Source organism: Scomber japonicus, chromosome 16 (assembly GCF_027409825.1).
Source record: "Scomber japonicus isolate fScoJap1 chromosome 16, fScoJap1.pri, whole genome shotgun sequence".
NCBI lineage: Eukaryota > Metazoa > Chordata > Actinopteri > Scombriformes > Scombridae > Scomber > Scomber japonicus.
In genome coordinates, this window is record NC_070593.1 from 5224984 (window position 1) to 5369162 (window position 144179).

The 144179-nt window shown below is 40.0% G+C and overlaps 4 protein-coding genes across 6 annotated transcripts; 3 read left to right on the plus strand and 1 right to left on the minus strand.

Annotated features, from left to right (window-relative positions):
- The first annotated feature begins 9304 nt into the window (after positions 1-9304).
- Positions 9305-17498, plus strand: asmt2 (acetylserotonin O-methyltransferase 2). Its single transcript, XM_053336064.1, has 8 exons — positions 9305-9385; positions 10244-10418; positions 11302-11431; positions 12353-12421; positions 12508-12626; positions 14265-14402; positions 14926-15048; positions 17287-17498. The coding sequence occupies exons 1-8, from the start codon at positions 9305-9307 to the stop codon at positions 17496-17498; spliced, it is 1047 nt and encodes a 348-aa protein (XP_053192039.1).
- A 6524-nt stretch (positions 17499-24022) lies between these two features.
- Positions 24023-44801, plus strand: jade1 (jade family PHD finger 1). Its single transcript, XM_053336038.1, is given in 12 exon segments — positions 24023-24119; positions 27542-27624; positions 28695-28762; positions 30959-31116; positions 31916-32100; positions 33802-34013; positions 34897-35064; positions 38273-38339; positions 38342-38388; positions 39768-40385; positions 41653-41770; positions 42657-44801. Coding segments are annotated over 11 exon segments (2787 nt in total). The 5' UTR covers positions 24023-24119; positions 27542-27575; the 3' UTR covers positions 43754-44801.
- A 7815-nt stretch (positions 44802-52616) lies between these two features.
- nsd2 (nuclear receptor binding SET domain protein 2) lies at positions 52617-74543 on the minus strand. Its single transcript, XM_053336036.1, has 21 exons — positions 73920-74543; positions 73225-73390; positions 72817-72983; positions 71162-71380; positions 69536-69758; positions 68715-68824; positions 67495-67603; positions 67188-67303; positions 65503-65592; positions 65186-65312; positions 64489-64689; positions 61947-62126; positions 59562-59718; positions 58564-58766; positions 57190-57293; positions 56831-57100; positions 55899-56015; positions 54608-54749; positions 53878-53984; positions 53076-53274; positions 52617-52948 (listed from the first exon to the last, which is right to left on the minus strand). The coding sequence occupies exons 1-21, from the start codon at positions 74541-74543 to the stop codon at positions 52617-52619; spliced, it is 3963 nt and encodes a 1320-aa protein (XP_053192011.1).
- A 5656-nt stretch (positions 74544-80199) lies between these two features.
- On the plus strand, positions 80200-114996 carry letm1 (leucine zipper-EF-hand containing transmembrane protein 1). Of its 3 annotated transcripts, XM_053336040.1 has the most exons (15): positions 80200-80309; positions 80434-80531; positions 90188-90245; positions 91156-91648; positions 100791-100934; positions 101540-101677; positions 102827-103030; positions 103131-103250; positions 104180-104311; positions 104451-104609; positions 105292-105411; positions 107773-107907; positions 108878-109071; positions 112906-113062; positions 114010-114996. In XM_053336040.1, exons 1-15 carry the CDS (start codon positions 80257-80259, stop codon positions 114160-114162), a joined length of 2358 nt encoding a protein of 785 aa, XP_053192015.1. In that variant the 5' UTR covers positions 80200-80256; the 3' UTR covers positions 114163-114996. The 3 variants fall into 3 exon arrangements, with proteins under 3 accessions (XP_053192015.1, XP_053192016.1, XP_053192018.1); XM_053336041.1 differs by lacking the exons at positions 112906-113062; positions 114010-114996 and adding an exon at positions 111251-111300; XM_053336043.1 differs by lacking the exons at positions 80200-80309; positions 80434-80531; positions 90188-90245 and having other exon boundaries at positions 91494-91648; positions 100799-100934.
- The last annotated feature ends 29183 nt before the right edge of the window (positions 114997-144179 follow it).

A 144179-nucleotide genomic window follows, 5' to 3' on the forward strand; every position in this document is an offset into this window, starting at 1 on the left:
AGAGAGATGCATACAGTTGAACTTAGAGAGAGAGGGAGGGAGAGAGAGACAGTTGAACTTAACTAGAGAGAGAGAGATACCGAGAAAGAGAGACAGACAGAGAGAGAGAAAGAGGGAGAGACGTGCTGCATACCCCAAACTATAAATATCTGCCTGCCACACCACATGTGCTCTTACAACAGGAAGCTCTGAAACTGGAAGGAAACAAAGAACCTTCTTATATTTCATTTTGCAACGTCGTCCTATTATGTGAAATCCACGGATTAGTCTGGACTCAAAGGTTAAATGTGAGGCAGGCTGCTGAAAGTCTTAAAAAAAAAAAAAAAAGACGGTTAGGTTAATTTATTTATATATTATTTAATTTTAAATGTGATTTCCAGGTCAGGTGTTAGTTTTATTTAATCTCAGGTGTCTAATTTTGGACTCGGAGCGCACGCAGAGTAATGTAATGTGAGATAATGTCAGTAACGTGTGTCTGATTCTTTTGATGCGTTCACACATTTAAAGCCGGCTTTGGAAAAGTTAAGCCCCCCCCCACACACACACACTCACACACACACACACACACACACACACACACACTTCTCCTCCTAAATGGCGACTGATTAAATCATGTAAGACGATGTCGTAAATTACAGGCACGGTGTTGTTTACCAGTGTCGCCCCTCATGTTCAGGAGAAAGTTTAGAGCCAAAGAAAGAAAAGGAGACGAAAGGAAGTAGAGCTGAAATTATTAGTTGATTAACAGGAAATAAATTAGCTAATTGTTGTTTTAAATAACTGATTATTTGTGGAGTCGTTGTCCGAAGTAAATGTGAGAAAGTTCAACTATTTTACTATTTTTTAATGATTTTTAAACTCTATAAAAAAGGGAGCAAGGAAGAAAGGAAAGGAGGGAGGGAGGAAGGAAGGTAGGGAGGGAAGAAGGAAGGTAGGGAGGAAGAAGGAAGGTAGGGAGGAAGAAGGAAGGTAGGGAGGAAGAAGGAAGGGAAGGGAGGAAAGGAAAGAAAGGGGGATGGAGGAAAGAAAGGAGGGAAGAAGGGGGATGGAGGGAGGAAGGGGGATGGAGGGAGGAAGGGGGATGGAGGGAGGAAGAAGGAAGGAAGGGGGGAGGGAGGAAAGGAAAGAAGGTAGGAGGGAGGGAGGAAGGAAGGAAGAAAGGGGGATAGAGAAAGAAGGGAGGAAAGAAGGTAGGAGAGAGGAAGGAAGGAAGGCAGGAGGGAGGGAGGAAAGAAGGAAGGAAGAAAGGGGGATAGAGGAAGAAGGAAAGAAAGGGAGGAAGAAGGAAGGAAGGGAGGAAAGGAAAGAAGGTAGGAGGGAGGGAGGGAAGGAGGAAGGAAGAAAGGGGGGTGGAGGGAGGGAAGAAGGAAAGAAGGAGGTAGGAGGGAGGGAGGAAAGGGGGATAGAAGAAGAAAGGAGGGAGGAAGAAGGAAGGGAGGGGGAAAGGAAAGGAAAGAAGGTAGGAGGGAGGGAAGGAAGGAAAGGGAAGGAAAGAATAAAATCATTAAAAAAAGAGACGTCAGTGTGTCACTTTAAATGTCTGAATATTCAACAGGACCAAAGAAAAGGAAAAGGAAATATTGCAAGTATTTAAACATCTTATTATCTGTGGAGTCATTGTCTCGAGTAAAAAATGCTGAAATGTGACAAATTTCAGTTATTCTTCTGCTTTTTATGATTTTTTTTTTAGACTGGATATTTTTAGATTTTGGACTGTTCACTGTGTCACTTTGACGTTTGGAGATTTAAAAAAAAAAGCATTTTAAATATTCAGGTTAAAGTTTAGAGCAGGGGTGTCAAACTCATTTTTATTCAAGGGCCACATACAGACCAATTTTGATCATTAAAAAGATGGAGGGAGGGAGGGAGGGAGGGAAGGAAATAAGAAGGGAAGAAAAGACAGGCAAAAGGAAGGAGGGAAGAAAGGAAGGAAGGACAGACAGATGGAAGAAAGGAAGGAAGGACAGATGGAAGGAAGGAAAAGAACACAGGAAGGAAAATGGGCCGGACTGCACCCATCGGCGGGCGTTTTCTGGCCCGCGGGCCGCATGTTTGGCACCCCTGGTTTAGAGCAAACAAAGGATGCAGAGCTGAAATTATTAGTTGATTTAACAGAAAATGTGAAGCTGTTTAGATAAATAATGATTTGTGGAGTCATTGTCTGAAGTAAATATGCCAAACATTTGTTGATTGCAGCTTTTGAAATGTGATATGATTTTTTATGATTTTTTTTTTTAGACTATATTTTTAGGTTTTGGACTGTTGATCAGACAAAAAGAGACGTCAGTGTGTCAGTTTGAGGCTCTTTAAACTATTTTCTTGCTTTTGATAGCTGAAAATAATCTGTAGATGATTAGATTTTTAGCAGCAGGGGCTATGGAGGGCATAAAATGTGCAAAAAAAACCCCTCCAATATTCTCTTTACTATCATACTAGATAAATAACAAGCAGCATATTTTCATATTTTTGGAAACCAGCAAATGTTCAGTCAGTTATCCAAATAACTGTGGTAGACCTCTTTCACAATAATAATCATTTCAGTTTGACATTTTTTTTATAAGCAGGAAATTACAAATATTTGCTGATTCCTGCTTCTCAGATGTGAGAATTTGAATTTTGAATCTTTGGATTTTGGACCATTTATGAGACATTTAACTGAGCCCTATGAAATGATAAATCTTTTTGACATTTAACCCTCCTGTTGTCCTCGAGTCGAGGAAGGGAGGGAGTGAGGAAGGTAGGAAAGGAGGGAGGAAGAAGGAAAGGAGGAAGAAGGAGGGCGGGAGGAAGAAGGAACGAGGTAGGGAGGAAGAAGGAAGGAAGGTAGGAGGGAGGGAGGAAAGAAGGACAGAAGGAAGAAAGGGGAGGGAGGAAGAAGGAAGGAAAGGCGTGGGAAGGAAGGGAGGAAAGGAAAGAAGGTAGGAGCGAGAGAGGAAAAAGGAAGAAAAGAGACAAGGAGGAAGGGAGGGAGGGAGGAAGAAGGAAAAGAAAGGATGTAGGAGGGAGAGAGGAAAGAAGGATAGAAGGAAGGAAGAAAGGGGGATGGAGAGAGAGGAGGGAGAAAGAAGGAAGGAAAGGAGGGAGGGAGGAAGGAAGGAACAGTAAAAACAGATGGGGTCAATTTGACCCGGGAGGACTACACGAAGGTTAAGAGACAAAACAGCTGATCAATTAAACAGAGAATAATCACAGTTGCATCTTTTAAATTATAGATTAATTTCATGTGTATCAACTGATTAGTTTGAGCTCTAAAACTAAACTCGTTCCTCTTTCCTCTTTCCTTCTTCCAGAAAAATACGATTACGTCGGGAGGTTGCTGAAACCCGGAGACGAGCCGTCGGAGTACACGGACGAGGAGGACATCAAGGACCATCTGAAACACGACTGAGCGGTTTCCATCACACACCGACCAAAGCCAGGAGCCCCAAACAGCTGCGGCCGACCGCCCCAGACCTCCTCTTCCTTCCCTTAATCCTCCTCTTCCTCTTCCTCTTCCTCTTCCTCTCCCCCCTCCTTCGATCTACCTGCCACTCCTACTTCGCCCCCTTTTTTCCAAAACTCTTCACTCCTGAATCCCGTCTGGTGCCGTGGCTGTTTTTCTTGGAAGGGCGAGGACTTAAAGTCTCTAATGCCCGGCTCTCCCTCCCTCCCTTCCTTTCTCTCTCTCTTCCTCTCTCTCTCTTTCTCTCTCTCTCTCTTTTCATCCTGCAAAGATTTACCAACAGAGAGCGATAGGATAGGAAAAAACCTTCGCTGTTTTTTTTAAAAAAAACGACAGAAACACGTCTGGGGGTGAAGGAGGAGGAAGAAGAAGAAGAGGAGGAAGAGGAGGAGGAGAAGAAAGGGGGAAGTGGAGTGTGAGGTTGTACCAGTTTAGATGTATCTGAAACAAAAAGAAAAACCCACAAAATATTTTAGTCATTTCTCTCCACAAAGGTGAGGAGAAGAGGGAGGGAGGGGAAAAAGAAACTTCCAAAAAAAAAAAAAAAAAAAAAAGGTGTGTGTGGCTCGGCTCGTATGTTGAACGGTCATCACGGTCGCCACCGACGCTGCTGCTACCGCCGCCGCCGCCGCGTGCCAGGTGGAGGTGAAGGTGAAGGTTGGTCGGTGGTCGGGGTCGGAGAGTAACGGTCATTGGTCCGAGGTTGATCAGTGGAAATGAAAAAAAAAAATTTGGGATGGGGAAACAGATTTCTCTCTCTTTTTATCTTTGGTTTTGTCACATCGCAAGAATGAAACTGCTTCCGCTTCGGACAGCTTTATCAATCAGTCAATCACTTCTGTTGTTTTTCGTTTTTTTTTTTTTTTTTTTTTCCTTCTTCATTCAAATCATTTATTACAACCCCTCCCTTCCCCCCCCCTCCTTATTTTTCTTCTTTTTTTTTTTTTTTTGTCGAAAGGTGCAGTGCAGTGCTGTGGCCTAACCAAAGGGCAATTGGCAGGGCGTCGCATTTTCCTGTTGTGTTTTGTAGTGTATGCACTACTTTAGTTTTCTTTGTTTGTCACCATGTGATTGTATTTGTTGCGTAGCATAGAGGGAGGGAAGGGTGGGGGAAACGGGGAATTTGCTCTCTTTTTTTTTTTTTTTTTTTTTGTTTATTTGTTTTATTTTAGGGATTTTTTTTTTTGTTCGGGGGGAGGGGGGGGGGCGTTGGGGTTAAAGGTTTTTTTGCCATATGAAATTTTTTTTTCTTTCTTTTTTTGTTTTAATCACATCAGACGGACTGAATCACTGATCGGGAATACAAAGGGAAAAGTGATGAAAGGCAGTCCTAATCAAATCGACTCAATTGTTTACATGCCTCACAAGCCAGCTGCAAAGTCTGTAGATTTACCCCCCTCCCCTTCTCCCTCCCCCCCACCCCCCTTTTTCTTTTTCTTTCTTTTTTTTTTGTTTTGGAAAAATGGTCCAAGTATTAATTGTGCCTTATTTTGTTCGTCAATTGTGTCAGTCGTTGACCGGTCTAACAGAAGAGGCAAGAAGAAGAAGAAGAAGAGGAAGAGGAGGAAGGAAGGAAGGAAGGAGGGATGATGTTTGGAGGTGTTTTGGTTTTCCCTATAGACTCGGTCCCCCAGACTTTAAAAAAAGTAAAAGAAGAAGAAGGCATACGTTCGTTCTTGTCAGTCGTTCCACGCACAGACTGTAATTATTTCCCCCCCACCACACACAAACTCTGTAAATATACCGTATGAATTACTCAGTGTTACTGCCATATTTATGTAGTTGATAACTCCATATACGTATAATGCTATGTCGTATTGGCCAAAACCCCCATTTGGTTTGTGTTTCTTTTTTTTTTCTTTTCTTTTCTTTTTGTTTGTTTCTTTTCTTTTTGTTTGTTTTTTCTTTTCAATTTCTTTTTAAAAACGTGGGTGAATTTCCAAAAAAAAGAGTTTAAAAAAAAAAAAAAGGAGGAAGCGTTGCAAAAAGTGCTGCAGGGTGGGACCGGGAGCTGTTCGTTCTTTCGAATTTTTCTTCGGAGACGTTGCTTATCCTGTAAATATATCTATCATTTTATTAAAAAAAAGCATGTGCAACAACACCTTGTGAGCTATGCCGATTTCCCACCACGTCATTGTATTTAAATGTTGGGTGTGTGTGTGTGCGTGTCTGCGTGACAGAGGCAGGAAGGGATTTGTTCATGCATAATAAAAATCGATTTGGTTAATAATTGCAAGATGTCTGTTAATTATTTTTATTCGCTTTTATTGAAAGAAAAGTGCTTTTATTGATTCCTGTGGAAAGCAGCAGAGAGAGAGAGAGAAAGAAGTTTGACTGGATTTCTATCAGGAATCTCAAATGTCTTTATGGTTCATTAAAGTTTCTGACATTAAAACGCCTTTTATTCGGGACTGTTTGTCCTCAGTGATCAAACTAATCCGACTGGTTGTTAATAAGAGTCTGATAAAACTCCACCTCAGGGTTTTATTTGATTTAGTTTTTCTGTCTTGTTTTTTATACCAGTGTAGTTGTGCTTAGTTTAACAAGCGAGTAGTAGTTTTATTTTGGGACAAATGGATGCATGACACCAAATGTGGTTTATCCAAGATTGTTTATTACAAAGGTACCATATTGTTACCAACCATTAATTATCATCTCAAAACATATATGTCTGCTTTAATATCCAGAATGAAACTGATTTGTATCTACGGTTAAGTTTTGTTTGTTTTGCATTGTTTGTTGTAGTTAGAGATGCACCGATTCAACATTAATCGGATATTGACTAACTAGCTACACCGGGTTCTTCTTCAAAAACAAAATGGCTCTACAGCGCCCTCTAGGCAAATTAAGAAAATTGAGCCCCTCGCTCCAAATTGATGTAAATGAACGAAATTCGATATGCATGTATACCATGTAAAGACGCACGAAAAAGTCTTTTGGACCCATGCTGGAGTTGGGGTCCAACTCCAGCAGCAAGTTGGCCATTTTTATTTGAATTTTTGATTTTGACACCATTTTCGCCATTTCCATGCCTTGTACTTTAACAAACTCCTCAATGAATTAACCCGACTGACTTCAAATAAACTTTATTTCTGTTGCACCTTTTTAAACGGAAGTTAAAAGGTGCTTCACACAATACAATATTAACAATATAACATACACAAAAACCCATTAAAGACAATATAACAACAAAAAGAAGCAATTATACAATACTACAGAAATGCCTGAACTGTACTGGTGGGTCTTTAAAAGCTTTTTAAAATGAGGCGTCGACTCAGCTGACCTGATACTGAGGGGGGGTTTGTTCCACAGAGTTTAGGCTACAACAGTAAAGGCAACAGTAACTTGTTCAGTAAATGTCTGTCCTGCAGTCTCTAACTGAGTTATGAAGTTACACCACTTCCTGTATCAGCTTTGAGTTAAAGCCCTCTAGTGTTTCATACACAGTCCAGACATAAATCGATACTGTACGAGGCTTTGAGCTCGTCTTAGAAACTAGAAAGGTGAATTTGTCGGGTAAAAAAGGAACAGAGTGTACAACGTGCAGACTGCTTCTCTGGGAACGCAGTTATTGACACCAGATGTTGAAGCAGCACAAAGACAAACAGACAGAAATGGGAACATAACCCTAACCCAAATATAGACACAAAAAAACAAAAAACAGACATTTCTACTCTTTCTTTTTAACTGTAAATGTTTATTAAAGATATTCAGTTTTTATGTTTTTGGATTGAGACAGTGGTTGGCAAGTCTTCCTTTGTTTTCTTAGAAATGATTGAGACCTGAGGGCTTTGTTAAGGCCGCGCATTAATGTGATCTCTAATTATGGGTTCCCAAAGGGGACATGAGAACTAAGTAATTGCACAATAACTGCCTGTGAATGCATGTCAAGGCCACACCCCTCGTTATCATGAAGTAAAAAAACTGGAGTGAAAAAAAATAATGAAAAATATTGGTTAAAAATATGTAGAGACGTTAATAATATTAAAAAGCTATTTGGAATTCAGTATATAAATATAATTTTGCATAAGGAACGCTCGCTGGCGGGGAAGGAGCTGGAGCTAGTGCGGAAGGTGGAGTGGTACCAACTCGATATAGGCTAGTTGGGCTGACCTCTACGCACAGCACCGGCTGTGGAACCAAACTCCTGGAGAGAGGCTGGACTCTCTTCTTTTCTGGAGATGCCCAGTGGTAAAGGCGCCCGGCGGTCGTGGGGATACTCAAGACTCCTTGTCTGAGCACCATTGTGTTGGAGTTCTCCCCGTGGAATGAGAGGGTCGCCCCTCACAACTTGGTGTTGCTGGGGTGAAGACCCTGACTATTGTCTGTGCATATGCACCAAACAGCAGTTGTGGGGTGGGGCCCTGGAAGAGTCCATAGTTCTGGGAAACTACAACGCCTACATGGACAATGATGGAGAAACCTGGAGCGGGATCAACTTATCACCACCTGGTGGTGAGTTGGATCAGGTGGGGGACGAGCTGACGGAGAGACCTGGGAAACCCAAACAAGTAGTGAGGGTGAACTGGGACTGTCTGTGGCAGAGGCCCCCGTCTGAGGTCTTCAACTCTCACCTCCGGAGGAACTTCTCCTGCATTCTCTGGTAGGCTGAGGACATGGAGTCCGAGTGGACCGTGTTCAAGACCAAGTTGCGGAGGTGGTGGCTCAGAGCTTTGCGGCCGGAGAACTCATTGGTGGACATCAACGGTGAAGGGGGCCGTCAAGCTGAAGAAGGAGGCCTTTAGGACCTGGCTGGCCCAGGGGTTTCCAGAGGCAGCAGATAGGTACTGGATGGCAAAAATATGTTTTAATTTGTTGTGGTTCTTTAAGGACCAAAGCTGGGTGATACAAAATCAAATGTGACAATATTTTTTGCCAAATACCTAAATATTGATATTCCAACAATATTGTAGGGATGATTATTGGTGCTCTCATAAAATGGTTGTTTAGTGAGCTTACAGTAAACACTGGACAGGAAGTAGGCACTAGGAAGTAAACACAAGAAGGCGTTTTGTGTCCATGAAACAACTTCATCCGTAAGTTATGTTCTGTTTACAGTTATATAAAGACTTTTATATGGTTTAGATACACTATTTTTTAAAATAATGATTACATCATTGTACTGCAGCCTGTAAAACCAAGAAAACACCCCATATCACAATATCCAAAATCTAAGACGATATAGTCTCATATCATGATATTGATATTATATTGATTTATTGCCTAACCCTATTAAGGACATATTATTGCAGTTATTTTAAGAAATGTGCTGGGTGGATCTGCTTTAAAGTAACTACTGAGTCACTAACATAGAGCATTGAGCTACATTTATGTTTAAAATGTAAAAGGTTTGTTAATTTTTGTGTTTTAAGGGTCCAAAAATGAAACCACCCAGTCATCCACAGCAGCTCCACAGCGCCCCCCATGCTTTTCAGGCGAATCCCGGTACTGCACCCTCACGAAAGAACGATGTGTGTTGGGAGACAAACTCGTCGCTGTCGTCGCTTATCGGCCATCACCGCTGCGCCAAGCCGAAGCTGCTGCTGCACCCCTCTTATCTCTTAAAGATCCCCAGTCTGTGTCCTTTTATCAGCTGATGACCCATCGACCATTTCATACCGACTCTATCCGGACTGCAGCTCAACAAGCAACCCGGCGACATCTTGGCTACTCCTGCCAAAAAAACCCGGAAAAACTCCCCCTGAATCTACATCCACAAAATATCCTTACAGTCTCATCTATCCAGGCGACAGTAGCGGGTGAGTGGCAGTGCAGAGACAGGTCAATGTCTGCAGAAATCTCGCTGTTGCATGAATTCCTGCAGTATGAAGCAGCTCTGTTGTGATTTTTTTGTGCAGAGTGATGGCAGAGCATCTGTCCCAGAGTGAGCTCGACTATCCCTTCAAACTTCTGGAGTATTTCAACGGGTTCAGGGTGTCAAAGGTGACAATTATAAGTTTAATTAGTGCATATTTTAAATTGAGAAGCATCAGTCTGCAGCTGTGATTCATTTCATTCATCTGGTGTTTGGCTGCAACTACTTGTTAATCATCACTGTTTTGATCCATAAAACGTCAAAAATAAATAAAAATAGCTTATTTTGTTTGTCCAACAGTCCAAAAGCTAATTATATTTAAGCTAATATAATAGAAGATGGGAAAAAAAGCATAACATATTCACATTCGAGAAGCTGGAACTAGTACATTTCTTGCATTTTAGCATAATAAATTACTATAAATGATTAATTAACTATATCACAATAGGTGCTAATTCATTGAGCATTCAAACTTCTGGAGTGTCTCAACAGCTTCAGGGTATCAAAGGTTTCAGACATTTTTCTATCAAACACATATTTTAGATAGAAAAATGTCACTCTGCAGCTATCTTTAATTTCATAATAAATTTGTTTTATGGCTGCAACTAATAATTATTTTCTCAGGTAATCATCAGTGTTTTGGTCCATAAAATGTCAAAGAATATTATAAAAATGCCTCATTTTGTCTGACCAACAATCCAAAACCTGATGATATTCAATTTAAGATATCAGAGGATGAAGAAATTGACCAGACTGATTATTTAAGATTTGTGAAACATTTTGCCAAGGTGGCATCTTCAAATTTGTTCTGAAGGCAACAAAATATGCAAAATATTGAATTTACAATCAATATGAAACTGAAAAAAGCATCAGATCACTGCAGGCATCAGCATAATGTTGCTATTTTTTGCTTTAAACTTGGCTTAAACGATGATGTCAACGATTATTTCAGAGGTGTTGATGTGGAAGCGTTTCCGTCCCTCCAGGTGATATTTTCGGCCTGTGAACTCGGAGTGTTCGACCTCCTGCTGAAGTCTCAGGAGCCGCTGAGTGCTCAACATGTGGCTCGGGAGCTGAGCACCAGCGTGGACGGCATGGAGAGTCTGCTGGACGCCCTGGTGGGCATCGAGATCCTGGAGGTGGAGACAACAGATGGGACAGGTGAGGAGGATGAGGAGGAGGAGGAGGTGATATTATGAGTCTTACCATAAACATAATACAGGCCTCATCTCATCCTGCCAATCACCTCTTCACTTTGCTGTCTTCTGGGAGGCGTTACAGGTCTATCAAGACTTCCAGACTATTGAATAGTTTTTATCCAAGTGCAATTAAGGAACTGAACTCTTATCAAATAACACTTTGTAATAATTCATGATCCGTACAATAATCAATAATCTCCTGCTGGATTGTGTAATACAATATAATGTGCAATATATTTATTTATTATTATTGATTTGGCTTTTTTTTTATTGGTAGTTATTTGTTTGTTTTGTTCTTTTAACCCTCCTGTTGTCCTCGAGTCAAGGAAGGATGAGAGGGAGGAAGGAAGGAAGGAGGGAAGGAAGGAAAGGAGGGAGGGAGGATGGAAGGAAAGGAGGGAGGGAGGGAGGAAGGAAGAAGGAAGGAAAGGAGGGAGGGAGGAAGGAAAGGAGGGAGGAAGGAAAAAGGAAAGAAAGGAGGGAGGAAGGAAGGGAGGAGGGAGGAAGGAAGGAAAGCAGGGGGAAGGAAGGAAGGAAAGGAGGGAGGAAGGAAGGAAAGAAAGAAGAAGGGAGGGAGGGAGGAAGGGAGGAAGGAAGGATGGAAAGCAGGGGGGAAGGAAGGGAGAAGGAAGGAAGGAAAGGAGGGAGGAAGGAAGGAAATAAGGAGGGAGGGAGGAAGGAAGGAAGGAAAGGAGGGAGGAAGAAAGAAGGAAGGAAGGAAGGAAGGAAGGAAGGAACATCGAAGATTAAGGTCTCACTCCCTGAAGGTCCAGCTAGTAGCTCTTCTGCAGCTTTTATTTGATTTATATTAAGTCGTTAAGTCTGAATACATTTTGTTATAACAGCTTTTTACAGCAGCACTGATGTGGCGAATCTTTACCTGGCCAAAGGCAGCGGCAAGTCTCTTCACGACATGATCGTCTACTATTCCCAGACCATCTACCCGCTGTGGAACAACATGGTGGACGCCGTCAGGTCAGCGGGCTCAGAGGGGGAAACATTAGAAGACTGAACTGAATAAAAGTGGAGACATGTTTTAGTGTTGCAGGAAAAGCTTTGTGCAGTGGTGTGCACAAGGGGGGGCAGTGGCCCAATTGTTGAAAAACGTGTGCTAAGGTGCCCTCTTGGGAGCCAGAACGCGTGCTAAGGTGCCCTCTTGGGAGCCAGAACGTGTGCTAAGGTACCCTCTTAGGAGCCAAAACGCATGCTAAGGTGCCCTCTTGGGAGCCAGAACGCGTGCTAAGGTGCCCTCTTGGGAGCCAAAACGCGTGCTAAGGTGCCCTCTTGGGAGCCAAAACGCGTGCTAAGGTGCCCTCTTGGGAGCCAAAACGCATGCTAAGGTGCCCTCTTGGGAGCCAAAACGCGTGCTAAGGTGCCCTCTTGGGAGCCAAAACGCGTGCTAAGGTGCCCTCTTTGGAGCCAAAACGCGTGCTAAGGTGCCCTCTTGGGAGCCAGAACGCATGCTAAGGTGCCTTCTTGGGAGCCAGAACGCGTGCTAAGGTGCCCTCTTGGGAGCCAGAACACGTGCTAAGGTGCCCTCTTGGGAGCCAAAACGCGTGCTAAGGTGCCCTCTTGGGAGCCAGAACGCGTGCTAAGGTGCCCTCTTGGGAGCCAAAACGCGTGCTAAGGTGCCCTCTTGGGAGCCAGAACGTGTGCTAAACTGCCCTCTTCAGTGGCGAGAACGTGCTGTTCGCCCCTGCCCTTCAAGAAGTCTGTGCACGCCACTGGCTTTGTGAGCCGTTTTTCTTTCCAGTTGATGTAGCAGTGAGGTGAGCTAATAGCCTCCAGAGCAGAGCAGCCTGTTAGACATGTTTGCAGAGCTAAAATAAACTCAGCAGAAGTTAAAAACAAACATTTGAATTAACATCATTTATTTTTCCACTTCCCTCCACGCAGGGACGGGAAGAATCAGAATGAAAAGACCTTCGGCCTCCCGTCAGAGGAAGTCTTCCAAGCGATTTACAGGTTGGTGCTGATTGTTTCTCTACTGATGATTCATTTTATAATCTCAATTTTACATTTTTTTGAGACTCTGTTTGATCCTGAACTAGATCGGAGGAGGAGATGCTGAAATTCATGGGTCTGATGAACTCCTCGTGGGTTCTGGACGGACACGACATCGTGACGGCGTTCAACCTCTCCTGCTTTCAGACCATCGTAGATCTCGGAGGTACGAGCCTGGAAGAGTGCTGACAGCGACGCTCTAGAGCAGGATTAGGTTAGGGGGTCAAACACAGTGGTGTGCACAAGGGGGTGGGCAGGGGGGGCAGTCACCCCCCCCTCTTGGCCCAATTGTTGAAAAACACGTGCTAAGGTGCCCTAAACTAAACTAAACTGCCCTCTTCAGTGGTGAGAACGTGCTGTATGTGCCCTTATTTTTCTTTTCGCCCCCGCCCTTCAAGAAGTCTGTGCACGCCACTGGCCAAACATACGGCCCGTGGGCCAGAACTGGCCTGCCGAGGGGTCCAATCTGGCCCACTTTCCTTCTTCCTCTTTTCCTTCTTTCCTTCCATCTTTTCTTCCTTCCTTCCTTTCTACCTTCTACCTTTATTCAATCCTTCATATCCAATATATCCAATATAGTTTGAGTTTGAGATTGAGTGTAGGAAAGAAGGAAGGAAATAAGGAGGGAGGGAGGAAAAGAGGAAAGAAGTAAGGAGAGAAGGAAGGGAGGAAGAAAGGAAGGAAGGAAGGAAGTGAGGGAGGAAAGAAGGAAGAAAGGAAGGAAGTGAGGGAGGAAGGAAGGAAAGGAGTGAGGAGGGAGGGAGGAAAAGAGGAAGGAAGTATGGAAGGAGGAGGGAGCAAAGAAAGAGGGAAGGAGGCGAAGCATTAAAGAAAGAGTGAGGAAAGAAGGAAGGGAGGAAGGAAGGAAAGAAGGAAGGAGAGAAAGAAGGGATGAGGAAGGAAGGAAAGGAGGTAGGGAGTAGGAAGGAAGGAAAGATGGAAGGAAGGAAAGAAAGAAGGAACAGTCAAAAGAGATGGGGTCAGTTTGACCCGGTAGGACGACAGGAGGCAGACACAGTCCCTGGAGACTCTTGTCTGATGACCTCATTTTGCTATGATTCAAACTCTGCCGTTCACTCCCTAATTGAACGTGTCCTCATGTGATTCGTCACGGTTACTCCAACTGACACATGTCATATGAATCAAGACTATTTTTTTTTAAAGCTAAATTAAAAGAAAGAATTGATCCCAGCTTCCCAAATGTAAATATTTTACTGATCATAATTTAGATTATTAGTCAGATTAAACATTTCGATGAATCCAGAAAATAACCGATAATCAATATTAGCCTCAAACTTCTCCTTCCTTCTTTCCTTCTTTCCTCCTTCCTTCCTTCCTTCTTTCCTTCCTTCCTTCCTTTCCTCCTGCCTCCTCCCCTCCTTCCTTCTTTCCTCCATCCTTCCTTCCTCCCTTCCTTCTTTCCTTTCCTTTCCTTTCCTCCCTTCCTTCCTTCCTTTCCTCCCTCCTTTCCTTTCTTCCTTCCTTCCTTCTTTTCTCCTCCCTCCTCCCTTCCTTCCTTCTTTCCTCCATCCTTCATTCCTTCCTCCCGTCCTTCTTTCCTTTCCTCCCTTCCTTCCTTCCTCCTTTCCTCCCTCCTTTTCTTCCTTCCTTCCTTCCTTCCTTCCTTCCTCCTCCCTTCCTTCTTCCTTTCCTCCATCCTTCCTTCCTTCCTCCCTTCCTTCTTTTCTTTCCTCCATCCTTCCTTCCTTCCTCCCTCCCTTCCTTCCTTCCTTCCTTCCTTCCTTCCCCTCAGTTTCCCTCTTGGTGTCACCTACTGATATTTTTCTATCTGAATATTTCCCAGGGTGCACCGGTGCTCTGGCCCGTGAGGTGACGAAGGCGTACCCGTCCTCCTCCGTCACGGTGTTCGACCTCCCGCAGATCGTGGAAACAGCTCAGAAACATTTCTGTCAGGAGAACGACGCCGTTTCATTTCAATCCGGTGAGTCGACAGTTGCTTTAACCCTTTATATACTGTTCATATTTAGACTCATATTTCCTTCCTTCCTTCCTTCCTTCCTTCCTCCCTCCTTTTCTTCCTCCTTTCCTCCCTCCCTCCTTTCCTTCCTCCTTCCTTCCTTACTCTTTTCCTTCCTTCCTTCCTTCCTTCCTCCCTCCTTTTCTTCCTCCTTTCCTCCCTCCCTCCTTTCCTTCCTCCTTACTTCCTTACTCTTTTCCTCCCTTCATTCCTTTCCTTCCTTCCTTCCTTTTTTCCTTCCTCCTTTCCTTCCTCCTTTCTTCCCTCCCTCCTTCATTCCTTCCTCATTTCCTCCCTCCCTCCCTACTCCTTTCCTTTCCTTTCCTTCCTTCCTTCCTTCCTCCCTCCTTACTTACTTCCTTCCTTCCTCCATTCCTTGACCTGAGGACAACAGGAGGGTTAATGCATTTTATCTTATTTTATTTAAAGCACTTTGAATGAATTGAACCTCGTTGTACAAATATAAATGTTCCTCGCTTGTATGCAGGAGATTTCTTCGAGGGTGAAATTCCTCCTGCTGATCTTTACGTTCTGGCCCGAATCATCCACGACTGGCCTGAAGAGAAATGCCTGACGCTGCTGAAGAGGATCTATGACGTCTGCAAACCAGGTGTGGCTGAGAGTCTGTGTGTGTGTGTGTGTGTGCATCTAACTTTACACCTCACCTGTAAGGCTGCTCAATTAATCAAAATTTGATCATGATTACGATTTAGGGGCCAAACGATCTCAAAACTAATCAAATCGAGGGGAAACGATTTTTAATAATAATGAGATAGCACTCAATAGCAAAGGTTTTATTTTGAAAAGCTTACACAGGAAGCTGAAACACACGGTGAAATGTTTTAACTGTAAATAAAAGTGCAGAGTTTCCAGCCTGCGTCAGACGATGCTGAGTTTACTGACTAATTATTAAAAACCAGGAAGTGATGTGTGAACTGTCGTCATGGTAACCAGCTCAGCTCTAATATCTCTGCACATTTTCTGCTGTGTGTTGCGTTAAGCAGCAGATAAAAGGCTGCTGCTGGGAGAGAAAATGAATTTAGCCAAATGGACAATAAATGCAGCATGTTTCTAAAGTTTAAAAAAATAGTTTTAATAATCGTGGTTTCAATTTTGACCCAAATAATCGTGATTATGATTTTTTCCATAATCGAGCAGCCCTACTCACCACCTGCATCATTTACATGCAAATAATCTACAATGTTCTTTTCTGCTTAAATGCTGATGTGGTTTTAGTTTTATAATAGTAAATTGAAATCAGCATCTTTTTGGAGTCATTGCTCAGCAGAAGTAAACAGGAAGTGAGCTAAAGTTTGATTCTCAGCCGGAGACTCATTCACTACGGATCCGTCTTCAGAGCAGAAAGAAGCATTTTTTAAGTAGATAATTACTGTTTGCTTTTAATCTGAAAAGCTTCGGAAACAAGCTGCGGCCTTATTCAAAGAGTCTTTATCCTGCAGACACAACATTTACTTCCTCAGTACACTGAAATTAAGTGATGAGTTTCTGATCCAGACAAAGATGGCATGTGTAACAGGAAGTAGCCGTCATTACCGGTTGCAATTATTGCTTAGGTCGAAGAATTTGTTCCTCTTTGAAATCGCCGGACACTCGAGGAGAGAAGATGTGTAACTGTAACCTGAAGCAGCAGAAAATAATAATTTGACTTCATTTTAGGCTGCGTTCACACTGCAAGCCAAAATCCAATTTTTAGCCGATCTAGATTGGAACCAGATGCTCTTATGAAGTCTGAACAGTCATAAATCACATGAGATCCAATTTTTGCAAACCAGATTGAAACCATCTTGGGGAGGAAGTTTCAAATCTCATGTGGACAGATGTGTCTGAGTCTGAACATCCAGACACTCATATCAGATTTGACTGTCCGTGACGTCTCTCTACGTCTCTACGCTACGTCACTCTATGAGACACCAGACGCGTGCTTATTCCAGTTGTTGTTGCTAGGTGATATCACTGGAGGACTTATTCCAGTTGTTGTTGCTAGGTGATATCACTGGAGGACTTATTCCAGTTCTTGTTGCTAGGTGATATCACTGGAGGACTTATTCCAGTTGTTGTTGCTAGGTGATATCACTGGAGGCAACGGAGGACCAAACGAAATTCTTAATCTTTGGGGAGATGGCTCCGTTCAAGCGAAGCTCGAGAGTTTGTTGTTGCTGTCGCAATTATATGACATCACACAATACGCGCTAGATGACGCCTCCGCTCTGACAACGACAACAACAACCCTAACCCCTCCTTCGTCCCTCCTTTCCTTCTTTCTTCTTTCTTTCCTTCTTCCTTCCATCCTTCCTTCCTCCTTTCCTTCCCTCCTTCCTTCCCTCCCTCCTTCTTTCCTCCCTCCTTTCCTTCCTTCCTCCCTCCTTTCCTCCCTCCATCATACCTTCCTCCCTTCCTTCCTTTCCTTCCTTCTTTCCTTCCCTCCTTCCTTCCCTCCTCCCTCCTTTCCTTCCTTCCTCCTTCCTTCCTTCCTTCCTTCCTTCCTTCCTTCCTCCCTCCCTCCCTCCCTCCCTTCCTTCCTTCTTCCTCCTTTCCTTCCTTCCTCCCTTCCTCTTTTCCTTTCTCCGTCCATCCCTTCCATCCCACCTACCTTCTTTCTTCCTTCCTTCTTTCTTTTCTTTCTTCCTTCCTCCTTTCCTCCCTTCCTTCCTTGACTCGAGGACAACAGGAGGGTTAAGAGTCACAAACTTGTCCAACATGTCAACATAAACTTCTGAATCTGAATACTTTCGTCTGTTTCTCATCAGATCATCTCTCTCTCTCTCTCTCTTCCTCTCTTTCTCTTCTCTTTTCTCTCTTTCTCTGCATGCGTTCTCTCTCCTGTCAGGCGGCGGCGTCCTGCTGGTGGAGGCCTTGCTGTTTGAGAACCGGCGTGGACCCGTCATGGCTCAGCTCTTCTCCCTCAACATGCTGGTGCAGACGGAGGGCAAAGAGCGCCCGCCGTCCGACTACACCCACATGCTGGAAAAGACCGGCTTCAGCAACGTGCAGGTCTGCCGGACCGGGAAGTCCTACGACGCCATCCTGGCCATCAGATGAGCTCCGACCGTAACCGGGGACGATCGGCTTTTTACCTTTTAAAAAAAAAAAAAAAAATCTGGAGTTTAACTTGGAGCATTTCGAGGGAGGCCTGGAAACGATTAGTGGTGGGCTTTAAAAAAAACTGATGTTCATGTCGTGGTTTAATCCCAGTGGTTCAGATAATGTGATAACAGTTAAAACGTGTTTTTAAGGATAAGGAAATATATAGGGACGTTTTTCTGGCTCATATGTGACCGATTCTTTTCCTCTGTGAGTTAATACCGTAGACGTGATTCTGGTGGAAAGTGTAGCATTAAACTCAATTATCAGGTTAAAGGAATAGTTTCACATTTTTAGGGAGATCTTCACTTTCTTGCTCAGAGTTTGATGAGAAGATTGATACCACTCTTATATACAGGGGTGTTCCCTCCTTCCTTCCTTCCTTCCTTCCTTCCTTCCTTCCTCCTTTCCTTCCTTCCTTTCTTCCTTCCTTCCTTCCTTCCTTCCTTCCCCCCTCCTTATTCCTTCCTTCCTTCCTTCCTCCTTTCCTTCCTTACTCCTTTCCTTCTTTCCTCCCTCCCTCCTTTCCTCCCTCCCTCCTTATTCTTTCCTTCCTTGCTTCCTTCCTTCCTTCCTCCTTTCCTTCCTCCTTTCCTTCCTTCCTTCCTTTCTCCCTCCCTCCTTACTCCTTTCCTTCCTTCCTCCCTTCCTTCTGTCCTTACTTCCTTCCTCCCTCCCTCCTTACGCCTTTCCTTCTTTCCTCCCTCCCTCCTTATTCCTTCCTTCCTTCCTTCCTCTCTCCCTCCTTATTCCTTCCTTCCTTCCTTCCTTCCTCCCTCCTTTCTTCAGCTAAAAGCTCTATGGACTCTGGCCTTTGATACGGCATATATTCAGGTGCAGGGGAGGGGTTGAAGGTGGGGTCAGGTCAGATTTATTGAACATTAAAGACATAAAAGAGGTTTTGATCTCTTCATCAAACTTTCTGCAAGATGAAAAAATTGAGTTTAAGACGAGCTGACAATCGATCAATTATTTCATTAATTTTCTAGATGCACAGATGTAGTTTTATGAAGCCTATTCGGGTGTTTTTATGACTTTTTATAAGAAATAAGAAGTGACCTAATGTGAACACTTGTTTTTTAAGCTAAAAGATTTGTTTTACTTTTTACACTTTTAATAAGCAACAGAAAAGAGTTTTTATTGAATATGCAAAATTTGATCAATATTTGCATTTATATCTTTTTCAGATGCGATCATCTCAGATTATAGTTCTACCACTGGTCACAATGTTTCTACAGTACCATGATAATAATAATAATAATAATAATAATAATAATGATAATATAGTTATACAGCATTTATAATCACAAAGCACAATCATGCAATTAAGAGGAGTCGTATTCCCAAACATCAGCCAATCATTGACAGACTTTAGATCACTTTTTATTCATATTCAGTCAGAAAAGTAGATTTTTTTTACCTCAATTTTTATTTTTCTAATTCCAATTTTCACCTGAATCAAATTAATCATCTTTTTTTACACATTTTTTTTAAAAGACCAAGAAATTTCTGTTTAAAAAAAGCACAAAGGCGAGTCTGTTGAACGTATAATTAACCTGCGACAGTTAAAGTAGGCGAGCGCTCTGATCAAAATGTCTGTTTAACCCTCCTGTCGTCCTCCCGGGTCAAATTGACCCCGTCTCTTTTGGCTGTTCCTTCCTTCCTTCCTCCCTCCCTCCTTACTCCTTTCCTCCCTCCCTCCTTACTCCCTTACTCCCTTCCTTCCTTCCTTCCTTCCTTCCTCCCTCCTTACTCTTTTCCTTCTTTCCTCCCTCCTTTCCTTCCTCCCTCCCTCCTTACTCCTTTCTTTCCTTCCACCTTTCCTTTCCTTCCCTCCTTCTTCCCTCCCTCCCTCCTTACTCCTTTCCTTCCTTCCTCCCTCCCTCCCTCCTTTCCTTCCTCCCTCCCTCCTTACTCCTTACTCCTTACTCCTTTCCTTCCTCCCTTCCTTCCTCCCTCCCTCCTTACTCCTTACTCCTTTCCTTCCTTCCTTCCTTCCTTCCCTCTCTCCTTACTTCCTTCCTCCCTCCCTCTTTACTCCTTTCCTTCTTTCCTCCCTCCTTTCCTTCCTCCCTCCCTTCTTACTCCTTTCTTTCCTTTCCTTCCTTCCTTCCTTCCTTGACCTGAGGACAACAGGAGGGTTAATCTAAATTATTGAATCCTAACATCGTTCTACTTTTTGTTAACATCTTTCTAAGGAATCAGTCGCAGTAACGACGTAAAGTTTTGGAGAAATATTGACTTTTTTTTTTTTTTTTTTTGGCCTGAAAAAGTGAAGATCTGCTCTGTGTGTGTGTTGTGATGTGAAATGTCGGGTGTGACTGTGTGTGTGTGTTCCTCGGTACGACAAACCTCCGTTTACCTCCGTTAATCCTCTGCTGGAATTAAAAAACCTAACATTTTATTAACACTTCACCTCTTTGTCACAGAGTAAAGTTTTATTAAAGGGAAAAATAACTACTGTAGTACTGTTTAAAAAATCCTCTTCTTGATGTCAACTGTTTTTTTTTTTTTTAAAGGTACATTTTTTATTTTTTATTTTTTTTAATTCTTTTGGATAATGAGGATGTTTGACTTTACAGTAATCATCCTCAGCACCAAATAAATGCTGGATTACATTTTACTTTTTTATTATTTGTTACATAGAATTTATCATTTTAAGTTGAGTTGTGTTTTATTTCTCTGGTTAGCATGCGTGTCATTGATTAACCCTTTACATACTGTTCATATTCTGACTCATAATTAGTCTCTAAACCGATTTACATTCATAAATTCCTCGTCAGTCATTAATTAATCCTTATGTTGATTTTATACTCTAGGACAGGGGTGTCAAACATGCGGCCCGTGGGCCAGAACCGGCCCGCCAAAGGGTGAAATCCGGCCCCCTTTCCTTCCTCCCTTCCTTCCTCCCTTTCTTCCATCTGTCCTTCCTTCCATCTGTCCTTCCTACTTCCTTTTCTCTTTTCTTTGTTCCTTCCATCTGTCCTTCCTCCCATCTGTCCTTCCTCCCTTTCTTCCTTCTGTCCTTCCTCCCATCTGTCCTTCCTTCCATCTGTCCTTCCTACTTCCTTTTATCCTTCCTTCCTTTCTTCCTTCCATCTGTACTTCCTCCCTTTCTTCCTTCTGTCCTTCCTCCCTTTCTTCCTTCTGTCCTTCCTATTTCCTTTTATCCTTCCTTCCTTCCATCTGTACTTCCTCCCTTTCTTCCTTCTGTCCTTCCTCCCTTTCTTCCTTCTGTCCTTCCTATTTCCTTTTATCCTTCCTTCCTTTCATCTGTCCTTTCTTCCTTCTGTCCTTCCTCCCTTTCTTCCTTCCATCTGTCCTTCCTACTTCCTTTTAGCCTTTCTTTCTTCCTTTCTTCCTTCCATATCTCCTTCCTACCTTTCTTCCCTCCTTCCTTTAGCCTCTCTTTCCTTCCTTCCTTCTTTCCCTCCATCTTTTTAATGATCTGGCCCACATTAGATCAAATTGGTCTGTATGTGGCCCTTGAATGAAAATGAGTTTGACACCTCTGCTCTAGGAGAACATTTTTATAGTATATGATGAATACAACAACATGCTTGAATGCTGATTTTTTAAATTTTCTTAAAACCCACAGGTCAAATTTGTACATTTGCGTTCATAAAATTGTGTATTTGATGCACAACATTTAAAAATAAGATGCATTTTATTTCCATTTTTGTACACTGAGCATCACATTAGGAAAAGTCCTGCTAAGAGAAATGTGTATATGGTGTTTTTAAAGCTTTTAAATGAACAGTATGTGAAGGGTTAAGTGTGAATGTGTGATAGAAATGTATAAAAATCATTTCAATCAACATTTGGTACTTGAACCCTATTTCTTCTGCCTTCTGATCATTCCAGTAAACATATTTGGCAGCATGCATCTTTTTTTATTATCTATCAACTGTTTTATCACTTTTTTGTTTTTGTTCCGATTAAAACGACGCACGTGTAAAACGAACCCGGTGTGAAACTATTTGACATGTTGTTGTTGTCCTGTTGTCCTTGAGTCAAGGAAGGGAGGAAGGAAGGAATGAAGGAAAGGAGAGAAGGAAGGATGGAGGGAGAAAGGAAAGGAGGAAGGGAGGAAGGAAGGAAAGGAGGAAGGGAGGAAAGAAGGGAGGGAGGAAGGAATGGAGGAAAGGAAGGATGGAGGAAAGAAGGAAGGAAGGACGGAGGAAAGGAAGGAAGGTATGATAGAGGGAGAAAGGAAAAGAAGGGAGGAAGGAAGGAAAGGAGGAAGAAGGGAGGGAGGAATAAGGAAGGAAGGATGGAGGAAAGAAAAGGAAGGAAGGAGGGAGGGAGGAAAGGAAGGAAGGACGGACGAAAGAAGGAAGGTAGGATGGAGGGAGAAAGGAAAAGAGGAAGGGAGGGGGAGGAAAGAAACAGAAGGAGGAAGGAAGGAAGGACAGGAAAGAAGGAAGGTAGGGGGGAGGAAAGAAAGAGAGAAGGAGGAAGGGAGGAAGGACCAGTCAAAACAGACGGGGTCAATTTGACCCGGGAGGATGACAGGAAGCTTAAATGTGTAGCAGACAGTCATAGTGTCGTAGTGTTGTAGTGAAGTAGTGAAGTTGGCGGTCTGGCCCTTTAAATAGATAAAGATGTGTTTACTAACCAAAAAAGGAGGTCGGGTCTGTCAGTGGGACAGTGGCGTCATGTTACACAGCTAGGAAAGAATTTATGTTCCCAGTGTGTTTACTGGTCGGCTGCTCGGGCTTGATGGGAGTCATATTTTACTTCTCATAACTCAGAGGATAAGAATGTTTTATGTCTATATTTAATATCAAAAGCTCGACCAATACTGGATTTTTAGGGTTGATGCCAGTAACAATATTATAAAGTAAAACATTTCTGATATTGATATAGTAGCCGATAATCTTATATATACAGAATATATTTATTTATATATAAAAACACATTTTTTCCTCATATATACCTGTGATAAAATATATATAATGGATATTTTGATGACATTTTACAGTTTAATAATAAATGCTGCACTGACACAGTAAGCTTCACTGGGAATTTAATAATTATAAATAACTAAAAATGTTAATAAACACGTAGAACAAAAGAAATACTTACATTTATATTAAATTTGAATTAAGGAAAAGAATCAGATATACATGAAGTGCTGCTTATGTAACTTAAAATAAACCACCAACAATGATATATCTGTAAAATATAATATATATATAATGTAACATATCAGGTTAATATTGACCAATATATCAGTCAGGCTCTAATATAAAATGAAACAGGAACCCAAATTTTACCTTTATCTAATTGATATTGAGCTCTTTTATAATTCTCTAGTCAAGCTGCAAAATAAAAAGCAGCAAATAAGCACCAAAATAATGATTGACTAATGTTTATTTATTACTAATCTGTAACCCAGTTATCTCTGTTTTCCTTTTAATTTAAATGTGATTTTATTATGTCATTATTTAATTCCCGGGCACTTTGTTTCCTCTATTTGTTCTTCACACTTGTTTTTATGTTACTGTTGTTTGACTTTGACTGTGGTCAATAAAGCTGAGAAAGGGAAAACCATATTCACAGTGTGTGTGTTGACATTTAAAACAACGTGGGTTTATACTGCGGCACTGAAAACACAAGAGTGATAAAGTCGTCACATTACAGTGTTAGCATAACCTGAATAACTGGGTATGTAAATGGGAAATGTCAAATCGTTTAACACACACTTAATTCTAATATACAAACATAAGCTCTCCATAGAAATATATCTAATAATATATATATTATTGGGTTTAAATGAAGTCACAGTACCAATTAAACACACTTTATTCATCAACTATCTTTATTTTATATTATAAAATCTACATGAACTAATGAATACATTTAAAATGAGAGATAAATGTTGCTTTATAAGAAATGATCTCCCTTATAAATCATGTCAGTATCCATGAAACTTAGATTTTGGTGCTTAATGGGTACACTTACCCACACAGCTGAAAACATTGGTTAGAAAGTTAGAAAAGTAGTCAAATGTATGTAATTCAGATTATACACTATACAGTGCACATCCAAACAAACTGTGTAGCAATGGCTCAAAATAGTACAGAATAAAAAGTGCTGATATCAAAATCAATAAAACTGGGGAAATTAAAAAAACAAACAAAAAAAACTATGTATATATATGACAAAAATATATAGATTGCACATTTTCACGAGTATACACATTAAGTAATTGAAATAGTTACATTACTTATTACATTTTAAATAAAGTAACTAGTAATCTGTAACCCTAATCACATTTCTAAAATAACCTTCCCAACCCTGGTTATAAATAAATGATTAAATGAATGAATAAGAGTGATTAAGCACTTTATACCTCCTCCTGCATTACTCCTCGTGCCATTAGTACCGAGGCTCGTGCTGCCCCCTGGCGGCGGAGCGGCGCAGCTGCAGCCGGCTGGGGAACCTCCTCCCCGGCCTGCCGCTCCGTGTTTGTGTATGTGGAATGCGGGTCAAGCGGAACTCACAGCAACAAAAAAAAGCTGCTCTCTTCATATCAAACTCAAAACACCGGCTTGCATCCTCCTGACGTGCTCTGTATGTACCGTCCACTTTATTCTCACCTCTACGCTGGTTTTTTACTCATGTGCATATTGCGCCAGAAGGTTGTTATGGGGATATTTGAGCGACTTTATGGTCATCATCATCGGCATTTAAAATGGCGCCAAACATTAACCTCCGCCAGTGGCTTGCTGGTGAAGCTGTCGCCCTGCAGCTCACACAGCACAACAACACATTAACTAACAGCTTGCATTTATGTGTTCACGTTGATTTCAGGTAGCTAGACTCCCCCCTTCCCTCCCTTAAAACCTTTGACAGATAACTAATGGTGACTGTGTGATTTGATAACGTGCACCGGAGACATTAAGTTAGCAGCGTCGGCTAAATGCTAAATAACAACTGTGGTATCTAACGTAGCTGTTAGCAAACAAGCTAGCATGTGTTGCTAACCGCCAACGTCACTTAAATCCAACGTAGCGTAACGTTCAACGTAACCGTTGAGTTAGAAACATCGCCTAGTGCTAAAATCACTTAGTAACTTTACGGTGTTGTTTTCTCTTACGCAGACACATGCCCGTGGTTTTAATACTACCCACTTTGTTATTTGTAAGTGTGATGTTTAATAAAGGATGGAATGTCAACTTATTTCAGCGTAGACGTGAACGTTAAGTTACCAGCATATGTTGGTGCTATGCTAGAAACAAATTTACGTAGCAGTTAGCAACCGGGCAACATTCGACGTAAGCGTAACGTTCAACTTAACAGTTAAGTTAGCAGCATCGGTTAGTGCTAAATGTAATTCTAGCAACTATCATTACCTTGTTTATCATGCTTAGACACATGGCCGTGGTTTAACTACCACTTGCTCTGTTTTTTTGTAATGTATTGTTTAATGAAGCATACACCGTCAACTCAAATTCAACGTGGACGTTAAGTTAGCAGCGACTGTTAGTTGCTATGCTAGAAACAAACTTACGTAGCCGTTAGCAAACAAACTAGCCGGTGTTGCTAGCCACTAACGTCAGCTAATTTCGACGTAAACGGCACGTTCAACGTAACCGTTAAGTTAGCAGCATCGGCTAGTGCTTATATAACTTAATAACTTCACGTTGCTGTTTTCTCTTACTCAGATACATGCCCGTGGTTTTAATACCACTTACTTTGTTGTCTGTAAGCGTACTGTTTAATGAAGCATAAAAAGTCAGCATAAACGTGACCGTTAAAAGTCCAGTATATGTTCGTGCGATGCTAGAAACAAACTTACGTAGCCGTTAGCAAACAAACTAGCAGACGTCGCTAGCCACTAACGCCCGCTACATTCGACGTAAGCGCAACGTTCAATTTAATCGTTAAATTAGCAGCATTGGCTAGTGCTAAGATAACTAAGTAACTTCAGGCTACCGTTTTATCATACTCAGACACATCCCCGTGGTTTAAAACCACCTGCTTTGTTGTTTGTGCGTTTATTATTTAATAAAGCATAAAACGTCAACTCAGATTCAACGTAGACGTTACGTTTGCAGCGACCGTTAGTTGCTATGCTAGAATCAAATTTACGTAGCAGTTAGCAAACAAACTAGCAGACGTTGTTAACCACTAACGTCAGCTAAAACCAACGTGCAACTCACTCAACGCAAAGCTACTACAAGCCCTTTCTAGTATTGACACTTTTACCGGTACCACTTCTGCATATAAAAGCAGCTTACATTAAAAGCTATCGCCGAGCTCAATTATTTAAAATAATAACATTTCTTATCAGTCACTCTGTGTAGGCCTGTGTGTTGTATAACGACAGCGCAGATTAGCAATCAGGCTAACTTTTACCCAGCTAGAATATGCAGGGTGATTAAAAAGTTGTCTGCTTTGGTGCAAAAAAACAACAACACAATTTTCCTTGAATGCATGTGTTTGCACGTTGCCTTGGTAACCGTAGATGACAGCTTTTTTTTATTAGTTTGCATGCTAAAGTTAGCCGCTAGTTAGCTGCTGGGGAAAAAAAGAGGCGTCACACGAACATATCCAGCAGCAGCAGACAGACAGCTTGGTTGGAGGTAACTTAACAGAGATATTTCTACATGTCTGGAGTTTAGGGTCCTTGTTTTTGCACGCCGCATGCAGAGTTCACAGCACCGCAACTTTAGGCGTTGTTTCCTGTTTTGTTTTGTGTTGCATGTGGCTTGAAACTTGTCATCGGTGGAGCTGTGGCTGTGGTGTTATATAGCGAAAGGAAAGGCAAGTTTTATTTATGTAGCATTATCTCAAAAAGTGATAGATAACAACATATTATACAGAAATAGTTATGTAAAAGTTAAGGGAATAGAACAATTAAGCTAAAGTAGAATAAGACTGCTAAAAGTTGCAGTGCAAGAAATGAAAACACTCAAATTTCATGTTAGTAAAAGGCAGAAAATGCAAAAAGCATTAAAAGTCGCATTAAAACTCTTGAGCTTTGGTTATAAGAACTAAGAGTTGATCAAAGCTCACCGTGTTTAGATGACCTTAGATGTTTTGGGTGTGTTGTCACATTAGGGAGGGTTAAGGTGGAGTAACTTAATGACAAGTTTCTATACTCCTCTCACACTGTTGTGCTTTGATATATCTGTCTGTGTCCAAGAACTGATGTTTTAGTGTAGGGGAGTTTTTCCAAATATTGATGATTGATATTTCGTTGCTTAGTGATTGGATTTAAAACTACTGCGGGATTGTATTTATCCAGATGCACATTTGGTATCTTGTGTCAGCATTTTAACTGTGATGTGAGCCAAGTTTTTCTCTTTCAATACATATTTTATTACTTCAACTCGCAGTTTTTAAACTTAATTTAAATTATTTATAGTTGTGTCTATACCCCTGTGTCTGATTTACCTGTGTGTGTATCCAAGAAAGTGAGTTTTTATCACTTCATTTCAGAATATCTGCAGATACAGAGGACCTTTCTAATACCACTGCTCTGTTGTCCCCAAATTTAAATGATGTATACTTCTGTTTACCTATGAATACTGTGTAGGGTTCAATGCAAGGAGACACTGAAAATCTATCTATCTATCTCTGAAAACTGAGTTAAAAGCAGAATAAAGATATTGAGAGAGAAACTGTATTTAAATTGGATTGGTTAAATCATGCACAATGCTCTAGCAGCTTTATACAGTTATTGAATTTGCCCATATTGATCTGATGGTTTAGATTGGTGCATCTTTAAGTGTGAGTGCATTTGTGAATGAACTTCAACATGTCAGTGATGTCTATAAGAGATTAAGCTGTGTTTATTTACTCTGGAAAATGTTTAACAGTGTGTTTATGAGTGTCCTCTGTTTTGTTGTTATCTTATTTATCCGAACTTTGTACTCTAACATTGTATTTGTGTTAGAGTCGGACTCTTTTAATCATCATATTTATGGCTGTTATATATATTCTGACTTCCCTCTGTAACTTTTAACCCTCCCGTCTGGTTTGTGCAGTGTCCCGACGTCGGAGCCCCGCAGACAGACGACGATGAAGAGGAGCAGGCACTTGAGCAGCAGTGACGACTCTGACAATGGAAGTAAGCAAAAAATCGTCTGCTTGCTGACTCATTATTACCAGGCCCCAAATATAGACCCGAACGAGGTCAGCGCAACCCTGCCTCCTTCTAGTGAAAGTCCACAGCAGTGTTATAATGTCTCCAGACTGGAGGAAGTGCCCTTTGTTTCCCTTTTTAAATGATTGAAAATGTCAGAATATGTCAGTAAAGGTTGTGATTTAACATCTTGTACATTTTAGCTTTCAGTTTCTTTGTCAGTATATTTGTATATTTCTGTAAAAATCTATCTTTCTATCATCTTGTGACTGTCAGTGTCAGTAAATCTACACTTAATGTTCAGGGAGGAAACGAAGATACAGAAAGAGAAGGAATGGCGGCAGATGGAAAGGCATAAAAGAAAAGCAAAAGGAGACCTACAGTTTGAGAAAGTGGAAACAGTGTAGGGACAGGAGTCGCATTTGGACCTTTAAAGACATCACGGCAGGTCAGACGGACAGGGCTCAAGGTCTGACTTCAGTGGATGATTTCTGATGCACCTGTAGTGTTTGTTTCATCATGCACAACATCTCACACGAGTGGGGTTATATGACATCATGCAAAACACTGGGTTATATTCATATTGTCTAGATTTTCTGATGCATCTAATCCACCAGATGTGGAATCAACTGTTAAAACAAACATGAGTACTCACTGGAAATAGCTTTTAGGTTGTTTTTTTTTTTAGGCAATCAATTTTAAGGGTTGTAAGCTTTTAAGGTTCCTATTATAGTCCAAATTAATAGATCTTAAATCCTAATTGCCTGCTTCTACTGTAAGTGAAGCCCAAAGTCAAATTGGTCAATAGTTACAAAATGAAAATGAAAACAGAAAATGTCAGTTGAGCCATTTTCACTATTCAAATACAGTTATATTTGCAGTCTGTAGTTTCAGCTGTGGGGAAATCCATAAGTTTTTGAAGATGGGAGGTTTGTTCAGTTAGAGCAGCAGCGACAGTCGCAGTCCTTGCAGAAATAAAGAAGACAGAGAAGAAGAAGAAGAAGAAGGAGAAATGTCACGTCCCTTAACACGCTGTGGTCGTTCTCCTCCTCCAGGTAACTCTACCTGCTGGTCCCAACATTCGTCACAGCCCAGGAGAGGCACCGGGCAGAAACCCTCCGAGGTACGTCACACTAAATATCATCACAATTTTAATAACAGTATATAGGTCATAGTAAAAAAAACAACCTTCTGCTTTCCTCTCAGCGTTATGGTTTGTGTATTGTTTTTAGTTTATTATAAAGTCCCCGTTAAAGGCCAGAAAGACCCTCCACACATACTGGAACTCCTTCAATCCCACTGTGATGAGCATTTCAACCTTTTACATACTGTTTATAATCTGACTCATAATTAGTCTTTACACCAATTCACATTCATAAATTCCCCGTCAGTCATTAATTGATGTTTTATTAATCGTTCTGTTTGATTAAAAGACATTCACAATCACTATTTAATACTAATACTAATTTAGAACATTTGAATGGTGATTTTTGATTTTTTTTTGTATATGTGTATCAGCGGCACAAAAATGAAAAAAACATCATTTTATTTCCATTTTTGTATACTGTGGTTCACATTAGGAAACGTCTGACTAAAAGAAATGTGTATATGATGTTTTTACAGCTTTCATATGTAAAAAAAAAATGAGTCAGATTTGACCCTGAACAGTATGTAAGGGTTAAACAAAAAATGAAACAACAGTGTACTCTTACATACCTACCTTGTATGCATATATTCAGTTTGTTATGCTGTACATTTTATTCTATTTTTAGGAGTTTTGAACGTTGACCCACATCTAAGATGATTTTCTGTCACGTCACACAATAAAAATTCTTAATCTGAATCTAAATTGATCTGAAACGATCAGCTGCCAGAATATTTAGTAAATCGTCATTATTAATACATTCTGACACACTGGACGTCTTCTTTCTGCCGTTATCTAATGTACAGTTTGTGAACTTGGCCCCTGCAGGCCACTGTACACTCCCTCTGACCGTTAGCCAATCAAATTAAAGCAAAACAATGACAGTGGCCTAAGTAGGACCCTTATTGGCCGGTTCAACATGGTGGGGTTTTTTTCCCAACATGTGCCAACACTGATATGCAGTACTATCTTTTCTGGCAAAGAAGACATATTACTTTGTCTTAGTAGTTTTGGTAGTGAAGATAATAATTGACAGAAGCAGTATTCATATTACAAGTCATCTTTGGAGCAGTCGATACTAAAATATGCATTTATGTTTTTCTGCACTGTTTGAGCTTACAGCTAAGGCAGGGGTGTCAAACATGCGGCCCGTGGGCCAGATACGGCCCGTCAAGGGGTACAATCTGGCCCACTTGCCGTCCAGTGCTCTTTTCCTTTCTTCCACCTGTCCATCCTTCCTTTCTTCGTTCCTTCCTTCCTTTCTTCCTTCTGTCCTTCCTTCCATCTGTCCTTCCCTCCATTCTTCCTTCTTTCCTTCCTTCCATCTGTCCTTCCTTCCTTTCTTCCTTTGTCCTTCTATCCATCTGTCCTTCCTTCCATTCTTCCTTTGTCCTTCCTTCCATCTGTCCTTCCCTCCATTCTTCCTTCTTTCCTTCCTTCCATCTGTCCTTCCTTCCTTTCTTCCTTTGTCCTTCCTTCCATCTGTCCTTCCTTCCTTTCTTCCTTTGTCCTTCTATCCATCTGTCCTTCCTTCCATTCTTCCTTCTTTCCTTCCTTCCATCTGTCCTTCCATCCTTTCTTCCATCTGTCCTTCGTTCCTTTCTCCCTTCCTTCTGTCTGTCCGTCCTTCACTGTCTCTCTTTCCTACCTTTCTTATCTCTTTCCTTTTGTCTGTCTTTCCTTCCTTCCCTTCTTATTTCCTTCTTTCCCTCCCTCCATCTCTTTAATGATCCGGCCCACATAAGATCAAATTTGTGTGTATGTGGCACTTGAATGAAAATGAGTTTGACACCTCTGCTCTAAGGACAATTATTATTATTCCACATGAAATTATCAAGTATTTGATGATCTTATTATTCAGAAATGTCATTGTGGTGTTTTCCCTCGCTGCATGATTCACTCGTCAATATTTGCATAAAATATGTAGTGATGACAGGGAGCGCTCTGGTAGCTGAGTAGGTATCAATAACATCCCTGGTTCGTATCCGGAAAGTGACCTTTGTTTCATGTCATAGCTACTTCTCTCTCTCCCCTTGTTTCCTGTCGGCCTTTCTCTCACTAACGTACCAATGAAGCAAAAATACTCACTTTTTCCGACAGCAGTAATAATTCAATAAAAACACCTTTCCTCGTGCACTGACTCTTGTCCTCACGTGACTGTTTTTGTGGTTTCAGGTTTTCAGGACAGACTTGATCACAGCCATGAAGGTGCACGACTCGTACCAGTTGAACCCAGAGGACTACTACGTCCTCGCTGACCCGTGGAGGCAGGAGTGGGAAAAGGGCGTCCAGGTGCCCGTCAGCCCCCAGTCCATCCCCCAGCCCGTTGCCAGGTAACACAGCAGGAAGAGACGGGCTCAACCCTGCTCAGTAGGAAACATAAAATCCACATCCAGGAATTAAGTTAGAGATTAAGTTTCACCCAAATAGCAACACTCGTATATGCCCATGTCATATAAATAAGTCGTCTACTAGTGTTGCTGTTGGCCCTCTTCTTCTTTTCCACAAAAACTGTAAATTTTAACGGGGCTTTTAGACATTTATGATGATTTTTTTGCCCTCAGAAGTGAGCAGGCAGTTCCTTAAAATTCATGAAATATTAAAAGTTACGAGACACTTAAAGTCATAGATCCCAAATTACTGGATGTTTGTAGGTTGATTACAATCAGTAGTTTGTCGTAGGCCTGCAACTAACTAATTATTTTTTTTATTATAGATTATTCTGTTGATTAAAAAAATATGTAAGTGAAGATCCCAAACCCCAAAGATAATCAGTTTACTACAATTTTATGATAAAGAAAAGCATTTAGTCATCACATTTGAGGAGTTGAAACCAGCAATATTTGGCATTTTTGCATTAAAAAAAATAATTAAAATGAATTCAATAGTCCAAAAAGTTGCAGATTTTCTGACGATAGACTTATCGATTAACAGGCTAATCACTGCAGCTCTATGTCATGTCTCTCCACCCCCGTTTTCTTGCTCTCTACATTTAAAACTGTCAAATAAAGGCAAAGAAAGCCCATAAAGCCTGTTCAAAGTAATATTGAGTTATGGAGGACTTTTCCATTAATAGATAAATCCATCCCAACATGTTAAAGAGACTAAAGCTTTTCCATATCTGCCGTTCAGGTCGTTGGCAGACAAAGGGAAGGAGGTCATGTTCGTGAAGCCAAAGAAGTTGATCCGGACGTCGGGCACCGAGGCGCTCGGCTACGTGGACATCCGGACGCTGGCGGAGGGGATGTGCCGCTACGACTTGAACGAGGAGGACGTGGCCTGGCTCAACACCGTCAACGAGGAGTTTGCAGAGATGGGTGAGTGTCGCCAAAACTGAGACTTTCGTGAGGTTGTAATGCAAAGATTTTATGTTGTTTTTAAAAATGTGCATTTCATTTATCCTCACCTGGGAGTTTTTAGTTTAGGAGGTCAGAGTTCAGCTCAGACTCTGTATATGAATCTTGAGCAGCATGCTTACTGATAATGACTTTAAACTTTATTCTATTATTGATTATAGGTAGGCATGGGCCGGTATGAGATTCTGGCGGTATGATAACCATAAGAAAATATATCAGGGTTTCACGGTATGGCAGTATAGCGATTCCAGCTCTAAAATGTTCCTAAAAGGAAGACAAATAAAGACAGACATGTTCATTTAACCTGAATATACACTGTAATGACAGTGTGTAGGGTCATGATACGCTACGCTGCAGCTGCACCACCTGAGGGATTTCTGACCTGCACTTCCTGTCTTTGACCAGACAAAAAACAGCTCATACCTTAGAGTTAGGAACAGTATGACAGAAAATTTGGTGGTTTCGGTTATCGTGACTTTTCATATTGCGGTATACCTTGAACACGGTTATCATCCCATGCCTAATTATAGGACTATTTTGCTGTTTACTAAGCCACTGTGCCACATCAGTGTTCTGTGTAGCTCTTTTCAGTGTAGATTAATTTCTTGATTAATGAATTACTTGTACACTCCATAAAATGTTCTAGAAAATTGTTAATCACCGGTTCCCAAAGCCCATGATTCAACTTAAAATGTCATGTTTGGTCTCAGCCAACAGCTCACAACCCAAATAGATTTAGTTTACTGTCACAGAAGTTTAGAAGAAACCATAAAGTATTCACATTTAAGAAGCTGGAATCAATTGTTTCCTACTGAAAATGATAATATGATAATCAAAATAGTTGCTGCTTAATGTTCTCATAAGCGTCTAATCATTACAGTTCCAGTTTCTTATTGTTTGACTGAACCTGAGGGGGATTTGCTGATGTGTATTATGTATCACGGCTTGAAATTCATATTTCAGAATTGGGGGGAATTCCAGCTTAAATGCTTCACGTATGGGGTATTTTACAGGTTCTTACCAGGTCCTACTCTGACCGCAGATTGTATTTTGTCTCTCTCTTATAGTAATTAGATATTTAATATGTACTTCAGTAGTTGTATTCTCTGAACTACAGACTTTTATTATCTGTGGCTGTAAAGAAACGTAAGATCCATCAGGACTGAGATCTGAGTGTCGTCTTTATGTTCACCTCTCTCGTCTTTACTCCTTCTTCTCCTCCTCCAGCTGGAATCCGTCTATATCAGGACTTTTTGAGGTTTTTCACTTCCCAAAATTTCAGTTTAGATTAGAGACTCGTATTGTTTGTTTGTTTTTGTTTTTTTAAATGTCGGCATCCTGCTTTTGTTGCTTCGACCGCATCTTTGTTTAGATGTACGCTGTTGGGAATAAATCTTTCTGCAGCTTTTGTTTTTAAGTCTCATTTTGGTTTTAGATGACTCACAGAAGCACATTTAAAAAAAACCCGTAATTAAGCGTAGTGCCAGAGTGGAGTTAAAGAGGTCGTCTTCAAAATGTCAGCTGCTGCTTAGAAACACAGAAATGAGTGTTTTGACGGGTCCGGTTTTATAATCTGAACTTCATCTCAGCGATTTTGTAAAATAAACATTGTCAGAAACAGCTTGATTAACTTTCCCTCCTCCTCTTCGTGTTTTTTTCCAGCCATGCCGCGGCTCGACGAGATCACCATGGAGCGAGTGATGGAGGAGTTTGAGCACCGCTGCCACGAGAACATGACGCACGCCACGGAGACAGAGGAGGGGCTTGGCATCGAGTACGACGAGGACGTGGTGTGTGACGTGTGCCAGTCGCCCGACGGAGAGGACAACAACGAGATGGTGTTTTGTGACAAGTGCAACATCTGCGTTCACCAGGTCAGAGGTCAAAACACACACACACACACACACACACACACACAACTAATGAAACTTTACCTTTACATACTCATAATTAGTCTCTTTACGCCAAGTCACGTTCATAAATTCCCCGTCAATCATTATTAAATGTTGTTAATTCTTCTGTTTGATTAATTAAATGTGAAAAAGACTTTCACTATCACTATTTTATAGATGACCCCACTATTAGGGGGAGGGAAGGAAGGAAGAAAGGGAAGAATGGAGGAAGGAAGGGAAGAAGAAATAAGGAAGGAAAGGAGGGAGAGAGGAAGGAAGGGAGGGAGGAAGGAAAAGAGGAAGGAAGGAAAGAAGGACAGAGGAAAGAAAGTAGGAGGGAAGGAAAGAAGGAGGAAAGAAAGGGGAATGGAGGAAGTACAGATGGAAGGAAGGCACAGTCAAAACAGACGGGGTCAATTTGACCCGGGAGGACGACAGGAAGGTTGAAGGAAGCTCGTTCCATAGTTTAGGAGCAGCAACAGAAAAAGCTCAGTGTTGCTTATAATAAATTATGATGAGATACGTGTTGCCTATGGTCTAAGGCTTTTTTTTAATGATCCTGTAAGATGGTAAAAGTTACAGTAAAAGTGAAATGTGCAGTGAAACTTTAAATATATTTTAACACAGTAGAACTCAGAGTCTGAAAAAAAGACAATCTTACATTTTATATGAGACACACAAACACTTCCTCCTCCTCTCTCTCTCTCTCTCTCTCTCTCTCTTTCTCTCTCTATCTCTCTCTCTCCCTCTCTCTCTCTCTTTCTCTCTCTCTCTCTCTCTCTCTCTCTCTCTGCATGTTTTAATTTGTTGCTGCCTGTGTAGATTTTTTCCTGCTGAGCCTCCGCCTGTTTGCGTTTCTCTCCAGGCGTGTTACGGCATCCAGAAAGTCCCGAAGGGCAGCTGGCTGTGTCGGATCTGCGCCCTCGGCATCCTGCCAAAGTGCCAGCTGTGCCCGAAGAAGGGCGGAGCCATGAAGCCCACGCGGAGCGGGACCAAGTGGGTTCACGTCAGCTGTGCCTTGTGGATTCCAGAGGTGAAGATAAATTATTATTAATAATAATAATAATAATACATTTATTTTAACCCTCCTGTCGTCCTCCCGGGTCAAATTGACCCCGTCACTTTTGACAGTTCCTTCTTTCCTTCCTTCCTCTTTCTTTAATTTTTCCTTCCTTCTTCCCCTCCTCCCCTCTTTCTTTGCTCCCTCCTCCTTCCATCCTTCCTTCCTCCCTCCTTACTCCTTCCTTCTTTCCTTCCTTCCTTCCTACCTTCCTTCCTTCCTTCCTTCTCTCCCTCCTTACTCCTTTCCTTCCTTCATTCCTTCCCTCCCTCCTTACTCCTTTCCTTCCTTCATTCCTTGCTTCCTTCCTTCCTTCCATCCTCCTTTACTTCATCCCTTCCTTCTCTCCTAAATTCCTTCCTCTTTTCATCTATACTCCTTTCCTTCCTTCCTTCCTTCCTGCCTGCCTGCCTTCCTTCCTTCCTTCCTTCCTTCCTAGCTATTGTTTCGTCATTTTTTTGAATTTCTCCCTATGGGGGATCAATAAAGATACTTTACCTTAACAGCTCTGCATTATATTGACTGGTGTTCCTATTATTTTGTCCCCCTCATGTTTATGTTAATGGAGTGGACAAAATATTAGATAAGATATTCCTTTATTAATTCCACAATGGGGGGGGGGGGGGGGGGTTATAATATAGTGGGACTAAAAAAGGAATATCTTATGTTATCTTATCTTATATTTTAGTAGGAACACCAGTCAATATAAAGCACCCTAATACACCACCACCACCCACTATCAGGGTTTCCCGCAGAAGATGTGTTTCTGAGCAGGTTCTGCCTCAGATGATGTAGATTTATGTTTTAACCAGCGGTCTGTGTTTGTTTCCTTAAACTTAATATCACCGTTAGCGTGTCTGTGTTATGCTAGCGGGAGGTACAGAGAGCTACAGGTGTGTTCAGGGTCTAAGTCAGACAGTAGGACAAAGCGGTTCCGGCCCGCTGCAGACGTTGGTTGGATTTATTTATTTATTTAATTTTTTTGAAGACGTTAGTTAAGGCGGCAGGCATGTGTTGCTTAGGTGACCGCCTTAACTGTATAGTGCTGTGGGAAACCCTGCACTATGACCTCAATAATAAACATAAAGCAGAATTATCACCTTCCTGACAATGTTAACAAAAACTGAAAATGTATAAACTTCATAAATGTAGAATTTAAAGCAGAGCTGTTATATTGGATTGAATCAGACAGCACATATGTACCTAATAAAGAGGCCATTGAGTTTATATACAGTGCTGTGAAAAAGCTTTAGACTCTACAAGTAAAGTGAGGATACTTTTTAAAACATAATGCCATGAATAGTTTTTATTTATGAGACTAATCAGACGTCTCCCTGGTTGTTGCGTGACGGACGATAATCTAAACATCTTAAGTGCCTAAAACCTTTGAGCAGCAGCAGCAGCAGTGTGTATCGTTTCCTTTAGAGACTTGTCTTTACTTGTTAAGAGTTTTTAAAACCTTAATGTAATTTCTGGCTCCTCTTAAATCCACTAACCATGACGAATGACATTTAACAACTTGGCAGAGTTACAATTGAGCCGGCGGAGGCGATTCATCACCGGGAGGAAAAACAAGCAACAGTTACTTATTTTACAAATTGGCTTCCAGGAGTTTATATTAACTTTATTCCCATCATTGTCTCACAGAGATGCTTGGAAATACAGAGTTTGGGCTTTTCCTCTGCCTGTAAACAAGTCATTTTTTACTCTCCAAAATTCAGCCTTTGTTATACACTCATTTATTTATATTTATCATTTTTATTTATTTAGTCAGCCCAGAAACCAAAGCAGGGTTATTTTGCCTTTTGTAGGCCTTAAATAATAATAAAATCTGCTTCCTTATTCTCCACAGAAAAAGAATTGAGTAATAATGGGGGTTCTTTTTGGATTATGGGGATGTAGTATGTAGGTAGGGTAACTTTATTGATCCCTCGAGGGCAGGGGTGTCAAACATGCGGCCCGCGGGCCAGAACCGGCCTGCCGAGGGGTGCAATCTGGCTCCGTCCTGTCTTCTTTTCCTTCCTTCCATCTTTCCTTCCTTCCTACCTTCCTTTTATCCTTTCTTTGTTCCTTTCTTCCTTCCATCTGTCCTTCCTTCCTTCCTCCTGCCCTTCCTTCCATCTGTCCTTCCTTCCTTCCTTCCATTTGTCTTTCCTACCTTTCTTCCCTCCTTCCTTTTGCCTGTCTTTCCTTCCTTCCCTTCATATTTCCTCCCTTCCTCCCTTCCTCCCTTCCTCCCTCCCTTCCTTCCTTCCTTTCTATGGTCTGGCCCACATCAGATCAAATTGGTCTGTATGTGGCCCTTGAATGAAAATGAGTTTGACACCTCTGCTCTAGGGGGAAATTCAAAATTGACACAGCAGTTATTCTTCCGCCCTTTATTTAATCACTTTTAACCCTGAAGTCACACGATATTGGCACTCAATCACAGAATAGATTATTTCTCCATCCTCCATTAGTCAGACCCGAAATAGGAAAAATGTAATTATCTTATAATAATGCATCTTGCACTTGGAAAGGGCTTTAAATATGATTATTATTTCCCACCACTACAGCTGTTTAAAGGCCTTATCTCAGACCTTGTTTTGAGTGATTGCAAATCTTAAATCTTTAATTTAACCGTAATCGTATCTATTTATTTTTCTTCTCTCTCACTTAGCATGCTGTTGTTGTTTTTCGACACCATTGTAACCTCCTCAATGGTAAAATGAAGGTTAATAGATAAATAAATACAATTAAATAGAAAGGTATTTGTTTTAAATAATTGCAGCCTGCTTAACAATAATTGTTCAAGTTTTAGAGAAGAGAGTGCAAACAAGAGTATGATCTTATATATGTCTACCAACCTATTTATTTTACTATCATTATTATTATTATTATCATTTATTTATTTTTTCTGCTTTTATATTTTGTCTATAGTAGATACTGCATTTTATGACCATGAAATATCGTTGTAATGCTTGATGTGCTGCGTTCTTTTTTTCAAAATGAATAAACATATTTCTAAAAAAAAAAAAAAACAGTTTTAGAGAAGAAACACGTAGAAAATGTAAAAATATGGAATTTATTTGCTAGTTAATGAGAGTAAACAGAGGTAAATGGAGGTGATGAAAGTCTGTGAATACAAAATGTCTCTGCATGTGTCTAACTCTCGCGTCTCAACTCTTTTTTTTCGTTGCAGGTGAGCATCGGGAATCCGGAGAAGATGGAGCCGATCACCAACGTGTCCCACAGTCCCAGCAACAGATGGCTCTGATCTGCTGCCTGTGCAAAGAGAAGACCGGAGCGTGCATACAGGTGAGAGTCTCCGAGCCTCACACACACACACGAGACGTTTAATGAGGCGCGGAAAGCAAAGCGTCACCTTCGCCTGTTAATAATAAGTCGGGGCTCCGTCAGCGCGGTGGTGGAGAGTGATGATGCTGCGTCTGTTTGAGGACGCGGCTCATCAGTCAGCACTTCATGATTCAAAAGCTTTAACGCCTGAATTGTTTATTTTTTTCTTTAAATATTATGTTTGAATCATTTGCACTTAAGCCTGTAGGTTCAACAGGCTGACAGCTCACAGGTGAAAAGACAGTTTTTTAAGGAGTAAGATGAGTTACGTGTCCGTCAGTAGCAGCGACAAACGTTAAGCTTTCACTATTCATTTATACTTTTACAGTAAAGAGTTAAAACAATATTAGTTTCACTTCCCGACACTGCTGAGTATTAAAGATAAGCTCCAGGTCTGGACAGGTTTTGATGCTCTCGGCTCTGATACGGGTATTTTGTTACTTTGATACTTTGACACAGTTTTCCTCAATCAATCAATCTTTATTTATTTATATAACGCCAAATCCTAACAGAAGTCATCTCAAGGCACTTTTTCACATAAAGCAGGTGCAAGAGACCCAACATGCCCCCTCATGAGAAAGCACTTGACTTCCTTTAACAGGAAGAAACCTAAGGCAGAACCGGGCTCTAGGTGGGCGGCCATCTGTCTCTACCAGGGAGGGAGGGAGGGAGGGAGAGAGAGAGAGGAGAGAGAGAGAGAGAGAGAGAGAGAGAGAGAGAGAGAGAGAGAGAGAGAGAGAGAGAGAGAGAGAGAGAGAGAGAGAGAGAGAGAGAGAGAGAGAGAGAGAGAGAGAGAGAGAGAGAGAGAGAGAGAGAGAGAGAGAGAGAGAGAGAATTTTACATCAACCAACCAACTTGTTAATTAAAGTGGAAAATAATCAGCAGTGTGAACCATGATAAAACTAATTATTAGTTTCAGTCCTTTATAACTGACTCCAGCTCCATTTCAACCCACTACAACAGTAAAATCCTGCTTTTGCATCATTATTATTATCATTATATGTCTCAGCAATGGTAATATATATACTCACTAGAGACTACGGATGCAAATGAGCAACTTTGCTATAATCCGGTATATTTACAGAGATGTCTAATATCGATGTTCATCAATATGTACTGTCCCTATCCAAAATTAAACTATTATTATTACTACTATATTTTCCTTAAAGAGGTTTTAAAAGGTCTTAAAAATGTGTGGATACCCTGATCTGATTTTACTTATTGCTTTAACTTGCATGTTTAATGGGATCATGTCATGTGATGTTGTGTTTTATAAGGAATGAAAGAACAGAAGAGATTTCAAGTCTTAAATTTGAACTCTCTTGTGTTTGTGTCCGCAGTGCTCAGCAAAAAACTGCCGGACTGCCTTCCACGTGACGTGCGGCCTCCACGCCAGCCTTGAAATGAACACCATCCTCACCGACGAAGACGAGGTCAAGTTCAAGTCCTACTGCCCCAAACACTCGGGGATCGAGGCCGCCGAGTCCAGAGACTCCGGAGACGACGATGACGAGGGGCGCGTGAAGGAGAGCGTTCGAGACAAGAAGGGCAAACGGAGAGGGAGGGTGAGAGGAGAGGACGACCCCGCCACCGCCTCCTCTTCCTCCGCGTCTCTCTGCGTCGTCCCTCAGCGCGCCGACAGAACCTTCGCCAACACGCAGACGCTCATCAGCCGCCAGCAGGAGAAGAGAGTCAGCCTCCGCAAGCTGAAGCTGCAGGAGATGGAGGAGGAGTTCTACCAGTTCGTGGAGGTGGAGGAGGTGGCCGAGCACCTGAAGCTGCCCCCCGAGGTGGTGGACTTCCTGTACCAGTACTGGAAGCTGAAACGCAAAGCCAACTTCAACAAGCCGCTCCTCACGCCCAAGAAGGACGAGGAGGAGAGTCTGGCCCGCCGCGAGCACGAGGTGCTGCTGCGACGCCTGCAGCTGTTCACGCACCTCCGTCAGGACCTGGAGAGGGTAGGTTTCCACTTACCCCAAAGCAAGACCCCCAGCAGCACACAGGAGGAGAGGAGGAGAAGGAGGAGGAGGAGGAAGGTGGAGGAGAAAATATCAACAAGAGAAAGATGAAAGAAAAAGAAAAAGAAGCTTTTAATAAATAACTTAAATACTGAGTTCAGAGGAAAAGTTTGATTGTTTGTAGATGAGATGAGAAAAGGTGATTTTATTGATCTTTAAATCCAACGCAGCACCACAAAATCCAGCTGAAGAGGAAGAAAACCAAATAGAAAAGACAAATAAAGGAATTAAAAATAAAAGCTGTAAACAGATAATAGTTTAGAAGACTTTATATTAATTTCTACAAATGTAAAAACAGCGTTAAAGGTAAAGGTGAGACCAGGAAGGATGAAGTAAAGGCTCATTATCAATTAGTCAGCCCACTACTTAGGAAATGTTTAACTTTTTAAGCCAAAGTATAAAACTTTTACTGGTTCCAGCTTCTTAAATGTGTGACTTTGCAGCTGCTCTTCTGTAATATGTTAGTTAACTGAATATTTTGGGGTTGTGAACTGTTTTTTTATGTGTTGGTTGGACAAAACTGACTATTCCTCACTGTTATCTGGCAATTAGTTAATCCGTATTTAATGTGCAACTGAAAATTGATGCTACAACTTAATTGATTACAGACTCTTGAAATAGTCAGTAAAATAAATAAAATAATTCATGTGGGAGTTAAAAAAACAAATAGAAAGTATAGTGGTCATATTGAAAAATGGCCATTTAATTTTAAGGCTTTTTTTTTTTTTTTAAAGGCCTGAGGTCTTCAAATTACTTGTTTTGTTTAAATATATATATTCACTTTACATCGATATAAAACTGAGAAAAGCCAAAAGTTTTTACATTTGACAAGCTGGAATCTGAAGGATGTTAATCTAATAACATGTTATTCTAGCTAATGTGCACTTTCTTACACACAATATAAACAAATATATAAGTTACAGTTCATAATAACAACAAAATACATATAAAATACATTTTCCATCATTAAAAAGAAGCTTCATCTGTCTGAGGAACCATTTATAGTCAGTTTGAATGGATTGAACGTGTGTTTAAAATTCGTCTCAATCTTGTGAACGAGCTCTTTTCTTTTATTTCGTTTTGACTCCTTCAGTATAAATGATGAACAGAATCTCCTCTCCTCCTTTAGACTCCTTCAGTGTTTGTCTGATGTTTTTGAAGCTCTTCCTTGTTTTAACCATCTCGATCATCATCTGCTGCTCCTCAGGTGCGTAATCTGACCTACATGGTGACTCGGAGGGAGAAGATGAAGCGCTCGCTGTGGAGAGTTCAGGAGCAGATCTTCCAGCACCAAGTCCGGCTCCTCGACCACGAGCTGTTCAGCGGTGAGTCAACGGGACTGTGATCAATACTTTATATATTAACAGTCGATTAAGTGATTGGTTTAACCCTCCTGTTGTCCTCGAGTCAAGGAAGGAAGGATGGAAGGAAAGAGGAAAAAAGGAAGGAAAGGAGGGAGGAAGAAGGAAGGAAAAGAGGGAGGGAGGAAGGAAGGAAGGACGAAGGAAAAGAGGGAGGGAGGAAGGAAGGAAGGACGGAGGAAAGGAGGGAGGAAGAAGGAAGGAAAAGAGGGAGGAAGGAAGGAAGGACGGAGGAAAGGAGGGAGGAAGAAGGAAGGAAGGACGGAGGAAAGGAGGGAGGAAGAAGGAAGGAAAAGAGGGAGGGAGGAAGGAATGAAGGACGGACGGAGGAAAGGAGGGAGGAAGAAGGAAGGAAAAGAGGGAGGAGGAAGGAAGGACGGAGGAAAGGAGGGAGGAAGAAGGAAGGAAAAGAGGGAGGAAGGAAGGAAGGACGGAGGAAAGGAGGGAGGAAGAAGGAAGGAAGGACGGAGGAAAGGAGGGAGGAAGAAGGAAGGAAGGACGGAGGAAAGGAGGGAGGAAGAAGGAAGGAAAAGAGGGAGGGAGGAAGGAAGGAAGGACGGACGGAGGAAAGGAGGGAGGAAGAAGGAAGGAAAAGAGGGAGGAGGAAGGAAGGACGGAGGAAAGGAGGGAGGGAGGAAGAAGGAAGGAAAGGAAAGAAGGAAGGAAGAAAGAGGGAGGAAGGAAAGAAGGAGGAAGTAAAGTGAATATCTTAATAATAAAAATACTCTCAGGTATTTATAGATATTATTTAAACTGATACAGCTCAGTTTGTCTATAACATGAACACATTTATATCTTTACAATACGACCTATTGATTAAAACATTGGTGTCTTTTTTTCTGTGTTGCAGGCGATCCATCAGCCAAGGATTTGGAGAAGCTCCTCTCTCTGGGCTGGTTATCCTCTCAGGGCTCCCAGTCTCGCTCCTCCTGGAGCCATTCTGGGCTCAAGACCAAACAGGGGTCTCTAAAGCAGGAAAAAAGGAAAGGCAGCGACAGGAAAGGCCTCTCCGACTCACTGCACACTTACAAGAAGGACAATCTCAGCAAACCACTGGAGACGAAGGACAGTAAAAGCTCCACCGTCAAGGAGTCTCAGTCCGCTGAGGCCGCGAGCGACGCCAAAGCCCAGAACTCCGAGAACCAGGAGGAGGTTCTGTTCCCGAATCCTGTGAAGCAGGAGAGCATTCAGGACTCTGTCGCCGTCAAGCTGCACAAACTGGAGAGCAGGAAAGGCGTGAGAAGGGAGGCCTCGGGGCTCGAGCAAGAGGCGCTGGCCCGACGGAAACGAGACAGCGACCAGGAGCAGGAGGAGCGGAGGAGGAAGAGGAGGAGCGAGGGGACGGAGAGCTTCCCCAAAAACCGCTTCGGGTTGAAAAACCTGGAGAAAACGGTGTCCATCAGGCTGGTGGACATCCGAAACTCAGACACCGAAGACTACTTCCTGGATGAAGGGATGACCAAAAGACGCCACGCCGCCTCTCCGGACGCGTCGACCAACACTAAACTCAACAGAGCCAACCGGGTCGGAGACGCCGCCGCCGCCAAAGCCACGAACGGTTGGCTGAGGAAAGCGCACTCCGCCCAGCCCAACGGGTCTGTGGCGGGAAACCTTAAAGACTGGGGGAAGTTCAGGATCCCGAAGAGGAGCGAGAAGCCGCCTCATCATCATCACCCGACGACGACGAAGACGCCGGAGCAACGTAAGCCGCTCCTCCGACCGCTCACCAACACGCCCGAGCAGTCGTCGTACCCGAGGACGCGGCTCCGCACGGGGACGGAGAACGACGGCTTCGACTCCAAAGCGGGCGACGGCGGCGGGGGTGGGGGCGGCGAGGTGGTGGAGCCCTGCTTGAAGCGATGCCACTCCCACCAGCTGAGGGGCGACTCGTCCCTCGGCCGGCGGTACGGGTCCGACATCATCCGCCGAGGCGTGCTCGCCTCCTGATGGCGCTCCGGGTGTCGAAACACTTTGAAACATAAGCTGCACTGCGTTGAGTCGGAGCGGAAAGAGAACGACGGTCGCTCTTTATACCTTTATTTTTCTTGATAAATCATAAAATGCCTAGATTTAAAAAAAAACAAAACAAAACAGAGCTGATATTTATTTTTTATTTGTAACATATGTAAAACTGGGAAATATTTTACTTTTTACTTTTTATTTTGAGCTAGTTTTATTTTATTTTCTTTTCGTCATTGTTGTTTTTTTTTTCCTACCAAGTAGAACGATGTCAAGTTGCCACTTATGAAAAAAAAAAAAAAAAAAAAGAAGCTCGCTCAGATATTTACAAGCATCAAGTTTTTAGGGAGACGTGATTGTTGCTCGGGACCAGAAGCTTGCGATGTTGTTTGTTTGTTTTGTTTTTTTTGACTTTTAGTATTAAAAACTCGGCCAAGCAGGAGTCAGTTGCACTTAGTCGTTTAAAAAAAAAAAGACTTTTCTTTCTTGTTTTTTTTTAAACACATATATATCTATCAAGCTTTTCATCTGACGTCTATAAGACAAAAAACAGGAATACACCCCCCCCCCCCCCACCCCCTTTATCGCTATTTAAAACGCCAGCTGTTCATCACTTCATCGGTCTGTATGTCGTCAGGCTGCGATTGTTTAAAACATTATGAACTCATTCACAAAAACACACACACACACACACACACACACACATGAAATATAATAAAAAGAGGAATACTGAATGATGTTTTACTGTCATCAGCACTTAAGTGTAATTGAACTTGCGATATTGTATCCATCATGTGCCTAACTTTTATTTGAAGCGTTTGCACTACGAGAGGAACGGCACAGGTGTGAGGTATGACTAGAGTTATTTTTACACTGAAATTTAAAATGAAAATTAAAAAAAGAAGAAGAAGAAGAAGAGGAAGAAGCGTTTTTTGTACCCTCGGCCGCTGCTGTACTACTGTTATGCAAAATGAATTTTGTTTTTGTCTTTTTTTGTCTGAAAGAGGAATAAAAAAAACACTCTGGAGGACTGAAAGTGATTTGTGTGTGTCTGATGTTCTTTACAGGGAAGAGTTTAGAGCAGGGATGTCAAACATGCGGCCCGTGGGCCAGAACCGGCCCACCGAGGGGTGCGATCCGGCCCACTTTCCTTTGTGTTCTTTTCCTTCCTTCCTTCTGTTCTTCCTTCCACCTGTCCTTCCTTCCTTCCTTCTTTTTTCCTTTCTTCTTTCCTTCATTCCTTTCTTCCTTCCATCTGTCCTTCCTCCCTTTCTTCGTTCTGTCCTTCCTACCTTCCTGCCATCTGTCCTTCCTACCTTCCTGTTTTCCTTTCTTACATCTGTCCTTCTGTCTCTCTTTCTTTCCTTCCTTCCTTCCTTCCTTCCTTCCTTCTTTTTTCCTTTCTTCTTTCCTTCATTCCTTTCTTCCTTCCATCTGTCCTTCCTCCCTTTCTTCGTTCTGTCCTTCCTACCTTCCTGCCATCTGTCCTTCCTACCTTCCTGTTTTCCTTTCTTACATCTGTCCTTCTGTCTCTCTTTCTTTCCTTCCTTCCTTCCTTCCTTCCTTCCCGCCATCTTTTTAATGATCCGGCCCACATGAGATCAAATTGGTCTGTATGTGGCCCTTGAATGTAAATGAGTTTGACACCTCTGGTTTGGAGAGATTAAATCCAGTAAATACATTTTTTAGTATTTGTGACCATTCAAAACACTTTTACACTACATGTCACATTCATACACACCTTGAAACTATTCACTCTCACATTCAGACACAGTTGACGCAGCGAAGTTTGAATTTGAGTTGATTAAAAAATTTTCCAAAGACATCCTGAACCTGTTTATCTGATGTTTGCTTCTAACAGGGAAGTCTGAATCTGCAGAAGAGTTTTAAAGGTTTCAAATTAATGTTATCTTGAGTAAAAGGGAATTTTTGTGTGTATAAAAATGTCATGCAGTAGTGTAAAACAACACTTTTTGAATTAAGATAAAATCATTTAAGAAAAGAAGCCAAAATCTAAAGAAGCAGAACTTCACAAGAACATTATCTGACAAAATGAAGTCTAAAATTACCAAAATTTGGAAGTAAATCAGGAACGACTTAAACAAAAGGTAAGTGGACACATATATGAATCTGACCACACTGAGAGCAATTCAACAAATCATGAGCCGTTCATGTTTAAATGATGAGACGTCAGTTTTAGGTTCATCTTTACAAATATTTCAAGTAACTTCTAAAGTCTGAATGTTTAAAATTTAGTCTTCCTTAAGAGTAAATGATTTGTGTCTGATGTTTGCTTCTTTACAGGGAAGAGTCTGAATCTGCAGAAGAGTTTTAAAGGTTAAAAATTATTGTTATCTTGAGTAAAATTTACTTTTTGTACGTATAAAAATGTTCTATACTAGTGTAAAACAACACAATTTGAAAAGAAGCCAAAGTCTAAACACGCAGAACTACACAAGAACATTAATATATGGTGTTAACAAAAATACCATATTAAAAAGATCATAAAAAATATTCCCATATATATATTCTAGGTTTTCTGCCATTTCTAGAAAATCGTAAATTGTGCGTCAACCATCTTTTATTGGTTTCTGGTCTCCGCTGTGCTGCCACCTGGTGGAAGAAACCTGCCATTACAAGAAATCAAACTGAACAGGACGCAGTAAAAAGGGAGAAAATGAAGCTGATTTTATCTTCAATTCTGTTTCATTTGAGTTCATTATAAAAACTAAAATTAGCAAAATTTGTATGTAAATCAGGAACGAAAGGTAAGTGGACAAATTTATGAATCTGAGCAAATTGAGCGAACTTCAACAAATCATGAGCCGTTAATGTTTAAATGACGAGATGTCGGTTTTAGGTTTATCTCTACAAATATTTCAAGTAACTTTTAAAATCTGAACAATGTTTAAACTTGAGTCGTTTCCCAAGACATGCATCCAAGGGGTTATGCTGCAGCTGGTCTCCGCTCTGCTGCCACCTGGTGGAAGAAACCTGCTATTACAAGAGGTCAAACTGAACAGGACGCAGTAGAAAGGGAGAAAATGAAGCTGATTTTATCCTGAATTCTGTTTCATTTGAGTTCATTATAGTTTTTATTTATCCATAATCTATTTTTTTTACCTTTTATCCGGAGTCTGGTCACGTTGGAATCAGTACGAGCAATAAAACCAAGATATTTTCTCCTCAGTCTCACTCATCAGCTCCTCCTGAGGGGTACGGAGGTTTTCCCAGTCCAGGAGAGATACATAAACCCAGAGTTTCTGCAGGTTTGAACAAGTTAAACTTAAGATATTTTTAAGACCATTGTGAATGAAAATTAAGACCGACGCGAAGTACGACAAAATAAGGAAAATCGCAGTCTCGGAAACTAAATATCTGACGTGATCTTGATCATTTGAGGGACTTCTTGCAGATAATACACTGCGTTTCAAATTGATCGTTAGGTATCGGTTTTAACCAACCACTAAATTGTGATTGTTGAAGCAAACACTACCTGGATCCTTCATAAAAAACTACAACACACAGATCTAACTGTGAATCCCACCAACGCATTTCTCTAAAAAAAGGCGATGGAGGAGGCGATAAATGAACGTACATATTTAAGACCTACTGTAGTTTGCAACATGTGGACATATTTAAGACTTTTTAAGGCCTAAAATTGAGATGATCACATTTTAGACTTTTTAAGACCCAACAGAAACTCTGTATAGTCGACAGACCAATCCTCCTTGTTCTGGGTCTGGTCCGGGGGTCTCCTCCCAGTCGGACGTACCTCAACAAACAACCTTAACTGGCTCCTTTTGATGCGAAGAGGTATCAGATCTACTCCAAGACTCCTCCGGATGTCTGAAGTCCTGACCCGGTCTCTATCAATCAATCAATCAATCAGTCAGTCCAAATCACAACAAAAGTCATCTCAAGGCACTTTACACACAGAGCAGGTCTAGATCGTACTCTTTAATTTAATTTATTTTAATTTAAAGAGACCCAACGTTCACACACGAGCCCAAACTCTCTCTGGATGAAACTAATTTCGGCCGCTTGTTGTATCCACGAGCTCATTCTTTCTGTCAGTACTAAAAGCTCGTGACCATTAGTTTTCATTTCAGTTTACGAACTTATCTTTTCACTGCTAGTTTTAGTCTTACTTTTCGTTAACTAATCCCCAGTGACTTTACACATCTTTTACACAATAGAGTCCAACAAAGCCTCCGGAGCAGAGGAAGGATGGAAGGAGAAGGAGGAAGGATGCTCCAAAAGGAAAATGATAAAAACCCACCAGGTGTTGATGACGTCAAAGCAAAGCGTCCTGATCAATATTTGTTTGGTATTTTTTTAAAAACACTTACAAAGACGCTGGCTACTTCCTGAACATCTTACAATACAAGAATGGATAAATATAGTGAATGAAATTTATGTTATGGAAATGATTTTTCAAGAAAACTGTTAAGTTATGGAAGAAGTGGGTCAAATATGTAAAAACCCTCACAACCAGATTTTGTGGAAGTATCTATGTAAAGCTCTTGTTTTCTTTCCCCTTTGATTTTATTTTACTTTATATAGATAAGTCTGTTGAACCCTCTTCTTTTTCTTTTTAATATGTTGTTTTATTTAATCTTTTCTAACCTCTCCTGGACTTACCTGTCACTACTTTTATTTATTGCTCTTCTGTAAACACACTTAAATCTCCCCCAAACTGCATAAAGTTCATAAATCTTGAAAATGTAAAGGATGGATGGCAGAAGAGAAGAGATGATGCTTCTGGTTTGATGAATGTTTTACAATCTGCTGTCTAAAAATTTGAAAAAAATTAAATAAAAATCACCATGTTTAGCAAGTTGTCTTCCTCTCAGCAGCAATTACTGCTTCTTAAATGGAAAACAGCCCAAAACAAATGAGTTTATGGTCTATATGTGTGCGATATATTCTTTATTCTTAGTAACTCTACTGGCTGATTTTAAGGCTAATTTAATGTCTGTAGTGTGTGTGATGAGTTAGTGAGTCTGTGGAGGAAAGAGGGACATTTATCTATTTATTTGTTACTTTTAATGTCTGTATTTGCACTTTGACCACCTGAATGAATTCTGTTTCTCTACTTTAACACCTAAATAAATAAATAAATAAAATAAATAATAACCCTGGTCCAAACATCTCAACACAATTCAGACTTGAGAATCCAATTTAAAAAATAAGAAAAGTTGAGAAAAGTGTTGCAGAATAGTTGAAATCCTGAAATTAAAGAAAAAAAAGGACAATAATGAGACTGGGAGAGCGCGGCAGGCGGTGGATGCATGTTCGACCACTTTTTATTGCACGATTCAACAGACATGAAGATCCTGCACAAAAGTGTTTCAGCACTGCATCGAGAAAAGAAAAAAAAAAAAATTGAACCAAAAACAAAAAACATACAATGTCGGGAATTGTAAGATATTTACAATAGATGCATCACTATTACCACTTATACATTATGTACATATTAGTCTCTGGTTTACTATGACAGTAGTTACAGAATGAACCCCTACGCACACGTTACACTTCAGCTCTAACAGGGAAATACAGTGCTTACAAAAAAATAACTGGCTGGACTACATTCGCTCAACAACAACGACAAAAAAACAAAACAAAAAATCAATAAAAAAAAAAAAAAGGTTAAGAAAAAAAAAAAAGGTTAGGATGAAAATTGTTAAAACGTAGAAAAAATTTGAAAATATTTTTGTACGAGACTTTTGCTGCACCGCAGGATCGGACCGGACCGGATAGGACAGGACAGGACAGGACGCCCCCTCCCCCTCCCCTCCCCCCGCCTTTGGGGAGAAAACTAAAATCATGCACACAGGCACACGGAAAAAAGAAGGAAATGAAAAAAGGTGCAGTTGTTTGTTATTATTCAAAACAAAACAAAAAAGAAAAGTCTCCTTTTTTTTTGTCTGTACAACTTAAATCTGTTTTTTAAATTTTTTTTTAAATGAATGAATTCTTTTACAGAGAAGAAGAAGAAGAAAGATTGCAGATAGTGGCTTTAATGGTTGTTGTTTTTTAAAAAAGGACAAATTCCAAGATTCAAAAAATGCCAAATGTGGAATTTTGAAATTGAACTAAAAAAGGCAATGAGTAATATCTGCAGCTTCTTCATTCATGATGTTATATTAAAAAGAAAAGTTTTATATTTAGGGAGGAAAATACACTTTTCTTGTTTTCTTGCTGAGTGGAAATAAAAAGAAACTAAACCTGAATTTAATTAAATGTAAAAACCTGCTGGATCTCGTTAAGTTTACAAAAATTATAAATGAGTTGTTTTTTTTAATTTAAATTAAATGTGTTTTAATTTTCTCCACTTATGTTTTTAGCAAGAAAACAGATAGATGTGTTATCCCTCCTACATCCTGCCTACAGTTATAACTTTCACTCTTAAGATTTGGACAGAAACCAAAGTTTAAATAAGACGGAAACGTTCAAACGCCAGAATATGAGATTTGAGAAGCGAGCAGATATCACCAGAGAGAATTTAAAAAAACACTAAATCAGGATTTTAGACATCTGAAATTTTTTTTTGCTTTTTTTTTTTTTTTACAACCTTTCTTCTTCTGCTTGACCAAAAATAGCGGTGTGTCATTTTCACTGAAACACTGAGATGGGTTTAAAATAACTGTTGCTGTTTTTTAATTTTATTTTGAAAGGGACATTTAAGACTCGGCTCAAAGTTCGGGGCTCGTCGCTTTTTTACACTCTGATTGATTTCAAGTATATTAAAAAGTTACAGCAGGAGTCAGATTTGCCATAAATGATAAAAAATTAAGGTTCTGCTGCACAAAATTGCTCATTTCCTGCATTTTTTTTGGCCACTAAATCAATTAAATCAGAACTCGTAATTTTGACATGATGATGAAGAATGTCCTAAAACAGCCACCGTACTCCAGTTTTCTCAACCCCACCTCCTCCTCCTCCTCTTCTTCTTTGTATATTTATATATATTTATAATGCCTCTCGTCAAAGGGAAAACATGAATAATCTGACAAGCTACGAGGTGTTAAAGCCAGTGTGTAATTAACAAAAAGCAAGGATTCAGTTTTGAGACTAAAAACCTCCTGAGGATTTAAAAAAAAAAAAAAAAACAGAAAAGAAAGAGTTGAGGTGTATTTTCTTTCTTTAGACCTCAGTTTAAGATGAACCACTTAGTGAATTCATCGTTTCATTAAAAAAAAAAAAACCCGGCTAGTGACCCTAAGAAGAGTCAGTAGAGTCTAAAACAGCATGATGTGTGTATATATATATAGAGTCTGTACCTCAGATGTTTCGGATACTTCAGTGGAAAAAACCAAATATATATATTTAAAAAAAAAAACAGCACCGTTAAAAAGGTTAGGACTCAAATAAAAGAAAAGAAAAAATCACTCGTATTCCTTCATTTATACGTTTCAGCGTCGAGCGTTAAACACCTTTTAAAACGTCCCAGTAGTGTTTTTTTTTTTTAGTTTTTTCTTTTTAAAAACATCAGACGGCAGTTTTTTGTTTCACTTTCCTTTAACAAAAAAAAAAAAAAAAAAAAAAGAAGAAGCGCTCTCGTTTTAATACTTTTTTTTTTTCCCCCTCTCTGTGTACTCCCTCGTTTCATTTCGTTCTCTCTGGACAGGCAGGTAGATAAACGGTTTTGTGGCGCCATCATTCAGCATGCTGGTATATTATTATCATTATTATTATTATAATTATTATTATAAGTTGTTCAAATCTAGAAAAAAAAGCTAAACTGAGCTATAAAAAACAGAAATAATAGCAAACACATGTACATGTCTACAGTTAAATGTAACCTATGGCTACGAAAAACAAGTAAAAGAGGTCATCTGAGGCCTATCCATAGTGTCTTGGTGTTTCAATATTACATCTCGCATATATATACTATATATAAAAATAAAAACAATCCATTTGGCAACCTGTTTGATGTCTTACACTATTCCAGTAATCATAATTTTGGTCTTTGATATACACATATATAGAAATAGCTATAAAACTCTGCTGTTCAAGATCATATCTGTGTGAGTGAAAGAGTGAGTGAGTGAAAGAAAGAGTGAAAGAGTGAAGGGGGGGGGGGGGGGGTTGGGGGGAGGGGTGGAGGGGGTTGGGGGGGCGGTGTCTGAGCCGAGATTCAAGTTAGCAGCAGACGTTTTGGTTTCCGTCCGCACGCTGCTCAGTTTTACTGCCGTCTGGTTCACTTTTTCTCATCTGCAGAAACCAAAAACAGGTTCCTTTTGTTATTCTAAAAAAAAAAATCAAAATAAAAGACTTAAAATAAAAAGACAATGAAAAGAAAAGAAAAGGAAAGAAAAGAAAAGAAGAAAAAAAAAAAGGCAGTTTGGTTGGTGGAAGAATGAGAGTTTTAGAATCCGCTAGTTTTTTCCTGACCTGCGCTCGCTCAGCTGCTTTTTTGTTTTTTTGTGCTTTACCACAGATGGTTCGCCTCAGTGCAGAAATTAAAAAAAAAAAAAAAAAAAAAACCCTCCGAGGATTTAAAAAAAAAAAAAAAAAAACAACCTGAAAATGTTACAAAAGTTAAAAAAATAAAAAAAGTGAAAGGTCTGAGCGGCGAGCTGAGAGGATGTGAGCACCGAGCACGCGAGAGATCAGCAGCTTTCCCTGATGACTAAGATGTACAGTGCCTTGGTTTGTGTGATCGAAGACATTATGTAGGGTCTGTGTGTGTGTGTGTGTGTGTGTGTGTGTGTGTGTGTGTGTGTGTGTGTGTGTGTGTGTGTGTGTGTGTGTGTGTGTGTGTATGAGCGGGGAAGAGTCTTGTTTGGTCTTTTTTTTGGCTCTCTTTAAGGAGGGGAGGAGGGGAAGGGGGTCAAAGGTCACTTTAAGCCTCTGCTGCTTTCCTCTTTGAGCCCTTGGTTTTGGCCTCGGCTCCGTCTCCCTTCCTGGAGCCTTTCGGAGGACGGCTGCTGCTGCTGGAGGCGGAGGTGGAGGACGCCGTCGCTTTTGTGGTCTCGGAGGCTTCGTCGTCCTGGTCCTGGCCGTCGTCTCCGTCCAGCTCGTCGTGCTCCTGGCAGCACAGCTGTCCCGTCGGGGGCCACGGACGCAGCGCCCCCTCCTGGTGAGCCTTGCAGAAGGAGTTTGGGCAGAGCTGGCAGAAAGCTTCCGAGTTTTTGCCGCAGACGTCGCAGTGGTGCCACGGACAATCCCAACGTCCTGAGGGGGGCGGAGATGAAGGATACACACGTTTATTATTTAAACAAAAACACACACAAAACAGTCTTGTCATGAAATCGTCTAGAAACCCCGATAAAGAAGCGTCGTGTTTCCTGCCGTCTCTTACCGAAGGGTCTCTTGGTGAGGTTCAGGCAGGACAGGTGATACGCTTTGGTGCAGGTCTTCTTGTCGCAGAGCACCAGCTGGCCTCCGTCTCCGCAGCGGAAACACTCGTCCTCTGACTTCTTCTTTCCCTCCGCTCGCCTCTTCTTGTACTTTCTCTTCAACCTTTTCCCTTTTGGCTCGGCTGTCGGCCCGTTTGAGTTCTGTGGATGAGACATCGGGGAGGGGGGGGATTAATACTTTTAATTAAATTGTATATATTCAAGGAGAGAGAGCAAGAAAAAAATGACTTCACTAAAAAAAACCCATTAACGCTCCTGTTGTCCTTGAGTCAAGGAAGGAAGGGAGGAAGAAGGAATGATGGAAGGGAGGAAGAAGGAAGGAAAGGAGGGAAGGAGGGAGAGAGGAAGGGAGTAATGGAAAGAAGGGAGGAAGAAGGAAGGAAAGGAGGAAGGAAGGGAGAAGGAGGGAGAAAGGAAGAGGAAGGACAAGAAAGAACGAAGAGAGGAAGGTAGGGGGGAGGAAAGAAGGACGGAGGAAAGAAGGAAGAAAAGGAGGAAGGAAGGAGGGAGGGAGAGAGCAAAAGAGGAAGGGAGGAAAGAAGGAAAGAAGGAAGGGAAGAAGGTATGGGGAGGAAAGAGACGAGGGAGAGAGGAAGGTAAGGAAGAGAGAGGAAGGAAAGAAAAGAAGGAGGGAGGGAGGACAGGCGGAAGGAAGGGAGGAAAGAAGGAACAGTCAAAACAGACGGGGTCAATTTGACCCGGGAGGACGACAGGAAGGTTAAGCTCAGGCGGTGTGACGCTCACCTTCGGTCGATCTCCCAGGAAGCCGCTGCAGTTCGGGGCTCCGCAGCGACAGACGGTCTTCTCGTTGCCGAGGCAGTCCAGGTTGTAGTTAAACGTCAGCTCCGTCCCTGAAATACACACAAAACAAAAACGTTGATGTATTCGGTTAATTTACCTTGAAATGCTTTTATCTCCTTTATATATAGTTTATCTACTCCTTGTATTTTTCCTTTAACCTTCCTGTCGTCCTCCCGGGTCAAATTGACCCCGTCTGTTTTGACTGTTCCTTCTTTCCTCCCTTCATCCTACCTTATTTTCTCAGTCCTTCCTTCCTTCCTCCCTTCCTGCCCTCCTTCCTCCCTCCCTTCCCATTTTCCTTTCTCCCTCCCTCTTTCCTTCTTTCCTCCCTCCTACCTTCCACCCTTCCTTCTTTCCTTTCCTCCCTTCCTGCCCTTTCTTCCTTCCCCCTACCTTCCTCCCTTCGTTCTTTCCTTCCTTCCTTCCTCCCTTCGTTCTTTCCTGTGTCCTTCCTTCCACTTCCTTTCTCCCTCCTTTCCTTCCTTGGCTCGAGGACAACAGGAGGGTTAACATATTTCTTACTTTTCTGTCTCTTTTCTTGTTGAATGATGAGTTATTAAAGAGCTCCACTGACGCCCCTTTATTTTTTGTTTCCTTTATTTAATATTCTACAACCCAACGTGCATTAGAAACCTTCGAGCTCGTCCGTATCGAGGGCGTTTGCTCGTCTCACCTGCTGGGATGTCACAGACGGCGAACAGACCGACCCGCGTGTCGCCGTTCACCGTCCACTTCTGCGTCTCACAGTTGGGCTGACAGCTGTGGTTCATGAAGCGAGAGTAGTTTCCCTTCGGACCCGCGTCAATGATCCGATCCTAAAAAAAAAAAAAAAATGTTTTTTAATCAACTTGGTGCTCAAAGAAAGAAAACTTTTCATCCTGGCTGATATAAAAAATAATATTATCTTTATTCTCAGGGTTGGATTTACATGGAAAGACTAAATATTAAAACTACTAACATTAAAGTAGTTAAACATTATAATTAAACGTGTATTTAAACATGATGTAATGCTGCTACTATTTTTTCCTGGAAGAGAACGAAGTGGAGAAAATTATGTTTGAATAAATATGTTTGTCTAAATAAGGAAGACAAAAAAAAAAAAACCTTTAACCCTCCTGTTGTCCTTGAGTCAAGGAAGGAAGGGAGGAAGAAGGAAGGAAAGGAGGGAAGGAGGGAGGAAGGAAGGAGGAATGAAGGAGGGAGGGAGGGAGGAAAGAAGGAAGGAGGGAGGGAGAGAGGAAGGGAGGAAAGAAGGGAGGGAGGGAGGGAGGAAGGAAAGAAGGACAGAGGAAAGAAGGAAGGTAGGAAGGTGGGGGGGGGGGAAAGAAAGAGACAAGGAGGGAGAGAGGAAGGAAAGGAAGGAAAGGACAGAAGGAAGGAAGAAGGGGGATGGAGGAAGGAAATAAGGGGGGAAAGAGAGAGGAAGGAAAGAAATAGAGAAGGAGTATGTAAATATGTTTGTCTAAATAAGGAAGGATGAAAGAAAAGAAGAAGGAGAGAAGAAGAGAGATGAGATGATTGAAATATTTTGACATATTACAGATTATTTTTTACAATTATGAATAAATTAAGTTTATTCTCAGGGTTGGATTTACACTGAGAGACTATTCAAACTGCTCTCACTATTCAAACTCTACTTCTTCATTATATTTACTTTTAAAACTTCAATATACATATTTTATAAGACTTCCAACCATTTTTTTTTCTTTTACATTAAGCAGCATTAAGAGTCGATAGCTGACGTTGAGTTTGTAGTATTGACTACTGTAATGTTACAGCCGCTTTGATGCAACATTCCCAATGCAATACCATTTCATTGATCTAGCTCCCAGTAGAAATGGTGCTGCCGCTGAGAGGAGCAGCACCCTGACACACTGCGGAGCACAAAGTAAAACCAGATAAACTCCCTCTAACAGAGCTTTCAGAGCTTTCAGAGGGTCGATCGAACTCATTACAGCACAAACCTTGTCGATGGTGAGCATGTAGAAGTCGATGATGTTGTTTTCCTGGGCGTATTTGATCCTCGCCCTGCACTCCTCCTCGTCGATAAGCTCCCCGATGTACTCGTTCACAAACTCGCCCTGTTTGAGAGACGACATGTCAGACAGGAGACGAGCAATTTTCAGAAAAAATTACGTACAAATAAATCATCCTTAAAACAGAGTAAAATATACAGCATGAATAACTTGGGCAGAGTATAATAAACGCACTCATACCATTTATTTTCTACTCAAGTTATTTATTTGACAAATCCCTCGAACAGCCAATTCAAACGATTCATAACAATACGGAAGGAAGGAAGGAAGGAAAGGAGGGAGGAAGGAAAAGAAGAAGGAAGGGAGGAAGGAAGGAGGGAGGGAAGGAAGTGAGGAAAGGAAAGAAGGGAGGAAGGAAAGGAAAGGGAGGGAGGGATAAAGGAAAAGAGGAAGGAAGGAAGGGAGGAAGGAAAAGAAGGAAGGGAGGAAGGAAGGAAGGAAGGAAGGAAGGAAGGAAGGAAGGAAGGAAGGAAGGAGGGAGGGAAGGAAGTAAGGAAAGGAAAGAAGGGAGGAAGGAAAGGAAAGGAAGGGAGGAAGGAGGGAGGGAGAAAGGAAAAGAGGAAGGAAGGAAGGAAGGAACAGTCAAAACATACAGGGTCAATTTGACCCGGGCGGACGACATGAAGGTTAAAACATTATTTTCACTCCCTAAAGATCCTCATGTGTGAGGGCAGGAGTGGAAAATACTAAACTAAAGAAACTGTGAAAATACATCAAGGGTGGAGATAATCGTTCATTAATCATAATCGAGGTTAAAAGTTCAATTAAGCGTGATTTTGATTTTTGCCATAATCGCCCAGCCCTAATTTATACTTATCGTTCTCGGTGCGGACTAACCCCAACCCTTTAACCCTCCTCACCTTCTTGATGTCTCTCAGGGAGATGAGACCCCAGCCTTTGCCGACCGTCTTGATGATTTTGGTCTCCGGGTAGAGACGTTTGGTGAAGTCCTGGTTACAGCATCGCTCCCCGTTGGGACACACCTGAGGGTGACACTCGTACTGCAGCATGCGGTTCAAACACTCGGACTCGAACCCGCACGGCCTCTCGTCCGTCGGCTTGCAGTTACACTTGGGGATCTCGGAGATGTCGGCGGTGTAGACCTGAACCCTCCCGTAAGGTTTGTTCACCTGAAGGACAGAAAGTAAAATTAAAATGGGTGGAAAAAGATAAAAAATAATATAATCTAAACTAAAAGAAGCACGCTGACTTTTCACACCTTGATAAATTTGTATGGAGGTGGTTTTCGGTTGTTCTCTTGCGCCTCCTTGGCTTCTCGTTTCAGTTTGATCTCCTTGAATCGAACTTCAGCCTCTAACAGAGCTGAGGAAACAAATATGAAGATGTCTTATTAGATCTGTGAAAACATTTAAACATTATAGCTCAACGTAACCAACAGGGTTAGGGTCATAAGCATGATTTTTGAGAGTTAATTATTCTATATGTTATTTTTGTCTCTGGAGAATATCAATCCATATCATCAACATCCTGAACAAGCGTCTACTTCAGTGAGTATAATACTAAAAAGATCTTTGTGCTGCCTTTGAGCTTTTCCCTTACATCTTCTTTAACCCTTACACACTGTTCATATTCTGACCTGGCTTAAGTATTTCTTTATAATTAGTGTCTTTACACAAATTCTGAACCTTTTCTTTTAGGCCTGCAACGGATCATCATTGGTCCGTGATCCGTTCGGACCATCTATTTCGGTTCGGCACACGCATGATACGCGGATTGATTTATGAAAAAAAAAAAAAAATGTGCGCATGTTCAGTCCACACACAGCTGTAACCATTCCTGCTAGTTCCAGGGACAGAGCTACTTAACACGCTCTGGGTAAAAGTCTGCAACAGTTCCCTTTTCAATAAGCAAACTATGGCTCGTTGTGATTTATTGTCCTCAGTGTACAACATGTAGAACAGTGGGCATGGAAAATAAAAGTAGGCTAGACTTCGGTGACTACTGTAACGATAACTGCTGCCTCTAGTGCTACGTCTGTTTCCTTATACTCGCGCTGCCACACAAACCAGTCGCCTAGGTTAGCCTACCACACAGACGTAACACTCAAAAAAAGACAAAACATGTTTATTTGTCTTGTCTATTTTTTTTTGGCTGATCCGAGGAACGATCCGAACCGTGAGTTTTTTGATTCGTTGCACCCCTATTTTCTTTACATTTGCATTACTGTAGTGAAAATACATTCACAATCACACTACATTATGTCATCTAAAATGACAACAAAACAATTTAATCAAAAATAGCAGGCTTCATGGTAACTTTTAACACCTATATAAAAAAATGATATCATTTTAAAGATATTTTCATTTTTTGGACATTCTAGGCCACTATAGGAAAAGTCATAACATTTCAGCTTAAATAATGTAATTTATGTGGTTTTTAATTGCTTTCAAATATCAAACTGGGTCAAATTTGACCCGAACAGTATGCAAGGGTTAAAAGAGCTCACACTGTAAAATATGAGGAGGAAGAAGACTGTTCTGTTATCTTAAGCAACAGATGCAGCTTACTTAGTTTTATAGTTACTAGTCATTAATTTCTACTGATAATGGGAATCTATAATCTGGATCTGTACCGTTCTTGAAGACTTTGCCGATGCCGGTCCTCTGGTGCTTGCTGCCTCGGTCTCCCTCCATGTAGGGAAACACTCGGCCCTGGTGAGTCCAGAAGTAATCCTTGGAGCCAAAGAAGAAAACGGGGAACTCTCCGATCTCGTGGCGAAGGTGCTGGATGTTGGTGGGGATGTTTCTGGGGTGGTGGATCTCTGCAGGCCACCATCTGAGAGGGAGAGGGAGAGGGAGAGGGAGAGAGAGAGGGAGAGAGAGAGGGAGAGAGGGAGAGAGGAGAGAGAGAGAGAGAGAGAGAGAGAGAGAGAGAGAGAGAGAGAGAGAGAGAGAGAGAGAGAGAGAGAGAGAGAAGTTAATTTGACATAAGACCTTTCTCAGTTACACCAAGTTCAGACTCGCAGTACGATCATCCTGCAGCTTCAACTCAAAGCTCTGATTTTTTTTTTTTTACCCCTAGCTAAAAAAAATAACCTCGCAGCTATAATAAAAACCCAAACAGTAACCTTACTTAATAAAATAATACATTATAGATAGATCTGTTCATTTGAATTCATTATTATGTGTGTAAATCAGCGTTCCCACTCTTCTCTGCTGCTACAGTATGACAGACTAGTACATTACATTTTGTCGTATTTTATCATTATTTCATTAGTTATGATCTTTTATTCTTTATCTTGCATTATTTTTTTTATCTACTCATATTTTATTGCTAACTATAGTGTTAGTTACCAACTTTATTTTCTCTGTTTTTGTTTTCCAATCAAATTTTAAAGCACTTTGATTTGCATTTGATTTGTTTGAAAGTTGCTTTGTGAAGAAAACTTGATTAATAGCTGTGGTGCTAATTTTCATCCATGTTTCCCACCCATTCATTTATGCTAGCAACATTACCATGGTTACAGTGGCTCAAATGAACATGTCCGACTTTTGGTTTTCGCTGCCTAAATTTATCATTTCAAAACAAAACAAAAAGGCAAACTCTAAAAACCAGTCCTTTTTCTCCCACCTGTATGTTCCCAGTTTGACCCAGATGATGTCTCTGTACTTGGGTTTTTTCCCGGCTCGGCAGTCGTTGCAGAACCAGCTCCCATCAGGCATAGCGATGTTGAGGCAGTCGGGGTGAAAAGCTGCCGGACACGACTCGCAGCACAGCAGCTGCCCTCCTGCAAACGAGAGGGGGAAAGAATAAAAAAAGTGGAGTTATAAAGCGAGCAGAATTCAAAGCCGACAAGTGAGCCGTAATTTACAAGAGCCGTAAAAACAGCGTGAGGCTCAAACGGTTCAGTGCGATGAGCGGCCGATAAAGCTGCCACATAACTAAACTCGTTAATCAATCTACAACACTGCTGCTCTGTGTGAAGCCGAGGGGACGAGAACGCAGGAAGGAAGGGAGTAAAGGAAAGAAGGCAGGGAGGAAGGAAGGAAGGAGAGAGAAAGGAAGAAACGACAGAAGGAAGAAAGGGGGATGGAGGACGGGAGGAAGGAAGGATGGAGGAAAGAAGTAAGTAAGGAAGGAAGGTAGGAGGGAGGGAGGAAAGAAGGAAGGAAGGACGGAGGAAAGAAGTAAGGAACGAAAGAAGGTAGGAGGGAGGGAGGAAAGAAGGAGAGAAGAAGAATGAGAGAAGGAAAGAGGAAGGACAGATGGAAGGAAGGAAGGAAGGCAGGAAGGAAGGAAGGAAGGAAGGAACAGTCAAAACAGACGGGTCAATTTGACCTGGGAGGACGACAGGAAGGTTAAGTATTTTATGTTGTAGGAGGGTCACCTGACAAGCCTTAGCAGGGTTTATTGGCTCCTCTTTCACATTTCCCTTTTTGTTATTGTTTAAATTTCTTAACCTTAAAAAAAATGTGCATGTATTACTTTTCTTGTATTATCAGGGCTGCTCGATTATGGAAAAAAATCATAATCACGATTATTTGGGTCAAAATTAAAATCATGATTATTAAAACAATTTTTTTTTAACTTTAGAAACATGCTACATTTATTGTCCATTCGGTTTAATTAATTAAAATGTTAAAACATTTCACCGTGTGTTTCAGCTTCTGTCAAACTAACGGAGCTGCAGCGGCTTCCGGTCTAAGCTTTTCAAAATAAAACCTTTGTTATTGGGCGCTATCTCATTATTATTAAAAATCGTTTCCCCTCGATTTCATTAGTTTTGAGATTGGTTGGCCCCTAAATCGTAATCACGATCAAATTTCTATTAATTGAGCAGCCTTATGTATTTCTCCTGTCTCATTTTTCTCTTTATGTGCAAATAAACTAAACTAAGAATGATCTCTTTCTGTGAAAATGATTTTATATTTTACAGAGATTAAAGAGAAAGAAGAACATTTGGAAAATCTATAACCTTTTTAACCCTTACATATTGTTCAGGGTCAAATTTGATGCTTTTTTTTTAACATTTGAGAGCTTTAAAATATCATATACACATTTCTTTAAGCTGGTCTTTTCCTAATGTGACCCTCAGTATAAAATGGAGGGAAAAAAGTGCATCATTATTTAAATTGTGTGCAGTTGATACACATTTTTATCTATGCAAATATCAAAATTTGAGAGCTGTAAAAACACCATATACACCTTTCTTTTAGCTGGACTTGTCCTAATGTGACCCTGAATATACAAAAATTGAAGCAAAATACACCCTTTTTACATTTTGTGTGCAGCTGATACACATTTTTAAATATGCAAATGTACATGTTTAACCTGTAATTAAAAAACATTCACAAAAATCAGCATTCAAACACGTTGTATTCATCATATCCTATAAAAACTCTCTCCTGGGCCATAAAATAATGATTGTAAATGTCTTTTTCTTTATAAATGAATAAAATACACTCCGTTTGCTCTCTTACAGCTTCATTAAAAAGGTAAATCAAACATTTATTAATGACTGATGGTGAATTTATGAATGTGAGCTGACATAGAGACTAATTATGATTAATTATTGTGAGAGTTAACGTCACATAATTCTCTTTACTGAGGAGTTTCCCACTCACACTAAAAGCCAATTGTGAAAGAGTTGTGCCTGAAATTAACTTTCACTCACGTCAAAAAAAACTCACTAAAGATTTAAATGAAGAGATAGTATGTGGTTGAAAACTGTGAGTGATATATACGATATGGAGTTAACTCACAGGATATGAAACCTATGAGACCACAGACGTCAAACACAGAAATGGACGACAAGGTGAGAGAATGAATGACTATGTGGAGACAGAGCAACCCAACAGCCCCTCTAGTTCATTTTAATTGCTTACCATTCCCTGTACGTATATTTAATTGTTCGTTAAAGCAATAAAAAATAAAGTGTTCAATTAAATTTTGGTCAATTGTTGAGCCCTGTTGGTGTCGGCGCCCCCTGCTGGTGAGAGAGGAGCAGTAACAAACCTTTGGAGCAGACGAAGCACCAGCTGACGTTGACGTGGCTGTGGTGGCTGTAGCCCTTCTTGGCGTGGAAGTGGTTGGTGCAGACTATGGCGGTGTTGGTGATCATCTCGCTGCCGGCGGCAACGCACTGGTCGCCGACGTGGTACGCGACGGGGCAGCGGAGGCAACGCATCAACCTCCCTAAACGCAGAGAGAAGAAGAAGAAGAAGAGAGAGAGTCACATCAATCAGAGACCTGAGTGAGCTTTGTAAAGATAAAACATATTTGATACATCTTCTTACTATCAATTATTTAATGGTCCTGTGGTGGTTGGACCACAGTCTGACCCTCTAGGGGGGTCTGGGGGCACATTTTTAAGTCAAATATATCATTGTGGAGCACTCTGAGCAAAATTAAGAGGTTATATCTCAAAACAATGTTGTGTTTTAGTAATTAAACTGCTGGTTGTATTGGTATGAATGGTGATGACACAGCCAGAGAGCATGGGAAGGAAACTTTTACCAATTAATAAAATGTTCCAAACAAACCACCAACAAAAGACTAAAGCTGATATTTCAGCTCTGAAACAAAGAAAGCAGAAGTGATTATCCAAGTTCAGCTAGTTCAGTAGGGCAGAGTTGCTCTGGTGGAGGGAGAGACGCTTTGCTGAACGTTTTGGCTCACTGTGAAACTGTGGTGGCACAAATTATTATTAATTATTACAATCAATTATAATGGTCCTATGGTGGTTGGACCTCAGTCTGACCCTCTAAGGGGGGTCCGGGGGCACATTTTTAAGTCAAACGCATCATTCTGGCTTATATCTCTAAATAATTTTGTGTTTTAGTAATTTGACTGCTGGTTGTATTGGTATAAATGGTGATGACACAGCCACAGAGCCTGGGAAAGGACATTTTGAAACAAAGAAAGCAGAAGTGATTATCCAAGTTCAGCTAGTTCAGTAGGGCAGAGTTGCTCTGGTGGACGGAGCTCACTGTGAAACTGTGGTGGCACAAATTATGACTATGGTGGGCTGCCACACTCTGTATAATGAATGGGAAACACTGGTCTTACTGGTTACATAAAAAGAAGAGAACCAAATGATTTCAATTAATTATGTTAAATGTGAAGGATGCAACAATATGTTTCAATCTCTTTTCTATTTTTGTATAAATATATATTTTGGGTAGAAGTGTGATGAGATATTAAAACGTGATGATTTTTCTCGTTGAGGTGGAAAGCTGCCTCGTGGAGTTATACCCAGCTGCATCAGTGGCCGATTCAGATATGGGGCGATACGGGCAAAAAAAAAAAGAAGAATTTGCACATCACGTTTCACTACTTCCCAGACTCTAAAACTGAAGTGACATTCATTACAAGATGATTAGTTAAAACATTTCAAAACGAACCTGCATTGTTTTGCATTTTGTTGCTTTCGGTCAAATAATAAGACGATTTTTTTTTAAACAGTCATATATTTCGATATTTAGGTTTTCTTAAAAATAAGATCTCGTAAACTGAATATCATCACACCCTTAATTCTGATTCTGAGTCACTTTTTTAAACCCAGTATGTAAGGTAGTGACCATTTTAACCCAAACCATGATCTTTACATAGTTCTAATCAAGTAAACTAGACATTAACCACAGCGTCACACCTTAACCCTCCTGTCGTCCTCCCGTCTGTTTTGACTGTTCCTTCTTTCCTCCCTTCCCTCTTTGTTTCCTCCCTCCCTTCTTTCCTTCCTTCCTGTCCTTCCTTCCTCCCTCTTTTCCTTCCTTCCTTCATTTCCTTCCAACTTTCTTTCCTCTTCCTTTCCTTCCTTCCTCCTCCCTTCCTTCCTTCTTTACTTCCTCCCTCTTTTCCTTCCCTCTTCCCTCCTCCCTTCCTTTGTTCTTCTTTCCTTCCTTCCCTCCTTGACTCGAAGACAACATGAAGGTTAAAACATCTTTATTTTCACTCCCTAAAGATACTCATGTGTGAGGGCAACTAAAGAAACTGAAAATACATAATTGTTCATCAAGGGTGGAGATAATCGTTCACTTATCGTAATCGAGGTTAAAAGTTCAAGTAATCGTGATTTTGATTATTTGCCATAATCGCCCAGCCCTAATTTAAGGGTTAAATCTTTTGATCTCACTATATAATGAGCGTCTACTCCGTTAAGAGAAAACAAAAATGAAGGACTCAAAGTTTTAGAATAAAGCCTTGATTGTGCTGAAGATCACTTTCTACACAAATCAATTAACTACCATTCATTTAGCTAGTTTGACATTTCATGCATTTTAACTGCAAGCTGACAAAAAAAAAACTGCACTCTCTTTTTGCAAGTCTCAAATTTTTCAGGAAATCGACCCCACCAAACAACCTCCTTTACTTTTCTACTTCCACTTAACTGACCTGTTCTGAAAGTGTTTCTGGTCGATACGTTTAGTCGTCAGTTGACTCAAAAATCTCAAATCTCAAAGACTCCTCCTTTTTTACTACGTGACTGAAAACTTGACTGACTAATATAGATACACACGTTTATATTTGATCTGTGGCTGAGCTCAGGCTGACTCACCCTTGCTGGACTTCTGCTTGGTGCGGCAGCCGTAGTGGCAGCTCAGGCAGGTGTGGAGCGGGCAGCGGAAACCCTTGTTGTCGAACACGGTGAGGGGGCTGATGCGGACGCACTCCTCGTGGTAGAATTTGCCGCAGTGTGGGACGTGGCAGCGGCGCACCTCGCCCTCCGACTGCTTACAGGTGAAACACGAGTGAATGCCTGAGAGCGAGAGCGAGAGAGAGAGAATAAAGATAACATCAGTAACAGTTAATGATGCAGCTACTATCATCACATCTTCTTTCACTCCAAACCCACAATAACATCAGGAGGGTTAAAAGACAAAATTACCTACTAACCTCTGATCTGGATGATGTCATTTCATCCAGATCAGAGGTTAGTAGGTCAACCTACAGACCCCGGATGTTGATAACATGCCACCACGGGCTCGGAGGGGAATAGCACTAATGTATCATAACTAAATATTGGTGAAATGAACTAGTTTCAGATAATGTGTTATATAGAGGCTGCGCTTCGGTGCCCCGTGTACTCGCATTATACGGATATACGCAGCAACACTGGAGCTAATTTCATCCTAACGACTCCAAATGACACCAAAGTTGTCTGGGTGAGTAAATGATCGTATTTTATGTTAGAAATAAGGTCCACGTTGTAAAAAACGGTAATTATTCTTTAAGCGTTAGTGTGGACTCCTCACCTGTGCTGCACTCCTGACACAGCGGCTTCTCGTCAGGTTTGAGGGACGGACCCAAACAGCTGAGATGAAACATCCCACAACACTGGCCTTCACAGGGGACCAGGTCCTCACCCGCCTGCTCGCACATCTGCAAACACACACACAGGAAGACATTTAGACATTTCAGAGCATGTGATGAGAATACAAGACGAAACGGAAATCAGGAGAGACGTTATTATGTAGGAGAGAAGGAGAAAATGACTTTATTCCCCCGGCTGATTACATAAAGATTCTCCATCTGCTCGACAGGAAGTATCTCCAAACGGACCGAGACTCACCTGGCAGACGAACTCTTTCTTTCGTTCACCCTTCTTTATCCCGTCCAAGCTGTCACTCGGAGAATCGGGTCGTCCTTCGCTCCCAGAGCCCTGCGGAGACAACATCAACATCAACCACAATCCATAATCCACTTCTGTACTCAATTAAGACTTTAAAAAAAAAGGAACCTAATTACCAAGTCCGCTTATTAATCAAGCTGCTAATTACCGTATTTTTCGGACTATAAGGCGCATTAAGCGAAACAAAACGTGTGTCAGATAAATCGAACTTTATTCATCTTCAGTGTCTGAGTGTAACAGCTGGGCGATTTCGGCATCAAGCATGCCCGGATCCCTCTCGTTGCTGTTACCGGTACTCGGCTGTTGTTCAGTGATGATTCCGGCCTTCAATGAAAGCTCGGACGACACTTGAGACTGATACCTTAGCCCAGGCATCTACGATCCATTGGCACATAGTGGCGTAACTCGCCCGGCGTTGCCTCCCTGTCTTGGTGAATGTGTGTTCGCCTTCTGTCATCCGCTGCTCCCACGCAGCTCGCAATTTAACTTTGAACTCCGCGCGGCTCCTGACTACGGCAGCCATAATGCGTAATTTTGACAGATTTTTGAGCTCCGTGTACCACATAAAATCGGTTTGAGGTCAGTAAGCACAACCAGAATTAATATATAAAAGCGCACCGGACTATAAGGCGCACTGTCGATTTTTGAGAAAATTAAATTATTTTAAGTGCGCCTTATAGTCCGAAAAATACGGTAACCAAGAATATAACAGCTCACGTGACTTTATTCCTCGAGTTCTGCTTTTCTCACAATTCTTGGAGAAAAAAAGTTGTATGGATCCTTTATTTCTTTTAACATTATGTTTGTTAAAAAAGAATAAACAATATCTGATGTATTAATATGGTTCATTATCAGCTTTTAAAGCCTCAAAAATCCAGTATCATTTTGGCTCTAATTGATAATAAGCTTGTTGATAATGATAATTATAGTTACCTTCTAACTTACATTTGCTTATTAAATGATTTACTATAAAGAAAAAAAGACTGAACCTGTCCAAAAGTCTAATTTCTGGAGCATTTAATACATAAACAGTCTCTTTCAACCTTTTACAACTGTCTTAGATTAGTTAGTTTATTTTGCACATATCTGTTGTTTATTAATAATTCACAGAAGTCACACAATGACATTCATCAAAATCATCATCCAGGTTTACTACGTCACTTCTTTTAAAATGATGTATTTTACTTGATCTTATATATTCAATTATATATCTATTCTATATTTGAGCTATTTCTCTTGTGTACTACTTTACTATTATTGCTATTTTTTATTTTACATCACGTTATGGAGTATTTTTAATTTATCATACAAGTTATTTTAAAGCAAATTATCCCCAAATTCACACATTTAACCTAACTACGGCATAAAATATAATAATTAATGTAAATAAGTATCTTTTTTTTGCTCTTCTCTCCTACTTTAATTTCTTATTGTGCAGTAAAAAGCTGGAGACAAAGCAAGTGAAGAGTCATAAAAAGAAAAAACTAATAAATACAAATGCAGGACGTATTAAATAAAGTTATTATTATTATTGTCTGCATACCAAAACATATTAAAGTGTTTATGGGGGTAAATAATAAACCCATAATTCTCTCTTTCTCTCTCTCTCTCTCTCTCTCGCTCACCTCGGGCTCAGGACACGGGGAAGATCGCCTTTTCTTTGCCTTGGAGGGCGTGACCTGATTCTCTCCATCCTGTTTCCTTTTCCTCCTACGCTTTGGTTTCTCTGCGTCTTGGTCATCTGTTAAAAAAAAAAGAAGAAAAAAAGAAAAAGAAAAGAAAAGAAAGAGAAAGTGTTTGTTCTCGTATTATAAAAAGGAAGGAAGATCCATTATAAAACTGCTCGTAGAGTATAAAATGGAGTCAGAGTCGAGAGTGAAGCTGCAGATTAAAAGTCAGAGGTTTCAAAGTGTGATGTGATGTTTGGTTTACCAGCGAGAGCAGCTTTTGACTTTCTCACTCGCTTCTTCGTTACTTTTACGTCTTTGTCGGTTTTCTTCCTTCTTCTCTGCTTTTTCTCCGTTCCCTCTGAAGTTGACTCCTGAGGAAATTCATGGATGGAAAAAGGAAAGGAAAAAATAAATAAATCATTATCTTGTTCCAAAGTGCTTAATGTACATTTTAGAGAGGAAAAAAAAGTATTTAAAAATGAATTGTATTGACTCAACCACTGCAGGGTTATTATAGTTAATGAAAACTAAAACTAAAACTAAAACTAGCCATGAAAAAATGATTTAGTAAACTGAAATTAAAATAAAAACTAAAACTGAATATACTTGGAGTACGAGCTACTGATAGATGAGAGTAAATGTATAGTGATGAGGACTGATGGGAACATTTGATGGGAGGCAACTAAAAGGGAAAAGTCCCACAAATTTTTGAAAATTCATCTTCGTGGTTAACCCTTGTGTCGTCCTCCCTCAAATTGACCCCGTCTTCTTTCCTTTCGATCCTTTCGTCTGTACTTCCTCCAACCCCCTTTCTTCCCTCCTTCCTCAGTCTCTCCTCTCTTTCTTTCCTCTGTCCTTCTTTCCTACCTTCCTCCCTCCCTCCCTTGACTTGAGGACAACAGGAGGGTTAAAGAATGAAATTAAAAAGGACTTGATGATAAACCATATTTGGTGTCACACATTCTTTCATCCTTTTCAGCTTCTCCAAGTCAAGGCTTTCTCTTAATACCTGAAAAACTAAAACTAAAGACTAATACTAAATAAAAATTAAACTGAAACTAGTCAATTCCTTCAAAATAAAAAAAACTAAAAACTAGTCAATTCCTTCAAAATAAAAAAACTAAAAACTAGTAAATTCCTTCAAAATAAAACCAAACTAAAACTAGTCAATTCCTTCAAAATAAAAACTAAAACTAGTCAATTCCTTCAAAATAAAAACCGAACTAAAACTAGTCAATTCCTTCAAAATAAAACCAAACTAAAACTAGTCAATTCCTTCAAAATAAAACTAAACTAAAACTACTAAATCACTTGTTGAACTAACTAAAACTAAACTGAAATAAAAAAGCAAACTGAAAAACTAAATAAAAATAAAAACTAAAGAAAATTTCAAAGCTATAATAATTATATGTCAGTACTTTTATTTTGAAGGCATAAGGTGTTTTGCCTCATATGTGGCAGAACAACAGAAAGAAAACTCACCTGTTTTTCAGCATTTTTACTCGTCCTACGTCTCTTTTGGGGCTGCTGCTCCTTTTCTACTGAAGCGTCTGCTAGCGGCCTTTTGGTGGACGTCTTCCGCTGCCTCTTCCCTACAAACAACAAGAATTAAAAATTAGTCCATCATCTCATTTATTTATATTTTTTCATCTGCTGGTTTAGAGCAGTTAAAGTTTCGGGGCTGCTTTTAGAGTAGATTGACGACTAATTGAAAAGCTTCTGAACATAAGGCTGAAGAAAAACATTTTTAAAAGCCAAAAATAAATGTAATTAAAGGAATAAAACCATCATTTTTTGTGTGTTTTGGAAGTATTACTTTAAAATGTAGTGAATACCACATAAGGCCCTTTTCAAGTTAAGTTAATTTAACAAACCTGTACATAATTTTTGCAGATTAACGACTAATAAGGATCAAATTATGAGTCCTAGTTGCTGGAGAAAGCACTAGTTTGGCCGTTAAATTGTGTTTTTCTAAAGAGATTATCTGTCTAAATGGGATTTTAGTATCAGGTTACAACATTAAAAAGCAATGTGTGTTTATTTCAGAGCATTTTAGAGAAGTTTTCTGCTTTCTAAACATCACTATATTGTATTTTAGTCTCAACACAGATGTAATCACACAGGAAATACTTTAATTAAATACACTGGTGACATTAACCCACCTCACTATTTCATTAGCCACACATGGTAATTAAAAGCAGGAGATGCCACAGCTCTTTAATTAATTTAAAAAACAACAGTCACAGCTAGATTTAAGTAGTATTAGACCGACCCTTCTGCCTGAGTTTCGACTTTCAACCAACCTGGAACTGAAACTGGAAGCGAGACTGGCTCCAAAATATCGTCTGTTGAAGAAACTATCTTGGATTTCCTTTTGTTGGCGGGGTCAGACGTGTTATTATCCGTTGCAGGTTTGTTCCTTCTCCCCACGGTCTTTGTGGGCGACTGAGCCTGTTTGGATCTTCTCTTTGTCTTCAGAGGTTCAACTGATTCAGCTTGTATGTCTGGTGCAGAAGTGGTGGGATCCTACAAAGAACAGGAAACAATGTATATGTGTTTAATGAAGCTTTCCAAAGTAAAAGGCATTTTTTAAAATTTATATGTTTTAGGACGTTAATAAGCTATAACTGTAGATAATGTTACTTTTTCTTTATTTTTATTATAATTGGGTTCTTCTTTAAAATTGTATGTTTTACGCTGTATGTTGATTTTTGATGATGATACTGCTTACCCTTATTTTTCTTTTATTTATTAAATTTTTCAGTGATTTTTATTTTTTCTTACTTTTATTGGTAGGGTCTGTTTCAATATGTTTTATTCATTTTTATTTTTTTCTCTTTTCTTTTTTTGTCTTTGTGCTATTTCTCTTGTATGGTACATTTCTTCCATCCTATGTGATAAAGTGAAGTACAAAAAAAATTGTATGTTTTAATGTTTCCACTTACTGTTAAATGTTTGTCTTTATGTAAAGCACGTTGAGTTGCCCCTTGGTATGAAAATGCACTATATAAATAAAAGCTGCCTTTTTTTTTTTTTTTTTTTTACTACTATTATTTATATTGCTTGTGTACTTACTTATTATTTTAGCTCAGTTTTGCACTAAAATCAACACTGCCAATTAGTTATATATACACTTTTGTATATTACATTTTATTCATTTTATTTCATTAAAATTTTATTATGTATAATTTGTTCTTTATATTCTTATATTATATGTTGTTATTGTCACTGTGAAATGCTGCTGCACTGTAATTTCCCAGCTTGGGATCAATAAAGTCTATCTATCTATCTATCTTATTGTTCTTTATTCTTTTTAATTGATGCTCTTCCTATTTATTGCTGCTGTAACATTGCACATTTTAATAAAAAATAATAAAAGGATTATTTTATCTTTCTTTCTCATTCTAAAATCTTCTTATTTTCACATCTCAATTACTTCATTTAACTTAGATACTGTAGATGACACTCAAAAGTTAAAATACAGATATAATTGAGGTCAATATGATTGTGGTAAGCTGGCTTTCTACATGTGTAAATTATTTAGTGGTGGTTTCTTCTTCTGAGGTTTTATAATTATCATGCATAAGTTTCCTTGACAGTTTTTACACTGGTTTGCACAAAAAGAACAAAAAAATAAATCCCTTCATATTATTCATGTCATAAGCCTGTGATGATGATGATGATACATTTTTGTGTGTTCTCCAAACCTGTGAGGCTGACTGCGGTTGAAACGTTTCTTCGGAAGAATCTGTGGCGTTTACGTTCTTTTTCGACAAGGCGTTATTTAGATGGCCCTCGCTCCTTTTCTGCCATTCTCCCATTTTGAGTTTCGTTCTGGGTGCTTGTGTCTTTTGTCCCGTTGAAGTGCTGCCTGGGGGTCGAGGGGCTGCCGCGGGCTCGCTGTCGGGGCCCGTCAGCATCGAGGGGACGTCTGGGCTGAGCCGTGACTCCGTTTCCTGGCTCATCTCGCTGCCCGCTTCTGGCTCCAGCTTGTCCAGGATGTGGGGGTTCAGATGAGGCCCGTCGTCATCATACAGATATGTGAAGTTTGTCATGCGCTCGTCCAGCGACAGGCTGAGGGCCTCTTTGGCCTGAACGATGCCCATGTTCCACTGAGCCTGGAGTTTACGGGGAACAGAAGGAGCGGTCTACGTCGACACAATGAGAAAACAGCAGGTTTATATGACAAGTTAGAAAAGACACAATATATTAATGATGATGCTCTTTTTAATTAAGTTGTTGCTACAAAGACACAGGCATGAATAAAACACTTATTTTTTAAACAATATTGTAGGGCTGGGCAATTAATCGAAAAGTAATCGAAATCAACATTTAGAAACTCTAATGGACTTAATCTTGCTCATGTCAATTAATCGTGGTGTTCACTGTTGCCATGACAACAAAAGTTGCATATCTTTAAGGAATTTGAAAACTTGTCTCCAGTGATCATTTTACCCAAACCATGATCTTTAACCACAGTTTCCTTCCCCTTTTTCTTTCTTCCTCCCTCCCTCCTCCCTTCCTTCTTCCTTCCTTTCCTCTGTCCTTCTTTCCTTCCTCTTTTCCTTTCTCCCTCCCTCCTCCCTTCCTTCCTTCATTTTATCCCAAACCATGATCTTTACATAGTTCTAATCAAGTAAACTAGACATTAACCACAGCGTCACACCTTAAAACATCTTTACTTTCACTCCCTAAAGAATCTCATGTGTGAGGGCAGCAGTGGAAAATACTAAACTAAAGAAACTGTGAAAATACATAATGGTTCATCAAGGGTGGGGATAATCGTTCATTAAATCGTAATTTTGTTTTTTGCCATAATCGCCCAGCCCTACAACATTGTGCTCTTCACTAGCTGCATGTGTCTGTTGTGCAGGAGAAGACTTGGAGGCAAAGTATCACCAACAAAAACAAAACTCACGATGACTCTGAAAGTTGACGCACTTCACTAAACTAAACATGTTATTTAAGTCTAAAGATGAGACTAAACTGGCTGATATTGTAGTTGGGCTTCAAAACAAATCCAATATAAAACATTTGCAGAAGAGCTGCAACAATTAGTTACAAACTATTGGTCAAATATTTTATTATATCAATTGGTTTGAGTCATTTTTAGAAGGAAAAAAGTCAAAATGCAGCTTCTCAAATGTGAATATTTTGTGGTTTCTTTAGTCATCTGTGACAGTAAAGAAAACAAGACATTTAAAAAGATGTCACTTTGGAAAACTGAGAAGTAGTGATCGAAAATTTTCACCATTTTCTGGACAAAACTAAACAAAACTAATCGATTAACCAAGAAAATAATATACAGCTCAATTGATATATAATGAAAAATAATCATTAGCTTCAGCCCTAATTTGCAATCTATATTTGTGGCATTTAGTAGCAAAAATGTTGACTATCACTTCTACCACGTTTCACCATCTATAAATAACTTGAAGGAACCTCGTATTAAACATTTTAAGGAAGTTTATGTTTAAAATGTTGCAACGTTTTTGAGCCGTCTTTCTGAGAAACGGCCCACCACATCCTCTATAGTCCAATACAAAGATGGCATCACATCAGAGAGGGGAAGCCAAATTTTTACCTTTTTGTGGATGACACGGGAGGCTGGCTGTTTGTTGCCTTGGCTCAGCTCCTGGTATTGATCCTCACCAGTAAAGGACACAATGTTCTTCTCAAAGATGTAGCCTCTCTCAGGGGCATCTCCAAAATACTGCACGTGGTAAAAGAAGCCCGACCTGCTGCTGGCTGCTAAAAAAACGTTATAAAAGTTATAAAAGAAGAAGAAAAAAATATCAATACTAATTTAAATTCTGTAAAAATGAGATTCTGTCCCATATATGTGCACATTTTGAGTTAAGAGACTATATTTATCCACTTATAAAAAAAACTACTTCTACAACATATCGAATGTTCATATTGGAAGGAATAAGAGTTCATGGCTGCCGAACTTAAAACAGTTTGACCATTCGATGAGCAAATCTTAACTCACCTTTCTGTTTGATGTGATTGTTAAATTCTGGGTCTGTGGTCACAATGCAAGGCCACCAGGGGTATCCTGACACCTTGGTCCAGACCACATCACCAACAGAGAAGCGGATCAACAGCGGAGAGACATCTGTGGTCTCCTCTGTTGTCAACTCCGGCATGAGATCGAGCTAGAAAAAGAGAGAAAAGGAGAAATCAATAAAGACAGAAATAGACTCTAATCAGGGCTTTGGATAGTTGTACCCTCCTAAAAACAATTACTTCTACACACACACACACACACACACACACACACACACACACACACACACATATATATGAATCTCTACAAGTATTTTACACCTTTAACTATTACATAACAGCCATATACATACTTTATATTGGATAAGTCTTTACATTAAGGTTTGCACACTTTCAAAGCCTAATTTAGCATTAAATTCCTCATATTTGTCCAAAAATGTAAATGACAGCAGATAAAAACAAGCATATCTCCGTCATTATATCAAAGACATCCATTCACTGTGTATTAAACTGTCCACAGGAAGCCTGCAAGTGTTTGTTCACATATGGTATGTTTGTCTTAACACCATCTGTCAGCTTAACTGTAGCATGATTGTGTTTATATTCGTCTTTAAAGCAATATTAGCATGAAATATTGTGGTGTAATTCATTACATAACCGTAGAAATAAAAGAAAAACCTCATCTGCTGCTCCAGTTCCCTCTACAGTAAATGTGTGGTCAGCTGACTCCACAGGGGAGGCCGAGGGACTGAGGCTTGACTGAGGTTTTGGTTTGTGAGGTCTGCCCCTCCTTTTCTTCACATCCTCTCTCTTGTCGGGTCCAGATAGTGTACCTTCAGTGACGGTGGACAAACTCGTCCCATTGGCACAGCATGGCTCAAACAGTGGCTGCTGGACCACCTGGGGTATCATCACCTTCAGCTCGGGTTCAGGCTCTGTATGTGGCGGGCAATTGTGCTGATGGGTGCCGTTGGTAGCAGGGGCTTCAGCACCCTTAAGCATAGGTGGCTCCGGAGCACAAAGCTTGGGCAGCGTGTCTTGATCCCCGTTCAGCACACGGGAGGTGAGGTCTTTGAGCCTCTCATGGCTGTGGTTGTTGTGACTGTGGCCAGCCATCTTCTGCAGGACGCCGTCTTGTAGTGTGGCGGCCAGCTGGGCAGCAGCTTTGTCCATTAGCATAGCGGGATCACTGCCCATGTCCCCACGACCTTTCCGTACACTGAGGGACTCTGGGGGCTGCTTCATGCTTATGGGGTTGGCTAGTTCAGGCATCGAAGGCAGGGAGCTACCTTTGCTGTCCATCCCATCTAACCCCCTCCAGGCTCACTGAGCTGCAGGACAGGAGTACAACACAGAAACTCATTTCACAGGTTCAATCAAGAAAAACACATCATGCATTAACTATTTGGTGCTCTTCTCTTTGGAGAACTGTAAAATGGCATTCTGGGATATGAATCCTATGAGCATATCCTTACACATTGCACAAAATGGCACTCATTTGCTCCAGCGGAGCATGAACAAGCTTGGAGGCGACAGAGAAAACTGCACCTGTCACGGAATGTCCTCACCGCGTAGTTTTAAGTGTTTTTTTGGGGCAATAAAGTCGACAAAGATTGACCACAAGTCTGAAGCAACGACAGCTCAAGTGTATAGCAACTGAATACGAAAGCCTCAATGAAATCCAACCCTGTACGATGATCTACAACTCATGTGAACGAGGTCAAGCCAAACCCCATTCTTTATTACATCCATGCATGCGAACAAAAAAACCAATGGGCGGGCAGAAAAAAACCTTCTTACCGCGACAATTTCCAAGTTGGCTTTTCTCCTGGAAGGAAGGAGAGAGAGAGAAAAAAAGCCTAGCTAGCTGCTAGCTGCAGCACTGCTCCATGGTAAAGCAGTCTGGGAGAAGATAGGAGGCAGGAGGCCGGCTGCAGGCTCCACCACATGCAGTGAATGCCCAATGAGTGGGTGGCATCACCGGCGAGAAAAGCCGCGGAAATGGAAGCAGCTGACAAGTCGGTGAAACGCTTAATGGAGAGCGAATAAATGTTGGGATTCAATGTATACCTGCACAGTTTAAATGCTGCATTAAAGGGGGTTACATTAAAAGGGTATCTTGGTCGCAATATAACCACAAATGGGTAAGAGTATTAAAGTATTAAACCCAACATTAAAGTGTCCTGCTGTCCACCGAGGCGTTTGCCACATCACATCATGCACTAAAAAACAAGGGGGCTCCGACTATTATCTGAAGCAGAAGCCACGATGTTTAGGAGGGGGCATCTAATGGATCCTAGCCATGGAGACAAGCTGGACCAAACATTATCCTGTACCGAACAACCACATCTCTGTCAGCGCTACACATACACACACACAGAGACAGACACAGCCATTAAAATTAACCCGCATTCCAGCAAATAGACAAAGCCGCCACCCGATAGCTTCAACGCCTTTAACTGCCACACAACCGACGTAAATAATCACGTTAAATACACCGATAAGTACACGAAGACACAGTTGGATGATTGGGGTTGTTTGTTTGACGTGTTGTGCCATTGTTTCATTGATATACTGAATTTGTAGGCGCCATGACAGCTCGGTTTCAAAAAAGTGCTAGCCGAAGCTAACTAGCGCGCCATTGAAATCAGTGCAAACTGCGCTTAGAATGTTAGCATCGGCTAGTAGCTCCCTGTGACTAAAATGGATGGTCGGCCCGAGCTAATGCCGGGTTAATATCCACCGTGTTGGCAATAACATGAAAGACGAGTACTATGTGGTTACCTGTTGGGATCTCCTCTCCGTCGTTAAAGGTGGAAAATGCCGGTAATCATCCCGCAAAAGCGAAAGGGTTTCATTCAAGTCGAGTCGAGAGCTTGCGGGTAAACTCAAACTCTGAGGCCAACCAGCGCGAAAAATACTGACTTCCGATTGGTCGGGAGCAGAGAGAGGATCCAACCGGTCCTTTCAAAAAACCAACCGTAGGAAGTAGCTGACCCCGTGTGTGTGTGTGTGTGTGTGTGTGTGTGTGTGTGTGTGTGTGTGTGTGTGTGTGTGTGTGTTTTCATATCATTCATTCAAGCAGAGTTTATATTCACACACTGGTGGAAGAAGTGTGCACATATTTCAATGCAAGAAATGTGCAAAAATACATCAATGTTAAAAAAATAAATTACTTCCTCATAAGTAATAGTCCTGCATGAAAAGGATAAATATGATCAACCTGATGTAGTAAATGTATTACAGTAAAAGTACATACGTATTATGAGCTTGATGTATTTAAAGTATAAGTATTATGAGTGATGTAGTATGCAGTATTACAGTAAAAGTACTGCAGTATTATGAGTGATGTAGTATGCAGTATTACAGTAAAAGTACTGCAGTATTATGAGTGATGTAGTATGCAGTATTACAGTAAAGGTACTGCAGTATTATGAGTGATGTAGTATGCAGTATTACAGTAAAGGTACTGCAGTATTATGAATGGTGTAGTATGCAGTATTACAGTAAAGGTACTGCAGTATTATGAGTGATGTAGTATGCAGTATTACAGTAAAAGTAGTGATATATTATTATATATGACATCATTAGATTATTAATAGTGAAGCATCAGTGTTAGAGCAGCATGTTACTGTTGTAGCTGCTGGAGGTGGAGCTAGTTTACATTACTTTATATACAGTTAGCTAGTTTATATTACTTTATATACAGTTAGCTAGTTTACACTACTTTATATACAGTTAGCTAGTTTACACTACTTTATATACAGTTAGCTAGTTTATACTACTTTATATACAGTTAGCTAGTTTACACTACTTTATATACGGTTAGCTAGTTTACACTACTTTATATACAGTTAGCTAGTTTATGCTACTTTATATACAGTTAGCTAGTTTATACTACTTTATATACAGTTAGCTAGTTTATACTACTTTATATACAGTTAGCTAGTTTACACTACTTTATATACAGTTAGCTAGTTTAGTCCAGTGGTTCCCAACCTATGGGTGGGGCCCCTCCAAAAGGTTAACAGAATAATGTGATGAGATGATTAATGCAAGATACAAATCTGTCTTCAGTTTTTGGATTTTCCCTCAACAATATTTCCCTCTGAAATGTAGTGACATTGACGTATTGTTGCATCAAAATGAAAATACTTGAGGAAAGGGCACATACTTGAATGAATGTACTCACTTTCTACCACAGTTTTGCATGGCCTCCTTTTTTGAAGTCTACTAATCTTTATCCTGATAATGAAAAGGCAGGCTGCATTCAATGTTTATTTCCACTGTGATTTTGACATTATAGGGCAAAGGGATTCATATGGGGAAACTAAATGTTCATTTAAATGAAATGAAAGTAGGTTAGATAATATATGACATACAGCCCATTTATATTATTGTTGTAAGAAACAAATACATTTAGTCAATGTAACAATAAAAAAGAATCTCTAAATCCAGTGGTAGAAACTAAAGTACATTTACTCAAGTGTACTTAAGTAGGTGAGGTGCTTTTACTTTGGTAGTATTTTCATATTCTGCAACTTTATACTTCCACTCAACTACATTTGAGAGGGAAATATTGTACTTTCTGCTCCATCACATATATATTTATACAGCAGTGTATAGGATCACAATTCAGATGTTGAGTTGTTAACAGTTCCACTAAATTTTTCATCCAGAGTGACCAAACCACTACTTTTAATTACAAGCTGATAAAACATATGTACGTGCATTGTCATACAGTAATACATCTTCCACCTTTGCAGCCCAGCCAGTAACAACAGCCTCTTCTAAACTAGAAGTCAGTCCACACAGTTTCATATTAGACAATTGCAAATACATGTATTTACCTGCCTAAGGTAAAGGAGCTTTCAGTAGAAATCTGGATTTTGGCTTGTGTGGTGTACATGTGTGTGCTTTTTATCCTTCAGGGATTGCCTGCAGTGTTCTGGAGGATATGGCCGCCCCTGATTCTTGTCCAAAATTACCAGAGGCCTTACGTTATTGTGCACCAGGCTTATCAAACTATTTTACCTTTTATGATCTCAGTATCAGCTTTGATCTATAAAGTCAACAAATATTGCAAAAACCTGACTACCCACATGTTCAGTGGAAATGCAGATTGACCAAATAGACTGATAGCTCTCTCTGCAGACCTTGATACTTCCTTGTTCCTCATACATACTGTAACTCAAATATTAGCCTGTAGTACCTACAGAGGAAGGTAGGGGGTGTAAAAATAAACTTCCCAGCAAAGGTTTGCTGCTGCTTTTCAAAATATAAGTCTTCCTTGAGAGAATATATGAGAATAGGTCTGCAGAGTTTCTCATTGCACTGGCTTTGATTAGGTTCACTGCAGAGATAATGGTTATGTTCAATTTAATGTAAAAATGATACAAATCAACACAACACAGGCATGGTGTAAATCAGACATTCAAATAATTATTTTAAAACTAGACACACAATCATAAAGAAGAGCAAAATCCAGAATGTGCAATAATTGATAGCTGCCCTGCCCATTTCATAATAAAAGTTGATTTTATTTGTATAGCACTTATCAAAACCAGAGAGTATAAAGTAACTAATACATTAAAAAAAGAAAGGAAGGGGTTTTAGACGTCATCAAATATTTTCTGCTATTCAGAAGCTCTGAGGCAAGACATTGCATGTTTTCTTTTCCTCAGTCTCATTGTCCGCAAGGTCCCATTTAAAAATAGAAAACCGTTTTTTTTGTTTTCCTCCATTCAGACTCAGGTACATGTTTGTTTTTGGGTTTTCTTGCCAGCTGTATCAAGTTGTTTAATACCAAGTTACTTTTCAGGTTGACAGTCAGTCCTGTGAATGTTTTAATGAGGTCATGGAACATCAAGCTCAAACAAATCAAACATATAATTTATTTATTATTATATAATATATAATATCTTTCTTGCGCTTTCTCTCTTCTTCTACTATACACTTACTCACCCCGCACCAAACACACTCACTCTCTTCCCTACTAGACAAGTATTTATCAACCATTACTCATGTGCAATACCACATCTGTACACCAATGTGCAATGTAATGTATATATTTTTTGTCATTTTTTGTTATGTTTCTCTTCTCTTCTCTTTAAAAATGTGTGTATATAATTATAATAATTTCTATGTTTTTTACCCACTATGACCTCAGTAAGAAGAATTATCACCTTCATGACAATGTCAACAATGAAAATATATAAACTAAATAAATGTAGAATGTAAAGCAGAGCTGTTGTATTGGATTGAATTAGATTGCAGAGGTGTACCTAATGAAGAGGCCAGTGAGTGTATATTGCACGGTTGAGCTGCAATAGTGCACCAAAAAATAGTCATATTGATCAGTCATTTATATTTGTTTTATTATTTTTTTTTAATGTTAATCCTACCTCTGGTGTTTTCTTCTTGCTGATTCTTGAGTTATAATAGCATTTCCTGAGTTCCTACTTTTAATGAGTTCCTGTTTTTAAATGAGTTCCTATTTTTGATGATTTCTTTTTGTTTGTTTGTTTGTTTGTTTGTTCTGAAGATGTAAAGCACTTTGTGTTGCATTGCAATGTATGAAAAGTGCTATACAAATAAAGTTGATTGGCCAAACTGTCCACCGTCATGGACAACATCTCATTTGTAAGAAGCCAAAGCTTTGAAACTACATTCAAATCAAAGACAATTACTACACAGAATCATATATAAAGTTACATTTCTAGAGAAGGCAAAGGTTCCTCTGTGCAGTTTGTGAAATAAATAAATAACCATTTGCTGTGTTGCTCTTGACGTGACAATAAAAGCCCTTGAATTCTTGGAACTCCAATTATTTTTTTCGTGCTTTTATTTCTAAAAACAGCACGCCGGAAGCGGTGAGCTTGACGTCACCGTCTGCTTAACTAACTAACATACAGCAGCAGATTGACGTCACTCGGGAGCCCGGCCCGGCTAGCTGTCATCCACGCAGAGAGGAAGGGCATGACATGGAGCTAAACCTGCCTATGTACACTTATATATGCGTGTTAGCGTGTACAAAAGGGTAGAGCGATTTATTTTTTTGGTATTCATGTACGTATGCTATTAGTTTTTCCCCTTTTCGTTTATACAGCTTGAAAAAAACAAACAGTGGCTAGCTTAAGCTGCTAGCCTAGCCTAGCTCGTAGTTAAGTTAACTGTGTTGTGTTAAAAGCAGAAAAAGCCTCCACATGGCGTTAATCCTGTTTACCAGAACTCGGGCACCTTTAATGAAAACATCCCGGTCTCTAAAGAAAGATTTCCAGAAAGGCAAAGGTAAGAATTCCATTGTTTTAATTCTATTTCTTTTTTAAAACTTGTTTTGTTTATTGTTATTATTGTTCATGGAGACTAAACAAAGCATCTAGAGGAGTGTTTGTTCATATACGCAGGTGGTGCTGATGTAGTTTGCACGTTTGCATTGAGCTCAAGGTGACAGGGTATCAGTAAATAACTTCAAACGGTCTGTCATTCATTATTTTAATCTACTAATGAGTAACTAACACTACTGTTAAAGCTGTGTTGTGTGGAAAAAGGTGTATAGGTGTTATTAAGTGTGGAGGCGCCGCACCTTGCTGCTAAGCAGAAATAAACAAGGAGCTATAGACACATGATTTTTTTTTGATTCAGGTTATTTGAGGACAGCCTGGTTGCTGCTGGGGACTGGCTAGCGCCCCCCTCTTTCCACTGCAGCTTGAGAGGATGCTCGTTGCTATGGCAGACAGGCTCCTCTGATGTGTTTTTTTCTTCTTTTTTTTCCACCACCAGCTTCCACAAGATATCCATTTCATTTTATTGGTTTAGTTCAGCTCCAGAGAGAGAGAGAAAGAGAGGGAGGTAGAAAAAGAGATTCATGATCAAATCACAACACGAAAGGAGCAGGGAGAAGAAAATCTTATATTTGCTGCCCCTTAACTCAAAATAGCTCTGCTTTAAATTCTACATTTATGTTTATTACTGAGGTCATAGTGGGTGATGGTGGTGTATTAAGGTCCATTATATTGAAAGGTGTTCCTAATATTTTGTCCATCTACGTTTACATATATGATAAGGAACCCCAGTCAATATAATGCCCCTAATTCACCACCATCACCTAGTACGACCTCAGTAATAAACATAAAGTAGAATGATCACCTTTTTTAGTAATGTCAACAAAAAGTGAAAAATGTATAAGCTTGAAAAATGTTGAATTTAAAGCTGTTGAGGCCGGTGACTGTATGTAAACAATATAAAAAAGATGGCCTGTCAGTTGAGGTCAGTTATGTAAAAGCTGTTACTTACAGTACATAATAATTCACCGTAAACTAAGAAAAAACATTACCCGTCAACTTCATACAGTCTCATTATTCTTTTTAAATCATTCGTTCTCTTGAGAATTTCACAGTTTGACGGCTTATACTGACGCTTAGAGTTTCATATCCTCCTTTGGTCCTCATCCTCAGAGCTAGAAACAAACAACTATTGTACAGTTTCTGGCATTACTCTGTTTTATGTTGTTTTTCCTGCCCTGTACATAACTAGTAATATCTCTAATTTATTATATATATATATATCTATTTCTAAGCATGATGTGTGGTGGGGAAAAATGGGAGATATGGGCAGTGTTTTGGTCCTGTGTTGTGCTGATTTCAGCCTTGTTTTATCTCCTGTGTCTGTTTATTGTTGTTGGTGTTGGTGTTGGTTGGGTAAGGTGGTGAAATGTTGAGTAACTGAAAGAAAAAATGATATGGTGATGTTGCAGATGCAGAGCTGTGGAAATCTGTGCTTTTCTAATCTAGAGCTGCCAGTAATATACATAGTATTACATCAACCGATAGATCATTATTGTCAGTTTTATTACATTTATTTGTCAATGACTTGGTACAAAAATATGTTTTGTGTCAGATTTAGGTTACTGGTTAATTTCCATCAGTAATCCCTGAGCAGGTAGAGACAAACCACACAGTAGGGCTGCTATTATTTTCATGATCAGTTAATCTGTTGTTTATTTTGTGGACTTGTTCGCTCCGTAAAATGTCAGAAATGGTAAAACAAATGTGATAACTGTTTCCCAGGACCCACATTGACGTATTTTAAATGTCTTGTTTTGTCCACACAAGTCAAATATATTTAGTTTATCATCGTTGTTGGATTAAAGAAACAAGAAAATATTAATATTTAAGAAGCTGGAACAACAGAATATGGAAATTGCCTTCCTAAAAACAGTGTTTTTATGGCTAAAACCAGTCGATTTCCTTATTGATTTCTAGACTTTATCACTGTAAAGCCAAACTGTGATAAAGAAGGCAACACAGCTTTATTTATGTAGCACATTTCATACATAGGGGCAACTCAGTATGCTAACAAAAAGAAGAAGATTCATGCTTCCTGATCTTTTTTAAAGGATTTCTCTCATGTTCCTCCCTACTGGACTGACTGGTCTTGAACTGTCCGTCAGTCCAACCAGAGTGTGGTGAAATCTCCCAGCCGCACATTTCTGATAAGCATGAATTGCAGGATAGCTGTTATATAACTATGAGACGTTACGATGAGACGTCTCTGCACTTTCTCTTGTTTTAAACTCATAGACTTTATCGCAAGTGTCAACAAGTAGAAGTGAAGACACAACAGAAGAGAATACAGAAGTAATAATAAATAAAGTGTGTATGTGTAGTTAGTGCATTGAGGCTTTATAAATAGACGAGAGGGGGGTCATACAGGGGATTTGTCTGTCTGCGGTGCATGACTGAGATTGGATTCTTGGCTTTAGGCCCAGATTATCAGACAAATTGCAGGACTTCCAACGAGGAAAGGTCAGTGCCTCTTATAACTCCACCTGAGACCGGCTTAGGCTCATTTTCCCCTTGTGTGTGGTTCAACCTGGACATGAGCTGAGAGCTTAAACATAATAATAATAAGCTGCTTTTATAAGAGCAGTCATATCTTGACTTCCCTTTGGACAGTAATAACAAGCAGTCATTTCTTACTTTAACTCTAAATTTGACTGTTTTTTCATGCTTTGTTTTACTCCACACCACACTTTTAATGTCTTTAATTGTCTTCTGTTCATGTTTCATATTTGAATCTGCAAAAATAAACTTCTTTTGTGGGTCGACAAAGAACTGAACTGACTTTTAGGATGAATGATTAGCTTGCAGAAAAGCATTAAGTCAGCATTTTTTTAAAAAGAAAGAAGGGCAATTTCCCCATTTCCACCTCAATTTCCTGATAGTCTGGATATGAGTTTAAATAATAATAATAAACTCCTTTTTATAAGAGGAATCATATCTTGATTTGTGAATATCCTTTTAGAGAGTAATAACAAGCAGTCATTTCTTACTTTAACTCTATATTTGACTGTTTTCATGCTTTATTTTATTCCTAATTGTTTGCATAGTAGGAACACTTTTAATGTCTTTAATTGTTTTTTATCGGGTCTATTGCTGCAAAAATAAACTTCTGATCTGAACTGACTTTTAGGAGAAATGATTAGCTTGCAGAAATGCATTTAGTCAGCATTTTTAAAAAGGGTAATTCTCTGATTTCACTGAGTTATTGATTATGATCATTTTCCCCTTGTGTGTGGGTCAAGCTGGACATTAGCTGATAGTCTGAATATGAGTTTAAATAATAAAAATAATAAACTCCTTTATAAGAGTAATCATATCTTGATTTGTGAATATCACTTTGGACAGCAATAACAAGCAGTCGTTTATTACTTTTACTCTAAATTTCACTCTTCATTGTGTGCATAGAAGAAGCACTTTTTATGTCTTTTAATTGTATTGTGTTATTGTGATATCTTCATGTGTCATATTTTAATCTTTTTATGCTGCCTTGGTGCAAAAATAAACTTCTTTTATGGGTCGACCAAGATCTGAACTGAACTGACTTTTAGGGATGAATGATTAGCTTGCAGAAATGCATTAAGTTAGCATTTTAAAAAAAAGGGGGTAATGATGATTATAACTGAATTAATAATCCTACTATGAATAAATCTTAGTGAATGAGAGTTACGTAATGAGTCGTCATGTTGAACATTGACCAGAGTTCAGTTTTCCCTTCTTTTTTGTGCAGGTAGCTTTCGTCAGGCAGGGGTCGTAAGGTCAGAAGTAGTAAAGATAAGAGCGTTATCACACATGGCATGAATAAGCTACATGGGAGAAAAGTTTCATCCAGCGTCCACGTGTATTTGATGCCAGTGAGTACAACATTAGGGGGGGAGGGGAGAGGGGGGGATCTCCAAAAAAGCATGGTGGGAGCTATTTATTTATTTAGGGTGCTCACGTGTGTCATTCAAACTCACACACACACACTGAGACGCCTCAAGTGTCTCTCAAGTGGACGGAGAGAGAGCAGAGCGTCATCGGACAGGAATTTGACCCAAAAACGTCATATTTTTACAGCCGCTGATAAACGGAGATGCTCGACATTTGACAGCTGCATACTCTGAAAGCCGAGCGTAACGACGTACAGTCTGGACTTAATACAGTCTGTCCTATAAACAAGGTTATATTTAAGTCTGATGGTGTCACTTCTGTTTCCAAGCTCTGATTTGTTTACGAGGATACGAGCGTGGGTATAAACGAGGCAGGGAGGTAAACATCCACACTGTGACGCTACTTTTCTAATGTTAATGTCGTGGGAGGTATAAAGCCTGACACCAACTGTCCTCTTCTTCTGTTGGTGTTTTTTTTTAACCAAAAGTAAGATTGGATGCTCCTGAAAATGTCAAATGGTGTAACCACCAAAGAATGATCCACATACAGTGTATTTAAGTGGAACGGTATAATGTAAGATCATGCCAAACTAGTTGATATGGTGTTTTATTTAAAGGATAATTACTGTTTTTTACAACCTGGACCTTGTTTCTAGCATAAAATACGATCATTTACTCACCCAGACAACTTTGGTGTCATTTGGAGTCGTTCGGACGAAATACTCAAATTAGCTCCAGTGTTGCGCTGCGTATATCCGTGTAATGTGAGTAAACGGGGCACTGAAGCACAGCCTCTATATAACGCATTATAACGGGGGTCTGAAGTTGACCTACTAACCTCTGATCTGGATGATGTCATTTCAGATGATGTCAGATCAGAGGTTAGTAGGTCAACCTACAGACCCCGGATGTTGATAGCATGCCACCACGGGCTCGGAGGGGAATAGCACTAACGTATCATAACTAAATATTGGTGAAATTAACTAATTTCGCGGCAGATAATGTGTTATATAGAGGCTGCGCTTCGGTGCCCTGTGTACTTGCATTATACGGATATACGCAGCGCAACACTGGAGCTAATTTGAGTATTTCGTCCGAACGACTCCAAATGACACCAAAGTTGTCATGGTGAGTAAATGATCGTATTTTATGCTAGAAATAAGGTCCAGGTTGTAAAAAACGGTAATTATCCTTTAAGTAAGTTGAATTATTTGGTACAAAGTTTTTATGGTTACACCACTGAGACATTTTTGCCATAATCCTCTAATATATTCTCTCAAAATGGATTAAAAGCAGAAATTTGATGCTGGGTCCACAAAAAAAGAATGTGTGCAAGCTATTCATACGTTTATTTTCACATTTTAACCCTTTTAAATTTAAACTAAACCACATGGCCCATATACGTTGAAATGTCCTTAATCAACCTCTCTATGCGAGCATGTCAAAGAAATTGCCCCGGGTCCTGCAGGGCGCCACATCTGCATGACACGAGTTAGCTGCTGCAGGTTAAAGCAGAGCAAAGACTTGTAAAGGTAGATTTTTAGTTTGATAAGAGAAGATGGAGACTAAATCAAGGCTACAACTACATCTACATTTTCAGCTGTAAAATGTTAGAGTCGGTGTGTCTGCACAGTTGCACCACAATGACACACAATTACATCAATAATCACAGGGATCCATACCGAGGTTGTTTATTGACCTCATACAGAGAGGTTTATTATAACTAGTGTGTCCAGACTCTCTTTGGTTTGGTCTCTTTTCAAAGGTTTTTGTATCACAGTGCTTAGTTCCTGAACAGCTTCGACTTGTTTAGCAGAATCATTTTGAGGTTTTACTTCTGGTTTTATGCAAGGGCCCCAAGCTGTTGCTGTTGCTGTTACACCACAGAGAAAGTGAAAATAAAAGTGATTTTAATAGGAAAGTTCAGTTAATCTATTAAAAGAAAAGGTTTAAGTATTAATGCCAACCAAGTAGATGATGGTATTCAAGACTGTATAGAATAGGAAGCTTTATTGTTATTATATTTTGCATATAATGAGATGAGGTGCCACTCCATTAGTAAATAAAAAACCATGACAACCAGATAAAACAAGACACACGCAGCTAAAACAAAGATGACAGTAATAAAGAAAAAGCAAGTGTAGTGTAGTGTAGTGAGTGCCTACTACAGTATGGCTTTTATATATTAACTTAGTGTGTCTTGCTCGTGTCAATTAATCGTGGTGTTCACTGTTGCCATGACGACAAAGGTTGCATATCTTTAAAGGAATTTAAAAACTTGTCTCTAGTGATCATTTTAACCCAAACCATGATCTTTACATAGTTCTAATCAAGTAAACTAGACATTAACCACAGCTTCACACCTTAACCTTCCTGTTGTCCTCCAGTCAAGGGAGGAAGGGAGGAAGGAAGGGAGGGAGGAAGGAAGGAAGGAGGGAAGGAAGGAAGGAAAGAAGGAAGGGAGGAAGGAGGAAGGAAGAAAGGGGGTTGGAGGAAGGAAAGGAGGATGGGAGGAAAGAGAGAAGGAGGGAGGGAGGGAGAAAGGAAAAGAGGAAGGAAGGGAGGAAGATAGGGGAGGAAAGAAGAAGGGAGGGAGGAAGGAAGGAAGGAAGGAAAAGTCAAAACAGACGTACTAATGTGTGAGGGCAGCAGTGAAAAACACTAAAGAAACTGAAAAAATACATTATGGTTCATTAAAGGTGGAGATAATCGCTCATTAATCGCCATCGAGGTTAAAAGTTCAATTAATCGTGATTTTGATTTTTGTCATAATCGCCCAGCCCTAGATAAATAGCTGTTCAATCAGAATTAGGAAATGATTTACTTGAACTTATCTTGCCCTGAAAGAAACTTACATGTGATGCTTAAACTGTGAAAACCTCAGAGGGGGGGAGGGGGGGAGGGAGGAGTGGAGGGAAGGGAAGGTAAAATCCACAGAGGTGTTGCCTAACTAAAGGTTGTCAGGTTAGGTAATCGACTGTATTTCCAGCCTTTTCTCTCTGCGTCGTTTGTAACCAGCTACGTTAGCCGGCCGCTCAGCCACAAAGGTGACACTGTTCCAGTAAACTCCTGGCCCCAGTCCTCCTGGCCCGCAGCCACAGCATGTCATGTTCAAACCAGGCCTTGCTGGATTCGATCCAGCCGGCCATGTGAGAGCTCAGAGGAGAGGCGTGGCCGGGACATCTGAGCTCGGAGGCGATTGGTTGAAAGTGTCTCACCACTCCGCCTTCCCTGAGCGAGCACAGTGTCACACACTGACAAGCCGCCTCTTCTGGGAGTTTGGGAGCCCCCCTCTGCAGGCCTCAAACACAGACAGGGTGTGAATATCCTGCCCTTCAAGATAGAGCTGTGTGAAGATATTAACAGAAGGATAATACACTGTCGGTTTTAAAGAAGGAAAGAAGTAGAAATAAAGTTGTAAAAGTGTTTGAAGTGAGTTAAAGAATAATGGAAAAAAGCACAGAAAGGACAGACTGGTGTTTAAAATCACTATTTTAACCCTTACATGCCATTCAGCGTCAAATCTGACCTGTTTTTTTACATTTTTGAGCTGTAAAAACACTATATACACATTTCTTTGATCCAGACTTTTCCCTAATGTGACCCACAGTATACAAAAATGTAGCTGATACACATTCTTATATATGCAAATTTACAAGTTTAACCTGTAGTTATTTATTTATTTAAAAAAACAAAGACCATCAGCATTCAAATTGATCTTTAAAATGACTATCTTACCCTTACATGCCATTTTTTTTTTTACATTTTTTGAGCTGTAAAAACACTATATACACATTTCTTTAAATCCAGACTATTCCTAATGTGAACCACAGTATACAAACATGTAAATAAAATGCATTAATTTTATATTTTTGGGCAGCTAATACACATTTTTATTCAAACAAATCCAAAAATCAGCATTTAAACATGTTGTTATATTCATTATAATCTACTAAATGTTCAACTGGACCATAAAATAGTGATTATGAAAGTATTTTTTCCCCACAAAATGAATCAAACAGAAGGATTACATGCTGTTCATGCTGTTTTTTACACATGAGAACTGTAAAAACACTATATACACATTTCTTTAATCCAGACTTTTCATAATGTGACCCAATAAAATGCATTATTTTTATATTTTTGTGCAGCTGATACACATTTTTATTTAAACATATTCAAAAATCAGCATTTAAACATGTTGTTATATTTATCATATTCTAGTAAATGTTCAACTGGACCATAAAATAGTGATTATTGAAGTATTTTTTATTATTATTTTTGATTAATCCAGTATCTATTAATGACTGATGGAGGAATTTATGAATGTGAATTGGTATAGAGCAGGGGTGTCAAACATGCGGCCCGTGGGCCAGAACCGGCCTGCCTAGGGGTGCAATCCGGCCCACTTTCCTTCCTTCCATCTGTCCTTCCTTCCTTCCTCCCTACCTTCCTTATTTCCTTTCTTTGTTCCTTCCTTCCTTCCTTCCTTCCATCTGTCCTTCCTTCCATCTTTCCTTACTCCCTTTCTTCCATTTGTCCTTCTTCCCTACCTTCCTTTTTTCCTTTCTTCATTCCTTCCTTCCTGTCTTCCTTCCATCTGTCCTTACTCCCTTCCTTCTATCTGTCCTTCCTCCCTACCTTCCTTTTTTCCTTTCTTCATTCCTTCTGTCCTGCCTTCCTTCCATCTGTCCTTACTCCCTTCCTTCCATCTGTCCTTCTTCCCTACCTTCCTTTTTTCCTTTCTTCATTCCTTCCATCTGTCCCTCTGTCTTTTCCTTCCTTCCTTCCTTCCTTCCTTCCTTCCTTCCTTCCTTCCATCTGTCCTTCCTCCCTACCTTCCTTTCTTCATTCCTTCCTTCCTTCCTTCCATCTTTTTAATGATCCGGCCCACATGAGATCAAATTGGTCTGTATTTGACCCTTGAATGAAAATGAGTTTGACTTCTCTGCTATAGAAGCTAATTATGCGCCCGAATATGAACAGTATGTAAAGGGTTAATGAAGTCTTTTGCCTTTTATAAGATTTACATGCTACATGCTCAGTACTAGTTCACGTACATCCATACATTTTTGCAGCTGTTTCTTGGTAGCAGTAATTACAAAAAAAAAGACCAGAAAGTACGCTATCGTATTCCTAGCCCTCTTATTTAATTATTCCTCATGGAGATAATGACATTTCCTCCTCTAACGCTCATCCTCTGGTGGCCTCGTCCAAGCAGGAAGCCACACTATGATAAATGGATAGTAGTAATAAGTACGTCTAAAAGTGTCAGCAGACTTTCGTTGGGTTTTCCCAGATAAACCGTAGAGGAAGCCAACTGGAGTCACTTCTCCGTCTGTTCTGTGATTGCATAACTAGTTTAAAGAACGTCCCTTTTTTTTTTTTTTTTTTCTTCTTCTTGCTGTTGGGGTCGTTGCTAGGTCAGTAAATCCAGGGATAAAGTTGCATTAACACAACTGATGTGTGAAAATCAGTTCATTTGCTCATCAGCGGTAGTTTATAAGATCCTTGATTGTGTGTGTGTGTGTGTGTGTGTGTGTGTGTGTGTGTGTGTGTGTGTGTGTGTGTGTGTGTGTGTGTGTGTGTGTGTGTGTGTGTGTGTGTGTGTCATGTGTGTCAAATAGCTTATTATCTGTTCACAGCAGCTCACGTTTTTTGTTTTGTTTGTTTTTCTCTCTCTCTTTCTCTCTCTCTCTCTTCCTTTCTTTCTTTCTTTCTTTCTTTCTTTCAGGCAAACTACAAGATGGTGCCTGTTTCAACTGCACAGCGCTCAGACTCTCCAGTCAAAAGTAAGACAATTAAATGTGTTTGTGAAGCACCGCCTTATACATATACTATAATATAAAAACTGAATGCCTCCGATTCTACTATGAAGTCATTTTCAAACAACAATGCTAAACATTTTCTATCTTCTTCTTCTTTCACTTAATGAATCTTGAAGAAACATCTTGTTATAAAGTGGTTTTCTATATTTTTCTTTGCACATATTTCAGTATTTGAGAGGCTGTTGTACATTTTAAGAACCATACACCACTTTGCAACAAGTAGTTATGATAATTTTGTTGTGTCCTGGCTTTACAATGGTCTTAAAATCCTGTGCAAGTAAGAAGTCTAGTTATCAGGTGTCATTATGTCTCATTTTAAACATTTTATATTTGATATCTATATTTTTCTTGGCACATATTTAAGTATTTGAGAGGCTGTTGTAGATTTTAAGAACCATATGACATAAATTTGTTGTGTCCTGGCTTTACGATGGTTTAATTTTGTAGACCAAAGACTTAAAATCCTGTGCACATAAGAAGTCTAGTTATCAGGTGTCATTATGTCTCATTTTAAACATTTTATATTTGATATTTTAACCCTCACATACTGTTTATATTCTGGTCTGTCACAGTATTTCCTCTCATAATTAGTCTTTATACAAAACTTCTGAAAAACAATTTCATATTATATTAAATGTGAAGAATGGATATTTTTGAGTTTTTGGATCAATATGAGTCAAATACGCTACAAAAATGGTTCAAAAAAGCTTCTTTGTATGTTATGGGTCACAATAGGGGAAGTCATCAAATTTCAGGCTAAAAGAGAAAAGTATTTTTACAGCTGTCAGATTTAAAATGAGTCAAATTTGACCTTTTTTAAAAATGATCTTCATGACAAAACCTGTGCTTTCTGTTCATCTTGTTGTCTCTTTAGACTTGATGGGCTCCGACTGGGCAGCTTGGGTCAGATCTCTTCATTCGGCCCTTCACTCCACTTGACAGATGGATCTGTGGGCCCCTGCCCGAACCTGGAGTCACAGCGGCTTTTCTGCGCTTTTGTGTTGGGGGCCTCCCCTTCCCCGTACCCCTCCATCACAATGGGGCCCCAGTGGACGAGAGCGCGGCGTCAGGACATCCCCGGCGTTAGGTGGATACACACCTCCAGGAGGCGATGGGACGACTCTAAGGTGGAGAAGTCGCTGCGTTCGTTAAAGGACAAGACGAAGAAGCTGGAGGAAGGGGGGCCGGTGTACAGCCCCACGCTGGACGCCACGCCCGTAAGACGGACGGTCCGACAGTGGCTCATAGAAGAAATTAGGCACTACTACCACGGATTCAAGCTGCTGTGGATTGACACCACCATTGCTGGGAGAATGCTGTGGAGGGTGCTGAATGGACACCCGCTGTCCCGCCGTGAGAGGAGACAGGTGAGGCCTGCAGGGAGGCTACGTTTTTTAAATTTAACTCATTAAACGCCATTATACTCGTGTTTTTGGTGTTTTTTTTAGATAAGCTTGCCATTAAATGTACAATGTTCTAGTGTTTTGCCCTGTGAGCAGCTCTGCTTCAGTTGTGTGTTTTTCAGTAGTTGTTTTAGAGGTAGATACTCTTCAGATCATGTCACTTGCTCAATAGACATTTTCAATATTTAGAAAAAGAGGAAACCAGTAACACAATTTTTTAGGGGAAAATTTGTATGTGGCTGCATTCTCATGTTACCAAAAACTTATTTATTACACTCGACATGTTAATAAACATCCTGCAGCTCTGGTTTACGAACATGACTCACGAAAAATTCCAGGAAGAAATGGAAATAACTCAAACCCAGACTACACTCGTTAGCTCTACTACAGTTTTGGAGAAAATGCTTCCAGACCATCAACAAGCTAGTTAGCATGTATAAAACTAGATGCTGTACATGTATAATGGCTGATTTTAGTGCAGAAAATCATATTAGTAGATGCCTGCTGGCGCATAAAAGGGAACGCTTCACTTATAAGAAACTGTCAGTACCATTTTATAAGTGTTGTAATCATTTTTATATCCCTCTGGAAAAACATTATAATTGATTTTCCATCAATCTGCCGCCTTCATCAGCTGTCACTATGTCAGAAACATGCATTTGAAACTCTAAATGTATGTCACAGTAAAGGCGAATCATTGATCACAGAGCCTGATACATTTTTGCACTATTCATTTATCCACCGTAAATGCTCAGTTGCAAGGCGATCTGGCTAGAATAAGCATTTTGTCCCTCACTCTTTATTGTCCAAACCTATTTAACATCCTATTAGAGTCTCTTACCAGATTGCAGAACATACTGGTAAACGGCTAATGGGAGGATGAAGTGGTTTTCTTTTGGGAATATTGAACTTTTTCCATGCACTTATTCCTAGATTTGTGCACAAAAACAATAACTCCTTGTGTCGATTTTGTCTTCTACCTCTGTTTGTGTGCACACCTCATGATGATGTTGTCAATTACATGTGAGGTTATATAATTAATAGTGAAGGTTTTTCTTAAAGGTCAGAATCAGAACATCCCATACATGCATTATTAATCTATTAGTCTTTTAAATGTCTTTTTGTTCTCCCTCCACGTGGTGTTTCTGCACTAAATGACTGCAAGATTTGAAATTAAAGCCAATAGTAAAATATGCTACAAGTAATATTAGGTAATAGTGGGTAAACTTGCGAATCAAATCAGACGTATAAGCCAGTATTTCCAGTTACAGAAAGCCAACATTTTTCCAGTCTGGCTGAGAGTGTACAGCGGGGATAAACCAGCATGAGTTAAAAGATCAGGGATGACTGAGCAAGAATTCGAGGCCGACTGCCCAGACATCTTGTTCTCTGCTGTTTTAATCCACAGCTTCTCAAACCTAATGGGATCGATTATAGAAACTGGCTTCTGGCTGAGTGTTTACTCACTTGGGCGCTCAGCAGATTGTGCTGCTTGGTTTAAGCTCTTTAGGAAGTCAAAGTCATTTTGATTTATGTGGCGCCAAATCACAACAGAAGTTATCTCAGGGTGCTTTCAGGTCCAGATTGTACTCTTTAATTTTAAAGAGTTCCAAACATGAGCAGAATTTGGCAGCAGCAGCAAAGGGAAAAACTCCTCTTTAACGGGAAGAAACCTCAAGCAGAACTGGGCTCTAGGTGGGCGGCCATCTGCTTTGACCGGTTGAGTTCAGAGAGAGAGAGAGAGAGAGAGGAAAAATAGGAGGAGAGAGAGAGAGAGAGAGAAGCACAGCCGAAACATTTATATCAGTAATAATAATAGAAACATGACTAATATTAGTAATGCTAATGCTAATGCTAATAATAATAGTGTCAACAGTGGACAGATATGACCAATAATAATAGTAGTAATATAAGTAGTGAGCCAGCAGGACCCCAATTGAAGATCAACTGCAAGACTATAAAAGAACAAAACTTGGGGAAGAAGCCAAGTTTGCATTAATGGGGCATGAATGTGTACAGACGGAGGACAGAGTGCATCATCATGGGAAGTCCTGCAGCAGTCTAGGCCCTAGGGTTATTATAGCTAACGAAAACTAAAACTAGCAATGAAAAAATTATTTAGTTAACTGAAATTAAAATAAAAACTAAATAAAAACTACAATGAACAATGTAAAACGAACTAAAACTAAACCGAATTGCAGATAAACGATGACTTCCTGTCCTGCAACAGCCGCTATGCTTCGTCTTTAAAGAATGAATTTAAAAAGGACTTGATGATGAACCGTATTTGGTGTCACACATTATTTCATCTTTTTCAGCTTCTACAAGTCAAGGCTTTCTCTTCATACCTGAAAAACTAAGAGTAAGACTAAAACTAAATAAAAACTAAACTAAAACTAGTCAATTCCTTCAAAATAAAACCAAACTAAAAACTAGTCAATTCCTTCAAAATAAAACCAAACTAAAAACTAGTCAATTCCTTCAAAATAAAACTAAACTAAAACTAGTCAATTCCTTCAAAATAAAACCAAACTGAAACTAGTAAATCACTTGTTGAACTAACTAAAACTAAACTGAAATAAAAAAAGCAAACTGAAAAACTAAATAAAAATAAAAAGAGAAACTTCAAAACTATAATAACCTTGCTAAGCCCAATGCAGCATAACTAGCAGCTGGTCCAAAGCAACTGACCTCTACTATAAGCTGTATCAGAAGACAATGTCCCAAACTGGAAGACAGCTCCTGATAGTTGGCTCTGCCCCCTGAATTCCACTTTTGGAGACTCAAACCACCACAAGCAGGCCTGCAGTATGAGAGAGCAGTGTTTCTGTGGGGTAAACAAAAGGGCACCATGAACTCTTGAAGACATGTGAAGACATGCTCAGAGGTGCGGTGAGGTGAAGTGAAGGATTTTTATATTTGATTCTGGGTTTTACAGGCAGCCAGTGCAGAGAAGCTAAAATAGGATAATATGATGTCTTTTTCTAGTTGTTGTCAGTATGTGTGCAGCTGCAGTCTGGACTAAGCCAAGAATCTGACCCAAGAGACTTGTTGGAAAAGGAAGTAGAATAATCCAGCCGAGGAGTAACAATCGGATGTTATGCATAGTTTTTCTGCATCTTTTTTTAAACAGGATGTGCCTTATTTTTGTGATGTTATGTAGGTTGAAAAAAGGCAGTCCTTAAAATTTGTTTTAACCCTCCTGTTGTCCTCGAGTCGAAGAAGGAAGAGAGGAAATAAGGAAAGGAGGGAAGGGAGGAAGGAAAGGAGGGAGGAAGAAGGAAGGAATCAAGGGAGGAAGAATGAAGGAAAGGAGCAAGGAAGGAAGGAAGGGAAGGAGGGAGGGAGGGAGGGAGAGAGAAAGGAAAAGAGGGAGGGAGGAAGGAAGGAAAGAAGGACAGGGGAAAGAAGGAAGGTAATGGGGAGGAAAGAAGGAGACAAGGAGGGAGGGAGAGAGAAAGGAAAAGAGGGAGGGAGGAAGGAAGGAAAGAAGGACAGGGGAAAGAAGGAAGGTAATGGGGAGGAAAGAAGGAGACAAGGAGGGAGGGAGGAAGAAAGGAAGGAAAGAAGGACAGGGGAAAGAAGGAAGGTAATGGGGAAGAAAGAAGGAGACAAGGAAGGGAGGGAGGAAGAAAGGAAGGAAAGAAGGACAGGGGAAAGAAGGAAGGTAATGGGGAGGAAAGAAGGAGACAAGGAGGGAGGGAGGAAGAAAGGAACAGTCAAAACAGACGGGGTCAATTTGACCCGGGAGGATGACTGGAAGGTTAAAGATCATATCCTGCTCAAAGATAACTCCCATATTCTCTACATTGGTGATGCTGGCGGCCAGATTAATAATAAGATAATGTGTTTCTAAGATGTTAAGGGCCAAGCACAATAAATGAAAATGTATGGAGTAATAAAAAGAATAGTATCGGCTCAAACACTGAACCTTGTGGAACTCCGAGCCTAATTTTAGCGTTGATGCAAGATTGATCTTCAGTGTCTATAAACTGAAATCGAACTGATAGATAGGACTTAAACCAGCTTAATGCCGTTCCTTTAATGCCACTTAAATGTTCCGGTCTCTGTAATAGGATGTGATGGTCATCGGTGGCAAATACAGAGTACAGAGAGAAGTCCTTGGTCCAAGTAGGTTATTTGTAATGTCTACCAGTGCTTTCTCTGTGCGGTGACGCAGTCGTTATATCCTGACTGGAAATACTAAAATAAAGTATGGTTACGCAGGAAGTGATGAAAACTGATTGCTTGACTGTTTTCTCAAGGATGTTAGAGAGAAAGAGAAGAGGTGGCTAAAGAAGGAAGGAAAGGAAGGTAGGAGGGAGGGAGGGAGGGAGGGAGGGAGGAAGGAAGGAAGGAAGGAAAGGGGGAAGAAGGAAAGGAGGAAGGGAGGAAGGAAGAAGAAAGGAAAGGAGAAAGGAAGGAAGGAAAGGGAAAGGAAGGAGGAAGGGAGAAAGAAGGAAGGAAAGGAGGAAGGAAAGCTCTTTAGCTCTAGCACTTAGCAACAGTTTCTCATCAATTATTCAATCATTAAGTAGTGTTCAGATATAACTCACTTAACTAAGTGTAATTTAACTTAATCATTATATTTACTTATAGACGGACAACCTAAATAAAAAAACAAGGTTGTATAATCAATAATTCATCCTACATGCAGAATAAACACTTGTTTACTTTTGAATTTTTAATAATTTATAATGAAAAACTGTCGAAGCAGAAGTTAAAAATTCATTATTTTGCCTCAAGAAGTCGTAAAAATATGTTTTAACACCCTTTGAAACAATCCTCCTCCTTGTTCTGAATCTCATCTGACATTTTAAAAGCGGCGGTCTGGATTGAGGCCCAGTGGACACCGCGGTAATCTGATGCCAGTTCTTGGTACACAGGTGTCATGTAAGGAAAGGTGAGTGGGTCAGATCGGGTCACACGGCCGACGCGTCCCGATGAGAGGACAGGATGGTACAGACTTAGTGGATTGGCAGGTTGTGAACGCTCCTCTCTGAGGTGTGAAGTGTTCAGCTGCTGTTGTGGTTGTCAAGGCTTCTGCTGACCTCTGTCGTTATGGAAACTATAGAGGCCACCTGCTTCAGCTGAGGTCGATTCACCCACCGATTTAGCTTTTTAAGTAAAATAAGAATAATAATCTTTTTAAAAACTTCAAATTATCATCAATCAAACTATATTCATAATTAGCAGCATTTAATTACTTTCTATCTTTCTTTCTTTTTTGCCATGATCCGAATCTTTCTTTTTCTTTCTTTCTTTCTTGCCAGGATCGGATTCTTTCTTTCTTTTTCTTTCTTTCTTTCTGTCTTTCTGTCTTTCTATCTCTTTTTCCTTCTTTCCTTCTTTCTTTCTTTCTGTCTTTCTCTTTCTTTCTTTCTTTCTGTCTTTCTGTCTTTCTATCTCTTTTTCCTTCTTTCCTTCTTTCTCTCTTTCTGTCTTTCTTTTTTCTTTCTTTCTTTCTCTTTCTGTCTTTCTGTCTTTCTATCTCTTTTTCCTTCTTTCCTTCTTTCTTTCTGTCTGTCTGTATTTCTTTCTTTCTTTCTTTCTGTCTTTCTTTCTCTTTCTGTCTTTCTCTCTTTCTGTCTTTCTATCTCTTTTTCCTTCTTTCCTTTTTTCTTTCTCTCTTTCTGTCTTTCTTTCTTTCTCTTTCTTTCTTTCTTTTTCTTTCTTTTTCGTTCTTTCTTTCTCTTTCTTTCTTTCTTTCTCTTTCTTTCTGTCTTTCTTTCTTTCTGTCTTTTTCTTTCTCTCTCTCTTTCTTTCTTTCTTCAAATCATACAAACAAACTACAAAGAAAAATCATATTCCATGACCGAAAAGAAGCAGGAAGGAGAAAATCTTATTTTATAAACAATAGAAACAGATGGTCTGCCCGATACAATTCTGTATCTGATGTTGACAAGAAAAATGAGCCTCAGCTAGCCCCAGTTTAGTTTTTTTATTTGACCAAACTAAAATAGAGCCTCAATAGTAATATTAAAGTATGTGACTCCAAATCTGAACAAAGAATAAGTATCAATTCGAGGTGAAATGAACATTTAGTTTCATTATCGATGAATCTGTCAGTAACTGTCGAAAACATCTGTATCTGATGTTGACAAGAAAAGTGAACATAAGCCTCATTTTGTTTTTTTTATTTGACCAAACTAAAAAAAAACTAAAATAGAGCCTCAATAGAAATATATTAAAGCATGTGACTAGTATCAATTAGAGGTGAAATGAACAATTAGTTTCATTATCAATGAATCTGTCAATTATAACTCTATAAATTATAACTATAATAAAGAGTCAGTCTTTCTAAAAACCCAAGGTCTCATTCTCTAACATCTTCTTTTGTCCCAACTAACAGTCCGAAACCCAAATATATTTAATTTACTAAATAAATAAGGAAACAGTCACATTTGAAGAAGTGTGACCGTGAATCAGATAATTTGCATATTATTTTTGTAGTGCAGGTGTTACTCTCTCAGTCATGTGACCATGCAGTTGCACAATCCATACTGACACACTGGAAGACAATGGGGACCTCTCATAGTTTACAAAGGTATGGTGCAATGTGTGTTACAAAACTAGAAAAACGACGAGCTGAAATGTACACGTTTCCTTTTGTCAGTTGCTCTAGCCATAGAGGTAAAAAAAATAAATTTGAGCTTCCCAATGCATTTTCTATCTGGTAGACTTGTTAAAATATTTTTTCACTTGACCACCCAACTATAAGATAAGTTAAGATTTAAAATGTTATAGCTAATAATCAATTTTCCAGTGGCAATGTTGTTTTTATACAGTTTAGTTTAGTTTAGTTTATTTGGATCCCCATTAGCTGTTACCCAGGCAACAGCTACTCTTCCTGGGGTCCATGTTAAAATAAATACAACCAATTACAATTACAATATAATATAAATGCATACCTAAATAGAGTGTGCCCCCACCCCCCCTTAAAACAGTGACTTCAAACTCGGTACAATTCCACTAAAACCAGATTACATCATTGGTATCAAGACACACAAATGATTGAAACAACACTATAAACAGTACATGGTGTATCCGTCATTTGAGAACAGTATAAATCCTGTTATCTTAGTTTTTTTATTTACAGCACTCGGTATGTTTGTGCTGGAAAAAACAACAACAACAGAAAAATAAGCCTCACTGTGGTGCTAATAGCTTCTACTCAGCACTGATGATGACCACTGTACCCCCCCCCCCCCCCCCCCTTCCTCTGTTAAACCCACACCAGCACCCCATCTGCACCTTTTCAAATGCAGCTGACTCCCTCGGAGTGCATGTCCTGAACCCATCTACACCCCATTCATCTAACCTGGACTGGCTTTGCCTCCTTAATCTCCTCCTTTCATATTCACTTACAATACTCAGGCCTCTGTTTAAGGCTCCTTCTATTTTAATCTGTCACCCCCCTCCTCCCTTTCTTTGATGTGGAACTCTGGGAGATGATATACATGTCAATGGGACGACGGACAAAAGGCCTTTTCACTCGCGCTGGCCTAAATCCTTCACCCTACTGGTCCACTGACATGCAGGTGGAAAGGGCAGAGAAAGGACTCATGTTTTGGCCTTCTCCTCCCAGAGCCATCTCTGTAGATGGCCGGTTGGGGATTGTTTCCCGGGACAGTCAGAAAGCCACAGTTGGACAGCTGTACAATGAAGTAGACCAGTGTTGGCCTGGTACTTCTATACTCTGAGGATTGTTCAGGTCTACGCTGAACAAATGTGCTTCCTGTTGGCCAGAGTGGACAGTTTCTGAGCCTTGTGAGGCAGGCAGAATGTTCACTTTGGTCTATACAACCATGAAAATAATACACCAATGAGTTCGGAGGTTTCTGTTGCTCTGGGGATGTATGGGCACTGGGGTTAAAAGTGCTGACTGTTGGAACTGTTATTAGTGGGATTGAGCAGGGCGATTGTACCAAGAGACAAAGGAAGATGAGGTTAACATATAACCCTACTGGCTTTTCCACCCGCTGCTGCTCTCTCCTGGAGACTTTCACAAACTACAGCCTGGTGGAAATAGATGGTAGTTGGTACCAAATACAGTACTGCTACTATTTTAGGCTCTAGGTTTATTTTAGATGAAGACAGTGGTTGAAATGTCAGGCCTTTATTTATTATGATAGTGAAGTAAAACAGGACAAAGTATAAGTCTCTCTCTACTTTTAGTATAGGTTAAAATCCAAACTGAGGCAGACATTGGCTTAGATAATAAGAATAAATCTCCACAGTTACAATTATTTCTTCACAAGCGTCTAGGGTTAGGGTTGTTCTTAAAGGACAAGGCTGTCGATCTTCTATATATTTCTTATTGTTAGCAATTCTGATGTGTGTATCCAAATCAATTCAATTCAATGCCTTTTATTGTCATTGCACAGCAGTACAACTGTAGCTAATACACATAAAAACAACACAGACAATAAACATAAATCCAAAGCCTGATATATCTTATTCCTCTATGCTCCTTTCTTATCTAAAAATGTTGTAAAAACACATCAATGAGTCACATCTTTGGACTATGTGACATGTTTTTACACCATGAAGATTATGGGCATGATAGTTTGTTTAGAAACGGCTCTAAATAATAACATTATGGTTCTGTGTAAGGAAGACGCCAATGAGCATGTGCAGGAATGCTTGTATCATGTTGTGCTTCATATAGCTTTATACTAAAGTTCTTAGATAAATTATAAATGTAATACAAAGTCAGGAGATTGTGATATGTAGCACATCAAGTTAGTGAAGCTGGCACCTGCCTTACACAGAACTACTCTCTGGAGACTGAAAATGTGATCAGTTATTAGTCTTAGGAGCCGTTTCTGAGCAAACTAACGTGCCCAAAGTCTTTGTGATGAAAGAAATAAACAACCAGTGCAGTGACGCAGCTAACTGAGGTGTTTTCTAATAGTTTTTGGACAACAACAGAGGCTTAAGGCACAGAGGAATAAGATATATCAAGCTCTGAATTCACACACGATACTTGTAAGTAGATCAGTTTATTGATTGTTTGGCTCTGCACAAATAAAATAAAGCAAATTGCAGCCTCAATTGTTTTAAAGTACTTAATTCTAACAATTTCAAAAAATTTCCTCCTCAGTTCCTCAGAACGTGCGCAGACGTCTTCAGACTCCTTCCCTTCCTGGTGTTCATCATCGTCCCCTTCATGGAGTTCCTGCTTCCTGTAGCATTGAAGCTCTTCCCCAACATGCTGCCGTCCACCTTCGAGACTCAGTCGAAGAAGGTAATCAGAGTTGAAGCTTTGTATTTGAACTAAAGCTGCACGATTATAGACGAGATGAATCGGATCGGTTCTTTGGGGTAATATAATGTTAGATGGTGAAGTGGTGATTCAAATTTGTAGTTTAAGGTCTTCACTGAGGGTCAATGTGGTTTGAGGTGAGGTTATCCTTTTGATTGATTTTTAAAAATAATAATAACTACATATGAAAATCAATTTTGCAATCTCTCTTATTGTGTTTTTAGTGAGAACATATTCAGTAAAACGAATGATCTTCATCCATAACATAAACTGTCATGTTGACCTACTGTCTCTTGAAAAGGGTTAATCCTATTTGAGTCTAATCCTTCTAGCGAGATCTTTGACCTGTTTTTCAGAACGGTTTATGTCTGCATAATAATAACCAGTGTTATGTTGAACTTGATTTTCCTTAGATTGCATTGATATATATATATTTCATCACATATTTTATAACATTCTTGAAAATCTGTTTTACAATATGCTCAACAACATCTTTTTTTTATCTGTTTGTGTTTAATAAAAAAAGAGAAATATTTTTACACCACATTGACTTTTTTTTTTTTTTTTTTGGTAACGTTTTATAACAGGAGGAGAGGTTGAAAAAGGAACTGAGGGTCAAGCTGGAGATGGCTAAGTTCTTGCAGGACACCATCGAGGAGATCGCTCTGCGTAACAAGGTGGCCCAAGGCAATGTGACGGAGGAGTTCTCCACCTTTTTCCAGAAGGTTGGTGCCAGTGTTCATTGAGACAGTGCAGCATGAAAGGGAGGAAGGGGGGAAAAAATGGGCTCAGTGCTGCCCTCTGGTGGCCGAATCAATGCATTTCTCTAGTCGGTTGATCTTTAGTAGGATGTACTATAGAAATTAGGTCATATATGTAAAACATTAAGGTTTAATTACATGTATATGTCATGATATTACACATTTACTCACCACTTAAAATTAATTAAGCAATCACTCCTCACTTCTTTTCTTCTTTTCTGCTCCTTTATAAATACATTCATCATTCATATTACTTAATTTACTTTAAAGAACAGCAAAAAAAGCTGCATTAGACACTTTTACAGTATATGATAGTCAGTTAAATGCAGCATAAAAGGGAGGAAGGGAAAAAAATGGGCTCAGTGCTGCCCTCTGGTGGCTGAATCAATGCATTTCTCTAGTCGATCTTAAGTAGGATGTACTGTGTGTTTAGTTAAAGAAGCAGAAATTAGGTCATATATGTAAAACATTAAGGTTTATTTTCATGTATATGTTATGATTTTACACACGTTTTGACTGTTGTCCTGTCTGTCCTCCCTCCCTCCCTCCCTCCCTCCTTCTCTCTTTCTTTCTTTCCGTCCTCTCTCTTTCCTTTCTTCCTTCCTTCCTTCTTTCCTTCCTCCATCCCCCTTTCTTCCTTCCTTCTGTCCTTCCATCTTTCCCTCCCATTACCTTCCTTCTTTCCTTCTTTCCTCCCTCCTCCCTTCCTTCCTCCCTCCTTTCCTCCTTCCTCCCTCCTTTCCTTCCTTCCTACCTCCCTACTTTCCTTCCTTCTTCCTCCCTTCCTTACTCCCTACTTTCCTTCCTTCCCTCCTCCTTTCTTTCCTACCTTCCTCCCTACTTTCCTTCCTTCTTCCTCCCTCCCTCCCTCCCTTCCTCCTTTCCTCCTTTCCTTCCTTCCTTCCTTCTTTCCTTCCTCCCTCCTTCCTTCCTTCTTTCTCCCTTCCTTCCTTGACTCGAGGACAACAGGAGGGTTAATTAAGGGAATGTTTTGCACCGTCACATCCTAGTTTAGGTTTTTACAAAAAGAAAACATAAAGCTGACATAAATCTTTCTCATCTAGAATATTTCACAAGTCATAATAATATTTCATAACTTGTTCATCTGTGTAGATCCGTGACTCCGGAGAGCGTCCCAGTAACGAGCAGATCATCCGGTTCTCCAAACTGTTTGAGGATGAGCTGACTCTGGACAACCTGACCCGACCTCAGCTGGTGGCACTCTGCCGTCTGCTGGAGCTCCAGTCCATCGGGACCAACAACTTCCTCCGTTTCCAGCTCATCATGAAGCTGAGGGCCATCCGCGCCGATGATAAGGTACGAACTCCTGTTGTATTATGTCTTTTTTAACAGTTCCAGATGTCGTAATTCAGGACTGAGTCTATACGTTATGGGTTTTCGTGCTCTGTTTATGTAGCTGATTGCAGAAGAGGGAGTGGAGAGCCTCAACGTGAACGAGGTGCAAGCTGCCTGTCGTGTCAGAGGGATGAGATCTCTCGGAGTCACAGAGGAGCGACTGAGAGAGCAGCTCGTCCAGGTAACGCCTACAGAAAACAGATGGAGGATATTTTCATGAAATTACTGGCAGACATATACATTTTTTCCTCAGTTACAGAAGTCATACTAGTTAATATTCAATTTTGTGAATAATAGCAGTGTTTCAAATGACACTCTATTATGTAAGAGACAATGAGATGTTGCTCTACAGAGATTTATTGAAGCTTTACAGCGAGTTTCAGCTCATTGTTTAGAATCCCCATCTGAAAACTGCAGTTCATCTTCACATTTACAGATGTTATAGAAACCCAAACTCAAAGGTTAAAGACAGTGTAAAGTGAATTCAGACATTTTCTTCTAAACGCATTAAAAAGGTCATAAATGTATTTCTATAAAAGGTGTAAAAAGCATTTCAACCATTTAGATTTGAACTGTGGAGCTAGGCTTCACAAACTGTGTTTCAAGATTTCTGTGTTCAGGATTTAGTCAGACCCGTCCCTGCTGCTGTAGAGGTATAAATACATTCAGCGCACACTACTACTACTACAGTCTACAGTTAGCCAGGTAGCTGAGTTAGCCGCCGAGCTAGCAGCTGAGCTAGCAGTAGAAAGTTCTCAAACCTAGCGTCCATGTTTCTGGTAGAGGTGGTGACTTTGATTGACAGGTGACACTTGGTAGGGGGCGGGGTTTCAGCGGACTCGGTGGGCATACCCACAGCGTTTGGGAGCAGAGAAAGAGGCTGATTTTTACACAACTTTGAAGCCTAATTTCATATATTTGGCGATTTTTTTAATCATTCAAATTTGGCAGGGTGGTTAACAACACACTTTTCTGTGGTATGTCAAACTCAGAAAATGTTTATTCTTACTTTTCACGGACTTTAAGGAGCGTTGAAATGGTTGTGATGTTGTCTTGTTATATCACATATGTATCGGTCATAATCTGTGTCATATTTCCGTCCGTTTGCAGTGGCTGGAGCTGCATCTGAACCAGCAGATCCCCACCTCTCTGCTGCTGCTGAGTCGAGCCATGTTCTTGCCCGACACCCTGTCACCTGCCGACCAGCTGAAATCCACACTGCAGACGCTTCCTGAGATGGTGGTATGTTTCCAGGCTGGATTTGACTCTAGTAGAGTTTATAAAGTGTTTCATTTAAGAGTAAAATTAAACCAGGATTAGTTGAAGCCTATTTGTCTTAGTTCACTGCCCTACTCTGATCCTCTCTCTCTCTCTCATACAGACGAAGGAGGCCCAGTTAATGGTGGCAGAGATGGAGCTCTCTAAAGTGGACAATAAGTCCAAACTGGAGGCCACGCTGAAGGAGGAAGCCGTCATACGCCAGGACAACAAAGACAGAGAGATGGAGAGGCTGGCTGACGCTGCAGAGAAGGCTGCACGGGTACGATCCTTACACATACATTACATTTGATTTTGAATGAGAAATACAAGCTGATTTTGCCGAAGGGAAGTATGAGTCCATTGTGCTTGATTTGGAAGGAAACAGTGGCTATAATGAGGAATGAGAATACATAATGGCACAACTTGTCACTACTTTTACTGTAATACTGCATACTACATCACTCATAATACTGCAGTACTTTTACTGTAATACTGCATACTACATCACTTATAATACTGCAGTACTTTTACTGTAATACTGCATACTACATCACTCATAATACTGCATACTACATCACTCATAATACTGCAGTACTTTTACTGTAATACTGCATACTACATCACTCATAATACTGCATACTACATCACTCATAATACTGCAGTACTTTTACTGTAATACTGCATACTACATCACTATAATACTGCAGTACTTTTACTGTAATACTGCATACTACATCACTCATAATACTGCAGTACTTTTACTGTAATACTGCATACTACATCACTCATAATACTGCAGTACTTTTACTGTAATACTGCATACTACATCACTCATAATACTGCAGTACTTTTACTGTAATACTGCATACTACATCACTATAATACTGCAGTACTTTTACTGTAATACTGCATACTACATCAGTACTACATTGGTCAATCGTCCCATCTCTGTCTTCTAACAGGACAGTGAGTTGGAGCTGGAAGCAGAGAAAGTCAAGCTCGGCAAAGCGGATGCAGAGCCGGTGTTGGTCGACATAGCTGAGAAACTGAGAGACCCAGCTCCTGTCATCGAGGGAATCAAGGTGAGACCTCTATACAGACATTTTGTGTAATGCTGCAAACAGTCTTTTTTTTACAGTCAGCTGCAGGGTTTAATTTGTTGGAAATTATTATGAAGACTACTCAGACTTTGCTACATGCATTTTATATGTTTGCTTTTTTTGCACTTGAGGTTATTTATTTGAAATGTAACTGGTGTAAAACTATATTTGCGTATGTTCTTTGCAAGTTTTTAAAGTAATTTGATTATTTCTTCTTACTTGGATCTCTGAAATGTAATCAAGCTCAGCTATTAGTTAAGTCTTATTTTGATTTATTGCTTTAATAACTAAGAAATATTGCAATAGAAACAGAAAATACCTCAAAGATTTATTTTTTATACTGTCTTTAATGCTTTAATCTACATTTTATATGCATGTTTGTTTGTCTGCTTGTCTATTTACTGAGTTAATCGGCCTCTTTCTTTGCTAACAATCATTTCGTTACCTCTGCGTCCTCTCGGCTGCACAGTATGAACAGTGGCCGATATTCCTGCGTTACCAGGTTAGGTTTTTAAATGACGTCTTCTCCCAAATGATCCTCACCTTCCTCTCCAGTTCATCCCCACACACACACACACACACACACACACACACACACACACAGCATCCAGATGTGGCTTAAACAGGACTTGTAATTCCTATAATTCTGGCGTTTCAGTTTGAACCTTTTTAAAGCTGCCATTTTGATGTCAGGTTCAGAAGGAGTGAGAACATAATCCAATTTACAGGAAATGACCTTAAAATGCAACGTTTTATGTGTGCATGACGAGATGGGAGCTGACATCAGCCAGCAGATACTCACACTTGGAAAGCAGAGTAGAGGAAAATGGAGTGAGAGCAAACCACAAATGCTCATAGTCAGAGCTTCGTGTGTGTTTTTTTTTTTTTTTTTTTTTTTTTTAGTAGGATGAAAAGCAGACAAGGTGAATTACAAGCGAATAAATCACAGCAAAGCTATAAGTAGTGGAATAACATTTTATTTTATTCATATTTTAACAACTTAAGCTGAAAATATGGACCTTTACACTAAAAGTTTAACAGCATTTCCTCACTCATAAGAGAAAAATCCCACTCATATGGTGCTTTGAAAAGGTCGAACTAAACTAAATGCTGAATTTGCAAGTTCTGTTTGGCTCACGTCTGTATCAGGGTTATTATAGTTTTGGAATTTTCTTCTTCTTTTTTTTTTAATTTTCTTTTTATTTCGAAGTGCACTTTGACATTTCAGACAGTTTCGGGCAGTGAGAAAAAGAGAGAAAATAAGGATACATTTCCAGAGGTACAGGTACCAACATAAATGGTCTCTCAGCCTATTTTCCTGTTATATCGGCTTATAGGCCACCTCTTTATACTTTTTAAAAAGGTAACAAAATAAAAATAGTAATAAAAATAAAATAACCATGTGCATATACATATATATACACACACACCATTCTCACACTTGTGCATATATACTTACATACCTGCATACGTACATACATACATATACACATACCATCAAGTAAAACAAAATAGGGAATAATAAACATGTAACTATATACATCCAGAGAGAGAGAACAGACAGCAGTATGGTTTCAGTTTAGTTTTAGTTAGTTTAACAAGTGATTAAGTAGTTTTAGTCATAGTTTTTAGTGTTTCAGGTATTTAGGAGGAACGCCTTGATTAGTAGAAGCTGTAAAGGATGAAATAATGCTAACACTGAATGCAATACTGTCACCATGGAGACAATGAAAAGAAAACTAAAACTAAGCTGATGTTATCTGCAATTCACTTTAGTTTTAGTTAGTTTTTGCTTTGTTCATTGTAGTTTTTATTTGTTTTATTTTAGTTTACTAAATTATTTTTTCACTGCTAGTCTTAGTTTTAGTTTTAGTGAACTATAATAACCCTGGTCTGTATCAACTTCTGCCCTTTTCTTTCCTTGTCGATCCTTCCAAGCAGCGTCAGTGACTGAACCTTTCCTCTCCTAACTAACTAACGGCTCTTCTGTAGATCCACAGAGTTGCCTCGGTCGTTAATGTGTGGTAAATATGTCATTGGGGTAATAGTGGAGTATCCCAGTGTCTTCCCCCCCGAGCTTCCCCTCTTTTACCCATTCTGTGTGTTTGGGTTTGGGTTGGTCTCTCATGTGGGTTTATTCGGTATTAAATGCACATGTGGGCGCTCGCTAAGACACATTTTATGACCTACTTTTTAAAATATATTATACGTTCATTTCGGAGGGGGGAAAATATGACCTAACGCTTGTGTATTCATCGTACTGTATCTAAAACATAGTGAGTCCTGGCATCTTAAATCAAGTGGAGCAAATCTCCTTAAACGGTGTGTGTTTTTATACTCCAGGGCGAGGAGATCACCAAAGAAGAGATCGACATGTTGAGTGATGCCTGCTCGAAGCTGAAGGAGCAGAGGAGGCTGTTTACTCTGGAGAAAGAAGAGCTGGAGGAGCTGAAGGATGACGTCCAGGAGTACAACGAGGTGATTCTCTCAAACTAGTCATTTCAAAAGGTTTCTGAGTAACGTGCCCTAAAGGCGGCGGCTTTAGGTGTAAATTTATTGCATGTCGCACTGTTGGAGACGCCTGTAATAAAATCTTGGTCACACAGAGATCTTTAAAAAGACCTGAATTTAGTTTTTGATATTTAAGGTATAAAAATGTCTTAAAGTGTCTGGAATTGTAGGAGTTAAGGAGTTAAATTTGATTTGAGTGTATATTTGTTCAGTTTATGTTATTTATAGGGCTGTCAAACGATTAATTTTTTAAATCAAGATTAATCGCAGAATTTCCATAGTTAATCACGATTAATCGCGTTTTGAATTGCATGTTTAAAATCCTGTTATTTTACATTTCAAGGCAGTTTTAATCCCATAATGTAAAGCATTTCTTACCAGAGTGTCTGAACTGGGAATCAATCACGGCTCTGCTGCGACTCCCACACTCCAAAACGCTTGGCTGCACCTGGGTGTTCAGCATGGAGGCGCTAACTCAAACTCGACATACTCCGGTGGTAGTTAAACTCCGTTTGACACAGGTTGCATTTTACTTTTGACTTGTCAACTGAACCGTCTCGAAGTTTTTTAAAGTTTAAACAAGCCGTTCAAAAGTCCAGTAGCTCTCTTACTTTCCATCAGCGCGGTAGGTTTACTGCAGGAGGCCACTTCAAAGCATAGCGCTACAGCTAGAGGAGCCGTCTACGGGTGAGTAGAAGGGACATAAAGGCTTGCAACATTAAAATGCGATTAAAAAAAATGTACGCGTTATCAATTGCATTAATCTAATCGCGATTAACGCGTTAACGCTGACAGCCCTAATTTTTATTTTCTTTTTTTTATTATAATCATGTTTTCTTGTTTTAATGTGTCCAATATTTACGGTTTTAATATTTTATGTAAAGCACATTGAGTTGCCCTTATAAATAAATCTGCCTTGCTTTGCTTCACCTTTCAGGATCTGGAGGAGATAAAGAAGGAGCTTTCTAAGACCGGTCAGGAGAAAGCACTGGAGGAATCAAAGGCGAGCCAGCGTTTGTCTAAGAGAGTGAACCACATGATCGGACGCATCGACAAGATCATCGGGGAGCTGGAGAAGGACAAAGTCACCCTGGACGGACAAATCGACAGTGGAACCAGCCCACCTGTTGGGTAAGTGTCGAATATGTGATTTTCTTTTTAGCAACACAATCATCTACAGCGAGGAGAAGTGATCCAAAAAAATCTTAACTAAATTCCCGTAGTCTTTCCTAGCGTGCCTAGCCAGTTGCCATAGAAACAGAGGGAGCGCTCATTGTTGCTGCTGCTCATCACAATAATGGATAATCATTTTTCGTGCTCTAACATCCAACGAGCGACAATATTAGGAAGACGCTAGGAAGTCATTAAGCTGCTTGTGTGTGTGTGTGGTGGCGCTCTAACCCACGTCATTGCTTTTTTGCTAAGAGCTGATTGGTTGTTTTTATTTGAACAACATGTGAAAATATAAAAAATAAAAAGACGCAGATGGAGTCGTCCTTGTTAAAGTGACGTCTTTTGTCCTTTTGATTCAAATAGTTTCTCATAATTTAGGATTTACTGAGACTATGACAATGTAAGTATCAAGTAAGACATATCAAGACATATTAATGGATTTACTTTTTAAAGGAATAGTTCCACATTTCAACATTTCTTTCTCAGAGATAGATGAGAAGATTGATATCAACATCATGTCTGTGTGTTTAGTACAAAGTCAGGATATCTTTAGCTTAGCTTAGCTTAAAGACAGGAAACGGCTAGTCTACTTCAGTCCTACGTGAAAAAAATATACCTACTAACAGCTTTAAAGCCATCTTATTTACACAAATTATAAAAGATGCATTCAGGATATTTCCCAAAATCTTGAACTATCTCTTAAAGACGAAAGCGTCGACGTCTCTCATGGCTTTGCACCATTTCATAGGCTTTGGTTTGTGTCTGCCAAAGACATTAAAAGACAGGTTCATTATTTCAGATCTGTTTTAAAACAATGGTCAGGCGCTCACAAGTACACTGAAACTGAAACATTAGATCTTCCTGCTAATACAGGCCATTAAAAGATCATTTCCAAATGTGCTTATAATGTAAGTGATGTCTGTGTGCTTTCCTTTTGAGCTGCAGTGGAAGTAAAGTACCAGAAAGAGGGAATTTGGCACTAAAAAGCCTGTAATGTTGAAATATATCTACTCGATTTGACTCATTTGGACGGCTGAAGCTTCATATTTGGACTGGGGATTTCGTCCCCTTATCACAGGGGTGTCAAACATGCGGCCCGTGGGCCAGAACCGGCCCGGCAAGGCATCCAATCCGGCCCACTTTCCCTCCTGTCATCTGCCCTTCTTTCCTTCCTCCCTTTCTTACTTCTTTCCTTCTTTGTTTCCTTCCCTCCATCCCTCCTTCCATCTTTCCTTAATTTTCTTTTCCTTTCTTCCTTTCCTTCCTTCCTTCCTTCCTTCCTTCCTTCCTTCCTTCCTTCCTTCCTTCCTTCCTTCCTTCCTTCCTTCCTTCCTTCCTCCCACCCTCCTTTCCTTCCTTGCTTCCGTCCTACCTTCCTTGTCTTCTTTCCTTCCCTCTGGCCTTCCATCTTTCCTTCATCTTCTTTTCCTTCCTTCCTTCCTTCCGTGCTTCCTTCCTTCCTTCCTTCCTTTTGTCTTTCCTTCCCTCCTTTCTTTCCTTCCTATCACTTTTCCCTTCTTTCCATCCTTGTTTCCTTCCTCCCTTCCATCTTTTTAATGATCCGGCTCACATGAGATCAAATTTGGCTGTATGTGGCCCTTGAACGAAAATGAGTTTGACACCTCTGCCTTATCACTTACATTGTAAATGCGTTATAAAGGGATCTTCTAATGATCAGTATGAACAGGAGGAATCATTACAGCAAGAAAAAACCTTGCTCACTACTCATATGGACACCTGACTGATGTTTTAAGGCGGACTTGAAAGATAGATTTTCAACATAAATGATTCAAAGGCGACTTTTTGACGGAGAAGAATATAATTAGCCTCGTCAGTGTTGTTCTTTATCTGGTGAGGAGACTCTTATGATTACATTGCTTCAGGATTTCTGTGAAAATGTTGCCTTTGTATCATCTCCCTTAACTCCCCCATGTGTTACATCATCCTCATCCTCATCATTCCCATCTTCATCATCATTACTGTCATCGTAAAATGGTGGTGGAGATTTTATTCATTTATTTATTTATTTTCAAACTAACAAAAAGGTTTCCCAGATAAAAAATACACATTGCAATATTATTAGTTTTACAATCATATCGGATCATTTGCAGTTCCTAATTCATCTAAAATTTTACAGATTATTCTTTACTAAACATAGTGATGCTACAAGGTAAGCTGAACTGTGGTAAACCGCCATTTGCTTGCTTTGCCAAAAACGCTAACATTGCACCGTGGTTGTCGTCTGTCAGCTGCTGTAAAAGATCAACTTGTTAACTTTATTTATAGCTTCCGTCTCTGCTCTCTGCACCAAAGTGTCGTCCGCTGCTCCCATTTTTACTAAACAGTTAATGCCCTTTAATGATAATAATAATAATAATAATTAATGAAATCATACTGACGATAACGATTTTACTGAAACTGCACAGATGATTGGTCAGTTTTGAAGTATTTGTCAAACATCTGTGACCTTTAACTGAGGTTAAACACATATTATTAATGTATTAGATAATGTCTTATACATTAAAATGCACCCATAATATAATAATAATAATAATAATAATAATAATATAAGACTAATTTACCCTTCTTATCCAGCGCAGCTTTGAATTAAACATTTATCAGCTTTAACCCTCCTGTTGTCCTCGAGTCAAGGAAGGAAGGGAAGAAGGAAAGGAGGGATGTAGGAAGAAGGACGTAAAGGAGGGAGCGAGGAAAGGAGGGAGGAAGGGTGGAAGAAGGAAGGAAAGGAGGGAGGAAGAATGAAGGGAGGGAGGAAGAAGGAAGGAAAGGAGGGAGGGAGGAAGAAGGAAGGAAGGGAGGGAGGAAGGAAGGAAGGGAGGGAGGGAGGAAGGAAATGAGGGAGGGAGGGAGGAAGAAGGAAGGAAAGAAGGGTGGAAAGGAAAGGAGGGAGGGAGGGAGGGAGGGAGAAGGAAGGAAAGGAGGGATGAAGGAAGGAAGGGAGGGAGGAAGAAGGATGGAAAGGAGGGAGGGAGGAAGAAGGAAAGTAGGGAGGGAGGAAGGAAGGAAGAAGGGAGGAAAGGAGGGAGGGAGGAAGGAAGAAGGAAAGGAGGGAGGAAGAAAGAAGGAAAGGAGGGAGGAAGAAGGAAGGAAGGGAGGGAGGGAGGGAGGACGGAAGGAAGGGAAGGAGGGAGGGAGGAAGAATGAAGGAAAGGAGGGTGGAAGGGTGGAAGAAGGAAGGAAATGAGGGAGGAAGGAAGGAAGGAAATGAGGGAGGAAGAAGGAAGGAAAGGAGGTTGGAAGAATGAAGGAAGGGAGGGAGGGAGGAAGGAAGAAGGAAGGAAAGGAGGGTGGAAGGGAGGGAGGAAGGAAGAAGGGAGGAAAGGAGGGAGGAAGAATGAAGGGAGGAAAGGAGGGAGGAAGAATGGAGGGAGGAAGAATGAAGCAAGGAAGGAGGGAGGAAGAATGAAGGGAAAGAAGGAAAGGAAAGAAAGAATGAAGGAAAGGACAGAAGGAAGGGAGGAAAGGAAAGAAGGAACAGTCAAAACAGACGCGGTCAATTTGACCCGGGAGGACGACACAAAAATTAAGAACAAATCAGTTAAAACAGTTCATTAATTTTTGTGCCGCATTAGATTTTTGCATGAATAACTTTTTTTTTTTTTTAAGGCAACCAAATTATTTTTCTACATTGCTGTGAATAGAAAATGAGACGAATCATTCTGATTGGTGTGATCTGGGAACCTTCGAATGCAGCATGTCGCCACACACACACAGACTTCTCCACCTACATTTTACTCACCGTCAAACCTGGTAACCGTTTCCTGTATGCAGTCTGTTCTACACCTTTAGGGAGAACCTCATCAGCATCGACGAGCTGATCAACATCATGCGGCAGATCCAGAACATTCCAGAGCACAAGCTGCAGAGCATCGCCGAGGCGCTCGACGACAACAAGGACGGCAAGATCGACATCGACAACGTCATCAAAGTATGTTTAAAAGGCCGATTCCTGATCTGTGGAGGAGATGCATTCAGGGATGCTCATTGTGTTGGTTTTTTGTAAATGCTTTTTTTTTTAATGGGTTTTGTTTTCATGTGAAGGTAAGTGTTGTGAAGTATGGAAATGCAGCGGAAATCTCTAAATTTAAATAGGCAGAGCAGAGAAACAGTCTACATGCAGCAAAAAATCGAATTTCGGATCGTATTAGATTAGACATAGTTTGGACTTTTAAAATGCTTGTAAACACCAGGCGGGGATTTCTGGTCCTCTGAAATGAGGCCACCGCCGAAGTAACTTAGAGCTGCATTCTATCAAAAGGCCACCAGGGGGCGACCGTCTCTATACAAGTCAATGGAGAATTCACCAACTTCTCACTTGATTTCTAACCTCAGTAAACGTTTTCAAAATGTGTTTATGGTCTCAATCGCTAGTTTAAAGCCTTCTTCAATGCAGTATGATGTTCATTTGGGACATTTTGGCCTCCCTGATTTTATATTTGACGATAAAGCAGGGTATGCATTAGGGCGTGGCTACGTCGTGATTGACAGGTTGATTGACCAATGTCCTCGAGATCCAGCCCTTGCAACCATAGCAACCTCCCCGCTCCGCCCATGGCCCCGGAGGAGAGGAACTGGCGCCTGTCCCCTGGCAGTCTAAGCCTATAGCAGCATAAGCTAAGAGCTCTTTATCACAAAGGAAAGTTTTAAGTCTACTCTTAAATGTAGGGAGGGTGTCTGCCCCCTGGACCAAATCTGGAAGATGGTTCCACAGGAGAGGAGTCTGTCTTTATCTGATACGATCAGAAATTCGAATTTTTTTGCTGCATGTAAACTGAGTGATGTGTTATCAGGTGTAAATGGGGCCACAGGCTGGTTTTGCTTTTCCGAATGATAGCTTTCTGTGTCGAGTCTAACTCTTTTTTTTTCTAATCCCAGGTGGTGGAACTGATCGACAAAGAGGACATCGACATCTCGACCACACAGGTGGCCGACATCATGGTGATGCTGCAGAAGGAGGAGAAGCTGATTGAGAAGGAAAAGGCCAAAGAGAAGGCGGAAAAGGAACAGGCAGCCACACTCAACAGCTAACTCAAACTCTCAAGCTTAACTCATGCAGCACTTGTACAAAGTGAGGAGTTTTGTGGCTGGTACCCGGTCACAGAAAAACAGAAAAGACAACAAATCGTTCCGGATAAAACTGGTGAAGTCGAGCAAGTCGGGAGGTAACAGCTGCCTTCTCTTAAAAAAAAAAAAAGAAGCTATTTCACCAGAAATTCAGCGCTGATAAAATTAAGGAGAAAAAAAAAGAAAAAAAGGCTTTATATGGCCTTTAAATGCACAAAAACAAACTTAAATTTCTATCATGTTAATCTCTACTGGACTGATCATGTAATATATGTTATTTGGGTTTGTGTAATTTTACTAAATTATTTATTCACACAGGGAACACAATGACATGAAACTGTGGTTGTTCTCGCACCTTGAAGAGTTGGCAAAAGGAGAGAAATTGATCAGAAATTATGTTTTTGGGAAAATAATATTATGATTATTATTATTATTATTATTAAGGAGACACTTTGTGTAAGATTGAGGTGAACCGTCTTTGCCTTTAATTTCATTCATTCATTCATTCATTCATTCATGTCATCATCTCAGAGAAATGAGAAAAAATCATTTCTGGAGTTTGCACAGTTAAAAAAAAAAAAATCATTGTCATCACTGTCATTCCACTCAGTTTGTTTTCCTCTTTGATTTTTATTTATCCATCAAACTACCCATTTTGTAAACTACCTTTTTTTTTTTTTTTTGCCCCTAAATTGTACTTGGACAGGTAGCTAAATGGATGTAGGATGTTTTAAAATAGTGGCATCAACCAAAGACATTATTAATAATCACTGACTATATTAAACTAACACAACAAAATCATGCAGACAGACTTGAATTTAAAAAAAAACAACTTATGCAAATCTAATAATAAAAAACACAATCATAGCTTTATAGATTCATTATTCCCTCTAAAATTGAAATATATATATTGTGAGGATTCAGACTTTAGAAGTGTTGGAGTTTTTTGTCCAAAGCGAAGGACTGAAGTGAACAACTTCAACATCAATATTATTAAAAAAAAGTTACTGTACTGTAATTTTTCATTTCACTTTATACTAAATTAGTCTTTTTTTGTTTCGTTATGTAACTTTGATTTTTAGTGATTTAGTAGATGTCTCGTTGTAGCACAGCTCTTCATATATATTCCTGTTATGTTCAATAGCGCTCTTAAAAAAAATGCCAAAGTTGCACTGTGGCACATTTATTAACCTGATTCTGATTATTCCTAAAAAAAGACCCCCAAAAAACACCAAACTGACTGACGTTGATGAGAAGTGAGGCTCGTAAATCAGTATAGGGACACTAAAAGAGTCCGCTAATTAAAAATGTGTCATTTCTCGCTACGACTTTTTAAAGTTTAGTAGGAAATAGTCGTCAGTTGTTTGGATTTGTCTGATCAGAGGGTGAAAAATAAAATAACTGAACAACACGCTCCCTGCTGCTGCTGCTGCTGCTGCTGCGTTAGTCAATGTTTAGTCGTATTTCGTGCGCATAAGAAGTATAACTGTGTTGAATCTTGACCTCCCATATAGCTGAAAAGCAAAAGTGGCCTTCTCTTGACGCAGATATTATGGATCATAAACTGTTTCTGTATTTATTTTGTGAGTATTTTTAAAAAGGAGGCGATAATAATGCTCTGATATATAATTTACCCATCGAGGATTCGCGTGATGTCATAAGTCGAGATGAGTTGTAGATCGGCTATGTTTGAGTTTTTAGGCACATACTGAGTCCTCCCATTTTTTTTTCTTCTTTGCATCGTAGCCTTGAATGTGTTTGAAGTGGAGACAAGAATTACTCAGGACCAAGATAATATTAACGGTCATTTTACTCAACATTAAATGAATCCTGGTCGTTAGCGGTTAGCTTTTCACACTGCAAGCTGCTCGGCTGCTCGGCTGTCGTATTTAGATTTTGATAGTTTATTTTCATGATTGATTAATCTATCGAGCTGTTTGTCGCGTTGCTTGCAGTGTGAAGGAGGGTTGATCCACCTCTCGTCTGGTTGAGTCGAGTTAAATATCGGGTAGTTTTTTGTTATTCCGCTGAGTGGATGACGCTCCGTTTTATTCCGGCCCCCCCCCCCCCGCCGTGAATCCGCTCGGATGATTAACCTTCGTGTCGTCCTCCTGGATCTCTTTTGACTGTTCCTTCTTTCCTTCCTTCCCCCTCCCTCCTTCTTTCCTTCCTTCTTTCCTCTGTTCTTCTTTCCTTCCTTCCTTTCTCCCTCCCTCCTACCTTACTTCTTTCCTCCCTCCCTCCTATCTTCCTTCCTTCCTTCCTTCTTTCCTCCCTCCCTCCTACCTTCCTTCTTTCCTCCATCCTTCCTCCCTTCCTTTCCCTCACTCCCTCCTACCTTCCTTCCTCCATTCTTCCTTCCTTCCTCCCTTCGATTCTTCCTTCTTCCTTCCTCCCTCTGATTCTTCCTTCCTTCCTTCCTTTTCTTCCTTCCTTCCTTCCTTCCTTTCCTTCCTAGACTCGAGGACAACAGGAGGGTTAAGAGCACGTTGATCTTTCCATCAGGCGCTGTCCCAAGCTCAGACGCAGCCCGCTTGCCTCTTGCCTTGACAGGGCGAGGGCTCTCCCAGACTGATGGGTGCAGGGTATAAACACTCGCCCCATACATGGGCCAAAGCCAGCCACACTGGGAGGGTTGTGTTTAGGTTGGAGACGGTCTGGCGGGACATGGCATGCGCTCTGCCGCATAAATCAGCGGCCAGTGTAAACACGACACGGCAACGTTGTGACAACTTCTCGACTACACTCGGCAGGAGAGAGCCGTGTTTGTGTCGCCGCGTCTGACAGCTCGGGCTCACACGGGGGAGCGGTGTGTATATTAGAAGCACTGCCACTGTTTCTAGGCACATAAGGGGTCAAAGGTCAGATGTATGCCAGTGACACATATAAGGGGGTTTGTAAAGGCTGATTTCTACTCAGGGTTCCAGTTCAGAAAGCTGTGAAATTGAAGACTGAAGAAGGTTTAAAACAGCAATGTGTGGGAAATAAGGGATGCTTAATTCATTTCAGTGAAGCCTCCCTGCTGGTAAAAAGGGCTTTAACCTTACTGTCGTCCTCCTGGGTCAAATTGACCCCGTCTGTTTTGACTGTTCCTTCTTTCCTCCCTTCCTTCCCTCCCTACCTTCCTGTCCTTCCCTCCCTCCCTCCCTCCCTCCTTCCCTCCTTCCTCCCTCCCTCCCTTCCCTCCTTCCCTTCCTTCTTCCCTCCCTCCCTTCCTTCCTCCTTTCCTTCTTTCTTCCTCCCTTCCTAACTTCCTTCCTTGACTCGAGGACAACAGGAGGGTTAAAAAAGGTTGTAGGGCAAAGAAGTTGAACCTGGCTCAACTTTTACAGCCAAATATTGCAGCGTCCGATCATATTTCTCAAAAAACGTCCTTGTAATTAAAAAAACGGTGATCGTAGGAGCTGAGATAAATCCTTCCTCGTACCTTCAAACTCTTTCATCTACAGCTCAATCTGGTCTTTATAGATCATATTTAATCATCTTACTAGTAACTGAAACGACCCACACAGTGCTGCTTTCAGTCTGAATGCTCAGTAAGAAAAATATGAATAAACTATTATTGTTTAAATCGTGATTCACTATCAATGAGTTTCACTCTTCTGGGTAATACGTTACCCAATTAAACCCAATTAAATGGATTCATTGTTCAGTATTAAAACCTGTCAAACAATCCAGGAAATCACACAATCTCTGAGCTCCCATGCCATGCTGACATTTGTTTATCTATATAGATGTTAAACAGACACGATAAACAAATTATCACATTTCTGTGGCTTGAATCAGAGAACATTTGGCATATTTGGTGCTTTTGCTTGATAAATGGCATTAAAAAAAAAGCTTATTACCATTCATCATCTCAAAGGTGACGTCTGTAGTCTTAACCAACAGTCCAAAACCGAAAGATATGCAATTTAAAAATGATATAAAACAGAGAAAAGCATCAAATCCTGACATTGATGAAGCTGGAAAAAGCAAATATTTGGCTTTTTTGTTTCCTTTCTCGATACATAGTTGATTATTTTCTGCTTATGTACGATCGATCACACATGTTTTAGTGCTCCAGACCTAAACTGTCACATGTAAACTCTGCGGTGTGACAGTCATATTTCACACAAGCACACAACATGATACGATTATTGTGTATGAAAACCTGTCAAACCTTCAAAAACACTCGAGAAATACTGGAGAAAAAAATAATTACATTTTGAAATGGAAAATATGAAGGAACCCTGATATGAATATCAGCAGAACGCCACATCCTAAACCACTGAGCAGAGACCTTCTAAACATAATAACCCCCCCCCCTTCAAAGAATATGCATGTTTATATCTCCGAAACACAGACATCTTTTATTTACAGGAACAATATGAAACCCCTAGAACAGACGTACGTGTTAGTGACTGATTGTTTCCTGGTTGTTGGCTGCAGTGTGAGGTCGCTGCTCACCGCTGGCAGCAGTGTTGCACTGTGTTGTTTAAAAGCTGCTGTCTTAAAAAAAAAAGAAAAAAAAAAAGAAGAAAAAGTCTACCTAGAGGAGGAAAGGAAAGGAGGAAAGGAGGAAAGGAGGGAGAGATACAGTTGGCAGCAGAAGCATTTTGACAGCGAGCTTAAATTAGCTGTTTTTCATTTCATGTCAATAAGCTCCGTAGTTTTTTTTTGCTTCTTTTTTTTGCTTTTGCTTTTTTAGGGATAATAATTTTAAAAAAAACGTCTGATTTTAGCTCGCTGTTGTAATCCAGAGTATTGCCGCTGTATAAATGCACTATTTCATTTCTGATACAGTGGTTGTGTGTCTGTGTGTGTATGTGTGTGTGTGTGTGTGTTAACTGTGTGAACTCAGGGTGTGAATGTTCGAATCCGATTGTGTTTTTGGAGAGCGTTTGGGTTTCAGCAGGGAGCTGAAGTAGCGTGTCGGGGATCTACGATACAAACCGTCCTAAAATTTAAAAAAAGAAAAAAGAAAAAAAAAAGATTTGAAAAAAAAGGTGCAGGCTTGTGGGTCTTGTATAGTAGAAGAACAAATATTTAAAGCAATAAGTCTTTTTATGCATCATGAACCTTTTTTTTTTTTTTTTCTTTTTTGGATTATGTTTTCCCAGTTTGAGGAAAGTATTTAATTTGTTAAATATATTATAATATTTATCATTTAGTAAAAAGAAAAAGTGAACTCCACATGTTATCAGTAAGAAAGAGGATGTTATAACTTCCTGTTTTCCTGATACCACTCTGATATTCTGCTTATTTGGGAGTTGATGCACATGATCATATAATTGATCATCATTAGGACTTTTATTTTGAAGTATTTTGCACCAGCCCTTTTTAATCACTAGAGGAATGCTATCTATTTTTTTGTAGAATATATATAAAGAATAAGAGTCTTTCGGTGGAAGTAAGGGAGTCCTGGTTTAGATGCAGAAAAAAAGGGCAGCTGGAGCCTGACAGGAAGCTGGAGCCTGACAGGAAGTGAAATCAGGATCTTTTTAACGTCAGGGAAAGGCGACATGGAGAGGAGCAGCTCAGACCTCTCTGAGGTTCATACAAAGTTTTGGAAACTGAAAATGAGATATTAAAAACCAACTACATTTAACTACATAATATTACACTTGAAGATGTGCTGTTCTAAAGAGCAACTTTCATCTTAGAAAAAGGCTTAAAAGCCTCCGTTGCGGCCGTCACAATCAAGTTTACATCATATTAAATAAACCCCCCCCCCCCAAAAAAAAACAAAAAAAAAGATATTCACTTGTACTCTAAAAAATAGAAATTCAGTGTTAATCTTTCAAAAGTTTGATAAGTAAATGAAACAGTAGAGACATAAATCTGTTGGAAAGGTGAAGAGATATGTTATATAATAATAATATCTTAATCTGATTGTTGTTTTTTGAAATCATTATTAAAAATTGAAGATAAAAAAGCTATGTAGCTATTGACTTAATACAAGGTATAGCCTAATGCAGTTTATTTTTGCAATAATGATTGTCATGTTATTTATTTATTTATTTAATCAGATTTCCAATGTTTTTGTTTTTTTTTTCCATCTAAAATGTGGAGACGCGACCGGGTACTGGATTTGATTTGTAGTTTTAACTTGAATCTCAAATGTATGAAAAGTTTCAGTTTTCTTTTCTTTTCTGTTTTTTTTTCTAAAAAAAAAAAAAAAAAATTAAAAAAAAAACACGAATCAAAGTGTTTATGTAAAGAAACATCATTTGCAAAAAGTGAATCAGAAGTGTTGAATAAATTGTGGATGATCCTTGATTTCCCTTTTTTTTTGCTTTTGTTTGATTTTGTTTAATTTCCTTCATGTCATGTCTGTTTTACATCATCATACACTCACTCAACACTTCTACACAGCCATTTCAGTGTGTGTGTGTGTCTGTGTCTGTGTGTGTGTGTGTGTGTGTTTTTCTATCCTGGTGGGGACCGCACAACCTGACATATTACTAACCTGTGGGGACAGATTTTTCTGTGGGGACCGACTCCTGGTCCCTGGACCTTTTTCTGACAGAGTGTGTATGTTAGCATGTTAGCTTCGTATTAGCATATTAGCTTAGCGATTAGCCCCCTAGCTAACTGGATTATTAGATGCAGTGTTAATAGTTAGGGTTAGGGTCAGTGTTAGGGTTTCAATCCAACATTTGCATATTAGCTTCGTATTAGCATATTAGCTTAGCGATTAGCCCCCTAGCTAACTGGATTATTAGATGCAGTGTTAATGGTTAGGGTTAGGGTCATGGTTAGGGTTTCAATCCAACATTTGTTCAAATACTGAAAATGAATTGTACTGTGGTCAACAGTGATGTCAATTATATGCTAATAGACGTTAGCATTATGGGTCCCATCGAGGGGGGCAAAATTCAGGTTTAAAATTTATGTGAGTTATTGATATTTCATGAATTTATGATGAATTTAGGAGTTAAAATTATGTCTCTAGACCCTTTAGAAAGGCTGGAACCCAGTCAGGGTCCCCACGAGGTAGTACAAACGTGTGTGTGTGTCATCACTGAAAAAAAAAAAAAGCCCTCACCACAGCCATTTTCTGTCATTTCTCATCCCAAACCCTTCATTCCTCAGTTGTTACCAGTATCGCCACACTCTGCCGCTCCCCTCTGAGCCTCCCGCCGTCGTCGCCCGCTGGAATGTGACCAGACTTAGTTTTCCTGTAACAGTTTTAAAGCCTGTAAATGGTTATTTGAGTCAGCTAAAGCAGGATACACAAACGTATAAAATAGATCCGGGGGTTTATTAACCCTTTCTGTGCTCTGATGTTTCTGTTCAAATCAGGAACTCAGAATAACTTGATACTTTATAAACAGGAAGTTAAATATCTTTCCATTTGATTATTTTAAAGTAGGTTTATCAATCATCTGGCTTTAAGGATTTAGAGATTCAACCACACCTTTTCTTGTTAGTCCTTTTTTAAAGATCTTGATTTATGTCCAAGGTCTTTAAACTAACCTTTTAAGGCTGCACTAAGATTTTATGTTGAACTACAATACGCCCAAACTCATTAACCAATTAAAAAGAAGTAGACTTTCCACTTTCCTCTTATAGCTGTGGTGTTTTTCACACTGAGGAAAAATACTGTTTGTCATTTGAGTAAAAAGATCGTCACTCATCCTGTTTGAGACCTCAACACTCGTGGGATTGTGTTTACTTCCCCTTAGCGCCCTAATGAGAGGAGTCACTAATGGGATATTTGTAGTTTTGTTAACAAACTGTGACATATCTGATGTTTTTGAAATGTCAGAGCCTGTGAAATCTACTCTGAAATGCAGAAAACAGAGTCATTAAGATATTTATTTGTCACAGAGAAACTAAATCCTTATTATTTAAAACCCCTTGACTTCAGATGTTGAAAATAATGCTCCATTTCCATTTGAAGGCAGAATTATTACATGTTTTAGGCAAGGCAGTTTTATTTATATAGCTCATTTCATACACAATGGCAACTCAATGTGTTTTACATAAAACAGAAAAACATGTAATTTGAGAAACATTAAAACATACAATTAACCCTCCACCCCCCCCCCCCCCCCACACACACACACACTATAATAATAAAAACAAAGTACAGAAAAATAGAAAGAGAGAAATAAAATACTAGAATAGAGCATTAAATATAAGATTGCAGCATAAAATAATGATTTGCTTTAAAATCATTAAAAAGGACATAGAGTGCAAAGGAAAGATTAAAATGTAAAGTGCTTTTAAAAGAGCTCAATCATAATAAGCACAGGAGAAGAAGAAGAGTTGCCTATTCCCGCCATAAGAGGAACAAACTAAATGAAGTATCTTCAAAGTGATGCTGGAGGAAGTGTGAAGTCTGCCAGCAACAATAAAATATTTGCCAAGGGGCGAAATCTGGGTGTAAAACCACAGACTGTGTTTTCCAGTCACATAAACGAGCTAAATGTTCATGTAGACTATAATACATTTGTTAAGACTTGTCTGTCACAGGCACACATGTTTGACGTCTGGATAAAAAAAAAAAAACCCAAATATAACAAAAAACCCTCGAGTCAGTAGAGAATCTGTGATTGCATCTAAATCAAGTCTAATGGTGCTTTTCCACTACACAGTTCCAGCTCGACTCGACTCGGCTCCACTAGGGATAGTACCTGGTACCTGCTACTTTTTTAGTACCTGCTCTGCTGAGGTTCCAAGTGAGCCGAGCCGATACTAAATGTGACGTCAACAGACTGCCGGCCGCTGATTTGTCAGAAGAGTTGTTTCACTGGAAGAGTCATGAGCCGTCCCACACAAGAATCAAACCCGCCATTTTTAAATACCGGCGACAGCGTTACAGCCATACGGCTCCATGTTCTTGCTTTGTGAGTGACAGAAAGCCACATACAGCAGCAAGTACACCATCGCCTCCATGTCCTCCATTGTTTATGTGTTTGTGTCGCGTGTAAAACAAAGTCACGGCAGTTTCGCGGAGCGTTGCTATGACGACCCCGCCCACGTTGAGTAGGTACCTTTTTGTAATGGAAAAGGTCGTTCCTGGAACCGAGCCGAGTCGAGTTGAGCCGAGTAGTGCTGGAACTGTGTAGTGGAAAACCGCTACACATAAGTCTTTTCCTCATCACCTGCTGACCCAGACAGAAGCAATAGGTTTTAAATATGTTTGATTATATCACAGCTAAAAAATATGATGTACTTTCTGCTGGAGGAGGCCTTAATAGACTACCTTCAGATGAGAGAGGAGGAATAACTAACAAAAACTCTCACAGTGATTCATACATTTGTGGATCTCTCTAATTGAGATTCATTTCCAATCTGTTTTATATCAGTTGTGTCAATTGTGCAACCAACATGATTTAAACAACATAATTTTAGTGAGAGCAATGCAGCACAGTATTTAGATGACTCCACTTGTCTCTTGGTGGTTGTTATATATGCACACGTTTGACGTCTGGATAAAAAAAGTTAAAACAAACCTCCTCGAGTCAGTAGAGAATCTGTGTTTGCATCTAATTCAAGTCTTTTCCTCATCACCTGCTGACCCAGACAGCAGCGATAGGTTTTAAATATGATTTGCTTTCTGCTGGAGGAGATCTTAAGAGACTACCTTCAGATGAGAGAGGAGGAGTATTCAACAAAAACTCTCACAGTGATTCATACATTTGTGGATCTCTCTAATTGCAATCTGGTCATGTTGTCTTATATCAGTTGTGTTGTTTTGCAACCAACATGATTTAAAATGTAGTCTGCACGAGGGTTTAGTTGACTCCACTTGTCTCTTGGTGGTTGTTATATAATGTTTGGTGTATTTGCTTATTGCCTTTGACAGAATACCAGATGTTCTGCTCCACCCTTCATGTTTAACTTCCTGCAGAAAAACAACACTGCAATGACCACTGGAGCTGAAATTGAAATGTTATATCTCTTGTTTGTGGACTCAAATCCTGTTAAAAAGATGAGGATCAGGGAGAGACATTTGGTACGTGGAACAGATCTTGAATATCAAAACCAAATTTAAGACATTTTAAGGATCTGCAGAGACACTGTCAGATTTCAGATATGGTCATAAAACAGTTTCTTGAGCCCTTTGTTGAGAGAAAACAGGACTCAAAACTAGGCTTTACACGATCAGGATTTTTGGGGCCGATCACCGATCCGATCACGTCTTCTTTGTCCACACTCCGTTTCTTAAACTCGGCATGCTCCTCCTCGTGTTCCCTATCAAGGTACATTTGTGGTGCTGAAACGTTTTGCAGATGCTTCCCCACGAGGTTCTTTAGTGTTGCACAGATTGCAAATAGCGTGTGTTTTATCTGTCTTCCCACAACACCCACATGTTTGTTTGAATCCGACAGCTAATGATTCAATATTCAAAAAACTTTATTGTCCATTATATCGTGATTCAAACAAACATGTCGGTGGTGTGGAATTTCTTCAGAGTAAATGAGACAAATAAAACACAAGCCATCTGCAATCTATGCAACGGGACAATCTGCAAAAAGTTTCAACACAATGACATTGATTGGATCGACGAATTAAGACATTACAGCCCATCTCACAAATTGCATAAAATTCGGAAGTCCGATCCGATATAGCCGATCAGATCGGCCGACTCAAAAGTAAAAAAATGACACTCTCACCACTAATGTTCGTTCATTTCTTAGTGCAGCCTTAAAATATCAAAAGCAACCTTTAAAAATGGGATGTTTTTTCCCAGTCTGATGCAAAACTACTGACAATTAAACCCACTCATGAAGAATTGAGTGGCACCATTTAAAGAACCACCAACAGTGATGTAAAATGGTGTAGACATGCCAAAAGCTGCAGACACCCCCTTTAACAAGCAGCTAAATGATCTCCCACTTTGTTCCCACTCACTGTTTCCATCCCACATCACATCCCCGCTGAGAATTAAAAGATATTTGCACCTCTGTCAGTTGAGTATGTAGGAGTCAGGATGGTGAACTGTGTCTGAAACGTTTCAGGCCTGCAGCCCCTCCGACTGAAGAAGCACATTGATCTCAGGAAGTGAGAGCTTTCTCCTTCAGGGAGATTTTGAGGTACGATATTCTGATGAGGAGGTGTTGATTAGAGAGGAAAGGGAAGACAAAAAGATAATAAAAAAAAAACCTTGGAGGGTTTGAGTAGCTTCAAAAACACAAAAGAAGAGACGATGTTGACAGTTTTGTGTGTTGGGTTGATGTAGACAAAGTCCTGGATCCCTTTTATTGCCGACACTTACAAACATCAGTGCGTGATGGACGAGGTCGGCTGCCTTTAAGGATGTTGTGTGTCTGTGTGAGAACTTGTGTGGCACAATTGTGTCAATATGAATGTTTTAATACGTGAGACATTTCAGATTTGATGGCTGGAAAGAATTTTTTACACTGGAAACCTGAATCAGAAGTCTTCACCCTGAAACTGAATTGCACTGATGCTATTGTAAAAGGTCTTTTGAGATTAGATTTATAGATTATCAATATATTTTAGATTACAAGGGTCAAGCCCTTCCCCATAATAAAGAGCATAAGGCTCAAAATTATAGTTATTTAGATAATTATAGAAAAACTACTTATTGTAGCTGAGTTGCACGTCACTGTAGAAAGCTGAAGGGTGGAGTTCAGAGATGTAAACAGGAAGTATAAAAGTGGTTTAGTATGTAAGATAAAAAATGTCAATGTTGTAAAGTTATTTAAAAAGCTGTTCCTCATTTTCAAAGGCAAAATTTCTGCAAATCTGAAGGTAACGGATGAGTTTAATGAACATGTGATTTGGAAAATGAACATAAATGTTAACGAGCACTGAGGTCATGAGTCCCACATGTTTGGGCTGGAGCTTGTTGCAGTTTGTCTCGGTCATTTCCTGCATGGTGGGAAATATTGGATTTTTTTAAATGTATTAATAATCCAATAATCTGTAGGCCTAAAATTAATGAAACCCCCACCAAACCAATAATGAATTGATCCTACTAAACAAGTATTGCCTCTGTATCCACAACTAGGGCTGGACGATTAATTGAATTTTAATCGTGATATCAATTTTGGCCTCCCACGATTATAAAAAACTTAATAATCGACTTAAAATGATTATTGTTCCATTAATCTTGTTTTTTTTTCTTCTTGATTTTAATTCTTTTTTTCAAGTTGAGCTGTGGTGGTTCAATAAAAGCTTAGGTTTACAAATCTATGAATAATATATATCCACAACCTGATATATCTTATTAGAAATAAACCATCCTGTTGCTGGAAATACTCACTAAAGCATCAAATGTGTATTCATCCGCTGCTGAAAATAGTCCCTAACCAATGCACGACTTTTCTGCAGCACCTCTCACTCTTATAGGAAATGATGCCTTGATTTGGAGCCAGCCAGCGGACTCGGGGCTGAGTAGTGACTAACACATTGTTGGTTTTGGAGTTTTCATTTGATTTGTTGACAAAAACACAAACATAAAAATATTGCCACACTTAACCTTTTAGTTTTTAATGCCCCCTTTTTTCCTGTCAACAACCAAATTGAAGCCAAAAAATACTATAAAAACGATCTCGTAAAGACAGATTTTAAATTGAAGGCTGTAAACTGCACCTCTGATCATGACTAAGACCAATAAAAATGCCACAAAAGATGGAGAACACATGACCTCAGTGACTGCTTACATGCACCATCTTCCAGTTTTTATTGTATTTGGGATATTATGTGTACGTGGAACATGAGAAACCTGGTTATTCTCATACATTTCTATTATCCGGGCTTCTGATCCCTTCTCTGTCTGATCAGCAGTAATGGAGGAAACACAAGAGTGACAATAGAGTTTTATCTTTATCATTACATGGTCCAATTGTTTGTTTCTACTGATTAAAATACTCCAGAAATGAAGCCAAGGATGCACCTCCTGCACACTTAGAGGATTATCAGAAGGCTGAATAAGAACAAGATGCTATGATTGTGATATTAATTTTTTTTAAAAGTCAAAAATATGATTTAAGTGATTGTTAAGTAAGATGCTCATTAGTTTTAACCTTCGTGCGGTCCTCTGTTTTGACTGTTCCTTCCTTCCTTCCTTCTTTCTTTCTTTCTTTCCTTCCTTCCTTCTGTCCTTCCTTCCTTCTTCCTCCCTCCTTTCCTTCCTCCTTCCTTTCTCCCTCCCTCCTTCCTTCCTTCATTCCTCCCTCCCTCCTTTCCTTCCTTCTTCCTTTCCTTCCCCCTTTCCATCCTCCTCTCCTTCCCCCTTTCCTTCCTTCTTCCTTCCTCCTTTCCCCTTTCCTTCTTTCCTTCCTTCTTCCTCCCTCCTTTCCTTTCCTTCCTTCACTCCTCCCTCCCTCCTTTCCTTGCTTCCCTCCTTCTTTCCTCCCTCTCATCCTTCCTTGACTCGAGGACAACAGGAGGGTTAACTAACAGAAGGATAAAGAGGTTGACTTTTGCCTCTGACTCTGTTAAGCAGGCACTTGAAACAGCAGATTCTGAGGTCCTTAATGTAAATATGTTAAGGAGGTGTCTCCTTGTGCAGCAGTAAATTGAAGCCGGGCAATCTGAGTGCCATCGCTGACGGCACCGAAGACGATGTAATAATAAAAGCTTTTGTGTTATTCAACATTTATTTGGATTGCATGCCAGAAAAAACTTGACTGTGTGCTAACTGAGTCTGCAGCGTTTTGTTCTGTGTTGGATCTTTGCTGCCAACATCAGACTGTCATCCTGTATATTTCAGCGTTGAGACTCTCCTTCACAGCGCCTCTGATGCTCTTTGTGGATGTGAGGATTTTCTCAAATATGTAAACTGACTGCTTCACTCAGAGACTCTGAAGAGAAGGAAGAAGAAGAAAAAAGACAGCCGGGCACACCGACTATTCATTCAATGTTAAAACACAAGAAGAAGAAGAAGAAGATGATGTGGTGATTTGTTTCCACACACACAGCTGATGTCTCTTCATTTTCATTTTCGTCTCATCACAGGTGCTTCAAGCTGACGTACTGTAGTGTTTTTCTCAGCTCTAGTTCTCTAATATTTCTCTCTTTATCATCTCTGGAAGCCCAGTTTTTCTTTCATGATTCATGACTCCTACGTTTTGTTCCCATTTATGATTACTGAGCAAGTTGTGGTGCTAAAAAGTGTCATTTTCGGGGTCTTATATTCATTAGCTAACATCTTAATTTGTTGAGAGGACATTTCTAGCTTCCTTTCACTCTGTGTCCTACAAGTGTGTAAAGTAGGCACAAAGTTTCTCTGTGTGTTTAAAAGGGTGAAATGTCATTTTGGGGATTTTCACACCATGAAAATAATGATTTCCAAAAATCAGCTGTATCAATATTATGTTTGTCAGGACTGCAGATTGATTTTTAAGTCATTTTATGGCTCTTTAAACCGAAGCCAGTTGGAAAATGATGGTTCAAATACTAAATTATATTATGAAAACAAAACCTTTTTGAAAAAATAAGTTACATTGAAAAGGTTTTAAAGAATGAGCGAAGCAGAAAATCAACAGAAGAGTTGAATCTGCAGACATTTATCTATAAAACTCTTCATCACAGTTTATGGTCGCATGTTTTCACTCCATCCTGCTGATGCTTTACCTTCAGTGAGATCAGCTGACTCACGTGGACGGTTGATGTTGTTTTTGGGGGTTAAATCTTGCAGTGTGCCGAGCCAAACTTAGCCTTACAACTGTAAAGAGTATCACTCACTCTGCAGTCTTCAGTGCCTCTTGCTTCTGTACATTCAACTTATTTTCGTTGCCGTCAGACTTAGTTGAATTTCAGCTCACTTTCTTATTTAAAGCTGCATTCATTTATATTTTTTTGCCATTTTGAGGCAGTAGAACTAGCTCCTAGCATCCAAGATTGATCATATGAAGGAAATAATGATGCAACTTTAATTTTTTTAATCATCTCGCTATGGACACATGTACCAATAAACTCCATTTTAAGAGGCTGCACACTGCAAGAATTTGACCAACTTTAGTTTGTGTTACACTATCCACACAAAAACAATACCTGGCTAATCCAAATTTGGTGCTATTTGCTAGATAATGTCATTAAAATACCCCTGTGATGCTTTGAAATGGAAAAAAACCCCGTTAATTTTAAGAAATTCACCCTTAAAAGGTGCAGTAAATAGACTTAAGTGGCGTCTAGCGGCAGTTGGTTGCAATGCACAACCTCACCACTAGATGTCACTAAATCCCACACGTTGATTCTTTAATTTATCATAAGGGCTTCGGCACATATTTAATAAATCTTGCAATAATATTGACTCAAAATGCAGTAAATCAATAATATGAAGAATGTACATCTTGTCATTATTATTGTCACTTTTTTTTTATTTTAAGGTTTTGAAGTTGATGCATTAGCCTTCACATTGCTTTATCAGTTTACGGTTCTTGTGTCTGTATCTCAAAGCCTTTTTTAAGGTCGAAAACTATGTTAAAGTTTTCCCGTTTTTTTTTTTCCATGAGTCACGACAGTTGAATGTTCAGTCACATTATAGACTTCTTGCACCGGTTGCACCAGCTTGTTTCGTAAGCCTAATTTCAACGTAAAAGCGTTTACAGATAACTGAATTAAAACCAGCTGCACCAGTCAAGATTTAACGTTACATCTCATTACATAAGTACAAGAGAGGTAAAAAAAAAAAAAGGAGAAAAAAAAGGGTTCAGCTTCTTAATAATGCAGTAAACAACAACAATATGGGAAAATAAGCCATTAAGTTATTTGATGGCTACGCCTGAATTTCACCCATTCTCATCTAGTCTCCAAACTTATGTTCACGATGGATTTACAAACAGCTGATGCATTAAGAGTGCTGGGATCAAACAATGCAAGTCTTCATGTTCAGAAAGTACCAGAAAAGGACGATGTACAAACACAATGACATATTTATTTGTTTCCTTCCTTCCTTCCTTCCTTCCTTCCTTCTCCCTCCCTTCTTTCTCCCTTTTCTTCTCCTTTCCTTCCTTCCTTCCTTCCTTCCTCCTTTCCTTCTTTCTTCCTTTGTTCTTTACTCTGTCCTTCCTTCCTTTCCTTCCTCCCTTCCTTCTTTCCTTTCCACCCTCCCTTCCTTCTTCCTCCCTTTTCTTCTCCTTTCCTTCCTTCCTTCCTTCCTCCCTCCTTTCCTTCTTTCTTCCTTTGTTCTTTCCTCTGTCCTTCCTTCCTTTCCTTCCTCCCTTCCTTCTTTCCTTTCCACCTTTCCTTCCTTCTTCCTTCCTTCCTCCCTTCCCCCTATCCTTCACATCCGGAAAGTACCAGAAAAGGACGATGTACAAACACAATGACATATTTATTTGTTGTAAAGGGAGAAAAAAAAAAAAAAGTAAGTCTTGAATATCGACGTTTAATCTTCACAAAGTTTATGAAATAATAACTAAAACCCTGTTTGGGGTGAAATCACACTGTTGTCTGCTGCAGTATGAACCACACAGTGCTGTCTGTCTGCTCTGCTTATTAGTCTGATGTAAAACTAAAAAAAACTGAAATGTCTCCTAAACGAAGGAGAACTTGAACCGCTGTGATCACGCTGTTATTCATAACGCTTGAAACTAACTGCAATAAATCTCTACACAGCTTCTCTCTGTGGTTCTGTCGTTCCTTACTTGCTTCCTCCCTTCCTTCCTTCTTTCCTTCCTCTGTCCTTTCTCCCTCTGTCCTTCCTTTCCTTCCTCCCTCCCTTCCTTCATTCTCCCTTTTCTTCCTTCCTTCCTTCCTTTTCCTTTTCTTCCTCCCTTCCTTCCCTTACTTCCTCCCTTTTCTTCCTTCCTCCCTCCCTCCTTTCCTTCTTTCTCCCTACCTTCATCCTTTCCTTCTTTCTTCCTCCCTTCACCCTTTCCTTCTTCTTCCTTCCTTCATCCTTTCCTTTCTTCCCCCTTCCTTCCTTCCTCCCTTCCCTTACTTCCTCCCTTTCTCCCTTTTCTTCCTTCTTCCCTCCCTCCCTCCCTCCTTTCCTTTTTTCTTCCTACCTTCATCCTTTCCTTCTTCCTCCCTCCCTTCCTTCTTCCTTCTTTCTTCCTCCCTTCATCCTTTCCTTCATTCTTCCCTCCTCCCTTTCCTTCCTTCCTTCCTCCTCCCTTTTCTTCCTTCCTTCCTTTCCTTCCTTCCCTTCCTCCTTTCCTTCCTTCCTTTCCTTCTTTCTTCCTCCCTTCATCGTTTCCTTCATTCTTCCCTCCTTCCTTCCTTCCTTCCTCCCTCCTTTCCTTCATTCTTCCTTTGTTCTTTCCTCTGTCCTTCCTTCCTTTCCACCTTTCCTTCCTTCTTCCTCCCTTTTCTTCCCTTACTTCCTTCCCTCCTCCCTTTTAGTCTGAGTAGTTAGTCTGATGTAAAACTAAAAAAAAAACTAAAATGTCTCCTAAACGAAGGAGAACTTGAACCGCTGTGATCACGCTGTTATTCATAACGCTTGAAACTAACTGCAATAAATCTCTACACAGCTTCTCTCTGTGGTTCTCTCGTCTCTTTTTATCTCTTATCTGTTATTATTGCACGTGTCACCAACTTCAAATAGACCTGTCATGATGACGTTCATCTTTTATGAAATATTAGACTTTTGTTCTCACTGTAATGTTGATATTAAATGGGTTACTTTACTACTACTACTGCTTCTTCTTCTACTACTAATAACTTTATTTGTATTGCACTTTTTAAAAACAATAGTTATAAAGTGCTTCATGGAGCAAAGAAACACTGGAAGGTTAAATAAAATATATGATAAAATGTTAAAATATGACAAAGCAAGACACAGATTCCTTCTTCCCCTCCTCCCCTCTTTCTTTGCTCCCTCCTCCTTCCATCCTTCCTTCCTCCTTTTCCAGCCTTCTTTCCTTCCTCCTCACTCCTTTCTTTCTTTCTTTCTTTCTTTCCTTCCTTCCTTCCTTCCCCTTTTCCTCATTAATCCTTTCCTTCCTTCCTTCTTTCCTTCCTTCCTTCCTCCTTTCCTTCCTTCATTCCTTGCTTCTTTCCATCCTCCCTTCCTTCTCTCCTAAATTCCTTCCTCTTTTCATCCTTACTCCTTTCCTTCCTTCCTCTTTTGCTCATTAATCCTTTCCTTCCTTCCTTCCTTCCTTCCTTCCATCCATCCTCATTTACTTCCTTCCTTCCTTCTCTCCTAAATTCCTTCCACTTTTCATCTTTACTCCTTTCCTTCCTCTTTTCACCCTTCCTTCCTTCCTTCCTCTTTTCCTCCTTAAGATCTGAGGACAACAGGAGGGTTAACCACTTCTGGGAGTTTTCTGTTAAACCCTTTGCTCAGAAGTTACTTGACAGCTTTTATGTATTGAAAGAGAATCTCATTGAGTTTAGTGGTGTTTGTAGTCCGGCCACTAGATGGCAGTGTGTGACAGTGTTTTCATGGTTCAGATAAATAAATGAATCTCACTGTGACTTCTTGTTCTTCTTGTGAGTGATGAATGAGGAGACTGAGGTCAGACACATCGACGCAACTCACCAGAAAAAAGGAAGCAGTTTGTCCTGACATACTCGGAGCGTCAGGCTACGTCAGTACTGTCAGGTAAGGGCAGAAAAAGAAACACTAATTGACTTTCAGGCACTTTTCTGTGGTTGTGTAATCTTTCTGGTGTCATTACATTTCCGTCTTGTAGGGTAAACTCCACCTTCCTGGCATCGCAGTAAGGAAAACACACCATAAAAGTGTTTTCAAAGGCTTTTCTGAAACCGAGCTGAACTCAAACTGAGTCTCCACTATACGACTAGTTTAAACTGGCAAAATGAACTTTTGTTCTGCTGATTTAAAAATGGCAAAGTTATTCAAAATAAACGGTACAAGTTTTTAGAAAAATACCACAATGGAAAAATATCTCAAAATCAAAATGTGACTTAGATACAGTAAACAATAAGTAGAAGGTAAGTTCCAGATTTAAGATGGTTCATGTTAAAATATTAAAGTTTGAATTCATCGATAAAGACAATCCAAATATTTTACATGATAAATTAGATTAAAATCTGGAAATCTAGACATCTTCCTTCCTTCCTTTCCTACCCTTCTTTCTTCCTCCCTTCATCCTTTCCTTCATTCTTCCCTCCTCCCTTTTCTTCCTTCCTTCCTTCTTTCTTCCTTTGTTCTTTCCTCTGTTCTTCCTTCCTCCCTCCTTTCCTTCTTTCCTTTCCTTCCTCTGTCCTTCCTCCCTCCCTTCTTTCCTTCTTCCTCCCTTTTCTTCCTTCCTTCCTTTCCTTCTTTCTTCCCTCCACCCTTTTCTTCCTTCCTTCCTTTCTTCCTCCCTCCTTTCCTTCTTTCTTCCTCTGTCCTTCATTCCTTTCCTTCCTTCTTCCTCCCTTTTATTCCTTCCTTCCTTCCTTCCTCCTTCCTTTCATTCTTTCCTTCCCTTACTTCCTCCTTCCTTTCCTTCTGTCTTCCTCCCTTCATTCTTTCCTTCATTCTTGCTTCCTTCCCCCTATCCTTCCTTCCCCCTATCTTTCCTTCCTTCCGTGACCCGAGGACAACAGGGGAAGGTTAAGGTCCTTTTATTGGTTTACAGTGTTTTAAATGGCTATGGGCCCAGTCTATAATTACATACAGTAATATTCCTGCATAGGTCCCCAAATACCGAGCTGCTCTCTCAACACTGTGCTTTAATATTAAGAGATGCAGCAAGTTTTTACTTTTATTGTTATTCATGAATTCTGTGTTGTCTTTCTATTCGGTTTTTTCCTTTTGATTCTTAACTTATTCCTGTATTTTATTAGTGTGTTAATTTTAATTTTTTTTTATGTGAAGCACTTTCAGTTTCTTCAGCTGTATGAGTTGTGCTACATAAATATAATAAAGCTCTTGTGGCTCAATGGGAGCAAATCTCTGCAGCCAGGTTCAAAAATGTGGTGGAAAGCCTGAAACCAGAGGAGTTGCGGCTGTTACAGCGGCAGATTTATGATTTTGGAATGATCACATATCGATGTTATGAATAATAACATATCGATGGGTGGCCTTGATGGAGGTATGCGCCCTCTTTAAGTGCTGTCTAGGTCAAGATTTTAAAGTGAAAATACTCAAGTAAAGTGCCACTACTGCAAAATTGTCCCTTGTATATGGTAACTGTACAGCTTGGCTCTTTGTATACTGCTCAGAGAAGGTTTATGTGTGAGTTAGTGGACGAGCTGCACTGAGGCCTCTCTGTAGGAGAGCGAGAGAGCGAGAGAGCGAGAGAGAGTCTCCAGGCCTGTCTCCCTTCCAGACCAAACACACATCCATCTCCGTCTCCAGAGCTGCCGTTGACCCCTGATCTGGCGTCGAGTTAACCTTCACTCTGGCGTCTGTAAACAGCCTGGCTCGTCACTGGAGGCCACCCAGCCTCTGCGGTCACTCACAGGAATCAGTATTAGTGGGAGATGATGAACGTTTTGGAGCGCTTCACCAACGCGCCTCACAGTCACCAAGAGTATATACATAAGTTTTTAAAGAGGTAATAAAACTCCTTAAACCCTTGACAGTGGTGGTGTTTGTTTGCTCTGCCCCAGCTACACAGACAGGGGCACAATTTTCACTTCAGCTTTGCAGGAGACGTGAACTCGGACCAGCTCAAACCACTGCAAATATAGGTGTCACCAATGAGATTGCTGTGTTCTTAATGGCGTACTTGTCATGGTTTTTCAAAATAAAATACTTAACCCTAACCTGCATATATGTAATCCACTGGAAAATAAGATGATTTTGTTTATTACCAACTGTAATACTGATTTATGCAAAGTAGACAAACTTTTTTTTAAATCACTGATGGGCAATTGATTAAAGAAAAAGTCTCCGTCCGTTTTTTGTGCCTATATCTTAACTATCACCATCTTACAATCTTATATTGTGCTCCTAACTCAGTTAGAAAAAGGCCCTTTCCTGTTTAACCCTTCTGTTGTCCTCAGGTCAAGGAAGAAAGGAAGGAAGGAAAGAAGGAAGGGAGCAGGGAGGGAGGACAGAAGGAAGGAAGGAAGGAAGGAAGGAGGAAGGAAGGAAGGGAGTAAGGGGAGAGGGATGGAGGAAAAGAGGAAGGAAGGACGGAGAGAAGGAAGGCATGAAGGAAAGAAGGAAGGAAGGGAGGAAGGGAGGAAGGGAGTAAGGAAGGAGGGATGGAGGAAAAGAGCAAGGAAGGAAGGAGAGAAGCAAGGCATGAAGGAAAGAAGGAAGGAAGGGAGGAAGGGAGTAAGGAGGGAGGGATGGAGGAAAAGAGCAAGGAAGGAAGGAGAGAAGCAAGGCATGAAGGAAAGAAGGGAGGAAGGGAGGAAGGGAGGAAGGGAGGAATGGAGGAAAAGAGCAAGGAAGGAAGGAGAGAAGCAAGGCATGAAGGAAAGAAGGAAAGAAGGAAGGAAGGAAGGAAGGAAGGGAGGAAGGGAGTAAGGAGGGAGGGATGGAGGAAAAGAGCATGGAAGGAAGGAGAGAAGGAAGGGATGAAGGAAAGAAGGAAGGAAGGAAGGAAGGAAGGAAGGAAGGAAGGAAGGAAGGAAGGAAAGAAGGAAGGAAGGAAGGAAGGAAGGGAGGAAGGGAGTAAGGAGGGAGGGATGGAGGAAAAGAGCATGGAAGGAAGGAGAGAAGGAAGGGATGAAGGAAAGGAGGAAGTGAGGAAGGAAGGAAGGAACAGTCAAAAGAGATGGGGTCAATTTGACCCGGGAGGACGACAGGAAGGTTAAAGCACTTTACATTTTAATCTTTCATTTTCACTCTATGTCCTTTTAATGATTTTAAAGCAAATCCTTATTTTATGCTGCAATCTTATATTTAATACTCTATTCTAGTATTTTATTTCTCTCTTTCTATTTTTCTCTACTTTGTTTTTATTATTAGTGTTTTGGGGGGGGTGGGGGATAAATAAAACTGCCTTGCCTTGCCTTGCCTTACCTAGTAGTGTGCATGTATTCAAACCCTGATATATCTTATTTCTCTGTGTTTTAGACCTCCGCTGTTGTCCAAAAACGATTCAAAAACATGTCAGTGGAGCATGCTGGCAGCCAAGTGGTTACTGCACACGCAACATTTCCACAATGTCTCATGGTTCAAATTTAGCAAGGGACATTTTTGTTGCATATTACCATACGCTTGTTGCCATTTCTCTCTCCTCTTGTTTCCTGTCGGCGTCTTTGCCAGTAACTGTACAATAAAAGGAAATTCCTGTATATGCTCTGTATGGATCTGCTTTACACAGAACTACTCTCCAGAGACTGAAAATGTGATCAGTTATTAGCCTTTGGAGCCATTTCTAAACAAACTAACATGCCCAGACTCTTTGTGGTGGAGGAACATGACATCCAAGGGCAGAGATGTGACTCACTGAGATGTTTTTAATAGTTTTTTGGCAGAGATTTACAGCACAGAGAGAATGAGACGTATCAGGCATTGGATACACATACGATACTTGTAATTTGATCAATTCATTGTCGGTTTGGCTCTGTACACAGGATTTGTTAACAGTAAGAAATGGATATAGAAAATCACCAGCCATATCCTTTTTAAGGCTTTTTAGGGACATTTTTTTTGCCTTGATTCACACCTGTCTCAACCTACTACACTCTGACTCTGTGGCACTGCTCTATTGTCCCATTGAAGCCCCAACTTTTTTTTTTTTTGGAGTCCCACCAAGAAAAAATATTCATGTTCTGCAAATCTGGAGCACAACATAAGATTGTAAGATGGTGATAGTTAAGATATAGGCACAAAAAATGGAGAGAGACAATTTTTTATAGCAATTATAGGCAACAAGGTCTGGCTCATGGTCTGCGTTCCAGATCATCTCGAAGGTGTTGGATGGGGTTGAATTCAAGGCTCAGGGGAGGAAGAGTCAAGTTTTTCTACAACAAACTAGGAAAATCACTTCTTCATGGGCCTGGCTTTGTGTACAAGAGCACTTGTCATGTTTAAAAGAGCTCAATCATAAGCACAGGAGAAGAGAAGTGTTTTTAACCTGGATGTAAACATGATTTCAGTTCTGCTGGTAGTTTGTTCCAGTTGTGTAAAAGCTGCTTCATCATGTTTAGTTTGAACTCTGGGCTCGACTATCTGACCTGAGTCAGTAGATCTCAGAGCTCTGGGCTCAACTATCTGACCTGAGTCAGTAGATCTCAGAGCTCTGGGCTCAACTATCTGACCTGAGTAAGTAGATCTCAGAGCTCTACTGGGTTTATATTCTACTAACATGTCATTCATGTATTCTGGACCTAAACCATTCAGTGATTTGTAGACCAGTAGCAGAACTAGTGTTTCTAGTCGATCAGCAGGTTTGAGTCTGAGAAAAAAATCCATTGAGATACTTTAATATCCTCTTAATGGAAGTATAATTTTCCCAAATAAGAACTGAAATTACCTATTTTGAGGCTAATAACTTCCTAAATTTTGAACCTGGACAGTGTCTTGATTGTCCTCTATATAGTTCAGCCTCTATGGAGTTACGCTCATTATACTGTATTTCTGTATAATGTATCTGAACCTGAGTCACATTTAAGGAAAGTACATGTGGCTCAGCTCTTTTGTATTCTCTGCAGGTTCTTATCTCATGGCTGCCTATTTCTGCCTTTTAATACTGTTCATCAATACCCAGAAAAAAAAAGTCAAGGACAGCTACATGGAAGAAAAAAAAAAGAAAAGAAGAGAGACTGTGCCTGATTATCATGAGTTACGGGGACTGTGACATGTTGCTAGTGAATTTTTACTGACTCTCCTGCATGCAAATCCTCTTAATGAAACACCCTGAACCTCTGGAGGAATAATGAGTCACCAAAGTGAGTTTTTAATTTAAATGCAGATGATGTTTTCAGGTGACTGAAGGCCAAGCTTTTGGCCAGCTATTTAGGTTCACAGTTTAGTGCAGGAAGAGAGAGAGAGAGAGAGAGAGAGAGAGAGAGAGAGAGAGCGAGAGAGAGAGAGAAAGTAGGAGAGAGAGGGAAAGAGAGAGAGATAGATGGAGAGAGAGAAAGTGGGAGAGAGAGAGAGAGAGAGAGAGAGAGAGAGAGAGAGAGAGAGAGAGAGAGAGAGAGAGAGAGAGAGAGAGTAGGAGAGAGAGGGAAAGAGAGATGGAGAGAGAGAAAGTGGGAGAGAGAAAGAGAGAGAGAGAAAGTGGGAGAGAGAGGGGGAGAAAGTGGGAGAGAGAGGGAGAAAATGGGAGAGAGAGGGGGAGAAAGTGTGAGAAAGTATGAGAGAAAGTGTGAGAGAGAGGGGGAGAAAGTGTGAGAGAAAGTGTGAGAGAGAGAGAGAGAGAGAGAGAGAGAGAGAGAGAGAGAGAGAGAGAGAGAGAGAGAGAGAGAGAGAGAGAGAGAGAGAGAGAGAGAGAGAGAGAGAGAGAGAGCGAGAGAGAGAGAGAGAGAGAGAGAGAGAGAGAGAGAGAGCAGCATTGTATGGCAGGTGGTTTGGTCTGATGCAGGTTGCAGTGTCGGCTTGTCTGGAAGGGAATCGGGCAAACAGGAGGGATGAAATGATAGTTTTAAAAAACTTGTTTTTTTCTGGCCGCTGTGCAGCTGGCCGCTCCTCAGGGACTCATTAAGTGTTCCAGCGGGTCCTGGTGTCTGGTGGCATCGCCGAGTTCAACTGACAAACACCAGAGAGACAAAACGTAAACCCCCGACTCCCACTGCAGTGTGTGTGTGTTGTATTGTGTCGGACACTGAGAATAATATTTGTACATGAGAGTGTGTCGTCTCCCCAAGGTCTGTGTGTTTGTGTGTGTGTGTGTGTGTGTGTGTGTGTGTGTGCTTGTACATCTCTTTGTGAGTTTTAAACCTTGAGAGTGAGAATACTTGAAAGTAGGAGGTGGAATTATAAATAATGAGATTTTGATAAATTCGCATGTCTCTTGTGTTAATTTTTAACAATATTTTGACAAATCCTCGTGCCAGACAAGAATGCTGATATTAAACAATTCAGCAAAACTTTGGATAACATTCAATGATTTTTTTTTAATGTCCAATACCAATTGTTTTCTCACTTTCTATAACAACTTTGCATGGAAACTACTAAATTAGGCAACTAAATCACTCGGCTAAAGCTTCTGAAATGTCATTTTTGGCCACCTGGGGGCAGCAGAGCTAGAGAGGCTCCTCCCCTTTCCTCCTCACAGGCCCCTCCCCCTCCCTCCTCAGCTCAGTCAAGCTCATCTCCGAGTTTCTAGGTAAGTTATAGACATGTGAAAGTCACTGTGTGCACGTGGTCACATCACGTGCACGTCAGCCTCCTCTGGGGGAGGGACTTTGGAGGTAGGGCAGGAGTGCAGTGGAGAGGGAGGGGGAGGGATCTGACAGTTGTACTTCTTCAAATTTGATGCTAAGTCCTCTCTCTCCTCAAAGTTACCAACTGCAGCTTTAAACATTCAGCAGATATGGAGCAACAACATGCTGCTATAAGAACAGAACTTAAAAACTAAACTAAGACAGCAAAGTTGTGGGCCAGAAAACCAAAATAAAAAGCTTAACCCTCCTGTTGTCCTCGAATCAAGGAAGGAAGGGAGGAAGAAGGAAGGATGGAAGGGAGGAAGGAAGGAAGGACGGAAGGAAGTGAGGAAGGAAGGAAGGACGGAGGAAAGAAGGAAGGAAGGAAGGAAAGAACGAAGGATGGAAGAGAGGAAGAAGGAAGGAAGGAAGGATGGAGGAAAGAAGGAAGGAAGGAAGGAAATGAGGGAGGAAGGAAGGGAGGAAAGGAAGGAAAGGAGGGAGGAGGGAAGGAAGGAAATGAGGGAGGAAGGAAGGAAGGAAGGAACGAAGGAAGGATGGAAAGAAGGACAGAGGAAAGAAGGAAAGGAGGACGGTAGGGGGAGGAAAGAAAGAGAGAAGGAGGAAGAAAGAAAGAAAGAAAGACAGAAAGGAGGCTGGATGAAGGAAAGAGAGAGGAAGGAAAGAAAGAAAGAGAGAAGGAGGGAGGGAGGGAGGAAGGAACAGTCAAAACAGACGGGGTCAATTTGACCCAGGAAGACGACAGGAAGCTTAAAAACACTGTAAAATTTCATCCAACTGAGATGAACGGCACTGTCGGATATGAACTCTCTGTTGGTTCAGTATCATGAGGGACTCCCCTTTACATTATAGAGTCATTTGATCTCTTCATACTTATTATAAAAGTACTAATTATAGTTATTTTATAGTTAGGGAAATATCATCATTATGGTAAATATAAAGGTGAATGTTAATTACAGGTCCATGATCTTCAGTCACGCCCCCTAAGGACCCTTATTTTCCATCTTTGCAACATTCACAGGACATAATATATCGTGCCGCTGTACCGAACATTAGCATTGGATGTAAATTGTGAGCTACAAACGTATCAGATGTGAACATAACTTGAGTAATACTGGGTTGATTTGCCAGGTCCTGACCTCTTCAAAGGCCTGTTTGAAGTTTAACGCCTAGAAATGCATCATGTAACTGAGAGTTCTCACTAGTACAGAGGCACAAATGCGTTGGGGTGTGTGTGTGTGTGTGTGTGTGTATATGTGTGTGTGAGGTCCTGTATGAGCGAGTAAAAATGTGCATATTTGTGTGCGTGGGTGGATATACTGTACGTGTGTTTAAAAGGTGTGCGTTTTCATGTAAATGTTGGTGTGCAGGTGCTTGCCTTCAGACATGCATGTTTGTGTGTGTGTGTGTGTGTGTGTGTGTGTGTACGTGCACGCAAACACACAGCAGAGCAGCAGATAAAGCCGTATTGTTCCCATTTAATCACCATCCTCCCTCGACTTGGCAGCTCTCTCACTGAGGGCTTTTTAAGGGCCATCATCAGCATTTTATCACCATTAAGGCTAATTCACACACCGCTGCATAGAATGAGACATTTTCTCTCTCCGTGCTGTTATACATCCTGAGCGAATACAAAAAGAAACGTCTGGGTTTATAAATATCCTGTCAGTCAGCAGGTTGTAACGCATGCAGGTAAAGTGAGAGAATTAGCATCCTGCTCCGAAACCAGCTCAGTGTTTGTGTAATATGTAATATGAAGACGTTCTTTCACTCTGGACTGTGAAGCAGGATCTGAAAACTCCCATGTGCATGTAAAACAACAATTAACTACAGTTTATACTAATAAAAATCACTCAGTACTTTAAAAAACACACCTTTTTTTCATATTTTACAGATACTGTCCCCCAAATGTGTTATTTGTCATCATCCCTTAATTTTTAATGCTGCCATAAAATGCCAAAATTTGGATTATAGCCCCTAAAAAGTACTTTTCATAATCATAAAATTGGTTATTTGTCATTACTCAAACTTCATTAAAACCCTGCTAAAACCCCAAATTTGGAAAAATGCCTCTTAAATTTGTTCAAAGTCCCCAAATGTGCTCCCTAAAGTGTTTTTTCTCTCCATTTATCTAAAATTGGGGGTAAGACTACCTAAATATGTTCATTATCACACATCAGCAACAGCCTCCAACCTGTAAATACTTCAATTATAACAAGTGGCAAAAGAAAAAAAAAAGAGAAAGCTAAATATATTATTATGATATATATATATATATATATATATATATATATATATATACATTTCTTCTGTTCTTCAAGGCCGATGACGGCTGCTTGATGCCTCAGAGTCCTTGACATCCTCCTGCAGCTCCGAGGTCTCTGATGAAAAGGATGAGTCATCACCATAATGTTGAATTATGCACATATAGAAAGAAAGAAAGAAAGAAAGAGACGTTGCCGTGACACTGACAGAAAAGAAGGCTCGACACTCTAGTACAAGCTTTCAAATGCTTTAATTGTATTTGTACATTTTATAAGTACACAGGATTAAAGTATTTACACAAGTATTATAGATGATGTGATACTCAAACATATAAAATATCACCTGCAGCAAACACAGCGACAGCCAAGCCGACTGTTACAGCTGAGACCGAATAAACAAATATGATGCCAGCTGTCTTAACTCTACTAATCCAAAGTGTCCAAAGCTGATAAATCAGTTTTATAAATATCCTCTGCTCATCTTCTTTAAGATTAAAGGTCCATTTATGCTCAACGGACGTATGAAAATGTATCCGTCCATTTCAAATGATGTTACCGTCACTGCTCACATACTTCCATGCTTCCTTTACGTTGCCATGGATACACCACTACATCCACCAGGGGGCAGCACCGAGTCAAACGTTTATGACAACAACAAACTCAAAAACAAACATGGCGACTGTGGAGGAGATATTGATAATGTTCCTCTTGCATAAAAGACAAAAACGATATGTTTAACCTTCCTGTCGTCCTCCCGGGTCAAATTGACCCCTTCTGTTTTGACTGTTCCTTCTTTCCTTCCTTCTGTCTGTCCTTCCTCCTTCCTTCCTTCTTTCCTCCGTCCTTCCTTCTTTTTTTCCTTCCTCTTTTCTTCTCACTCCGTCCTACCTTCTTTCCTTCCTTCCTTCCGTCTATCCTTCCTCCCTTCTTTCTTTCCTCTGTCCTTCTTTCCTTCCTTCCTCTCTTCTTTTCTCCCTCCCTCCTACCTTCTTACCTCCGCCTCTCCTTCCTTTCCTCCCTCCCTCCCTCCCTCCCTTCCTTCCTTCCTTCTTCCTCCCTTCCTCCCTTGATGTGAGGACAACAGGAAGGTTAAAGTTTCTAACCAACTCACACAACCTTTCCTCAAAAAGTTCCTCCATTGTTATTTCTTCTTCGTGTCTCACTAGAGCTACGTATCGAGTAGTGACAGCAACATTGCCCCCCCATGGTTTCCGGTGGTACTGCTCCGTTTGGTCCGTATCCGTAAGCTTTATGGAAACGTGCAGAAATACGGACGAAATGAACGTAGAGCACGGACAGAAGGCTCCGTCTGTATCCGTATTTAACGTTGAGCATAAATGGACCTTTAGACAAGCAGTAACTATCACGGCTTGAGGCCCGATGGGAGCTACTGGCTCCGAACTGACACTCAAAAAGCATCGACTTCTCTCTCGATGAGTCAGTAAAGGTCTCAATTGCAGTTCAGGCCCTCTAATAAGTGTGCTGGTGGTCATTTTTTGGAAATGATTGCTCTGTTGATAAGATTTAAAGACTTATAGTAGCTTTGATGTCTGGCGTGTGGGTGTTGATTGACAGCTGTGATTGACAGTTGGCTCGTCTGCTGCTCCTCTGGGCTTGTAGTGCAAACTCAGACGACGCGACTCTGAGTTTCAACCTGGCTCCTTGGCAAAATTTATATACTTATTTATCTTCCTCTTTTTTAACTTGGAATATGGAAAGTACAATCTCTGTTCTCAGCATATTTTGCTATTTGTTGTTCCAGTGTGAAAGAAGAAGTGAAATGGGAAAGAAAACTTTTAGGTTTTCTAAACTTCTAAACCTTTTCTTAAAACTTTTGAAATCTTCTGAATCCAGGTTGTCTGTGTGCAAAGGCTTTATCTGATTATTTTAATGTTACTCAAATCTATTTGCTTTTATTTTCATTTATGGTTGAAACTCTGTGTTGCTACTATTCTATTGGCCAGGTCTCCATTGTAAAAGAGATTCTTGATCTCAGTGGGACCAACCTGGTTTAATAAAGCCTAAATTTAAAAAAAAAAATCCAATGCAAACCAACATGTGATGTAACACTTCACTGATGATGATGCTTGTCCCAGGATTTAAGGGTAGCGATGCCTTGAGCAGGTACCAGTTTGAAGCTGTGGCGTTTTTCACTCCAAAATGCAACTTACTGAAACTTTGAATAATTTATAGTAGACAAAACAGTTCCATAATTACTATTAAACTTAAAATATGAAGAAAAAACAACTTAAAGTTACACTGAGTAGCTATAAAAGTGGTAAAAATTAGCTTTGAACCACAGCTTTAACCTGTCCAACACTGACTAGGTGAGTATATGATGGTTATTCAGTCACCTGCCAAATCAATTACACCTCCCAGCTTTAGGCAATCCAAGATAATTATCTCAACTATATTCTAAACATAAATAATATAACAAATCCCACTCATTTATATAAAGCAGTTGATAGGCTATACAGTTACTTCCTTACTAAAACATCAGGAGTGTCAGATGTTACATGAGAGTTATTAAACCATCAGGGCATCAAAAATCTTTGTACCAGATGTCTGACAGCAGAGGCCATAAAGTCACCAGTATGACAATGATGATGATGA

Coding starts and splice junctions, on each gene's coding strand:
- asmt2 (XM_053336064.1), top strand. CDS start 9,305: ATGGCAGAGCATCTGTCCCAGAGTGAGCTCGACTATCCCTTCAAACTT. Junction 11,432..12,352: donor AACATGGTGGACGCCGTCAG/GTCAGCGGGCTC, acceptor CCCTCCACGCAG/GGACGGGAAGAATCAGAATG. Junction 15,049..17,286: donor CTATGACGTCTGCAAACCAG/GTGTGGCTGAGA, acceptor CTCTCCTGTCAG/GCGGCGGCGTCCTGCTGGTG.
- nsd2 (XM_053336036.1), bottom strand. CDS start 74,543: ATGGACAGCAAAGGTAGCTCCCTGCCTTCGATGCCTGAACTAGCCAAC. Junction 69,759..71,161: donor AGTCACGGCTCAGCCCAGAC/GTCCCCTCGATG, acceptor TGTTCTTTGTAG/GATCCCACCACTTCTGCACC. Junction 59,719..61,946: donor GTGCTTCGTCTGCTCCAAAG/GTTTGTTACTGC, acceptor TCTCGTTTGCAG/GAGGGCAGCTGCTGTGCTGC.
- letm1 (XM_053336040.1), top strand. CDS start 80,257: ATGCGTGTTAGCGTGTACAAAAGGGTAGAGCGATTTATTTTTTTGGTA. Junction 80,310..80,433: donor TTTATTTTTTTGGTATTCAT/GTACGTATGCTA, acceptor TGTTAAAAGCAG/AAAAAGCCTCCACATGGCGT. Junction 104,610..105,291: donor CTGCAGAGAAGGCTGCACGG/GTACGATCCTTA, acceptor GTCTTCTAACAG/GACAGTGAGTTGGAGCTGGA.